General features: G+C 40.1%; 4 protein-coding genes across 7 annotated transcripts; 2 read left to right on the forward strand and 2 right to left on the reverse strand.

The window, feature by feature from the left end:
* Positions 1 to 238: 238 nt before the first annotated feature.
* Positions 239 to 4,627, forward strand: FAM237A (family with sequence similarity 237 member A). Its single transcript, XM_041737222.1, has 2 exons — positions 239 to 650; positions 4,488 to 4,627. The coding sequence occupies exons 1-2, from the start codon at positions 239 to 241 to the stop codon at positions 4,625 to 4,627; spliced, it is 552 nt and encodes a 183-aa protein (XP_041593156.1).
* Positions 4,628 to 7,590: 2,963 nt separating this feature from the next.
* Positions 7,591 to 58,230, reverse strand: DYTN (dystrotelin). Its single transcript, XM_041737485.1, has 12 exons — positions 58,212 to 58,230; positions 53,311 to 53,385; positions 50,071 to 50,272; positions 48,034 to 48,119; positions 47,426 to 47,526; positions 42,213 to 42,284; positions 41,800 to 41,963; positions 36,809 to 36,920; positions 35,022 to 35,170; positions 17,710 to 17,869; positions 14,932 to 15,436; positions 7,591 to 7,694 (listed from the first exon to the last, which is right to left on the reverse strand). Exons 1-12 carry the CDS (start codon positions 58,228 to 58,230, stop codon positions 7,591 to 7,593), a joined length of 1,749 nt encoding a protein of 582 aa, XP_041593419.1.
* Positions 58,231 to 69,270: 11,040 nt separating this feature from the next.
* Positions 69,271 to 93,873, reverse strand: MDH1B (malate dehydrogenase 1B). 4 transcript variants are annotated; one of them, XM_041737688.1, is made up of 12 exons: positions 93,646 to 93,870; positions 89,238 to 89,350; positions 85,663 to 85,797; positions 85,329 to 85,471; positions 82,840 to 83,336; positions 79,267 to 79,408; positions 77,871 to 78,034; positions 75,226 to 75,365; positions 74,868 to 74,919; positions 73,153 to 73,233; positions 70,522 to 70,590; positions 69,271 to 69,646 (listed from the first exon to the last, which is right to left on the reverse strand). In XM_041737688.1, exons 1-12 carry the CDS (start codon positions 93,665 to 93,667, stop codon positions 69,606 to 69,608), a joined length of 1,599 nt encoding a protein of 532 aa, XP_041593622.1. In that variant the 5' UTR covers positions 93,668 to 93,870; the 3' UTR covers positions 69,271 to 69,605. The 4 variants fall into 4 exon arrangements, with proteins under 4 accessions (XP_041593622.1, XP_041593624.1, XP_041593625.1 ...); XM_041737690.1 differs by lacking the exon at positions 85,663 to 85,797 and having other exon boundaries at positions 93,646 to 93,873; XM_041737691.1 differs by lacking the exon at positions 89,238 to 89,350 and having other exon boundaries at positions 93,646 to 93,869.
* A 49-nt stretch (positions 93,874 to 93,922) lies between these two features.
* FASTKD2 (FAST kinase domains 2) lies at positions 93,923 to 109,633 on the forward strand. Its single transcript, XM_041737687.1, has 13 exons — positions 93,923 to 94,038; positions 94,440 to 94,574; positions 94,888 to 95,691; positions 98,007 to 98,110; positions 98,797 to 98,905; positions 99,420 to 99,543; positions 99,802 to 99,941; positions 101,045 to 101,217; positions 105,146 to 105,309; positions 106,297 to 106,506; positions 106,920 to 106,998; positions 108,318 to 108,432; positions 109,437 to 109,633. Exons 3-13 carry the CDS (start codon positions 94,987 to 94,989, stop codon positions 109,554 to 109,556), a joined length of 2,043 nt encoding a protein of 680 aa, XP_041593621.1. The 5' UTR covers positions 93,923 to 94,038; positions 94,440 to 94,574; positions 94,888 to 94,986; the 3' UTR covers positions 109,557 to 109,633.
* Positions 109,634 to 144,179: the final 34,546 nt, after the last annotated feature.

Raw genomic sequence — 144,179 nt, forward strand, 5'->3', positions numbered from 1 at the left:
GTCTTAGAAATTAATACTTTCTAATCTAAATATCTTGGTTTCATAGTACCTGGTGTGGCAATGACCCATTTTAGGTAGAATGGGACTCATGGGAGATATGGTGTAAGAATTTTCCTAGGGACAATGGTGTATTTTGTTTGCTGGCACAAAGGTTTTTAAAGGCATGATTATTTTCATTATTGAGTGGAGCTCAAGTAAAGATTTGTAAGATATTTCCATTCCATTCAGTTTCAGCCCCATGGCCGATCCTGGGAACAGAAGAGGGATCTACCGCCCCTTGACCCTTACCTGCTCCCTGCTCATTGTGGGAATGTGCTGTGTCTCTCCTTTCTTCTGTCATAGCCAGACAGACCTGCTGGCTCTTAACCAAGCTGATCCTCAGTGCTGGGAATCTTCTTCAGTCCTCCTCCTGGAAATGCGAAAGCCTCGAATTTCTAACACTGTTTCAGGTTTCTGGGATTTTATGATCTACCTGAAGTCATCTGAGAACTTGAAGCATGGAGCACTGTTTTGGGATCTGGCCCAACTCTTCTGGGACATCTATGTGGACTGTGTCCTCTCCAGGAACCATGGCTTAGGAAGGAGGCAATTGGCTGGGAAGGAAGAAAAGATTTCAGCAGTGCATCCACAGCACACAGGGAGAAAACAAGGTGGTCAATTCTAGGTCCCATGTCTTTCAAAATGGTCAATCAAGTATGAATGTGCCCAATTGTGAGGAAGAGGGAAATGGTTTTAGGGGAATTCATTGCCACATATATTCCTCTCAGGGGTGCATTCAAGATCACAGAAGTCATAGGAAGATAGCACTTCCTTTTGTATTTCATGGTAGCTGTCTATATCATTATATTGTCTTCATTCTCATACTTCATGTAAATACCAGCAAGGAAGAGTAAAAAGACAAGTAAGGAAAAGCATGATTCCCAAAATACAACACAAAAGTATAAAGTGATTAGCCTGAATATTAGGGGTCATAACCTGTCTTTAACATGCTATGGACTTGGGAAGATTTGAATGTAAGTCTGGGGAATATTCACAACACACAAGCTTTTATCCCCTTTAAATAGAATAAAATATGGCTTCCATGTAAATGGAGGGGCTCCTTGCAATGTACCTAGCTGGTGAAATAAAAGGCAGAAAAATTGGCTGGCTTGCAGATTCACTCCTTGTTGCTTTTTGAACAAATGTCAAATATGTAATTAACTTTCAGCAAGCTGAGTGATTAATTTTTAGTAATTTGGAAATTCCGACAAATTTAGAGATTCTCAGTGGTGCGAATATTATATTCAAAATCAGTCTTCTTTGGGGGCACTAGAAGAAATATCCTTTATAGAATTAGAATTAGAGCAAATGAGCCCCTGTGAGTAAGCTGAGAAATAGATAACTTAGCTCTATTCATATTGTTTTTGTTCCTTTTTAAATGTTGTTTCAACCAATGAGCTTCCAATCCTTGCAACAAAGGCTGTTTGGGTGGTAGTAACTCTTGGAATTACTTATGCAACAGTGAAAAACTGAGGCATAACTAATTTTTGCATTTATATCCCTATAATTTCTCTACTGGAATAATACTTAACAGTAATAGTTCTAGATCAACCGTTTCCCAAGATATTGTAGAGCCTTTATATATCTACTTTGTTTTAACCTCAATAGCTAAAAATCCTCATGGTTTGCTGATCCATTAAACCAGATAATCCATTGCTGTTATTTATAGATAAATTTACTATTTTGGCAAGTGTTATTGTAACTTAAACCAATTTCCATTTTTAGAGGAAATATTCTTTTACCAGCTTAGCTACTAAAGAAATACAAAGTAAGTGTCTTTCAATGTTGGTTACCAATATTTAAAAAACTGTTTTAAACAGAGGCTGTTTAGACATCAGTATCAATAGAATTGGATATTTTCTTCACTTGTGGTATAGAACTCTTTCTTCCATTCTTATCAGATTTAGTTGTCATTCTCAAATCACTACCCATATTTACTGGGACTTTTTAAAGGTATTTTGCACTCATTTTAAATTACTAAAGTATCTATAGACTAAATGAAGATAATAATAATTGTGTTCAGGTGAATATGAAAACAATTATATACACACATAAGGTCTTTCTCTAAAACAGCTTTCAGTTTGCTTGCTTGCAATGTGGCTATCAGAATAGTCTGAAGCTACATGTAATTTTTTGAGCATATTTAAGCATAGAATTTCTTCTTCTTTTAAAAAAATAGTAGATTTATTTTCAGTTTTGGAAGGCACTTTCTTTTCTCTTGCTACAGAGTTGCTGTTGACTCAGCTGGTTTGCAAACTTTAGCCAGAGCAGCTATGTAGCAGGAGGGAATATTTTACTTTATTGAAGTTATTTTAATGTTTGACATAAACAGTTGTTTGCAGATCAGGAAACAAGACTTTCCATTTAGACTGTATAATCACAGTCAGAGAGGGTCTTGGGTCAAGGAGACACCATGTCTAAAAGTTAAATATTTGCTGGAACACTGAGTTTCATCTCAAGAGGCTTGATTAAATCTCTAGTGATTCAACTGGGCTCTGGATGTACCTGCACAGATTCTCCACTAATTTTTTCTATTGTTCATAGGGGATTAATCTACTACCAGGTTGGGATGGGGTGAGGGTGAAGAGATGTTTGTCTCTATAGTTCTTGGGGATATCGAATCACCAGAGCAGAAGGAAAGAACTAATGTGTCTACATAACTTGCAAAAAGATTTTTGTTATTTTTATGTCCTCAAATTTAAATAGTTTAAATGCACTTGAGAAGTGTTGCCAAAAATCATGCTTTGTTAAAAACATTAAACTCCTATATGTATGTTAATATATCATATTTGTCAATATTGGGCCAACAAATAATGAAAACAAGAGATATCAAATAGCTATGTAACTTAAGTCAACTTAATTAACTTATTTAGCTCTCAGTTTCTTCATCTGAAAAAGAGGGGTGAGGAAAGAATTAGATGGCCCACAAAGTCTCTTTACATTCTCCATTCTAGTGTTCTGTGATTCTATAAAAGGGGAATTTATGGAAGGCATGTATTTAACTATGGATAGAGTCTGGAAGAGCTTTACCTCAAGGACAGCTTGAACTGGGTGATGACTTGGATACTGTAGTTGTTTCTAACAATGCTCAGCAGGAACAGAAGGCATCCAGAAAAGAGAATTCCAAAAATTCTGAGGGCTAGAGATATCATCACTTGAGGAAAGACTCAAAAGTTCATTGTTATTTAGTCTAAAAAGATATGAGTCAATGACTGAATGCTGAAATATCCAGAAAGTGTGAAGATGGTGTAATCCAGCTTAACCAATGAATTACCATGGATCATGTCAAGGCAGAGAGAAATAGAGAGTTATTAATTGATTTAGGAAAAGAATAGGCTGATTAACTCTCAAATAGGAATAATAGAGTTAAGTTTAACTCATGGTTAGTAAGAACTTCAATGCAAATAAAGGGATTTTGACATCCTTGCTTGCATCCAAAAATAATGGCCTTTTTCTGCAACAAACCTTGCTCTGCCAATGAGAAAAACAGAAAAACCTGTCTGCCTGAGACTGGCAGTTTGTATGTTCTAGGAAGATTGTGAGTCTTTGCATTGCTCATGATGAGGAAATTAAAATTTAGATTTGTAATATGATGATATTTGCCGTTGGTGTCTAGCTGGCAAATGTTTGTGCTTATTTTTTAAACACTAAGCATTAGAGAAAACAATGCTTCAGGAATATATATAATTGGTTTTACAAATGCTTGATTTTTCACTTTACTGGTTCCAAGAAATTTCCTAGTAACATCTTCAGGAATTTCTCATCTAGAAATCTATCCTGAGGAAACATTCAGAGATGTGGCCAACAATGCAGTACAAGGATCTTCCCTGGAATACTGTTTATAACAACAGAAAACTTGGAAATGATTTAAATGTAATGGTTAATTAAATTATGGTCTGGAGTGTATATGCATAAAGCTTTTTTTCTTTTTTTTCCTAAAGCTTTAACATAAAAAATTGTATAATGACCAATTTTACTTTTTTAATCAGAAAAACATCTTAGTACATACACATTCATTAACAAGGAAATGCATTTATTACAATTTACTTAATTTATGTTATTTAACTAAACTTCAAAGGACACATAAGCACAGATTTGCATACACACTCCTGCAATAAATTTACAGAGACTTTTGATAGGGACAGAAACAACGAACTTTATTTTTTATTTTTAAAGATTTGAGAGAGACAGAGAGGGTGTGAGAGTCGAGGAAGGGGCAGGGGGAGAGAATCTTCAAGCAGATTCCCTGCAGAGTGCAGAGCCCAAGGCAGGGCCCCAGCCCAGGACCCATGAGATCATGACCTGAATGGAAACCAAAAGTCAGATGCTCAACTCATGAGCCACCCAGGCACCCCAACAAACTTTCTTTTAAAACCAATTTATTGACATTTAAGTGACCTGAGAATAATCTGGTGCTCTAACAATGAGTTACTTTTCTCTACTTTCAGGTGCATATTCTCAGCAACTAAGAACACCTTTCCTAAAGAAGAAAGAGTTGATTGAAGGTTTGATAAGCATGCGCTTGCACAAGAGTGGGTCTAAGTTCATTGGAAAAGTCACCAGTGGCCTGGAAATAAAGAGAAAATAAATCTAACCTCAGAGCTATCTCACATCTTGGAATTCAAAAAAAACCCCACGTTTTTCTTGACTATTGATCATTTGTTTACTTGAAATGATGGGAATGTTCAGAGATAAATCATCAGCCACATTCTAAGTACTTAAGGTTTCATTCTAACATGTTCCTTCAAATGGTGGCTTTAATGCCCGACCATCCCACTGTCAGAGAGAGTTAAAATAGCTTCCAAAGAGGACCAGGGGATTGGACAAATCAGATTGTTTGTATTCATTCTGATAAATTGTTCTGGGATGCTGGATATTGTTAATGAACAAAAGGGCCATACATTGAACTTGAATACACTGCATGACTTCCAAGCCATTAGACATTGCTTATGTACAGGCATAAAAGGAACTATACTTATTAATTATCACTTAATAACTGTCTCTAATACCTAAATCTTGTTTGAAAGGATATTTTTGAATACTATATAAAACAGAGAGCAAACAAAAAAATGCACAAAAATAGCAAGTAAAGCATTCTTCTAATGGAAACAAAATTAATAAAAGCTCTGGACCTCAAGTAACATTACTGGAGTCTCTTTATTTCAACCTTTGATGTTACCATCACTGATAATCTAAACTCTAATAAAATAGCAGTAAGTATAAGTATTTTCCAATTAGCATATTTTCTATTTTATTAAATATTAAAGTTCTGTAAGTGGTCAGTTACATTTTGCATTGCAAGGCAAACAAAAAGTCAAATGAACAGCTTTATAATGAAAGAATCCATTAAAAATTTTTCCCTGAAAAATGAACAGACCTGATGAGGTTCACAGCAGAGAAATCCATTGAGCAAACATATTTGAGATCCAGACACAATGCGACGTTTTTTTTTATCTCTAATTACTTCATCTTTCCAATTGTTCTATCACAACCAATACTTGACAACCAATTTGAATCTCAGATATGTTGGCAATTCACTTGCTTTTTCCAGACCTAAAGGAAGCGTCAGTAAATGTTTTTTCACTGGAGGTTGAGGGGTCTCCTTAAACTAAAAACCCCATCTAAAGGTTATCAGAAGACACAGCTGCATTTGAGAATTAACCAAGTCCTAAAAACAGGGGAAATGAATCTGGGGAAGGAACTTGGGAAGGGGAACCAGCCTCAGCTTGGGTAGGAGAAGGGCACATTAAAAGCTGCCACATTATATTTCTACATGGACTCATGGTTCTACTTTCATGCCACTTTCTCTAATACCTTTCATCACATTCTTAAAAAACCATCATGTAAACTTATTATTTCTTATAAATCATGGAAGAAATGCTACTATTGCCACTCTTGCTTATAGAAAAGCCTGCCCTTTGCTCCTCCCACACCTGGGTAGTATACAACAGGGCCTGCCAATTTTTTCTATAAAGGATCAGATAGCAAATATCATATGACTATAGGCCATCTGGTCTCTGTTGAAACTAATAATCAATTCTTCTTTTGTAGAATACAAGTCATCATAGACACTATGTGAATGAATGAGCATGGCTGTGTTCTAATAAAACTTTGTTTATGGACAATGAAATCTAAATCCATATCATTTTCAGGTGTCACAACATATTCTCCGTTTGACTCTGTTGATCATTTTTTTAAGATGTAATAACCACTCTTAGCTCATAGCTTGGATAAAACAGGCAGTAAGCAGGATTTGGCTTGTGGGGTGTAGCTTGCTGATCAGTGTTTTAGGGGATGCTTATTAAACTTATAAGGAACAAGCGGGATAAAGTGAGAAAGAGAATAAAATTTTAAAAAATTGTAATAGGCCAAAAAGCAAATATTAGCATGAGATTGAACATGGATAACCTAGTCCTAATCCTATTAAATTGGACATCATTTTCTTCTGGAACAGTACTATAAATTACAGATCATATTAAAAGAATTGGTAGCCTCTCTAAATGCAACATGGATTGCACATCAAGATAATATGCAAAACACTAGAATCAGAGCAATATTTATTGAGAGAAAGTATAGAGTATAGGCTCAGAACCCAGGTTCAAATCTCAACTTCATCAACTACTGGCCATGCAACTTTTGGCAAGTTACTGATGCTCTTTGTGTCATAGTTCCCTCATAAAATGAGGTCACTACTTGCTAGTTTTGTTGTGAGTATTAAATGAGTTAGTACTTATAAGATGCTTAGAAACTAAGTGCTCTGATAGTCAAAAAATATTAGCTATTACTTGGATGTTATTAAGTTAAGCATCTATACCCCAATCATACACGCAGAGAAAGGGGGCTGGCGGGTACTTTAGCCAAAGTCATTGGATATAGGATTTTAGCAAGAAATATTCATGTTTTCAAAATAAACTTATTTTGAGTTAATTATTGATTCATATATAGTTATAAGAAATAATACAGAGATATCCTGTATACCTTTCATCCAGTTTCCCTCAACGGTAGTAACATCTTGCATAATTATAGTACAATAATACAACCAGGAAATTGACATTAGTACAATCCACAGAGTTTATTCAGATTTCACTAGTTTTGCATACACTCATGTGTGTGTGTGTGTGTGTGTGTGTGTGTGTGTGTGTGTTTAGTGCTGTGTCAAGCTTGTTCTCCATCAGGAGCATCCAGATAGAAAAATTTGGTCATCGATTCAATAATTTAAATAATACTTGAAGAAAACAGTTGCATGAATTCATGTAAATCACACACTTGAATATTAATATTCAAATTAAGAATAGCCCTCTGTTGGAAACTCAGCATACACAGATTTAACTTGGCCTCTTCTTTCCATTTCCTTCTACCACCCCTTCCTCCCAAGGATTTACTCTGAACTGAAGAACTAAGACACATGAGTAGGGAGATTTAAAAATAAAACTTACTTTCTTCACGCTTCACACCAAATTACTGAGAGGTAAAAGGCTTAATTCTTTCAGTATAGATTTTGAAAACATGTTTCATTGTCATCCCAAGGAGCCTTTGAACCTGGACTCTTTATCACTTCAAGTTGGACACGGTGATCTGATCAACGAGAGCAGAGAAGGCCCTGCACACCCGCTCAGCTCCACAATACAGGTCCATGTCTACTGAAGATTGCAGGCCTGAAATCAACAAACAGAAGAGTCCTTCAGAGAAAGTGCCTGTAGGTTTTTAAGCTGATCAGGTTTTTAAGCTGATCTTCCTAAAACTCTAGCACAGAAACTCTCCCTCCCCAATTCCTGATGAGAATGTCCTTTTTCTACCAGCTGGCAAATAAGATGGCTATTATTTGTCATGATCAATTGCTAATGCCACTTGGTTGTGGGTTCTTAAAAGGCCTTCTTCCACGACTCAGAGCACAAATCTGAGTAGCCAGAAAGCCCACTCTAGAGCAGCGGTATTCAAATTCTGGTATATGTCAGAATCACCTGGAGAGCGTAAAAACAGATTGCTAGCTCCTACCCTAAGAGCTCTGATTCAGTATATATGATGGTTAATTTTATGCCTCAGCTTGACTGGCTACTATGCCCAGATGTTTGGTCAAACATTATTCTGGGTGTGCTGTGGGGGTGTCTCTGGATGAGATTGATATTTGAATCTACAGACCGACTACAGCGGATTGCCCTCCCTAATGTGGTCGGGCCTCATCCAATCAGCTGAAGACCTAAGTTAAGCAGAAAAGCTGAGTAAGAGAATTCCTCCTGCCTGACTGCCTTGCAGCTGCAACATCAGTTTTCCTCTGCCTTCAGATTTCAACCGAAATATCTTCCTAGGTCTCCAGCCTGCCAGCTTTTGCAATGGAACCACACCCATACGTTCTTCTAAGTTTCCAATTTATTGACAGTAGATCTGGGGAGTTGTCAGCCTCCATAATCACATAGCCAATTCCTGAAAATAATGTTTCTTTCCTATCTCTATATTTATATCCTATTGGTTTGGTTTCTTTGGAGATGCCTCATTGATATAGTGTATCAGGGAGGCAGTCCAAGAATTTGCATTTCTGATATGGTCCCAGGTGATTCTGATGCCATTGGTCTAGGGACCATGCTTTGAAAATCTGTGCTGTACAGCTACTGGTGAATGCTTTCAGTGGTTCCCTATGATCTATTATAAGAGAGATAGTGTTGTAGAAAGATCTACAGTGTGGCAGTTATCAACCAAAAGTTTGATATGCATAATTTTTAACCTAAGAATTATATTTCTAGGAAATGATGCTACAAATATATTCCTATATGAGTACAAAGATATAGATCATAAAGACACTTACCAAACCATTCTTATGGCAATAAAAAAATTGGAAGCAACTTAATTATAGATCAGTAAATAAATTATGGCAATTTATACTCTGTGATATTATGCAGCATTTAAAAAATGAAATTGCTCAATGTCTGAGCTATATTGGCAAGTGAAAAAAATCAAAAGTAAGAACAATCTAACTTATGTGGAGAAAGACATCAAAATATACAGAAAAAAGTTGGAAGGAAAATTCACTAAACTGTTAACAGTCATTATCTTTGAGAAAACTGGTGACAAGGAGTGAATGAATCCATTTTTAAAAAATCCTGTACACTTAGGCATAATACTATGATGAACATGCAGTATAGCATTATTTGTGTGATTAATAAAAAATAAAATTGCGTGAAATGAAAACTTGGAAAGACTTATTTTATTGGTTATATACTTTAGGTTCGTGATTTATATAATGGCTTCCTCTGGGCTATTTTCTGTTGAACATAAGAGGAGAGGATTCGTGGCATTTTAAATGTATCTATTCTCTAATATTGTTCCAGAACTACAAGAACCTTGAATAAATAATATTTTATTGCCTGAATAAAGAAAACCTTGTCCAGAGGCAAACTTATTTTAGGATATTCTGCTTCTCAGCACACAGTGATAAAAACTTAAAATACAGCAATAAAGAAATAGGAAAGCAATAATCCATTTCATTCATAGGAAGTTTTTCTTATTATTTGGCTGTTTTCCTTTTAGCTTCAGTCTCTTGAAATGTTAAAAAAGCCAAAGATATACATTCACCTATAGCTCCTAGCAGGATGCTTGGCATACACCTGAGATTCCATTTATATAGAGACTGAATTAAGGTAAAGCACAAGTGGTAGCCTCATGAGATGTTAGAAATACCTGTGCAATCGACAGCCCAAAGGAAATAAAAATGGGAAAATAATTCACTTCAATGTAATTAAAAATCTCTCCGAATGAATCTCTGAATGAATCAGGGATGTGAGAGGAGGCTACCAGAATGATGGATATAGAGATTAAAAAGTATTAGGTTATCTAGTCTACTCTGCTGGGAAATGGAAAGGCTGAGTCTGTGTCTTCCTTACAACAATAATTAATTAAGCAAAACCATATGTATTGGATATCTACTTTGTACTAAGATTTGTCCTGTGAGCTCCAGATTGTGTACATTGATGGGTGCTCTGATATACTGGATGTTTCTCAGGAAACTCACACTTAATGTGATCAAAACAGAACTCTTGATGTGTCACCCCCTATCTCAGGTCTCCCCATTACAATAAATATATCCCTGTTCCTCGGGGCCAAGCCACCACATCTTGCCTAGATTACAACAGGCTTTTACCTGGTCTCTTTGCTCACTTCCTTCTCCAAACCATTCTCCACGTGACACTAGAGTATCTTTTTTTTTTTTTTTTTTAACGTTAGCGTATCTTAGAAATGTAATGCGCCCCTTTCAAAATGAACACCCAGCATCCAGCACATAATAAGTGCTGGAGAAATATTTGTGGAATTAATAAATGAGTGAATAAACGATGAATCAATTAGAAATGGTTTTTCTACCTTCATGGAGCTTAGTTGCTGGTAGTCTGTATCTTCTTTCATTGAGAGCAATGGCTTCTACTTTTTCATACATACATATATTTGAGAGAGAAACAGAGACAGAGAAAGATTCAACAAGATTTCAGTACATACCCCCAGGATCCACAGGCAATATTTGAGAAGACTACTTTCTTAAATAAGTGAGCTAAAGAGACACTGTTGCACTTCTCTCTCCTGAGCTTCCACTGCTCTTTATTTTCTTAGAATTTGCTCAAGTTCAAGCTTCATTTTCTGATTATTTATACTAATAATTTTGATGATGGTTTCACGTGAAGAAGAAAGGAACAGGAATAACCCTCCCACATCTACTCTCTGGCCTTCCCTTCTCATCCTTAAAATTGGTAAACAGGTGACCAAGAGTGATGGGAGACAAGCTGGGAAAAGGATTTCAGAGATACACAGGAAATTTCACTTACAAATGGGCTGGAAATAATTTAATGAGAAAATAAAACTAGACAATTATGTCTTTTGTGTGTGTGTGTGTGTCACCACAGAAGAAAATAGTGTTAGACACTTTCAAGTTGACTTCTTTTCCTGCAAGGAAAGCAAATTGTTTGCTACTGATTTGCAACCCAACATTTGGAATTCAAAGAGGTTTGGGGAACCTCTCCTACATACTTTCTATTAAACTCTCATAGTCTCATGAAATCCTGTTTTCCTAGCCTGATACTGAATGACTCTGTTCAGTAAATGTCTACAATGGCCTACAAACTGACCATTAGGCTTGTTATTTTGGTCTAATTAAGCTTTTAATGTAAAGTTCATCTTAATGTCCAAAATGGATTGACTCTTAGCAAAACCCCCATTAGAAAGGATAGTCAGCTACAGTGAGACAGAGAAACCAATGAGACCCTGTGAAGGAAAATGCTTGGTTTTTTTTCCCCCTTTGATTCTTTTCCTGCTTCTCTTCTTGCTAGGATCTGAACCCCCACCCTATACATGCCTTATGATATGTCCTCCCTGTAAGGGACAAAGAGATAATGAAATCTTTAGGGTCTTCCAGCACAATCGATGGTATCTAAGGAATGACAGGGCAAAGCCATCATGTGCTTATTCCAGACCACTGATGCTAGATATCTTGATGCCAAGACCTCCTGGCTTCCGGGAATTAAGTGCCTTATAATGAACACCTAGACCCTATCCTTGTTCTGAACAGTTCCTGCATGCCTGAGAGGACATGTGCAACAGATCACAAATGCCAATAAAAAGCCCAGAACCCAAGCAAAGATAAGACTCCCTTTTTTCCTTTTTGAGTCCGCTGGATACTCTATCTATCTCTCTATATGTCTTCAATAAACTCTGCTTTTGCCTCCTGGTAGCTCGCATTTGATTTCCATCTTGGGTGAATCAAAGGACTCTCTTGGCTCGTCCTGTGGGACACCTTTGGGTCCTCAGACCCAGCCTGCCTAAATCACTAGGATGATCACAACACTGGCTGAATATGTTGACACTGTCTGAGTAAATCTTATCATGTTTATAATAGTGGAACTTTCTAGTTTTCCAAATGATTCTCAAATTAAAGAAAAAAAAACTGGAGCAGTAAAATGACCAAAAACTTCCAGCTTTTTTCTGAAGCATCCACAACAGAGAAATAAAACAAAGGTAACCAATACCCTAATTTAGTTTATTTGTCTTCCCACATCTTCATCAGTGTGGCTCTGATTAGGTTTGGTATAATTTTGGTAAGCATGCATAGATTATGCATAAATTATGGAGTATACTTTTATAATCAATATTGCCAATGGTTAAGTAGAATTTGCAAATAGAATCCTATTCAAAACTAGACTGAACAAAGATATACTTAGAAGTATTTGAATGAGGAGTGACAGTGCTTAAATGCAAATAGTCATGGAGATTAACATAGATCCTATGCTTAAAAGCATTGAGGAGGGGTGCCTGGGTGGCTCAGCCAGTTAAGCATCTGTCGTCAGCTCAAGTCATGATCCCAGGGTCCTGGGATTGAACCCTGAGCCAGGGTTCTGGAATAGAGCCCCAAGCCCCAAAACCCCACAGTGGGCTCCCTGCTAATCAGGAAGCCAGCTTCTCCCACTCCCTGCCCCTGCTCATGCTCTCTCTCTCATTCAGTCTCTCTCAAATCAGTAAATAAAATCTTTTTTTAAAAAGGCATTATAGAAACAAGGCTGATACAAGAGAAATAAGACTGGAAATTTAAATCTTATCAATTAGCATTTGCTGAGTCATCACAAAGTATAAACTACTATAATAACAAAAAGTGAAAGTATGAACCTTCTTGCTAACATCATAAGCACTTTTGTATGATAATGCATACTTCAGCAGAAACATTTCAACAGTTTTATTTAAATTTTAAGTGGAAGATTTAAAGTGGAAATTAAGTACTTTTGGGGGACTTATTTTTTGCATCTTCTACAAGATTGGACAATACTAATTGCATCTTTATGCATTATGGCATCATCTAAATGTAGAAATAAGCTTTACCCTTTCATGATTTTCCTTTTAATAATATATTCATGTGTGTATATATAGATATATATTTTTATATATAGATTTTAATAAGGTAATTTAAAATATGTATGAATATTTTAGTTTCAGCTGCATAAGTGTTAGAACAATGTCTTCCCAATGTATGTAGTAGACCTAGTTTATTAGCCATCCATAATGTGCAACATAGTCTACTAGATTTGTGAGTATGGCAAGGGATCAGCAGCTTTTATAAGCTCAGCTGGAGAGACAAATTGAAAAATAAAAATGAAGATGTTAAAGACTAAAAGACTTTTCCAGAATAAAAGTCAAATTTTTATGTGAAATTTTCCTAAGAACTTCAAGTAGATGTTGACTTTGCTTTGAGTACTCATCATGACCTCAAGGAAGTTAAGATAGAAACATGGTGGGTGGAATCTTGTGTCAGTCTCAGAATCAGGCACAAGGAGTTCCCATCCTGTCTTTGTCTCAGGCAGTTTGAGCATGCTTCTGGCATCTTTGTGATCTTGTCTTCTCTATTACAAGGATTGTAACTCCAACTCTTCACAGTAGAGATTTTTAGAATCACCAAATAAGTACGTCATTGACTCAGCTCTGCCAACTTTAATATATGACTGACGTTATGATGTCCTGATTTTACAGCTCCTCAACTGTTATGGGCTGCATTGTGTTTCCCTCCCTAAATTCACATGTGGAAGTCCTCTCCCCCATACCTCAGAATGTGAATATATTTGGAATAGATTCTTCTAAAAGTTAATTAAATTAAAATGAAGTGCTGTGGGTGGGTCCTAATCCAATGTGAATAGTGTCTATAAAATGAGCAAATTTAATCGCTTCTCAGCTTTTTGGCTAAGATCAAGTGTAAAAAGAGCAAATTTGGATAGGGGAAGCCACAGAGGGACATTTTGATCTCAGACTTCTAGCCTTCAGGAGAAAATTAATGAGAAAATGTGAGAAAGTTAATTTGTGATGTTTAAGCTACCCAATCTATAGTAGGTACTTTGTTACATCAGCTCTAGCAAACTCATCCGTCAATTCAGAAATATTTTGAGAAGGCTTCTAATTCAGAACTACATGAGAATGTTATTCTTTGTTTTATTGCAAATTTCTAGATGATCCCTTGAACATAAAAGATCTTAGGCTTCTAAAAGACATGGATATAGGCATATAGGTATATAAAGGTAACAAAACACTGTAAGACAATGTCAGTCCAAAACAGAAGAAATAACTATAGCTTAAAAATATTTTTAAAAAGAGCCTTCAGAATTTATCATTGAACTCTAACTTATGAAGAATATGGTGATGATAATGATGGTAGAAACTTACATTACATTATAGAAACTTAATCATTAAAAAAAGAAACTTAATCAATGATCCTCTAGGAAGAGCATCATTTATTATCCTCATTTTAAGTGGTAATATCAGGTTGCTCAGTTATATCTGTAGTAGTACTATTGATCATAACTGCAAGAACAAAATTATCTAATATTTGTTATTTATATTTATAATTTAAAATTTCATAATGTAAATGCTATATAATTTAGATTTCACATAAATACTTGTTTTTTTAAGTCTTTTAGCTTTGACATCTCATTTTTATTTTTTGTTTTTGTTTCTTCAGTTCAGCTTATAATAGCTGCTGATTTTTAAAATATTTGTAGTTACTTACTATTCTTGAATGCTTGGATTGTGCCAGGTGCTATAGTAAACTCTCTTATGGTCTATCACCTTTAATGCTCACAAAAATCCTGTGAATCGGGCATGGCTCTACATCTATTCAGAGATGGCTACTTATGTCCAAAAGGTTCACAACTCTGTTACTCACTAGATGAATTGTAGCTGTTGGGATAATGCTATAAAATCAAGTATTTAGGGGCACTTGGGGCTGAGCCCTGTGTAGGGCTCTGTGCTCACCAGGGAGTCAGCTTGAGGGTCCTCTCCTTCTCTCCCTCCTTCTGCCCCTTCCCCACCTAAAAAATCAAGGTTTAAATGGCAGCCTGAATCCCAGGCCATCACTCTCTCCATTGATTGGGAAAATCTTACCTGGTGACATTTCTAGAGTGAAGGCATCTGTAAGTTTTGACAAGAGTTCTTGCAGTTCCTCTCCCTCTAGCTCATCCTTTCCCTGCTGGATGTTAACCATGACTTTCATTTCTGTTGCCAGAGCAGGACCATTGATTTCAGCAGGAACAATTTGGGGGGTGTCTTGCAGCAGTCCTCCCTGGGAACCCGGAGGGGAGCTAAAGACTTCCTTTGAGGTCTTTTCTGCTTGGCTTTGTGCCCTGGTGCTTTGTGTTGACTTCAGCTGCAAAACCGTCTCCAGTGATTCTGAGTTTGGTAGATCATGCTCTGCATTTGGTAGACTTTGGTGACTTCTGTCATTCATGGTTGGGTAAGCAAGAGGTTCCCATTCTGAATGATTCTCAGTGGCATTCAAGACCTGTGAAGAATCTCCTTCCCTCTGAAACCTTTCACCCTTTCCATGGTCACCCTTGGAAATCATATTTTGACAGGAAGAAGATGAAGGATGGAGTGGCTGTAACACTGCCTGGATAAAGAAAACTTTATGAAGAAATCAACATTTATCTTAATTTTTTTCATAAATGCATTAAGTTTCCATCTTCTGGTAGGAAATTTTAATGCAAGATTTTTTCCTTCTCCTTTCTAAATCCATTATTATTGACTTTGTTTTATGCCGTGAATTCAATGTCCATATAAAACTATCCACAAAAGGTACAACAGCTCAGATTCTAAAATATCACAGGGAGTAATCATGAGGAATCTGGGGAAATTCTAGGTCCTAAAGGTTCAAGTTCTAAAAATATCACAAGGCATTTCTGAGAACATCAGCATATATTGAATTGGTAGCTAAATTGTATTACAATAAACATGTTCATAATGATCCACTTAGGTAGGTATGTTGGGGGGTGGCTTTTATAATAATTCATAGGTATAAAGTCTAGGGGGTATGCTCCCCACAAAGCACAATTCCTGAAGTGTGGTCCACAGACTCCTGGAAATCCCTGAGACCTTTTTAGAGGTCTGCAAGGTCACAATTATTTTCGCAATGATACTTAGATGTTATTCGTCTGCTCACTGTGTTGACATTTGTCTGGATTGGGACAAAGTCAAAAATAAGTAAGGCTAAAGCTATTGGCGCCTTAGTATAAATCAAGGCAGCACCAGACAGGGCTAGTAGCCATGGTATTCTCTACCATCATGCCCTTGCAGCTCAAAGCACCAACCAAGCAAATGATAACAAAAACAGTTCCACTTAAGAATATCCTTGATGGTGTAACAAAAACTCTTACTTTGCCTAATTATAACATATCTTTTCAATATTGTGTATGATGAAAGGGGAGGTGTGTAAAGTACTTCTAATGTCATTGAAACAGAAAAATTGCCTTTTGTGTGAAAGAACCACTTGCAGAATGTTATTCAGACGTGGTTGTTTGGCAAATATTTTCTCAATAATGAGTGAAGTGAGACTGTCACAGTGAGGAAACAATTAACAATATGTATTGCCAATTTTAACAGTTGAGCTTTTGACCAAACATCAGAATTTTTAAAAACTTGCATCCACTACCATGCGCATAGTCTTAAAGACTTACCCAATGAGGTTAATGGTGATAATGTGATTTTTTAATGAATGTGATTTTTGCGGGGGGGATGCATATTTTATAATGAGCTTTAGGAAGTCTGGCATAGCTCAGTGAACTTCCAAATTACCGGTGTATCATGTTGCAAAATCATGCAGGGATAGAAGATTCAAAGAGCACAACAGAACATTGTATTTTAATGAAACAGAGTGTGAGGTAGATACGATGTCAGATACAATGCTACCTTTTAAGGAACAAGCACCTATTATGTTTTGGTGTAGTACCAAAAAAAAAAAAAAAAAAAAAGATGCCACTCTTCTTTTTTTTAAAGAAATATATACTCACTGGGGCAGCCCGGGTGGCTCAGCGGTTTAGTGCTGCCTTCAGTCCAGGGACTGATCCTGGAGACCCAGGATCAAGTCCCACGTCAGGCTCCCTGCATGGAACCTGCTTCTCCCTCTGCCTGTGTCTCTACCTCTCTCTCTCTCTCTCTCTCCTTCTCTGTGTGTCTCTCATGAATAAATAAAATATTAAAAAAAAATATATATATATATAGTTACTGTTTAAAATTGTTTCATATGTAGTGGGTTGATTCCATTTTTAAATTAATAAACTTTTGAGCCTCTTCTCACTTTTAATTTTACCATGGTAAAGAGGAATAGATATCAACTTCAAAAGCTCCTTGGGATCCTCAAAATTTTTTAAGAATGTAAAAAAGGATGTAGAGACCAAGAGGCTAAGAATCAATGCTATAAAGGACTGCTTGGCTCTAGATCTATAGTTTCTATTTTTTTTTTTTTAAGATTTCTGTATTTATTCATGAGAAACACACACAGAGAGAGGCAGAGACATAGGCAGAGGGAGAAGCAGGCTCCTCAGGAGCCCGAAGTAGTACTCGATCCTGGATCCGGGGATCACGACCTGAGCCAAGGCAGCTGCCCAACCACTGAGCCACCCACCCAGTCATCCCACAGATCTATAGTTTCTAAATGGCACCGAATCTGTGCCATCAATTCTCCTAACAGCGCTGCCTTCAGGAAGGGGAAGGGTATAGTCTGCAGGATGAAAGGGAGACGTGAAGAGGGTAAGGAGAGAAGAGGGAAAGAGAAGAGGCTGATGTATGTGAGATGAGAAGCTTCAGGTTGAAGTTCTCTCACAGCCAGAGGATTTGCGGTCAGATTTCTGGATGGCCCAGGTGGCCAGGGTCCCCCACATTTCATACCTGGAGATCCTGCCCCATCTGCTGTAGCTGGGTCCACAGGCTCTCCTGGTTGGCTGTGAGTTTGTGAATCTTTGTTTCAAATCTGCAACTCTTTTCTTCCTGGGAGGCATATATGGCTCGCAACTTGTCTTTGTATCGGCTTAACTGTTTTTTAAGGAATCTGCAAAGAGGACAGGTTTGAATGCGTTGGAAGGACAAGACGCCAGCACACTAACTGGAGCCCTAGCGAGATGTGCTGTGAGTCCTTTTCTGTGGGACAAGATGCTGGAGAAGCCTGGGCCTCCGCTATTATTTAACATTGATCAACACTGCTTGGCCGTTCACTGGGCACTGCTGCCCTTCATGTCTCTTACATATATGATTCCACCAAGAACTTCATTGGCATTAGAGGTGTTCCAGAAAACTCATCATGCATGTTTTGGATTACCTTCACTAGCGACTTAAATTTGAATATTGACTTTATTTATTCCTTTATTCCTTTTGTCTGGAATCGCTCCATATAGGATGACGGGATACATGTCATGGCTAAACACCTAACACCTGACCAGGATAGGAAAGGAACAATGAGGTGGGCAGTACATGAATTGTGAGTCTGTTTCGGCTTCTCTTCCTAAGTCTAGTTGTTTATTGGTTTAAGAATGAACCAAGCAGTCAGAGCAATTCTTTTAAAACACAAATTTAAAAAAACTCGGGCAACCAACCAACTAAATAAAAATAAATAAAAAATAAAACATAAACCAAATATAAATAAATATAATAAAACATAAACCCGATCATGTCACTCCGCTGCTCAAAACTCTCCAACGGTCTCCCACCCTGTGTAGAATAAGCCAAAGTTCTTCAGAGGCAGACGTGACCCAAAGTTGGCCAAGACTCCCTTTCCTCTTTCACTTGCTCTCTACCTCCTCTTGCTCACTCATTGCCCTGCAGCCACACAGAGCTCTTGCCTACTCTGAACACACCAGGCCTGTCCTCCCCTGGGAGTCTGCTTTTTTGGCACCTCTGCCTGAAACGCTCCTTCCCCAGGTTGTTGCTTTCCTTACCTCTCACATCCTTCAAGTCGTCTCTCACCATCATATTTTTTTTGTTTATTTTTAAAAGGTTTTATTTATTTATCCATGAGAGACAGAGAGAGAGAGGCAGAGACATAGACAGAGGGAGACATAGACAGAGGGCTCCCTGCATGGAGCCCAATGTGGGTCTCGATCCCAGGACCCTGGGATCATCACTTTAGACCAAGGCAGACACTCAACCACTGAGCCACGGAGGCCCCCACACTATCTTATTTTCAATGAGGCCATCTCTGATTTCTCTACTTGAAACTGCAAACCAGGACCCCCAACCTCGCCTCCAGCACCTCCCTTCTCCTTCACTACTTTGTTTTAGTCTCCATGGCTTTTGCCATGTCTAATTGCTACAGAGTTTGATATGATCTGAGATTTTGGATTTGGTCTCCAGCCTTCAAACCTCTGGACAGTCACATTATATGACATATGACATATTTTACTAAGTATTTTACTTACATGTTACTTACTCTATCACTTAATAATGGCTTATTGCCTCTTTATTCTGGCAACTTTTTCCTTCTATTTTGCCTGTTGCCAAATGCCCTCAGGCCCAGGCCTAAAATAGTCCTTGTTATAGAGTATGCATACAATTAAAATTGGCTGAGTCAACTGTTACTTATTCTTTAGTCAGTGTGGTTAGCATATTTGTGGATTTGTGGAAATTAGGTCGTTGGTGGGAAATGCAGCAAGATTTATCAGTATTAGAACCTTTGAAATTCCTCCATTGAAAGTGACAGTTGCTTTAGGGACTATTGACATTTTAACAAGATGAAGGCTCCCACCCCATAAGCCCCGATGTCTTCCCAAAGTCTTGCAGTTTTCAGTGTACAAGCCTTTCTCCTCCTTGGTGCAGTCTCATTATTTTGTTCTTTTTGATGCTACTGAGAATGGAGTCATTTTCTTAATTTCCTTTCTGAGTGTTCATTGTTGGTACACAGAAAGGCTACCAATCTTTCTATGTTCATTTTGTGTCCCCAAGTGATGTCCCTCATTTGCTCTAACAGTTCTGGTGGAGCCTCTAGGGTTTCCTGTTTCCAGAACCGTGTCTTCTGCAAATAGGGACAGTTTGACTTTCCCCTTACATGTGTGGATGCCTTTTCTTTTCCTTGTCTGTTTCCTACCATAGGACTTCCAGGGCTAAGAGGGGACTTCCTTGTCTTGTTCCTGCTCTTAGGGGAGACGATTTCAGGTCTTCATCACAGAGTACCATGTCAGCTACAGGCCTTCCTACACGGACTTTATTCTGTTGATGGATATTTCCTCAAAACCCAGTATATTTTTTATGTTGTGTTTTTTCAAATGCTTTTTCTGCCACTATTGAGACGACCATAGAGTTTTTGTCCTTTCTCTGGTCAATGTGATGGATCATGCTGACTGATTGCCAGAGAGGAAGTGGGTGTGAGATGGGAAAAATAGATGAATATTAGGAGCTATAAGCATGTGGTTCTCAAATATATAAGCCACAGAAATTGAGAAAGTACAGCCTAGACAAAGGAGTCAGTACTACTGTAACTTTGTATGGGAACAGATGTGACTGCATTTCTCATGGGGAGAGCTGACTAATGTACAAAATGGAGTCACTAAGTTGTAGCCCTGTAACTAGTGTCACATTGTATGTTGACTATACTTCAATAAATATTAATAGAGTCTTCTGATAGAAAAAAAAAAGAACCTTTGAAATTCCTAAATCACTTTTGAAGAGGTCTTGGAATTTAGTTTGGGCTCCCACCCAAAGTGGGCATCTCTGAAGGAGAGCCCACAAACTTCCAGGCAGTCATACTCAGGTGAAATGAGAGTCTGACTCTAAAATCCTTGATCATAATTGCAGTTTCAAATATATCTTTATGATGGATTTTTCAGAAAGGAGTCAGCCCAGGGATTCGATAGCAGACTGCAAAGATATATTCTCAGATAGTTTTCTAGACAGTGCTGTGCTTATCATGACCACCAGTGATGTATCAGTTTCTCTTTTTCCCATGCTGTCCCCCAACCTTAATATAATTAGCCAGATGATTTATTTATGTCATGCTTAACTACTCAAATAGAGCCAAAGCCCCCTTTTACCACCCTATCAGGCTTACAATTTCTCTGTTTAAGGAATTTCTTCTTAAAAAAAAAAAAAAGGCATGGTGTTATCTTTGCAGAGATTGTTCCCATAAAAGCAAAGGGAAATGCTTTTGGTTTGTCTCTGCTGTCAGTGTTTGTGCAGTCACACGTGGGGCCCACCTTCTTTCCTTCTGGAGCGCATTAATGGACTCATGAGTTCTCCACGGGACATTCCTGATGCCAACCACAGTCTAAAGCAAGAAATACAGAAAATAAGGCTTTGGCTTTTGATGTGAATTTAAGCCACATTCCTAAAAATTCACCATAGGACCATGATAATTCCATATATAAATTACATATGTAATATATATTAGTTACATATATATTATTTATATAATACAATATTTCAAAAAGTGAGTAGTGTTTGGATTTAGGCTCAGATACAAGGATGCAGATGTTCACATGCTCACGATACAGTTTCATGATCTCATTTCTACATGACGCTCTTCTTTAAAAGGATTTCAACATAAACAAGATTTTTAGGTTTAAAAACTAAGTTACAATGTCCTTTGCCTGAGTTAGGTTGCTGCCCCGAAAACCTCCCTCCCCAAAGGCATCTATGAAAAGCAGCAGGATCACTTTCTTCTCCTTGGTTCAAGAAATCTTTCCCTTCAGGGTGCCTGGATGGCTCAGTCGGTTGAGCTTCTACCTTTGGCTCAGGTCTTGATCCCAGGGCCCTGGGTCTGAGCCCACTATCAAACCCCGTGTCAGGCTCCCTGATCAATGGGGAATCTGTTTCTCCCTCTCCCTCTGCTCCTCTCCCTGCTTGTGCACTCTTTCTCTCTCAAATAAATAAATAAATACAATCTTTTTTCCCCTTTTTTAAAAGAAATCTTTCCCTTCTGTCCACCACCTTCTACTTAAACTTTCTCAGCTTTCCATTGCTTTCCACGTGAATGTGTACTGAGAGTCATGGCTTCCCTTTGAATTCAGCAAGGCTATTTAAATCAATAGTGATCAGCTCAGCTCTCACTTAGGGTTTTCCCACTGAACCTTGCCTCTCCTCATATCACATTCTGCTCCCTACATGGCACCCTAGTGCAAGTCCTGACCTGACCCAGCCTGGCCCAGCTCCTGGGGCACTGCGTACTGGCCCTTGGCTCCCACATGTCTGAATAGGAGATTGGATCTCATTACTCTACATTTATAAGCAGCTGCGGCTACACTCTGTGGCCTTATCTCCTTCCTGCAAAAGATCTGAAGAGGGGCTGGCCACCTTGGAAACATTCGCCTGCAGGAACAGCCTGAAAAAGGAAGAGGGAAGGGCAGGAAGAAGATGGTGAACTACAAAGTCACACTCGGTGTGTGTGTGTGTGTGTGTGTGTGTGTGTGTGTGCTCTGTGGCCCTTTGGAATTACCTGGGCCTGCCTGCCTCTTCACTCAAATGCTCAAACAGCTTCCAATGCCTAGCATAGTCTTTGAATGAGTGAACTTTTTTTTTAAATTTATTTAAATTCAATTAATTGAGATGCCTGGGTGGCTCAGTGGTTGAGCATCTACCTTCAGTATGGGTGTGATCCCAGGGTCCTGGGATCGAGTCCCACATTGGGCTCCTGCGAGGAGCCTGCTTCTCCCTCTGTCTGTGTCTCTACCTCTCTCTCTGTGTCTCATGAATAAATAAATAAAATCTTTTAAAAAACCCCTCAATTAATTAATATATAATGTATTATTGGTTTCCAGGGTAGAGGTCAGTGGTTCATCAGGCTTATTTAACACTCAGTGCTCATTATATCATATGCCCTCCTTAATGTCCATCACCCAGTTATTCATAGGAAACAAACTGAGGATTGCTGGAAGGGATGGGGTAACTGGGTGATAAATATTATATTATTATGTGCCACCTATTGTTCTGCAGTTGAGAAGCATTTCAGGTTAGACGTATGGGCCTGCCTGGTGCATCCATATAATAGGTCCTATGGTTCATTTTGTCATTTTCAAATGAAGGATGTTAGGCTGTTTCCAGTTTTTCAAAAGTACAGGCAATGCTACAGCGGACAAAGCTGTACGTGCCTCCTTAAGCATGAATGTGTGTGCAAGGTTCTCAGGTGTCCAGTTTATTTTTTTTAAAGATTTTATTTATTTATTCATAAGAGACACACACACACACAGAGAGAGAGAGAGAGAGAGAGAGGTAGAGACACAGGCAGAGGGAGAAGAGAAGCAGGCTCCATGGAGGGAGCCCAACATGGGACTTGATCCGGGGACTCCAGGATCAGGCCCTGGACTGAAGGCAGACGCTAAACGCTGAGCCACCCGGGGATCCCCAGGTGTCAAGGTTAATAGATACTAGCCGTTTGCCCAGTTTGGGCATACACACACACACGTGCACGCACACATACACATATATGAAAATGCACAGATACATCTCAAACCAATGCGAAGATCTCCCCCAAACAGATTACCTCCGAGGAAGTAGGAACCCGACCTGGGTTGGGAATCACTGTTGAAAAGACTTTTTACCTTTACCTGCAACATTTTAACTTTTTAAAAGGCAAACAGATTCAGGTCTTATTTGCATAATTTAAAAAAAATTTTTTTAAATCAAAGGAAAAAATTCACTGCATGAATAAGATAGGTGTAGCAACTAACAAACACCAAAGAGATGAGATAGAATGAAAGGAGAGTGGGGTAAAGGAGAGAAACCCCAACAGCAGAACCTCTGTTAAACTTCCTCGTTGGAAAAGTAGAAACGTTAAGGTGGAAAAATGGGTGAATTGTGGAAAGGCTTTTCTTCCTCTTTTATTGGAAGCAGGAGCTTGAGAAACTAAGGTGGATTGGAGCCCGTGCAAGCGCCGCGTTCCTCCCGGCGCCCACCAGGGGGCGTGCGAGGTCCGCGCGCGGGCGCTGCGGGTTAGCCCGGGGTGCAGGGGTGCAGGGGTGCGCGGGGGTGCGCCGCGGTGGGGTGTTGGCAAGACCCAGTTCCTCTCACGCTTCTCCCCAGCACCGCTGCAGCATGAGATGTTTACTTTTTCTTGGGGGATTGAAAAGCATTACAGCTACTATTTGGAAGACCTTGCTTAGGATCAGAATGTACTGATTACCCCGACTGGGGGGAAGGCCTGCAAGTGCAGTTGCACCCCCTAGGGCAAATAAAGAACCGATGGAAAAGGTGATGAAGTATTTGCAGATCACACACACACACACACACACACACACACAAGATGGCATTTCTAATTCCTCTGATGGAAAAATTTCATTGAGATTTTTTGGTTACATTCCCCCCCCCCCCCCCCCCCATCTCTTCCCTTCCAAATTCCCTAACATTTTCCATACGTGTGTATGTGCTGGTTTTCCTTCTGTACCCCCCTAGTTTTGAATACCATCACGTTGTGTGATACTCAGTTGCCATTGTAAGGCCCCTATGGGCAGAAGGAATCTTTATCTGTAAGTTATATGGGCACATTTTGGGGCAGAGACTTCGTTTCTATGGACACTGGAGTCTTTAAAGACATCAAAGTCGAATGCAGCTCACCTTTAGGATGTAGACTTAGCAACAGTTCCCTCAAAACTGAACTTTTTACTAAGTGGACAATCCAGGTCAGTGGCTGCAAAGGGGTCTTATAGTGTTGGGGTGACAACTGCCCACTTTGGGAGCAATGGGTAAGAGAAAATTCATGTTGCTCAGGAATATGTAAATGAGGATAGGTTTTGTGTCTTCTTAAGGGTATTAATATTGAGGCTTCTAAAACATGCCACAGAGAACAATACAAATTACGTTACAATTATTTGTGTGTACCACTTGTACCCATTAATTCATAGGTCTTTTTTTTTTTAGCTGGAGAGAATATTTACAATGAACTTTATGCTTGCAAACATCAGATTAACCTTATACATGCTACTCTTTGGGAAAAACTACATATGCAATTAATTGTCCGTGTTAAATAGGCCAAAGACTGACCAGTAGTTATGTATTTTGAGAATGTAGGTTTTCTTAACAAATATTGATTTGATCCTTCAGATAGAAATGTGACTTTATTCTTTTGAGGTTAAAGTTGAGCATATTTGAGTTGAATTAGAGTAGAATGGGAAGATTTGAAAAAGAAATAAAATGACAAGTTTAAAATACCTTACTTAACCTGAAACTTTGAAATCTTGTTGAAGTAAATAATGTTCTCAAGAAACTAAATTATCAAAGTTACCTGAAGAAAACATTAATAGACTTAATTTTGAAGAAAGAAAAATTTGTCTAAATATTATAAAGGCTTCAGTGTACTAGGATTTTACTCTTACATTCCAGCAATTGTTAAGAAATAAATAGTTCTGGGGCTCCTGGGTGGCTCAGTCAGTTGAGCATCCCATTCTTGATTTCAGCTCAGGTCATGATCTCAGGGTCCTGGGATCCAACCTAGCATTGGACTCTGTGATCAGCGGGGAGTCTGGTTGTGGATTTTCTCTCTCTTCCTCTCCCTTTGTTCCTCCCCTTGCTTGTGCGGGCTCTCTCTCTCTTTCTATCTATCTAAAATAAGTAAATAAATCTGTTTAAAAAATAAAATAAATAATTCTTATCTTAGATAAATTGCTTCAAACATAAGATGAAAAATGACGAGCTTCTGAATTAACCACTAAAACTCAAATGCTCAGAACTGACAAAGACAGCATTGAGAAAGAGACAGAAAGAGACTATTTTGACTCATAAATGTTGCAATTCTAAATAAAAAATAAGTAAAACAAATTTAAGTTATATTGTCCACTGTGAACAAATACAGCTTTTAGTTTCAGCAATGACAGGAATGTTTACTCTCAGGGACTACTTATGCAATGCTTCCAATAAGAGAAAACATGGATCATTTCAAATGAGGCTAAAGAAGAGATTTAAAATAAATTCAAAATCACTTCTGATTGCCTATCTCCATAAAAAAACATAAATGGAATAGAAAATGACTTCCGTCACATTAAAAGGAATTTCAATCCAACAACTAACACCATCATATTTAATGGAGAAGCATGAGAGAAATGCCCTCATGAAATCTCCCTTTAAAGTAAAAGAAATTGTTCCATCATCTCTTGCATTATTTAGTATTGTTCTGGAAGATCTGGATTCTCTCAGGAATGAAGACATGCAGTAGACATGAGAGGTTTAAATACTGGAAAGAAAGAGACCAAAATGTCTCCCCTTCCCCGAGATTGTATGATTGTTTACTTAGAAGCGAGAAATTCAAACTAAACCCGTATTTGAAATTATCAAGAGAGTCCAGAAGGGTTTCTTTTTATAAGAAAATGATTCAAAAAATCCGTAACTTTCCAGTATACCATCATCAATAATTAAGAACAAGGTACAAAGGGAAAGGTGTTTATTCAAAATAAGAACAAGAGGCATGAAAGAGCCAAGTGTCCTCAGTGAGAAACCTAGAATGATAAGAAGTAAGCTACATAACAACCATTACTGACAGACATTTGCACCACAAAATACAGGTTTAATGCAACTCAAGCCAAAAGAATAAGATTAATTTGGCATTTTAGAAATGATTTTAAAGTGCTTCTAGAAGAACAATTGTTTAACAATAGCTAACACTTAAAAAATAAAAAATAACAATGATGCCAGCAAAGTATCAGAAGAAGAAGTCCTAGACCCTCCCATCCACTGCGCCTCCACCAGACACACCGATTAAACATCACTTCGGTTCTGCCTCTGTCTGGGGAAGTTAGGGAAAGAGTGGGCTACATGTCAAAGTTCTGATTTTACTGCGGGTTGCCTGAAGCTTTGGCTATTAAAGCAAAAAAGTAGGAGTAGGGGAATATCCTCACCTTTTAACATGCATCAAAATAAAAGCCAGGTAGATTTAAACCTTAAATTTCTGAAAAAAGTCAAGCCATGTTGTCTGAATGAGTGAATCAATCAATCAATCAGTCCATGTTACGACAATACAGCTGAAGGGTCATTTGATTTTTTAATGCAGAAAATTTTCCAAGCATAAGACAGAAAGGAAAAGATTAATAATGTTTTTGCAGGAATTAAAATGTCTATATAGTAAGTCACATTATACATAAGACTAAAAGCTATGAAGAAAGGTTTCCTACAGCTAAAGTTTTAAAAGTTCAAATACATTAATAAAACAAACTGATGCATCGGTAAAACTGGGCAAAGGACACCAGCAAAAGAGTAAATACAATTGCCTTCTAAATTAAGAAGAAAGGGACATTAAGGCAACTAAAATATATTTTGCTCATAAAAGTAACAAAATTTAAAATTTGGTGACAGTAACAAGTTATAAGTAACAGTAAGAAGCATCAAGAGAGAGAATTACTTGAATTCACTGGGAGTGCAGTTTTGTGTATCTTTTCTAAACAGTATTTTTGCAGTAAGTATGAAGAGTCTTAAAAATAATCCCACTTCTCATTCTCATGATCCCATTTTAAGAAATATACCCTACTGGGGCCGCTGGGTGGCTCAGGTCATGATCCCAGGGTCCTAGGATTGTGTCCCATGTCGGATCTGTGCTCGGCAGGGAGTCTGCTTCTCTCCCCCGCCGCCCCCCCCGCCCTGCCTCTCCCTTCCACTTATGCCCTCTTCTCACTCTCTCAAATAAATAAATAAAAATCTTAAAAAATATATATCCTATTGAAATATTTGGGGTGCCATGTACAAAGAATAATGTACAAGGATTTCAATAGTAAACTTTTAAATTCTAGCAAAAATTGAAAATAACTCAAATATCCAACAACAGAAGAGGTGTTAGGTAAATAATGTTACATCCATTTAAATAAAAACTGCAACAATGTTTTCTGAAGAATTGTAATGGCAATGGAAAATGCTCCCAATATAACTTATTACACTGATACAGAAGTATATAAATAATACATTCCACAGTATGATGTAAACTATTTTTAAAACAGGGGAAGGAGTACACCAAAATATTAATATATGAATATTAAAATATTAATATTAGTAAAGAGTGCATTTACCACGATGGCCACTGAGTAATGTATAAAATTGTTGAATCACCATATTGTATGCTATATTGCACACCCGAAACTAATATGACTCTATGTGTTAACTATACTGGAATTAAAAGAAAAAATTTAATTAAAAATACTAAAATAGTGGTTATATCACGGTTTGTAGTCATAATATTGTTTTTTGCTCTTTGCCGGCTTTTCCAAATTTTCTGTAATAAATATATAACACCTTATGATTGGAGATAAAAAGTTATTTTAAACAATATTTTCTTTGATCACATTAACATCTTGAAAATAGTCCCCACACCACACTGAATCTCACTGAATCCTTACAAACGGGTCCAGATTGACCGCACTGATTCCTTTCCCTCTTGGACTCACCTGGTGTTGTGGGTTGCTCTTATCAGTTTGCTGAGCCCGAGATATCATTGGAGATACTTTTTTGGAAGCCACTGTGGCTGCTGTTTCCACTGGTCTAGTTGGACTTCCATATACTGGTTCTTCGGAGCTACTATACTGAATGGAAATCCTGCTATAAAGCAGAGTTTTATAAGAAATTGTAATAATATTTAATTATCAGGCATGATATTGAGGAAAGTCTTTTTAGAAATTGTTAAATCAGATATTCAATTCGCTATTCAAATTAAAGTAGCATGACTTCCTCCCACCCCCGCCCGTGCTTTTTCCCATCCAACTACTTAGGTGATAGGGAGCAATCAGCCAATAATGGAAATGGGGATTTTATTTCCTGCCTGCCTTCTTGACAATCTAGATATGAGAATGCAAAGAAATTTAGGGATGACTGCATAATATCCCCCAGGTCATCCTGTTCAGGTCAGATACTAAGGGTTCTAAGTGCGAGTGTGTGTTTATTGTGTCATATTGGAAAGAACGTAGAATAGAGCAGATTAGCTTAAGGTCAGGCATATTCCATTTTATAGAGTTCCACTCAGTTTCATTCCTCTATTCAAAAACTATTTTATAGCATCGCACCATCTTGAGTTATGGCAGATAAAAGATGAAAAATAAAAGCAGAGAACTCCCTGCTCACAGAGACTTCACATTTCATGAACAGATGAATATACGATCATTATTGACATAATGCGATTATCTCTGCAGAATGTGATGAGAGCACAGGGAGAGAAGGGATTGTTCTGTGGTACACTTAATTACGTGTTTAAGCAGTGGGGCATGGGAATAATCCATAACTTCTTTGTCACACAACTGTGAGTGATGACATACTCTCTTCTTACTCCATGTGAGATCATTTTGATACTTTTGGGTTGTTCCATAGCACTTTCTGTATTTGATGTACAAACATCAAATATATATTGAGTTTGTTTTTGGAAGAAAAATGGCATCAGTTTATACACACTGTTCTGCCCCTTGCTCTTTTCACTGATGCATGATGATAAATGGCCTCCAGTATAATAGATAAGTGCTTAAATTTGTTCATTTAAGCGGATTTATGATGTTCTGTTGTATGTCTGGATCATGTGTGTTCCACCATTTTTTTCTGCAATTGGATCCTTACATTCTTTTTCGTTTATTGTCCGGCCCTCCAGGGCTATAACCTGTGTTCTTATTTACTATGTTGCTTTTATTCCCATAGGATCATTCCCTTCAGTATTCAAACATGCTGCTATTTTCCCCAAATATTTCCAAAAATAGCATGTTTGAGTACTGAAGGGAATGATCCTATGGGACTACAAGCAACACTACATAGTAAATGTAGTGTTTACTATGTAAACATGTAGTGGATCACACACATGATCCAGACACGTATCCATGTATGTTTATATGTAGTGGATCACACACATGATCCAGGCATACAACAGAACATAAGTCTGCTTAAATGAACAAATTTAAGCACCTACCTATTGTACTCGAGGACATTTATCATGGCGCATTAGTGAAAAGAGCAAGGGGCAGAACAGTGTGTATAAAATGATGCAATCTTTCTTCCAAAAACAAACTCAATATATATTTGATGTTTGTATATCAAATACAGAAAGTGGTATGGAACAACCCAAAAGTATCAAAATGATCTCACATGGGGTAAGAAGTAAATGTAGTGTGTATACATTACTCAGAGTTGAACACAATAACAAAACATTCTCTTCACTTGAGGTTTGCCTACCACCTACACCATCCCTTTGCTCCCTCTACTGTAACAAATCCTGGAAAGAATTTTATTCGGTATCTTTAATTCCTTAGCTCCCATTCTTTCCTAAACTGCCTCTAGTCTGATTTTTCCTACTACGGCTGTCCTACACTGCTCTTTCTGAGGACAGCAATGATTCCCTCATTGCAAAATCCAAAGGCCAATTCTTACTTGCCCTCGCCCCAGCATTTGACAGACTAGACCATGCCCTGCTCCTTAAAACACTGTATTTACCTACCTTCCACAATTCCTTATTTCCTTGGTTTTCCTCCCAGATCATTCATCTTTCTCAGTCTCCCCTGCCAGCTCTTCTTCTGCTCTCTAATTTTGCAAGTGGACTGTTGTAGGGCTCAATATGTTCTCCTTCCTTCCCTGTCTACACTCTCCTTAGTGATCTCATACAATCTCATGGCTTGAGAGCCATCCATACTCATGCCTGAATGAAGGTTATTTAACATATGTATTTTCTTATTAAGACACATCATAGCCTTCTTGTGCTTAGGAACGGCAGATAGCATTCAGCACAATGTTTGGGGGGGCAATTTGCAATATTGAAATCGCCATCAAAAAGCACAAAAAAGTGAAAAGAATATGTTTATGGTATAAGAGCTGAAACAAGAAGGCAGAGTGACTCTCAGTTCACTCAGCTGTGGGTGTCAGAAGTACTGTCACTTAGCCTTGTGCAAAACACTAGTCAGTCACGCTTCCGGAGGCAAGGAGTAGGGCATAGCATTTTTATAGGGATTGATAATCAAGCTGATAGCATAAGAAAAAATGAGTTCCATATGTAAGATGCTTATTGATCCAAGCAGTTGAAGCATCATGGATTGGAGTTTTCTGATTTCAGTGATCACTAGGTTTTGCCAATTAGATACATATACAGGATAAAAGAATAGGATGGTAATATATTTGTTTGAGATTAAACTGCTTTTTTTAATTAAAAAAACACTGCTTATATTCATTTGGTCTGATTTTGTAAGATGGTAACGGGTAAAATGGATTATTGTATTTTTCCCTGTAGGTCCTCAGGATGAAAGTCAGATGTTAAGTGCTAAATTTTCATTACCTATTCATCTTATTTTCAGTAGTCATGATATGTATGTTTTATCAATTACTCATTCATTTCTTTCTTCATAATGTGTGCCCTGAACAGTACCTCTTATCAATGCCTAAGTGTATAGACAAAGGTGCCTACATAGCTGGCTTTCAGGGACACAGAGACAGTATTACTACACAGATGCATTATGCATTTCTCTTTGAATAAATCTAGTATTTCACTTAAAAAAAAAAAAATTCAATTCAAATTTTTTGCCATTCTGTGCATGTCTGCAAATGACTTGAAAAACATTGCAAGTATTGATTTTAGAGCTATAAATAAATTTTCATGAATAAGTACATTCATAAATACAGAATCTATGAATAATGAGGGTCAACTATAGTAATTTTTGGAAAATGTACAATTCTTATACAAAGCCTTATCTTTGAGGAATTTGGTATATTTATCCTTTTGTTCAGGTCTTATTTTCTATACTCTTAAATATTATAATTTTTATGTGGCTTTTGTATCTTTTTTGCTAAGCTTTTTTTTTTTTACCCAAGTTTCTCTTTAAAATTATATTTACAGGTACTATAAAGGGGATCTTAATAAAATTTCTAGCTGGCTGTTGCTATCATAGTGAAGAGCTATTAATTTGTGCATATGTATTTTATTTCCCACCACTCAAAGCCTATTAATTCTAAAAGTTTTTGCTAGACTTACTAGAACTTTCTTGGGTATGTATAATGATGTTGACTGCAAATGAAAGTTATTTTGTTTGTTTCACCATTTTAATTTCCTTTTTATTATATTTGCAAGAATTTCCCAAAATATTTAATAACAATGGTGATATTTGGCACCTGACTTTCAGTTACGTTTTTCGTAAGTGAAACTGTTCTCAGTGTAAACCATTATATGTAAAGTGAGTAAATTCACATTATAGGGAGGAGGCTTATTTTCTGAGTTGATGAACGAATTCAGTGTCATCACTTGGCAAAATCATTAATCCCTTGGAAGATGGTTAATTCAAATGTGTCAACTTAATAGATATCAGCGATGTGTTTTTGCCTCTTACTACATTGTTAGACACTAATGTTCCACATTCATTTCTCCTAGATCAGCCACTAATCAGAATTTCTGAACTCATTAATATCTAGGTGAAACTGAAAATTATTACATAAGAATTTTACTTTAGGGAACACTCTGTTGTACTCAGGTGGACAGAGTAGAACACATTGACATTTAAAAAACCTTTAGCTTTGCATAGTGCTTGCAATTTCCCTTCCTCCTCTTATCTCCACTGATACTACTCTGGGAGTAGGAAGGACAGGTTATCTCTAGTATCAGGTGAAGAAACTGAGTCACAGAAATATGAAGTGACTTCCCCAAGGCTATACCGCTGACTGAGCACAAAGCCCAATCAAACTTCACTACCTTCTCCCAACACCGTGTCATCAATCACTCTTGTGACACTTTCTCATACTCCATTCTAAAAGAATTCATGACCTAACTTATTATCCCATCAATTCCTTCATCATGCATCCATCATCGTATTATTCAGTCCATCAGCCAATCATTCAACAAACATTTATTGAGTATTTATCAAATTCAGATGTTGTTATAGATTCTGGAAATACAGCTGGAAACAATAAAAGGTCCTCAACCCCCCGCCGCTGAGCTTACATTATAGAAAACAAACAAAAAGTAAAAGTAAAATATATAGGGTGTCAGGTGCTGATGACATGCTCTGAAGAAAAATAAAGCAAGGGAGGATGATTGGGAGTGCTAGTGTAGGGACAGGGCCTGAAATGTTAAGTGGTCAAGAATGGCCTTATGGATGAGATGGCATTTGAGCAAAGACCTCTGTGGGTCTTTATTATTATTATTATTAATTATTATTACTTTGAGAGGAGAGAGGGAATGTGTGTGTATGCTTGTGTGCAGGGAGGCAGTGATGGGTAAAAGAAGAAGAAGGAGAGAATCTTAAGCAGGCTCCACACCAAGCGTGGAGCCCAATGCAGGGCTCGATCCCATGACCTTAAGATCATAACCTAAGCTGAAACCAAGAGTCAGATGCTTAACCAACTGAGCCACCCAGGCACCCCTCTCTGTAGGTCTTTAGGAGTGAGCCTCAAGCCATGCAGTTGGGTGGGCTAGGGTAAAGTAAAGGTTTAATTCTTCAGTGGGGAAGGATCTGGCCTAGTCTTCTGGGGTGGGGGAGAGGAGTGAAGGCTGGATCACAGACAATGTGGGATTAGGGAGATGAAACCAGAGAGGTATGCAGGGGGGGCCAAAATATGCAGAACTTTTCTAAGTCATTACAACTCTTAGTTTTTAGCTTAAAAACAATGGGAATATAATGGGGGGATTTAAGGCATGGGAGTTTGGGGGAGGTGGGCACAAGAGGAATGCCATCATATTTGTGCTTTTAAAACATCAGCCTGGCTTCAGCAGCCAAAGAAATCAAATTAAGAGTAAGTATGGATCTTTGTGTTCTAACTATGAGAATGTAGGAATTTAAATAAGATTTCAAGTGTTCAATAAATCCAGATGACTAATTGACACATTGTATTGTTCCTTTGTTAGGGAAAGAACTGTCTTCTTGAAGAAGACAGATGAATTGGTACTTGATATCTTTGTTCTTATTTTTAAATTCTTTGTACTATATTAAAGATATGCATCAAGATGATACTCGAATTTTCTTACTTTAAAGATATATTGATAACAGCCTGCAAGGTAAATGTGACACAGGCAAGACATAAAAAACATCTAATTGCAATGTCAACGTATACTTTTTCTCTTAAAGAGCTATACAAACATATTTATATTGGAAAATGACAAAATGGCCATAGAAATAGGGTCTGGGACTGAGGTTGAAATAAGCTGGTGGGTATGTGAGGGAAGATCAGAAATTACAAAAGAAATTAGTAAATGGATACCATTCTGATTTAAATTTTTTATCTCTTCTACTCTCAGTAGATAAAATGGGAGTGAATTAATAATTCTGTTTTTCTTTCCTCCCCCATAGTTTGATGATCATAAGCCCATAGAAACAGTATCTTCTTTGTTTTAGTTTCTACAATTTTAAATTTTGAAGAAGTGATTACATCAGAATTAGCATCACAAAGACTTTTTAAGAAAAGATTTTATTTTTAAATAATCTCTACACCCAATGTGGCACTCGAACTCACAACCCCCGAGATCAAGAGTTGTATGCTCCACTGACCAAGCCAGCCAAATATCCCCATCACAAAGACTTTTTAAAGTTGTCTTCAGGCTGATGATCTTTAGGTAAGTGATGGGACCTCCTAAATCAGTGGTGCTTGGTGTGCTTTGGGATAACCCTCTGGAGCAGTTTGGTATTCTGAATTTTGAGAGTTAACAAAGTTCACAATTTTTGACCCAATGATTTTATTTTAGTAAATTTATCTTAGTAAAATATTAAAACTATAGGAAGATGCTTATGTAGGGATATTGACTAAAGAATTTCAGGGGACAATTTTTAAAAAATAACCAAAATCTTCAATGATATAAGGGATTGCTTCTATATTATGATGCTCTCTTATAAGGATGAGAGTGAGGCCATTAAAAAGCATATTTTGGAGACTAATGACATGGGAAATACTCTCCATTTAGAGAAAGAAAAGAAGAATGAAAAATTGGAATGCCGCATAGTTCCTATTTTGGTAATACTAAAATGTGACTAGCACACATCTGTGAGTGGTGGGAATCTGAGTGTTTTTCTTCTACTTTTTCAATAAGAATAAAATATTGATTCTGAATTAGGCTTTCAAAAGCAAACCACCAAAAACTATATATTAAAAAAACTAGGGATATAAAGCAAAGTTATTCAAATACTTTAATATTATAAGTCTTCTGGGTCTAATGCTTTAATTGGAATAATTCTAAATGATAGGATGGGCCATTTGGAAGTATTTTTGCCTCTTGTTCTATTTTAAAATTAAAGATCATTTTTAGAGGGGAAATGCATCTTAAGCCCTCTGCCACCTGTTCGGCAGAGCTGTCACTCACAGAAACTCACCTGGCCTGTGTGTGGTTAGCCAAGTCCTTTGGAGTCACCTGGTCCAGCAGCCACTGCCTTCTTGAAGTTTCTTTTTTCCTACCACGCCCTTGGAGCAGGTTGTTTCTGAGGGTCCTGACGAGGAATTTTGTATTCTCCTTTGCTGACGTCTGCTGGAAGGGCCAATATTAAAAAGGACTCTTATCAGTCTAAATGGGGTCCTTTTCCCCCACTTGGATGGACTGGCCACCATGAAAATTTTTGGAACTATTTCACTTCACTTATATGTCCTTAAAAAAATCATCTTCCTTCCTTACTACCTGAATTTCTTCACATCCTACTTGTCCACATAGTGTACGTTTCAAATTAAATACCCCCAGCTTACATAATAACCCCTCTTCCCGAGAGCAATCCAGTAACGTGGGTTTCTAAAGCTAGAAGGGCTGCGGAGCAGAGCTAGGTCCAGGGCTGCTAACATTGAGGGTGTGGGTGCTCTTCACAGTTGGCAGATCCCTTGTAGATTTAGCTCCAGAAAAAAATGCTCACGCATTTAATTCCATATGAAACCTCAGTGGATTCACAGGCCGCCTGAAGTTCATCCAGCAACCCCACATTAAGAACTTCTGCTAAAAGGAACAAAGGAACCAGATGCCTTATTAAAAGATTTGCAGCACTTGGAATCTAAGTGTAATAACAAAGGGACCACACGGTGTCAGTCTAACATCAACGAGCCCTCTTCCTCCCCAGGCTTTTAGAAATAGGGATGGGGTGGGCAACCTCTCCCTATTTATTTAGTAAATCAGTGCCCGCTGGAATTCTTTGGCAACACTAAGCACTTGACTTTTGTAGACCACTCATGTTAAAGAGAACCAGGGAACGCTGTCCTTGGGGAGGTGAGCCGATCAACATCCCTCACTACTGTGGTGTTTGGGGGGGGGATACCATCTATGGGGAAACTGATTCACAGGAACTCAGTGATGAGGAGTGTTCCTTCTGGGAAAATGAAAATGCTCTCTGCTTAAAATTGACCATCCTATTTCTCTTTTTTCTTCAAAAGCTCTGAATTCTCTTGCTGAGTATTTAGAACTTTCTTAAAAAATATTTGAAAGGCAGCTATGAAGTCTTAGTTTTATATTCTTTCAGTCAAAACTCAAAAGAGTGATCTTTCTCTTTCATTTTTCCTAAAGAAAAAATACTGGGAGTTTAGGGCTCAGGAAAAGACATGTTTAAAAGACAAAAGTGGGTAGCCCGGGTGGCTCAGCGGTTTAGCGCCACCTTCGGCCCAGGGTGTCATCCTGGAGACCCGGGATCGAGTCCCATGTCAGGCTCCCTGCATGGAGCCTATTTCTCCCTCTGCCTGTGTCTCTGCCTCTCTCGAATAAATAAAAAAAAATCTTAAAAAAAAAAAGACAAAAGTTTCTCCGACAGGTACTAGTAACTAGAAACCTGATTTCATCCTTTTTACCAAACCAAAACCTTTTCTTTGAATCTGTACCCATTTCCAGTGCTTCCCCTCTCTTATTCTTCAGATATTTTCTGCTATATCATGTGGGACCAGTGGCTTCAGATTGAACGCTGTTTGGCTTCTTCTTGTCCCAAAAGGTTTTATTGAAATCTATGATGTAGAGAAAGTATATTTATATTGAGAGATATTTATTTAAGGCTGAGTTTGCCACTTCCTTAGTCTTAAATATTATCTCGAGTGAAAGGAGGAGAATCTGTGGTTTTACTGGAGGGAGAGTTTTTAAGCTGCTGTAGCTGGTACTGATTGGATTCATGAATCATTGGTACGTGGGGTTAGATGTTACCTGGACGCAGTGCTCAATCACAGGATGGGCCTTCTGGTGAGACCTGCCGTGAAGCCCAGCGAAGAAGCACGCCTGGCAGATGTCAAAGTTGAGACACTTCAGACAACGGTATCTGCCAATTTCAATGGAAATGTGGCTAATGTCACAACTAGTACGTAAGCAAAGAACATAACATTCAGGTGGAGAATGAGCACCTCCAAACATACAAGAGACGTCTAAGTTATCAAGGAAGTGTAAAATTGCTCCCAAACTTTGTAGGGATATTAAATGACTCTGACATGTTTCTTTACTCAAAGAAATCTTTTGATAGTACTTTTTATAATATGGCATTATAGTAACATAGTTTTATCCAACAAACCATAGTACAGAAGTCTGATTCATGACCCTACAAATATACCAAGCATTTTATATAGGTAGGGTACAGTGCACAACCCTTTGGATAGACTCCTAAGTCTGTAGCCGCATTTTGTGTGGCAGCACAATGCACTCAAATCTTTTGAATTTAGTTGCCAACCTAAATAAAATAAACTGGGAGATTTTTCAGTAAATTCCAACTTTTGACTTCTCTTGGAAATTCTCAAGATATGATAATACCAGACCTGCATTCCCACATGGTATTGGGGAAAATAAAACCATAGATAAAGAATTTAAAATAAACTTTTGTGATTTTCTAGAAGTCCATCTATAGGAAAGAAATGCAGTAGAGGAGAGGTAGTTCCTCCAGCCAGGATGTGGGGGAGTGACCCCCACATCCGAGTTTCTTAATACATCCACATTGCAGTCCTTCTCATATGAACAGCTGCACCCTTAAATCTCCCTTGGTTACGGATGAGGAGTTTATCTGGAGACACCAGGGGAAGGAGGGGTGTCTCATACTACTCAGGGAAAATATGGTGATACCAGCGGAGGGCTGGGGAGACCTCATAGTTAAGATTTAATGACTTTTAATGATATTTAAGTGGAATCATACTGTTTGTCTGTTAAAGCTCAGGGATCTATACTTTTTTCCTGCTGTTTTTTTAAAAGATTTTATTCATTTATTCATGAGAGACACAGAGAGAGAGGCAGAGACACAGGTAGAGGGAGAAGCAGGCTCCATGCAGGGAGCCCGACCTGGGACTCAATCCCAGGACTCCAGGATCACGCCCGGGGCCAAAGGCAGGTGCCCAACTGCTGAGCCATCCAGGATCCCTTTTCCTGCTATTTTAATTCTCTTCTCCAACTGCAGTGTAGGCGGTATAAAATACTGCCTTCTTCATCAATGACAAGAATTGGTGATGGCAAAGTAGCAGCTACTCCTTCTAGACTGGAGATGACACTTCCACTCACCACTGTCCTTCCTGGGCCTACTTCCCACATACAGACCACGTGCCTAGCTCCTGTAAAGTTTTCAACCACTGCTTTGAAAGTTACAGAAAAAGAAATACAATAAGATGCCTATGCTCTTCAAATTTCATGTCTTGCTGTGGAAAGATGACAGGGAAGCTTGTGGTACTAACTAGCAAAGTTAAGCAATATGTGATTGTGTGCCAAGTCTGAGGCATGGAAGGCAAGTACTGTAGGAGGGAGAGAGGGGGGAGACCCCGGTGGGCTGCTGAAAAGTTTTCATGGGGGAAGTATGCCTTTGGGCTGGAGATCTATGAGGACGAAATGCCAGAGAGAAAGAAGAGTGAGGGAAGGAGATTGGAGCCAAGAAGGAGGGTTTGGAGCACATCAAATCTATCAGACCTGCTGATTATTCTAAAAAACAGAGGAATCAAAACTTGGAATGCTCCTGAGGCCAGATGGTAGAAGGTCTTCTGACCAAAGTTGTCTGAAGGCAGAGCAAGAGAATGCAAGTTCTTTGAGGTCAACCATCAGCTGCCCTTGTCCATTGCCATGCCTGGGCACCTCGTTCCAATGCAGGGTCTTAACAAATTGTGTCGAGTGGCTAGAATGGTAGCTAATGTTTTGGAACAGTCACTGAAGGGCAGGCAACATACATGGGTTGACACAATCCCCATGGAAGTTATTTAAGGTAAGGCATTCTTATCATTTTTTCAGATGAAGAAACTGAATCAATCAGAGTTCAAGTAACTTGTACAAAGTTACACAACTTCTTGGCCAATGGTAAAAGTTGACTTTGACGCCAGGGATACCACCTGAGTGGAGAATCAGCTATTTTAACCACTGGAATAGACCAACAGTGCAGGAGGCTTGAGTTTGAATGCACCGGTACTGGGGACCTTGAAGTGGAAACATAAGGTCAGATGTTTGGAGGATACTTAGTACCTTGCAGGTTTTCAATGACCTGAATGAGGTTAAATGAATGACTTAGGTTATTCACAAGGAAAACGGGACTGGTAAATCCTGCCTTCTTGGCTTTGCAAAGTTTTACAGTGATTTGAAAATTATTCAACATGCATAATTGGGAAGACAAATGCTCTTTGCATGAAATGCATAACAATATTTTATTTTTATTTTATTTAAAGATTTTATTTATTTATTTATAGAGATACAGAGAGAGAGAGAGAGGCAGAGACAGAGAAGCAGACTCCGTGCAGGGAGCCCGATGTGGGGCTTGATCCCGGTTCTCCAGGATCACACCCCAGGCTGCAGGCAGCGCCAAACTGCTGTGCCACCAGGGCTGCCCGCATAACAATATTTTAAATAAGGATTATTTATAAGTACTGGCTACATTATCCAGCATTACCATATGGTTGCAGTTGATTCATCTAGGACAATACACTGACCCCTAACCTTTCATTAATTCCTTTATGCTCAGATACTAGCTACAGGTAATATGAGGAAAGGTATACTGTGAATAATGAGATTGGTCTGTTGATGTCTTTACCAAGAAAGAATGAAGGTTTTTTTTTTTTTTTCCCAATCTCATCTCAACTTTCCATGGTTATTACAGAGCATAAATGTGACATGTCCTGCTAAAATATAACACCGGCTTAGGAACAATCTCTGGTCTTTGTACTTTCTCTTACTTTAGAAGGTTAAGCCTTTGCCTTATTCCTGTTACCTCTAGGTCTTCAAACACTTCTGCTCTAAAATGACTTTATTAATCTCACTAAAACTTAAAGCCTTGAGGCTATTGCTGGAGTTTATGAGAGCCAAAAACACAAGTTTAAGGTTAGGACTGTAATAAATTCTAACAATTTCTAATAGACTCAGAAGGTTACAGCTAAAAGAAGCCTAGCACTCCATGGGACCCAGCCTTCCTTATTTTACTTACAAAGAAACCGAGGTCCAGAGAGGTTAATGGCCTTGTGCAGGTCACCCAGCCATCTGCATATCTGAGAACCTACAATGCCTTGGAGGAAAGAGGGTTTGCTTGGAGGCATTGCTAAGAGGAAGGTGAATTTCATTCTCAGTAGAAAGGGATGTAATCTGAAACTTAAAGAAGGGCACTTCTTGCCCTTCCCTTGGTGTGACCGGAGTCATTCAAGCTCTTTGAAACCCCTTTATAAAATAGGAATAATAATATCTGTTTTATGTTATGCATGATCATTTTGAAAAAAACATTTCAACGTGAAAGTTGTGTTTTGTGTGATTGCAAAGTGAATTCTGTACCTGGTCCAGTGCATGACATGTAGTAACTACTTAATGAATTACTTGTTTACTGGGTAAATGATTATAATATGCATATAACATGATAAATCATATTCATGTTCCTCCACTGTCCAATATAAAAAGAGTTTATTATTCATCATAGTGTGGAGATTTCTTTGGTTCGGTCTGTTTGGTTTCCAATGGTCCTTCCCATTTATATGTTATATTGTTTAAAGTATAGTTATTTGCAAAGAGGCTTTCATGAGTGAAATTTCACCATGTCCTCAGAATTCTCTGCAAACCCAGTTCATTTTCTTGGCAAAATTAAAATAAGATTTTCAGCTTATTACTGGATCTAGCAGACATATTTTATATCCACAGGGAGCATGTTTACCATCTGGGCTAGTTAAGATCTGGAAGCATAGGATGTGAAGAGGAACAGAGTCCCTAAGTGTTCACTCTGGCCCCTTCTGGGCACCCCTTTCTTTGACTTGTTTGTAGCAGTTCGGTCTACCTTCAGCCCCTACCTGCATTCATTCACCTTGATAATGGCGTCCCTGTGCTTGGCTTAGACCTGCTGATTTCCTTCTTTCCTCCCTAAGTCTTTAATGACTGCAATTTCACTTCCTTATTGTTTTATTTATGAGAGACCAACAACACCTTTTCCTAAGATGAGGTTCTGACCATCATCCTCAAAGCTATGGAAACAGCTGAATCTCCCACCTCCAAACCCAGCTTCTGAATCTACCCTTTCCTCTGGGCAGAGTGAAGATCCAGTATGAGCTGCTCCCACAAAACCTGATTATTCGTTTGGATCCTGAGACCTTGTTCCAAGTTGTCTACACTGGGAGGCAGCATAACATCATGGTTGCAAAGCAGGGAGTCGTGATTCAGACTGCCCGCATCTACTTGCTATCCATGTGCAAGTTATTTCGCTTCTCTTAAGCAAGTTATTTAGCTTCTCTGCAAATAATACCACCTTTTATAGAGGTTATAACAAGTCCGTAAATGAAATTATCCATGTGAATCATTCAGCCTACCACTTAACGCTAAATAAACTATTATTATTACTGCCATTCCCTTATGAATGATTCTAAAATATCTAAAAGGTCTGTTTGCAAAAACAGCAAAAACATTTTCCATGAAAATGTTGCATGAAGCAAAAACATGTTCCTCCTAGAGGCATAAAAATGTCTATTGACATTCCACATGTCATTCCACATGTCATTGACATTCCACATGTCACCTGAAGAATTTAATATTCCATTAATTGTAGAAGATAAAATATAACGCATTGTCCACCAAGATCCCTCATGCAGAAAATTATTGACCCCAAAGTATCAACTGAATTCCAAGTGTGTGAGAAGGACTGAGAATCTGGAGAGATGCAGGTCCACCCCCAGACCCATTTGGAGAATGAATGTCCATGAAATATTGATGAGTGACTGTACCTCAGTCCTGTGATTGGAAAGTTCCTGCAGATTCTACACCGAACAGGGTGAGTGATCATTTCAGTGGCAGATAACCGGTAGCAGGTTGGGAGCCACAGGAGGATGGGAGGCTCAGATTGTAGCCAAGACAAGAATTTTTCTTCTTTGATTGTTGAGCTTAACACCTGAAAAACAATGGCTCACTCAGATGTGTTTTTTAGGCATGACTTTGGTCTCTAGTGTAGATGAAAATGTATTTTCATCTTCTTTTCTGGCTGTTTCTGCCAAAGAAGTTTATCACATGGAAAGTCAGAGGCAAGTCTGTATCTTAGATTAGGTTGTCTGGGATGCTGTGCAGAGTAACAGTTCCCTAATTTGAACTGATCAGCATGTGTGTCTGCCCCAACTCCTGGGGACATTCATGTGGCACTCACCCCTTGGAAACAGCTGCGGGTAGCACTTTCCACAGAGCACAGAGCACGACTTTCCCCCACGACAGTTGGGATCTACAAGAGGCAGGAAACCCCCTGTCAGTCGTGAGAAGCCGGAGAAATATGTGACCCCTGGAATCAGCACACCTGAGTAGTGGCACTTGCAGCCATGGAGTCACAAGTACTTGGTGTCTGAGACAGGGTGAACTGCCCCCATCCAAGCAGACAAGGAATATATGGGTTTAGTGCAATGCCTGAATGGGGACAGTCAATGAACAAGTGGAAAAGAAGTGGGGCTGTAAGGAAGGGGGTGGCTGAGAAGAGAGTCTAGCCATCATGGCAGCATGGGGACAGTTTCCATTGTTTCACTCCTTATGATCCCAGCAATATTATTTTCACCTTGCTTTGCCCTCACTTGTGAACTACATATAACAATAATATTATGCTTGTGTGAAGAGCACTTTTAAGAAAAACCTTTCTGAACACTTTCATATCATCTCATTTTAACAAACACCAATTTCTGAGCTGTCATCATTATCCCTGTTTAAAACAAGGGGTGCTTGAGATTTAACACTTTGCTCTGGGCAAAAATAAAAAGTAATTTAGCTGCAGAATTGGGATCTCACTTCCAGACTGCTTACTCTGTTGAGGGGGGCTCACAAAGCTTTGTCCTTTTGACGCATGTTGTAAGTATTGTGAAGGCTCACGCGATGGTTTCCACCTTTCAATCACTGTCAACAAAGGAGTTTCACTCAGGGACTAAGATCCCCTTGTGACTGCCAAGATGGCCAGGAACTTGGCTCTGACATTATCTAGATGCACAGATACGTGTACCTGTCACCTCCATTTATGCCCATGTGGTCACGAGTCCTAATTTCACGTCTGATGTCTTGTACAGCACAGGCTGTCAGGAGGCATTGCCTGCAAGCTCAAAAGTAATTTTGAAGACCCCCCTGCTGAGTCCATCAACTCGAATAAACATTCTTCTAATCAGGAAAGTGGCACTTAGAACCACTTTGCTGACAATTAGCCAGGCAGGAGTCAACAAACATTTGCGTAATAGTGACAAGACGGCTGTACTTTAAATTGATAATAACCTCGTCACCAGCTGAACATAAGTAACTACTCCCTACGTCATTTGTCCTTCGTCTGAAGAACTAATTCATTACCCATACTTTGGCCTGTGAGTGCTGATGGACTAACTGAATACTCTAACTAAGAGGGTGTTCTTGAGCCCTTGGAAAGGGGATTAACCTCATGTAAAATAAGGGAAGGGGATCAGGTGCGGTTGACTTGCTAACTCTGCAAGAGTTATTACTGGTAAGAAAACTCACTTCTGTAGTGGGCTTTAACCTCCATTTTGGCTTTTAGTATGTGCGCAAAGATTTTGTGGATTAATTGCCCATTTGACTAATTTCTTGCAGGTGTGCTCTGGAAGATTCCGTGTGGCTAGATGGCATGCCAGCACAGGCAAGAAAGCCACTTGAAGTGATAATTTGGATTCTTTGGGGAGTGGTTTGAATCACACAGTGGGGCCTGGAATTTTCTATGGGAATCCATCTCTGAGTTCTTAATGGAAGTCAATGGGATGATAATTTGCTATGCAAATTTCCACCATCCTAAGAATTTCCTCAGGAGTGTACTAATGCATGGGTGGGTGACAGAGCATTTCTAGAGCTGCCATTTCAGAAGCCCACTGACCTCAGTTGAGCCTGGAACAAGGGCAGATTTGTAGGGCTTGTTGGATGGGGTGATAGTCTGGGGCTACAGTAGTTAGTAAGCACAAGGAGAAGGAACATGCCCCCCAGACTACCCATTTTCATAATATTCACCTAAGCCCTCCAGTCTTATAAGTCTGACTGCATAAATGGGTGGACAAACTTTTCCACTCTCTCTGGTTCTCCACCAGTTTGAGTCTTAAGATGTGAGGAATAGTGGGGTAGTATCTCTGCTATGGCAGATATGCCTGAGAGTCAGCAGAAAGCTGGCAACGGGATTTATTTGCTGCCACCACCACCAGAACAGCTCTGAGGTAACTATACCTGGTGTTTAACTTTCCAAATTTTTAAAAAATCATCACTCCATTTAAAAAATATGAACATATTGAATGTTATTTGGGATTTCTAGAATAAATATTAATTATTATGATCAATAAGAACATAAAATATTAAGATCAAATCAAATCACAGGTAATTTTGAACAGGTTTTTCTTTTTCTCTCTCTCTTTTAAAGACGTATTTATTTATTTATTTTGGAGAGAGAGAGAAAGAGAGACCAAGTGCAGGGGAACGGGACAGAGGGAAAAGGAGAGAGTAAGAATCTCAAGCAGACTCTCTGCCGAGTGTGGAACCTGACTTGGGGTTCAATTTCATGACCCTGAGATCATGATCTGAGCTGAAATCAAGAGTCAGATGCTTAGACTGAGTTACCCAGGTGCCCCTGGATAGGTTTTTCTAAACTATACTCTGTGTCCTAGAGTTCTGATAATCTTCCTCTTTACCCACCCCTTCATGACTATCTTCAGCTCAGAATTCTTGGTCCTGAAGAGTACCAGAATATGGCACGCCCAAATGTGCCTCTTTGGCATATGGATTATTTTAAGCTAACAGCTAATGAAAACCAGCAGATGCGGGAAAATCTCAAAAAGTAGGATACAAGTTTTCCTTTTGTCAAGAAAATGTACACTTATGAGGGAAATTTACATTTTCCAAAGGTATCTCTCTCTCCCTACCAGGAAGAGGAGGACTCCTAACAACTCTTATTAATGGAGAAGGTACCAACTTAAATCCTCACAACAAACTTTACCAAACAACCCTTGTTCACCATAGTTTTCCTGGTCACCTTCTTCTCATCACTTTCCTTCCCCATCCAGAAGTCCAGAACCCTTTTCCCTTTCTTTAGTTTAGATTGTATTTAAGCCTGAGTTTTGGGATCCCTGGGTGGTGCAGAGCTTTGGCGCCTGCCTTTGGCCCAGGGCGCGATCCTGGAGACCCAGGATCGAATCCCACGTCGGGCTCCCGGTGCATGGAGCCTGCTTCTCCCTCTGCCTCTCTCTCTCTCTCTCTCTCTCTCTCTGTGTGTGTGACTATCATAAATAAATAAAAATTAAAAAAAAAAAAAAGCCTGAGTTTTAGTCAGCCCTTTGAGTTACTCAGCATTGGGTGCTCCGATGTGTATGTGCCATCTACATGTTAATTAATTTGTTTGTTCTCCTCTTGTTAATCTGTCTTTTGTCAGTCTAATTGACAGGGTCCCAGCCAGAGAACCTTACAATGAACAGAAGAAAAGATTATTCTTTTCCTCCTTATAGCCTAGACCCAGGAGAAAAATGACAGAAAGTTATAGCTTCACAGCACAGAAAATCTAGTGTGGGGATTTTACTCTGAAGAAGAGCAGAGGGCAGCCTGGGTGGCTCAGTGGTTTAACGCCGCCTTTGGCCCCAAGCGTGATCCTGGAGACCCAGGATCGAGTCCCACATTGGGCTCCCTGCATGGAGCCTGCTTCTCCCTCTGCCTGTGTCTCTGCCTCTCTCTCTCTCTCTCTCTGTGTCTCTCACGAATTAAAAAAAAAAATCTTAAAAAAAAAAGAAGAACAGCAGAGACATCTTTGAAGCAGGGGTAAAGGTATACTGGGACAGCAACGCCTTCTACATAAGACAAACTGGAGTGTGCTTCACCCATATGTAGTTCTTGCTCAGATACATTGTTTAATGTCATTGTAACATTTAAGTAATGTATTTACTTTAAGGAGGCTAAATTCAAGTATAAAAACAATATTAAATTTGTACATTCTTAAAGCATAGGAAATGATGGAAATCTTAACTATTTGAGTCTTCAGCACTGCACTTAATTTATTCGTTCATTAAGGTTTGGCCGAAGGTCTTACTACACACTTTTTAAGCCCTTGGAGACATAAACATGAGTACAATAGTCTTTCCCCTTGAGAAGTAGTCTAGTGTTGAAGGCATATATCTGATAATAATGGTAACAAAATTCAACAAGTGCTCTAACAAAGCTATGCATAGGGATTTAAAGAGCTCTTGGTGACAAGGTGACTAATAATCTGAATGACTTGAAAGATGGACAGTATTTGCCAGGTTATTGGCAGTGGTGCTGCTGATAGATGGAACTGTAGGTCAGCTGCGGAGAACTTGGCACATGTTGGTCAGAGTAAAGATTTTGATATATAGGAGTGAAATTGGCATAAAAAATGCAAGGAAAAATTAAACACTATGGAATAAGCAAAAGAAACCACTAGAGATCCTTTCAATGGTGATACCTGACCACATAGAGATATACATCATTGCCTTTGACTAAGCTATTTTACAATTCTGCAAGATAATTAAAATTAACTTGTAGAAAATGGATTGAAATGTAAATAATTCTCTTCTGTAGACATGCAAATAAATTTCAGCCTGTTTGAGGACCCACCACCAATTTTCCCCAAAAGTCAGTCTTTCATCCACCTTGCAAGTTCCTTTTAATATTCCTTATCTAACAGTTTGCTCATTCTTTGGTTCTTTCTTTTTTTTTGAGATTTTATTTATTTATTCATGAGAGACACACACAGAGAGAGAGAGAGAGAGAGAGAGAGAGAGAGAGGCAGAGACATAGGCAGAGAGAGAAGCAGGCTACACGCAGGGAGCCTGATGTGGGACTGGATCCCCGGGTCTCCAGGATCACTCCCTGAGCCAAAGGCATGCGCTCAATTGCTGAGCCACCCAGGCGTCCCTGGTTATTTCTTTCAACTAGTTGTAACACTTTACTGATACCCTCTTTCAATTAATAAATTAAATACACATTTGGACTCATGTTCATCTTATATTCCTGTAAAAATTATGATTTTACATCTTTTTGAAAAGATAAGGATTGGGTCATATCATGAAAGCTTTTCATATGTTGCTAAGGAATTTAGATTTTGTTCTATAGACATGCATGGCCAATGATGAATTTTGGGCATGAGGCTGACATTTACATTTTGGAAAAGTTACTGACTACAGCATGGGGGCAAAGTTGGAGGCAGGAGAAGCTTGATTTAGGAAGTGATTGTAAGAGCTCAGACCTATGCTCCGGTAACAGCAAGTGGCTAGAGAGGGGAGGAACGACATGGAGAACTGTATTAAGGGAGAACTGACACTCTAAAAATCAGATTCTTTAATAACAAAGGTGGCTAATATAATGGAACAAATTAAAAATTCTTGAGTATTAGAGATTTACCTGCTGTAGATCTGTTAGTAGGTTCCTCAAAGTGCTTCGAGTCATGCGTGCCCCAGAATCATAACCTCCCCTGTTATTTTCCGCATAGAGCTGAAAAAGAGCTAGACATACAAAGCGGAAAAGAAACCTTTAAACTGAATACGTGCAATATGTCTTGGAAGAATATGTGCCTTGAATTCTAAACAGTTTATTTGTAGGTATGAAGGGAAAAGGAAGAGAAAGTTACATTTCTTGCTAGTATGTAGGCTTCCCAAATGAGGTGATTTGATAACTAATGAAAACCAATTCACATTTCAACCTCTTGATAATTCAGCACATCAGTGAGGAAGACCACGAGGTTGGTAAATGGCATTGTGAGGAGAGTCCCAGTCTTTAAAGGAATAATAACTACTTGTGTGTCTGAATAATTCCCACACAAATAAAGAGCAAGGGTGACCAAGTTATGAATAATTCGAAAGCAGAGATCCACATTTTGAAAACTTCCGTCATGCTGAGTACATATCAAACAAGAGCCATGTGGCAGGGGAATAAGAATGAGTGAAGAAGATAGTGCATTGGAGATTTGGAGGTCACTGCACTTGATACACTCAAACTGCTCCGCGTGTTACCTCTGTATTTTGTAAGAGGGCTGTCCCCGGACAGAGCAATCAGGGCAGCAGCTGCAGGCGCAAGCTTGAGCAAACCCGTTCCTGTGCTACACGGCCACAAAACACAGAGACAAGAATGGGAAAGGCAGGGTGATTCTGGGTGAAGTGCTTTATAAAAACTATGCTAGTGAATACTTCTGACATCATTTTCCAAGGTCACACTTTTCTTTATTATTATTGTTTGTCAAGTTCACGTTTTTCCATGGCCTGCTTTCCTATAACTAGATTTAGACAGATGACAAGTTGAATTAAAATATTTCATCATTCATTCATTCATGTGCCCAACAAATATTTACTGGGGGCCTCCTCTGTGTTAAGCACTGCACTGGGCCCTAGGGAAAGAGAGATGCATCTTGCCTTCCTGGAGCAAGCAGTGTCACTTCCTGAGGATGCACACACCTGGAAACCAAAGAAAGATACAAGCACAAAAGGAAGGCAAAAAGAGCAAACATCTGTATAAAAGATCCACCAGGTCACAGGCCCTTACTTAGAGCCTAATCATCCTTTGCTCACTGGCTGGGTAGATCCAAACCCGCAAAACAATGTGTCAAAGGCAAGAGGATTGTTAGAGGCAGGCATTGATATTAGAAATGATAGTCAAAAGCTTAATATTACAGGGTTTTTTTTTTGCAAAAAAAAAATGTTTTCTGTGGGGGGGAGGTGCTGGGGGACAGGAAGAGAGAGAATCTTATTACAGGCTACACGCCCAGTGTGGAGCCTAACATGGGACTCAACCTCATGACCTTGAGATCCTGACCTGAGCTGAAATCAACCTTAACCGACTGAACCCCTCAGGTGCCCCTTCAAAAGTGTGATGCTTAAGGAGTCTGAAATAATGAAAAAAAAAACTTGAGAATATATTTACATATTATTTGTGCAATAAAAAAAATAATAAACTAGAAAAGGAAACACTGTAGAAATTTGCCAGATGGCTAAACTGTGCTTGCCTCTGAGAGTCAGGATTTGGGGTGACATTTCTTCTTCTTTACTCTTTCCTGCACTTTTCAAATGTCTTGTATTTACTACGGTTTTTAAAAAACTCCATTCTAAAAGATGAAGCCTACTGAGTCAAAGCCGCATTAGGTAAACAGAATGAAAAGGGTTAAAAGAATGGTAGACCCCAGAGCCAGGGAAACACGCAGACACACACACATCATTTACTCCAGGGCATGCATAACCAAACTTCTGACGTGGTCTAAATTGGCTTACGGGTGCAGTGGACCGAATGCTTGGATCCTCCTGAAACGACTATGTCGAAATTCTCACCAACAAGGTGATTAAATTTGGGGGATGATTAGGTCATGAGATGGCACCCTCGTGAACTGCATTAGTGCTCTTACAGGAGAGAACTCCGAGAACTCCCTCACCCCTTCCACCACATGAAGACACAACGAGGAGAAGATCGTCCTCTGCAAGTCAAGAAGCTGGTGCTCAGCAAACACCGAAATGGGAGGCCCCTTGACCTTGGACTTCCCAGTCACCAGAACTGTGAGAAATAAATGTTTGTTGTTTGAGCCACCCTCTCTACGGTATTTTTGTTGTAGCAGCCCAAACAGATTAAGACAATAGGTTAGCCACTCACACATAGGTTCATCAAAACTGAGGAACTTGCACTGAGGAACAAAACAAAAACTGATAATTGGTTACAAAGAAATGAGCAAAGAAATAAGCTAACTGAGGACACAAGAGAAAAGTGTAGTTTTTCTGTATGCACACCCTAGCAAGGGGTGTGTGTGTGTGTCCAGGGTGGAAATGAGTTTGCACGAGACAAAAGTAATGAGGATTTGTTTTTCCCTTTTTGCTATCCACTGGTCATTTATATTAGTGAAGCTGATAAACATGTACTTCTTCATCCTCATCCTGAATGAATAATACATTTGTGGAAAACAGAGAAGCCTTCTTATGTATCAAACCTCAAGTAGACCTTAGATGGTGGCCAATGACCAATGGTGACTAAGCACTGTCCTTGAGGTCACAGCATGACCTTCACACCCTCACCTGTCATACATCGTTGTGAGAAGGCTCAGAGTGAGTTCTGAAGCTCTGGGATGCACCTGTCCTGGTTTTTCCACCCCGACTCTCTGAAACAGCTCCTGAAGAGCCGGTAAGAGCTGCTGCACAGGGAGGGGCCTCTCTCTCACTTCCCAGAAGTTGTGACGTAGGAGGACGTGCTGAATCAGAGAGCTGTCCATCAAGTCCACTGTGGGAAGCAAACAAGAAATTGTCTAGTTTTCCAATGGGAGCAAAGGCTTCAAAGAAAGACTTCAAATAAAGCAAATGTCATCTAGTGTTTAATTGAGACTTTTTTTTAATGGCAGCTGTTTTCTTTAGAGGGAGTTGGATATGACCACTATTGGGATGTGTAGAATTCAGACCTTATCAATCTGATAGCAGATTTGATTTTGGAAAAGCACATCTGTTAGTAAAGCCTAGTTATAACATTATTCCCGGGGGAACCTCTAGGATGTTGCCTATTGAATGAAATTGAAAGGGGAAAAAAGTGAGAATATTGAAAAATAGCCTTCCAGGAAAGTTAAGGCACTGTGCTGAGAAGTGGTGAAAACATTTTTTTATATTCTTTATTAAGTCAATTGAGTAAATTTACCTTTCGTGCTCAAATATAGTTTTCCCTGTCCACAGCCTTGCTTCAGAAGGAGTATTGTGTTACGATGCAATTGCCTAAGTTAAAAAGCTCAGTGTTTTTTATATAAAGAGCAGTTGCTGAATTATCAGACTCTTCAGGTCCTGTCCTTGCCTCAACGATATTTCTTCTTGTTGATCTTGGTTCCATCGATATTATTATCTAGGGAAGGCACTTAATAAAGCCAAAGTTGCTTACAAAAAAATAATGGTTTATTTCTTGTTTGTTTGTTTTTACCACCTCCTAAAATTTTTACAGGGCAATGAATACAAGGAAGAATGAAATAGAGCTAACCCTATGGTTTCTTGCAGACAGAGGATAACAGACAAAATTAATAAACACCCACTTGTACCGTCTGAGAGATGAGGATGTCAGTGGCACCCACCGCTGCTGGCATTGAAAATGCTTCAGTCTGTGGAATGATAAAACCCTGCGCTTTCCTCTACTTCGTAAATCAGCCTCACAGATAAGAAATCTAGCAAGTATAATAAAATTTTTTATTTGTTCTCTGATCCTGCTTTCAAGGGGCGAGTCTACAGCCGTGAGGAGTAGGTTTTAGGATGTGACTTTAATAAAAACCTGGCTGCAGGTGGTGGGGCCTGCAAACTGTTTTATCGTTATTCAATCGCAGAACTCATCACGTTGGCCGGCGTGCTGTACACAGGGCGTTCTTGTCTTCTGCTGCGAGGGCTGTGTTACAGCACAACAGATAACGGTGGTGTGCGTGCATCTCAAGATTTATGTGGTGCTCGGAGACCCTGCTGTCTGGAGCTCACGCTGTGCTTTATCTAGGGTTTGGGGACTTTTTCGTTTTCAGATTATTGTTTGGATATCTTTTCTAGGTAGACCTTTGAACTACCGGGTTTGTGTATTGTTAATATTCCCCATGAGTATCAGTTTCTAATTCTAGGGGTAATATTCAAAAAGGTAGATCCTGAAAATTGACTGTTGGTCCACAGCCAGGCATTAAGGATGGAGGCATCCACCAACGTTTGCTGCTAACTTTCTTTAATGGGAGAAATTCCCCCCGGAAAATGGCATAGTTGAGGATAAATTCTTGGTGAGTATGTTTTGCCTTATGTTGATCCCTGGAATACTAAATAATAGCTAGAAGTGAGTTTGTCTGTCTTGCAAACTACAACCCCCCACCCTTTCTTTAAAGCTGAGGATCCCCTTCTTCATAGGACCCTTTTACAGACTGCAATAGGGAAAATAGAGAAAACGAGTCACATTGGTTGAAGAGATGGTCTTTTGGGTTTCCCTCACTTGCCTCTACTTCTTTTCCTGCCCTACTCCCCCTCCTAGGCACTTTGTGAAGCACAATTTGAAAACCACCGTCTATATAACCTATGAGGCAGAAGGCAAACTATGAACAAAATTCCAAACTTCAGGAGAAATGTCCTTGGAAAACACAACTTCTTTAAAGTTGGATCTGATAAATGTCATAAACCACTTCACGTGAAGTGCTTTTCTTAATGCAATACAGAACTTATTAGAAATCAATAACTTTAGATAGGTTGAAACCCTGTTGTTTTTGTTTTGTTTTGTTTTGTTTAGATTAAAGATTTTATTTATTCATGAGAGACACAGAGAAAAAGGCAGAGACACAGGCAGAGGGAGGAGAAGCAGGCTCCATGCAGGGAGCCCGATGTAGGACTCAATCCCGGGACTCTAGGAACCTGCCCTGAGCCAAAGGCAGAGGCTCAACCACTGAGCCACCCAGGTGCCCCCAGTTGTTTTTCATACATAGGACTCGTTTTATTTCATTTTGGAGAATTTTTTCACTAAATAAACACTTTTTACCAAATTTTATCTTCTTTTGCCCATCATACCAGTATAGGAAAAGAAAATCATAGCATTCAACCAGATATAAATTTAATGCAAAAAAAAAAAAAGCAGTTCTCAAAGAATTATTGAGATAGTTTTGAGATTTGTGGCCTAAGGACTATTCATCTGAACGTACTTTTGCATATTCAGAGAGAGGGGTTCAATTTCAAAATGCAAATCTTATGTAGTAGAAGGGATTTTAGACTTTCATGGTTAAGTCTACAAGTGTAGATTCTAAACTAACTTATTTTATAATTTTATTTTGCATCGATGTTGGTATACTGAAAAGGAAACAAACACACAAAAAAATATCCAGAAACCAAGTAGGAAAAGTTAAAAAAAAATGTAGGGGCAGTCTGGGTGGCTCAGGGGTTTAGCGCTGCCATCAGCCCAGGGTGTGATCCTGGAGACCCCAGATTGAGTCCCATGTCGGGCTCCCTGTGTGGAGCCTGCTTCTTCCTCTTCCTGTGTCTCTGCCTCTCTCTCTCTGTGTGTCTCTCATGAATAAATAAAAATCTTTTAAAAAAATTAAATGCTCATTCACAGATTATTTTCTCTCTCTGGGCAGCAAAGCTACAGGTGGATGGCACATACAGGATGTACCACCCCCCACCCCAACCCCATCTGCTCTGTTAATGAGGTAAACACTTAGATCCAACCTTCTGGATCCAGCAGTCACTTACATCGGGGAGTTTCTGTTTTCTCTGCGAATTTTACATCACACATCAAGATCAGATTACTTCAAGTTTTAAAAGAGATTCTGTACTTACGCTGGCACAGAGTTTGCACTGAACATAATTTGAAGGCTGTTCTGTAAATGGAATTCTCAATACTGTGAAGAGCATCTGTAAAGAAAACATGAAACATTATGGATAAAGGACCATCTCATTAGATAAATCCCATATCAGAGAAGGAAATCCTAGAGACCTACATGATCTAGCCCTGTGTCATTCTGTACGTGAGGAAATCAAAGTGTAGAGCTCTCTTTCCTACCTGGGAACCAAAAATAATGGATTACAGTGTCCTAAGCTGCAAATGACCCTACAGGACATCCTCTGAGTCTACTAAGCTTTTAAACAGTCTTGGGACACCTGGGTCACTCAGTCAGTTAAGTCTCTGCTTTCGGCTCAGGTCATGATCTCAGGGTACTGTGATCGGCCCTGTTCTGGGGCTCCCTCCCCAGTGAGGAGTTTGCTTCTCTCTTTCCCTCTGCCCTACACTACCAGCCCTCCGCCACCTCTGCAATGTGCATGCTCTTTCTCTCTCTCTCTCTCTCTCTCAAATAAATAAATAAAATAAAATATTTTTTAAAAAGGAAGTAGCCTTATGAAGTAAGTAGGATAAAAACCTCTGTGTAGAATATAAACTCAACTTTGTTAATATATTCTAGTCAGATGTACACACATGTATACATGAAAATGACGCAAAAGCTCTCCATCCATTCATTCCTTCAGCAAATATTTATTGAACTCTTACTAAATGGCCCCAGCATGATTCCAGGCCCTTGAAATATAGCAGTTAACAAAACAGATACACATTTCTGCCATGTGGAGCTTAATTTCTAGGGGCATTTGTCAGATTGTTAATAGAGGGTATCTCTGGTTGTTTGAATTCTTAGTATAGTTATTTTCATTTTACCTCTGTTGATATCACCTCAATTTGTTTATAATGAGCATATGTTATTTCTCTAATCAGAAAAGAATTATTTATATACCTTCTTTTGAGAGTTACCACCACCACCATCACTACAACAAGGTCTAACATTTCTGAGCCCTTACCAGGCACTCAGCCCATTTCACAGTGCGGTGGAGAAGAGAAAGCTCTGCAGCCATGATTAGTTCTTTTTTCTTTTGGGGGAAATTAGTTTCTTTTTTGATCTTCACTTTTTTCATCAGATAAATATGTACGTGTGCTGGAGACATGTTTGTGACTAGAAACACAGGGAGCCCTTTAGCTGCTGCCAAGTAGATAGACCACAAAGCAAAACAAAACAAGAGGCTGCTCAGTGGATTTCATCGATTCAAGTGTATGTGGCAGGATAATTTATGGTGACATTGATTTCTTTTTTATTTTTGCAGAAGTGGGAAAATTTGAAGGATGAAAAGGCAGTTTTTCCATGTCCATTCCTGTGTGTGTTCCAAGGTCTAAACTCTTTTTACTCCTTTGGAAGATTTAACAGCTTCTTTGTGTTTAAGGGGCCACCCTGATGTCAGCCCACCCAGGTGTTCATATGAAAGGCCCATCAGAGAACTAAAGCCACTCATGGAATTGGGAGAGTTTGAATCAATACTAATAAAATTTCAGAGATCCCTGGGTGGCGCAGCGGTTTGGCGCCTGCCTTTGGCCCAGGGCGCGATCCTGGAGACCCGGGATCGAATCCCACATCAGGCTCCCGGTGCATGGAGCCTGCTTCTCCCTCCGCCTGTGTCTCTGCCTCTCTCTCTCTCTCTGTGACTATCATAAATAAATAAATAATTAAAAAAAATAAAATAAAATTTCACAGACCAAGATCAAAGGTGAGTTGTTCTTCCAAAGCAGAACAGGTGTGCTGGTCCACCAGAAGAAAGCTGAAGGGGTGCTGGGTGGCCAGAGGAACAGGTTTCCGTGGAGAGGGATTTTGTTACGTCACATACCAGTGGGATCCCCCACTTTCTGAACTCTCAATCTCATCCTCTCTTCTAGCTCCAACTCCTTGATCCATCCTTGATCCATACACACATTCTGGACTCTCCCTTGCCTTAGAACCAATCTTGATTTCAGTGTTGCTCTAGCTATGGCTCCCTTTTACTTGAAGGGGGACAGAGGCTGATGACTGGACAGGAGGTTCTGAATACTTCAGGTCAGATGTTCAACATAAGAACTTTAAGGTTTTTTATCTGTCTTTAAGGGATGGCTCCTCCCCAAACTTAACTGAGTTTATATTTCATACCAAACTACAATGACTTGGTTTTGGCTTAGAAAATAATATTTCTTGCCCTGGAGTGTAGTGGGGGGAAAGTCCTAGCTGTTACACATATGGATATTGAGTGCCAGGCACTATGCTAAACTACTGAGGGGTATATGGTGCTAAACCAGCTCAGACCCACCTTTGGAAAGTTAGAGCACACCTAAAGCTTCTCCTGCAAGATACACTAATTCAGCGATGGATATATGACCATGAATGGAAGACACTTCAGGTGAATGTGCCTAAAATGTCATCAAACAAGTGCTTTTAAGAACCCTCCACGTCCTTCCCCCCCCCTTTTTTGAACAGGTGCAACCATATCAAAGAAGGTACATTTTGCCCTAAATCTTTTGTTATTTAACATTTCCCAATGTTTTGAAAATGCTTTTCAGTTTTTAGCTGAGTCCAGTGTTAAGAGTATGAAGAAGACAGAAACACCTCTGCCCTATATCAGGAAAACAAATTGAGAGTAGTCATTATGGTGTGGAAATAGTTTACAAAAATATAATGCCCAACATTTTCTTTCCTTCTGGAAACTGGCCAGTTTTTGTGCCCTGGTTCCTCTCAGATGCACCAAATGAATGCAGAGAATCAGCAAACTAGGAGCTCTGCAGGTTCCCAGATGCTGCCGTTGGTGGAAGAAAGATTCTGTAGCTGCTCCACCATCTGGCCCATTGCACTCCTGTCAAATTATGTTTTGCAGTGTCATCTGATGAAGTTATGCAGCATAACATGGCAAGCTGTGATAGAGTACAACGTGGAAAATGAATGAGTATCCCAGGTGATTCACTACCAGCTATGCTTCCTAAAGGCTTTTTTCTCCCCCTCTCCTGCTGGTGGGAGAAAACTCAAGAAAGGAAGAAACTGCGTGATGTATGAGGCCCAAAGCTATGAAGAAAATAGTTTTAGATACTTAAAGAAATAATAGTACAAGCTACATATGGTCTTGTTCATGGAGCCAATTTGACTGCAAAACATGTTTTGGTTTAAAGGATTCTTATTTTTGCTTAGCCAGATCAATATATGTCACTTTCTATAGATTCTAAGAATGTAATAAACTGTGTTTTGACTGTCTATCATCTCTAGTGGGATGATCCAGAAATAGATATTTTTGGTCAGTGGTCCTCAAAGTGTGGCTCCAGGTGAGTGGCATCAGTATCACCTGGTAACTTGTTAGAAATGCGTGTTCTCAGATATTATGCTTAGTGAAGTAAGTCAATCAGAGAAAGGCAATTATCATATGATTTCAACCATATGTGGAATATAAGAAACAGTGCAGAGGAGTATAGGGGAAGGGAGGGAAAGCTGAATGGGAAGTCGTCAGAGAGGGAGAAAACCCAGGAGACATTCTTAACTACAGGAAAAAACCGAGGGTTGCTAGAGGGGAGGTGGGTAGGGGGATGGGGTAATTCAGTGTTGGGCATTAAGGAGGGCATGTGATGTGATGAGTCCTGGGTATTATACACAACTGATGAATTATTGAACTCTACATTTCAAACTAATGATGTACTACTGTATGTTGGCTAGATGAATTAAAAAAAAAAAAAAAAGAAATGCATCTTCTCAGACGCCAGCCCAGGCCTACTGAGTCACAAACTCTGGAGGTGGAACTTGGCATTTTAACAAACTCTCCAGGTGACTCTGAGGCTCACAAAACTTGGGAAACGTTGTTTTAGGGAAAGTTGGGCTTTGAATGGATTATCTACTGCTTTGTATGACACTTAGTACAATAAGGGCTTAAATTTCGGAAACCCAAAGATGATCTGAATCATTTGTAATGCTGCTTTTAGATAAATAACTTGAGATAGTACATAATTTTATATAAAACAAGTGAAGTTAACAATCTAGATTTCAGGTAGCAGAATAAGGCTGAAACTAGATTCAGTAATAAAAATGTCAGAAGCCAGTGCGGTTCAGTCGGTTAAGAATCTGTCTTTGGCTCAGGTCGTGATCCAGGGTCCTGGGATCGAGGCTTGCATCGGGTTCTCTGATCAGCGGGGAGCCTGCTTCTCCCTCTTCCTCCCCATGCTCGTGTTTCTCTCTCAAACGAATAAATAAAATCTTAAAAAAAAAAAAAAGTCAAGCCAATCCTAGGCTTATCTCGGCATTCAGTGGTATTGGTAGAAAGGGGAATTAGTGTCTTCATACTCATTTATCAAATCACCCAACTTTGGCTTCACATAGCACTGTGAACTTGTCCCTGACATTAAAATATCTACAGTGATTTTTTAAAAGATTTTATTTATTTATTAGTGAGAGAGAGAGAGAGGCAGAGACCAGGCAGAGGGAGAAGCAGGCTCCATGCAGGGAGCCCGACATGGGACTCGATCCCGGGAATCCAGGATGACGCCCTGGGCCAAAGGCAGGCGCTAAACCGCTGAGCCACCCAGGGATCCCCTACAGTGATGTTTTAATAATAAAATATGAAAATACATAAAAATAGGATAAGCCATTTTTTGTATATTTGATTAGTAATTTAATTATACTGAGAACAAGTCTTTTGTTAAATTACTTTTGGTGCTTGGGGACAATAGACCAAATACTCTTCCATACACTATGAATTTTTGCTTAGAGAAAAAAGAAAATCTCTTTAATCACCCACTAGTTTCTTTTTCTGCCAGATACCAAATGTCTACTCTTTTGCAACTCAGAAGTCTGAAAATACAACATCTGTGCCTCATTTTTTTGTTTACAAACTGTGCTCACAAACTTCAAAATCATACTCACCTTGTTTATCTGGGTCCATTTCAGGAATTTCTTAGAATGGCAGATGGTAAAAGGGTCTCTGTAACTGGAAATAAATCAATATTTTAAGCAGAAGGTTTTTTCAGTAGAAGGGTAAGGGTGGAAGAACAAAAAGACAACTAGGCAAAGTCATTTCACCTGTGGAACAATGAATAAAAGGTGTTCACAGAATAATTTCTTGGGAAGATACAAATAAGGAATGTTAGGGTAGAGGCTTAATATACTGGCCACCGTAGTGGAGATTTGGAGCTATATCTCAACAATTGAGAACTGCTCCTGAAACTAATACAGTGAATACTTGGAACTGTTAGGCATTATAATTTTAATCTCACCTCAAGAAAATGTAAATTTACTTGAATTTTTAAGGACAAAATTTGAAGCTCTCAATGCTTAGATTTCTAATAGTACTATGCTAAATAATCTTCATATTAAATTTCTGACAGACACTATCCATTTGAACACCTTATCATACATATATGTGTGTGTGTGTGTGTGTGTGTGTGTGTGTGTGTGTGTGTATACACAGAATTCAATTAATGTTTTATTTTAAGAAGAATAGTCAAGGTCACCTGGGTGGCTCAGTCAGTAAGTGTCTGACTTCCACTCAGGTCATGATCCTAGGATCCTGGGATTGGATTGAGCCCTAAATTGGGCTCCCAGCTCAGTGGGATCCTGCTTCTCTCTCTCCCTCTGCCCGTCCCTCTGCTTGTGCTCTCTCTCTCTCTCAAATAAATAAATAAATAATCTCTCTCTCTTCTTTTAAAAAAATATTCAATTAGCCACCTGTTGTTTCATGTTGCAACTATTGTTAAACTACACACACACACACACACACATTTTTAACTGACCAAAAAGAATGGGTAAATGGGTTTCTTAGAACCTTATATGATTCTAAGAAAATTATTTTTTAAAATATAAGTGGTTGAGAGCTATTTTTAAAAGTTGCATGATAAGTAAATTTAGATAGTACTTTCCTCCTCTTCTAATGTATTAATTAATCAATGGCACAAAGAGTATTACAAACAAAAACTGACTGCACTAGTTACATAAAAATATGATGGCAGTAGTGATAATCCCAGACTTGCCCCAAACTAGGAAGGTTCCAAATATATTCAGGTAAGATTTATTTTGAAAAGTTATAGCAATCAGATCAGAACTCTTTTTGGTATAGAACTGCTCCCCCGAGCTCTTCCTAAAGCCCCTAGGTAGGTGCAGAAGGGTCTAGCCTCCCGTTCCATCAGCAATGCAGCTAGAGATGAAAGTGATCCGCTTCCTCTCCAGCTCCTTACCTTTCTTACTTTATTGGGAACCAGGTTAGCCAAACAGTCTGTATCGGTTACTCAGCAGTTTTGGAAGAGGGAAGAGCTCAGTAGTAACAGATTTCCAGATGTGGCATTTCCATGGAGAGTTGATGTCTTATTTTGACTGCCCAGCAATTTCATGCAAAGCAGTGACATTGAAGCTACAACCCTTTTTAAGGCCTTACAAAAGTGCATTCATTAGTAATAAAGATCTTGAATAATTTAAAGCTACTCCTACATCTCTGTTACAGCAGGCTATTTCTGTATTACTTTCATGTGTAGGAGAGGCAGGTAAAGCATCTTCTGGGTGGGTGGAGAACAGGGGTTGACATAGAGATTAGAATATGGTAAGAAGGGCTCCATATCCCAGGTAAGGCCACCTTACTAGCCAACCTAGATAAGAGTGACCCAGAAATGGGATCTAATTCATCTGATTAATTCTGTTATAAACACAGAGGTACCGCTACACATTTTTAAAAGGCACCAAATATAAGGCAAGTGTTCAAAATGGTCATAATTTGGGACAAGTGCACATTTCCTCCAGTGTTAAGTATCATCTGAAAATGTCTTTATTTTTTAAGAAATTCAATTAAAACCTGTTGGAATCCTAATAAGGTTTATAAATTAAGAAATGATGTTTTATGAACCAAACATATTAGAACTTTACCACTAATATTTTCAGACTGCTGGGGAAGTAAGGAGTAGATTTCAATGTCTTTCAAAAGGGTTAGAACCCAAGGCATGGGTATATGAGAATATTACTTCTCTGTGCCCTGGAGAGCCAGAATGTCTGGGAATCTATGGTCCAAATGAAAGCACTTAAAACAATTATGATAAATGGTCACTAATCCACTCTGGAATGTCTCATAATAAAAATCAGTTTTCAAAAGTATGATAAAGCCAATACTTTATGTAAAGCATTAGTATCACACTACTGGTTTCTTAAAAACAAACTTAGGACATTTTAAGGAATGAAAAATAGATTAGTAATGGGGTTAGAATGGAGCAAGAAGAGGGGAGAAAACAGTCCATCATTTGCCTTTTCCTATATAAATTATATTGATTTTCTGGGAACAGATGTGGAAAGAAAATAAGTTTATCTCACATGAAGTCTTTGTCTTTTGGGTGCTGGAGACTGAAAGTTGAAATCACATTTACAATTTGATGTTCCATTATACCTTGGCAATAGAAGGAGTTGGGATGTTTTATGAATGCTGCCTTGCGGAGACCTGAGCAACCCCCTGGTGTTGATTAATTATGTGCCTCAAGAATCTTAACATCAAAAAAAAAAAAAAAAAAAGAAAAGAAAGTCTGAAGTTCTAGTCAAAAGGACATAATTAGATAGACCGATATTTAAGTACATACAAATGAACTAGGGTTTGTTGGGAAGAAATTTAAGCAAATGGGCGATTGATAGTCTGAGCTCTCAGTCTGGCTGTTTAGACAGGCTGGGATAAAAGCTCCCAGGACGATTTTGGTTTCACTCACTTCTGTTAATGGAAAGTCTTTAGTTACTTTTGTACCTCCTGGTTCAAGCTCAAGTAGACTTAGCCACATTAAGACTTTTCTTTTCCATAGAATATTTTGGGTTGTAAATCAAAACCAGCTACTGCAACTTTACCACATTACAGGTAACCAACTGGCGGGCATTTTTTTACTGATATGGCAGTAAGTTTCATAAATCATCATTTGTAATTGACACTCTTTACCTTCTGAAACAGAGCAGCCCTGCCCTGAGGAAGCAGGTAGGAAGAGGGTTCAAACTTTCTACACAGCGTGCCCTGACTTGGACATAACAGGCTCCACACCAACCAGAAACTGGGTGACCATTGCTTATTGTGTACAAGTGCTATTTTTTAAGGCAGCCAGTGTTCTGTTCACCCTCTATCTGATAGCTCTTTACATATACTTTTGAAGACTCCAACTCCCAAGAGAGAAAGAAGAGTCTTGATACATTGCACTCTAAAATGTGTAGGTAGCCCCTTATATAATTTACAGAATAATTTTATATACATATTTATATATGTATGAACATTCTCAAGGAAAAATTAAGTTACTAAAATTGACTCAAGATAAAATAGAAAATAGGGAACATTTGTGCACTATTGGCAGGAATGTAAATTGGTACAGCCATTATGGAAAACAATGTGGAGTGCAGCCCAGGTGGCCCAGTGGTTGAGGGCCTGCCTTCGGCCCAGGGTGTGATCCTGGAGTCCCGAAATCGAGTCCCACACTGGGCTCCCTGCATGGAGTCCGCTTTTCCCTCTGCCGGTGTCTGCCTCTCTGTGTGTGTGTGTGTCTCTCACGAATAAATAAATAAAATCTTTAAAAAAAAAAAAGGAAAACAATGTAGAGATCCCTCAAAAAAGTTAAAAATAGATCTACCACATGATCCAGCAATGGTACTTCTGGGTATATAGCTGAAGAAAACAAAATCAGTATCTCAAAGAGATCTCTGTATTCATATGTTCATTGTAGCATTATTCACAGTAGCCAAGATATGGAAATAACTTAAGTATTCATCGATGAATAAGTGGGTAAAGAATATGTGGTATGTATATACAATGAGGTATTATCCAACGTTAAAAAAGAAGGAAATCCTGCCATTTGCAATGATATGGATGAATCTGGAGGACATTTTGCTAAGTGAAATAAGCCAGACCCAGAGACAAATATCACATAATCTCTCTTATAGGTGGATTTTTTTTAAAAAGAAGAAAAAAAGTTGACCTCATAGTAACAAAGAGTAGAATAGTGTTTACCAGAGATGGAGGTGGAAGGTAGGATGGGAGACACTGATCAAAGGTACAAAGTCATCCTTTAGGCTTCATTGAGGTCTTCCATGACCATCCTATCTGAAGTAGTTTCTATACATCACTCTACTTTATCCACAGCTATAAGCACAAACTGTGGTCATCTTGGTTTTTTATATTATTTTTCTTCTCTACTAGAAAGCAAGCTCCTCAAAGGCAAGAATAAGACCTCTTTTCTCTTGTCTTTCTGTAACATTGTGATTTATAATGAGTAATAGATGTTTGGTTTTTGTCTTTCTGGCACAGCTCTTAAAACCTTTGGAAGTTTCTGGGACACCTGGGTGGCTCAGTTGGTTAAATGATTCTTGATTTTGGCTCAGGTCATGATCTCAGGGTCATGAGATTGAGGCCCTCACTGGGCTCTGTACTCAGTGTGGAGCCTGCTTGAGATTTTTTTCTCTCCTTCTACCTCGACTCCTCCCCCTGCTTGCACTCTCTCTCTCTCTCTTTTTTTTTATAATAAATTTATTTTTTTATTGGTGTTCAATTTGCCAACATACAGAATAACACCCAGTGCTCATCCCGTCAAGTGCCCCCCTTAGTGCCCGTCACCCATTCACCCCCCCCCCCCCCCGCCACTCCCCTTCCACCACCCCTAGTTCGCTTCCCAGAGTTAGGAGTCTTTATGTTCTGTCTCCCTTTCTGATATTTCCCACAAAGAGTTAAAAATAGACCTGCCCTACGACCCAGCAATTGCACTGTTGGGGATTTACCCCAAAGATACAGATGCAATGAAACACTGGGACACCTGTACCCCGATGTTTCTTGCACTCTCTCTCAAATAAATAAACAGATAACCCTTGGAATTACCTAAGGGTTGGGAGAGCTAACATCTTTTGTTATGCAAATGAGGCAACTTTTGGCCCCATCTAAGGAAGGGAGCTAGTTACCTGGTTAACCAACCCCATGATTAGAAGATTGGAACTTTTAAAGTCTGTTCCTGACTTCCAGGGAGGGGAGAGGAGTTACAGGTCAAATCAATCACCAATGGCCAGTGATTTAATCATTCATTTCAATGCGATGACACTTCTGTAAAAACCCAAAATGGTGGGGTTCAGAGAGCTTCTGGGTTGGCGAACATGTGCACATTTGGGGTGAGTGGTACACCGTAGAGGGTGTGGAAGCTTTGTGCCCTTTCCCCACACCCTGCCTTATGCACCTCTTCCACCTAATAGATAAAATGTTTCTCTGAATACTGTGAGCCCCTTTAGCAAATTAATTAAAACCAAGGAGAGCACTGTTGTGACCTTTCTGTAAACTGGTGGGTCAAAGATCAATCTGGGCTTTTGATTGATATTGGTGGTGGTGGGGAGAGCAGTCTTGTAGGACCCAGCTCCTAACCTATAAAATCTGATCTTATATCTGGTAGATAGTGTCAGAATTGAGTTGAATTGGAGGACACCCAGATGGTGTTGGAGCCTTGCTTGGTGGTGAGGAAACCCCTACATCTCAGGATTAGGGAGTAGAATTATGCTTTGTATTCTCAGTGCTTGCTTCCCACACAGCATGACCTGTCATAAGCACTCAAAAATGTGTTGAAAAAACGAATCAGGGAGACTGATCGGCATTAAGCAGGAAGAGAATGCCCTGCCCATCTCAACCAGTCTATATTGTATATGACTTTATTACAGAGATGAAAATTAGAGTCTGAGGCCATCAGATTTCCAAATCATCTAAATACTTTTCCTCGTTCTGACTCTAAGCCTTCTCATGATAATTTTGTCTTTATCTAGCTTGCACAGGAAGTGAATTCACTGTTAGGGCTGTGGACATCTGGTATCCTCAGAAGTGCTATTTTAAATCTAAGATTTATAAATTGTCATTGTTGTTCCATCATTAGTCTTGTTGTCTTGGTTGTGTGAAGATCACTAATGGTGCCTGCAAACTATATTCCTAATCCTGTAAAGATGGATAGGCTCTGGTGGTGGATCCCACCAAGGAAGTGTCACCCCAGCAGTAACCTTCCCACTTTCTTGGAGACTCACTGGTTTTCCTTTTCTTTTATGCTTCAAAAACTAATAATAAATATTATCAGAATTTAGAAGAGAGGGATCAAAAACATTGATCAGAGATGTGTGTCAGGCATTGTTGTAAGTGCTTAGGAAACATCGGAAGGGATCAAGATCCCTTCATTTTAGTTTGGGAGATGGACAGTATAGCATGTGAATGAACAATATAATTTTAGACTCTATAAGTGCTATGGAATAAACAAAATATAGGCTTGAGACTGCTAAGAAGGGCTGATTGCAGTGTTAAATAGCATGGTGCATGCAGTCTTCATTAAGAAAGAGTAATTTGAGCAAAGGCTTGAAAGAAGTGAAGGTGTTGGTTAAATACTACATAGGGAAAGAATGTTCCAAGTAGAGGATCCCAGGTGGAAGGGGGCCTGGCAGATGTAAGATACAGGCAAGAGGTCAGGGTGGCCAGAGCAGAATGGGATGAGAATGGGGGAGAGCTGTAGAAGAGAGACACAAAGGTAGGGGTAGCAACAGATTACATAGGGTCTTTTGAGCCACTATAAGGACTTTGGCTTTTACTCTGAAGTAAATGGACAGCCTCGATGGGCTTTTAACACAGAGGAGGTACAATATGATTCATATTTTAAAAGAAAGCATCATTTTGGCTACCATCCTGAGAATAGTTTGTAGGAGGTCAAAGATAGAAAGGGGGCCAATCAGGACACTCTACATTAATCCAGAAGACAGATAGTAGTGGCTTAGACCAGGGTGGAAATGGTGGAGAATGGCTTCTGGCAAATTTAGAAGAATATTTTGAAGATAGAGCCAACAGAATTTTCTAAGAGACTGAGTGTAGAATGTGAGAGAAAGTCAAGGATTACTCCAGGGGATTTGGTTTGAGCAAGTGGAAGGATAAAGCTTCCTTTTAATGAGATTCTGTGGGAAGAGTATGTTTGGGGTGGGAGACGTTGGAGTTAAAAGACAGGTTTGGAAGTTGTTAATTTCTTTGCCTGTTAGCCAGTTGACTGGAAATATATTGACCCAGCATAGATCAGTCTGAGGTTTGGAATAGATGACTGCCTGGTGATACAAGTTTGGGAGTTACTTATGTATTGATGACATATAAAGTCATGGGACAGGTTGGGATCATGAACAGATGAGTGTAAATCAAGCAGATAGCCAAGGACAGATCCTTGGGGTCTCTCTAACATTATGACTGGATAAAAAGAACCAGCAAAGGATACTGAGAAAAAAATGGCGGGGGGGTGGGTGGTGGAATTTATGGACATTAAATAAGAAGAAAACCATGAGAGTGTCATGCCCTGGAAGGCAAGTGAAGTGTATCAGAGAGAAGTAAATAATCAACCATGTCCAGCACTGATGATAGGTCAAGTCAGCATGGAGACTGAGAGCTCATAAGGGTATTTTTCAAACATTGAGTTAGTTCTTGGGAAATAAGGATGAAAACTTGCTTGGTGGCATTACTTGAGTGTGACCACTGCATGTTGTTCTTGAGCAAGACAAACTCCAGTTTATGGCCACTGTCTCAGAGACAAGCAGCATACTTACGAGAAAGGAAGACACTGTGTGTATTCTGTAAAACCCATGCTTATATGCCCTTTGTGTTAAAATCATACTTCTTTGTATCAATAGTGAGAAAGTGGTGATTAGATGTCTCTATGGGCTCATAATTTCTACCCAGGAGAAATTAATGTGAAGGACAGAGCAGCTGCTCACTCTTAGGAGGGTTACTAGTTTTGCTTCCAGCAGCTCAGCTATAAGCTTAGGTAACCTTTCTGTGTCCTCTGCAGAATGATTGAGCATTAAGCTCTGGGCCAAGGAAATTTTAAAGATATTTATGCTAAGGCCAGCAAAGGAGCAAACAACAGTTATATAGGACATTATCCCCCACTTGTACTTGGTAGGGAGTAGAAGGAAGAAAAAAGCTCTTGAACCAAGTAGGTTATATGTTGGAGTTCCATGATTTTCATCTCTCTGAGATAGAAAGAAATAGTGACTTGGTCAAGAGAGGGAAGTCCACCCACTGTGTCAGACCTAAGGAGGCTTCAGTGAGATAAAGTTTGGGAACACTCTAGACAGGGCAAATGGTGTGTGTAAAAGCAAGGCAGGTTGCAAACCTAAGGCTCATAGGATTGTGATGGACCAGTTTGGATGGCATTGAGGTGGCATAAAACAATTTACTGGTAAGTATGGAGAGAAATCCTGTGGTCAGGAAGTGAAATTCAGACTGAACTATCTGGAGCGTAGGTGTGAGTAGAGGGCACTGGGCATATGGCTGATTTAGGGCATGACTGCTGATAGACTAGGCAGTGCTTGTCAAAGTTTGGTCCCCAGATCAGAAGCATCAGCATAACCTGAGAACTTGCTAAAAATTCAAATTCCCAGGCTCTACCTAAAACCTACTCAATCAGAAACTCTGGAGGTGGGGCCCAGTGATCTGTATCAACAGATGATTCTGATTCATGCTAATGTTGAAACACACTGGTCTAGGACTGAACTAGGCATGTACAAACTGGAATTGGGGAGAATATTACAGAAATAGGAGTCCATAAAGGTTTTGAGCCTGGCTGAAGAGTCAATTGTTTTAAATATCTAAATATATTTCCTATTTATTCCTCTGAAACTATTGATAGTTCCTATTTATTCCTCTGAAACAAATTGATAGTTCTCTATCAAGTTATATACCTGTTGACTGTAAGTGTATATAGTCATACACACACACACAGAGAGAGAGAGAGAGAGAGAGACAGACAGACAGACAGACAGACAGAAATTCTGAAGTTGGTCCAGAGTTGGTTCAGAGGCTCTTTTAATTCATCAAGGTCTCAGTTCCCAGGTGCCAGGCTTTTCTTCTTTCCACATTGCCACCCTCCTGGTGGCACTGTACTGGTGATATGTCTCCTCATGGCCACAGAATAGCTGCCTAAGCTGCAAACATCATATCCTGGTAGAAGAGCATTTTCCACAGGAAGGAAGTAGGTAGAAGCCAGAGTGCTTTCTTTTCCTATGCTATTCATTCATCTTCAAGCCTGTCTGCCCCCTACACACCTCAAGAAGCCTTCTTATGTGTTATTGTACAAAACCAGATCACATGCCTACCCCCAGACCAGTCATTGGCACATGGAACTAGACTAGATCTAGCAAGATCCATGCCCTAGTTTTGGGCCTATTGTACATCCTAATAAAATCAGAGTTCTGTTAGTCAGGGTAATGGGGATAGGGCTGTAGGGAGAGCAAGTAACAGTGCTTTCTATAGTTGTAAGGATATATATACTTAACCTATATTTCTGTGACCAGTTATTGCTTTATTCACCCATTGCTTCTGAGTAATATTGTAAATTTTCTCCTGAATATTTCTCCTTCATGCCTTCGTCATGACAGTTTTAATAACAAAGAGAAATTATTTTTAATAATCTCATATTAAAGTTACTTCTGATGGGAAGACCAGATTTGAGGTTTCCCAAGTTGATCTATGATACACATGAGGGTACCATGATAGCTAGTGCATTAGCTGAAACAAAACTCTCTGAGAGATGTTTTTGAAATGGTACCAGCATTATTTTAAACAAAGAGCAAACACTAATACTCTCCTTCTGGTGTAATTCCGTATCTTATATTAATTTGGGTCAAATGTGTGATATAATGTGTGACAATATCAATTTGATGTGTGCTCCTGTAGGAGTCTATCCTAGAGTATCCTGGTCATCCTATAACATACAACAGCTCATATTCATGCTGGAAAGAATAGCCTGCTGGGGATGGGGCTGAGTGTTTCCTATAGTGTCTTTAAAAAGGAGAAACTCTGCTTCTGTCTCTCTCTAGGTCCCTCTAGATGTCCACTTGGAGAAGCAGCTGATTATCTGAATGGTCAGGGCTTCATTCACTGGAAAGTATATCACTGCCTTGAAAGGTGATAGATGTTCATAGTTATATTCTCTATTCCAGCTTTTCCATCTGGTTCCTGCTGATAAGTGACCGGTATACCCGATTCAAGGGGAATGGAACAGGAAGCTTTGCTTGGGGTTCTTGGTCTGAGTTATATTTTCCAATCTAGCTCAGTTTTGCCATGAAGAAGCCGGGTGTGTTGGGGAATGACCACCACATGCGCATCTCTGTGTAGAGCATCATGTGACTTCCCATCCAGCTATTGTTCTTTGTGGTCACACTCCTTTGTGAGAATATCACAAGGAGAGGCAGGGGAAATGGTGGGATTAGGGCACAAAACCTCACCCAAATTCCTTAACACTGACAGACATTAAGTTTTCTTTACAATAACATCAAATGAGACGCTGACTTTGGAAACAAGCAAAAGTTAGTCACCGTTTTGAATCATAATGGTGCAGAAGCAAGGAAGGAGCATCTGAAATTTTCCTGAATTTTCAGAAAGTAATTTGTACTGTAAAAGCTATTTAAACTACAGAGAAAGCACAGATATCAGCAGTTTTTAAAGTGACTCCTGGGCTCTCAAAAGTTCCTAATTGGCTTTTGTAAAGGGTTCTGTTAGCTTGAAAATATATGAGCATGTTGGTTTGACTATTACTGCTTTAATAAAGACTGTAATTTTTACTTAAACCATGTAATTATATGGTAAAAATATTATGCTTTCCTTTCAAAATTCATTTATTCAGGCCACATCTGGTGTCAAGAAACAGAAACCTATTCCATCTGAGCTAAAGCAAAAGTGTGATTTATTGTAAAGATAATTATCCCAAGCAAATCCAAGGAGAAAAAATGCACAGCCAGACCTTATGAAGGTGCTGAACCTGACTAGTTCTGAAGACCTGACAGCAGAATTGTGTGGCCTTTTCTAGGTTACTACCTTTGCCCTCATCCAGACACCAACTTACTTGTCCATTTTTCTCAGTAAAAATGTTTTGATGGAGTGAGAGATAATCTAATTGATTCTAATCCAATCAGTTGAAGCCAAGGAGCTGAGCAAACATGGCCACTTGTGTCTGTGACTTAGGTATGGCATGTGGGGGAAGCAGGCTCTCCTAGAAGCATGCTTAGTCAAGGATGCCATGACTGACAACTATCTTTTAATGTAGCTTAAAAAACAGCAATTGACACTAAACTGTATGAGACAATGGGACAATAAGTAAACCTATGAGTCGATCACAACGTGATCAAATTCACTTTTTTTGGTGTGTGTGCTGCAATTGTTATTATCTAGCATAACATTATCTAAGATGGAAGTTAACCTTTCAAACTATTCTCCCCTAAATACAGACATTCATGGGTCTCTCCATATTTATTACACTACCAAATAACTTTATAGTTGGTCTAATTTATCTGTCGTTCTTCCACAGTTTTGTCTCCAGAATCTGTAAAAGGAGAATGAAAGGTATATTAAAAATTCATTAGTAACCTATGTTTTTATTAGCTTTTCATTTGTGCACTTTCTTCTGTTTCTTGGATGCCTGTATTCAATCTGATTCAATTGAGGGAGTGTGTGTGTGAGAGGGGTTCTATCTACAAGGGACATCAAACCACAAGACCATTGTTAGATCTTTGTATACAGCAAAATTAAATTCTGGCCTCCCTCTTGACCTTAATCTATTTCTATGTGCAGTGTTGCTTGGTTCCTTTGTTTCCCATTCTGAATTTTGTCTGTAGCTACATTGTCAGTTCCATTTCTACTCATGGCCCTGCTTCTCATCTATGTATCAATTCTAATTCCCTGTGGCTACCCTACTCCAAAGCCCATCATCTTATACATTTTCAGAATGGAAGGTACCACGCATTTGTTCATTTTACTGGACATCCAAATAAAAATGTGGAGCTGTGGGTGGATATCCTGACTGGTCAACCCCAAAGAAGTCTAGCATAACATTATCTAAGATAGAAGTTAACCTTTCAAACTATTCTTCCATAAATACAGACATTCATGGGTCTTGTTTTCTTAAAATATGACAACTAAGTTATAGACCTTGAAAAATCTGGATGTGCAGAACTATCTGTGTCCATTTCCTTACTTATTCATTCTCAGGGAAGGATTAAGTTGCCATTGACATAGCCCTGGTCATAAATGTAGGAAGGGAGGCTCCAGAAGCATCAGCAAGCAAAGCTGGGGATGTGAGATGGGGGGGAGGGTTTGCAAAGAACTATATCTGGGGGACACTTGATCTCTTCTACCCAGCTACCCAGTTTTATTTATAGAATAAGAACAGACTAGTTAATATTTTGTTTCCCCGCTTACCATTTATGAGTTCTTGACTATGTGGCTTTTCAGAGATGGTTTGTGGAATCAGATCTAAAAAGTCCACTGCTGTAAACAGAGAATGGATAGAATAGAGATTTTAGAATCTAAAGAACATTGATTTTTGGAGTTAGTCTCATTTTCTCCTATCCTGTTCTTTCCACTCTAAGTTTCTCTGAGTGCTTGCTCTTGGGGAGCTGCAAGGTGCCTGATCAACTTTTATATGGAGTCTTGAGAAGCGGACTGTGTTCTTCTGACCAAAACATCATTCTCCAGACAATGTGAGTTATGACTATTAGTGCTACAGAGATTGTTTGTGACTTGTTTGGCTTAGCATTTGACATAGCTAGGTCTTTTTCCTCATCTTGGAGTAGATCAGAATACATTTTATCTTTATATTCTGAAACAAAAATTAAACACATTGGATTTAGAATATAACTAACAACCTACGAAATGTTCTACATCGGTGTTTTTCAAACTTTGTTGACCACGACTCACAGTAGAAAATGCATTTTATATTATAGTGTACTACATGCACTTGTGTGCTTACAATGAAACAAAAAAGTTACATGAAACAGGACTTATATTTTTCTTCTCTCTTCTATTCATCTTTGTTTTTCTATTCTATTCTAGTGCATTGGGAAAAATTCTGGTCTTCTCACTCACCCTTTTCTTATTACTTTTATTCCAGTTCAAGGGGGGAAAAAAGGCAGTTCTTAAATTGATTTCATCACCCATGATTTTTTTTTTTTTTAGTAGGTTCCAGATCCAGCATAGAGCCCAGTGTGGGGCTCGAACTCACGACCCAGAGATCAAGAGCTGAGCTGAGATCAAGAGTTAGACACTTAACCAACTGAGCCACCCGCTGCCTCACTCACAAAATTCTTTTACCACCCACCAAACCCACACTGTGGAAAGCACTATCAAGTGATATTTGATTCTAATGTTCATTCAACAAATAGCCCCCCAAACACCTGAAATCAGCCCTATTTTCTCTACTTTCTCTACTTTATCACCACTAACATTCTTCAGTCTATGTAAGATTATAACTTATTAGAGGATCTAAGAATCTAACATTTTAATTTACAATTTGGATCATTCTGATGCCTAAACTCTGGAATACATATTCTACAACTTGCCTTTTCTCTAATCATTCTGGAAAGTCACCTTGGTCGTGACAGATCCGACAGTTTTTTTTTTTTTTTTCATTTCTCTCACAAAGGCCTTGGAGCCCTCAGTTCTTGCCTTGAGTATTGCTCAATTCCCGCTGGGCCAACTGGAACAATAGTGCTGCCTCCCAGATACCAGAGTCTCTTAAAATATCTATTCTATCTCGGACTGAGCTCACCATGGTCCTCTGGACAGTGATTTGGGTGGCTCCATCATCCTCTAGGGGGCCAATGAGAAAGCCAGATTAATTCTCTAAGCCTGACCCCATCCATTTCATGCTTGTCTTGCCACCCATCAGACATTTTGCTGAGCTCTCAACTAATCATTCCACCAAACTAGAGATGACCTCCACCTGCCTCTTCCAGTTCAACCCATCCTTTCGGAATCCTCTGCTGTAGCTCAGTTACTCTGTATATTGTCTTCTGAATACAACTTTAGACTGCCTTGAGTTCACAACTCTGGTCACACCTTGGGCACCTGAAATGCCTCCTTTGGCCATGTGTCTCCTTCTGGTGAGGCACCTTCCACAGCTTTTCTGACTCCTCCACTTGCAGGCTTCTTTTTCACTACATGACAGTAGTAATTCTATTCATCCTTCCAGACTCAGCTCCCATGTCATTTCTACTTGAAAGCCTTTCCTAACACTCCTGTCCCTGTCAGGACACCCCCAGTGTAGTTCTATTATACCTGGGCCGCTCTCTACATACCACTTCCTTCTCAACAGGTAGTTTTTGATTGGCTTTGCTATGTCCCATACTAGATGGGAGAGCAAGAACAACATTTGATTCATGTTCATGTCCCTAGAACCTAGTGTGGTTTCTTTCTCTCTTCCTTTTTTTGATTGTGCTAAAAACATATAACGTGAAATCTACCTTTTTAAGTTGTTTTTCAGTGTACAGTACTAACTATGTATGCATTGTTGTATAATAGATCTCTAGAATATTTTCACCTTGTGTGACAGAAGCAGCAGTTTCTGAATAAATGACCATTTGACTATCTTTAGCCATCTTAAGTCCCAACTGGATTTGAAGTTATGAGTGTCTTCTACTTCATATATTACAAGGAACTCTCTTTCACTTTTGAGTTTCTAGATTATTTATTATATACTCTCTTTCCTTTTGGCTTATCTTGTTTTATTGAGCTTTTTAATTCACTGTGCATCTTGGCATTTACTTCTTCATATTCTCATGGCTCCTTTCCCCACACATGTCTGTGTGGCTATAACTCTGTCATTGTGTCCCCAGTGTCCCTCACAGTGACCAGTATAGAGAAGGTGCTCAATGAACATTTGGTAATTTCCTTTAAAATTTTAAATATGATCTGATTTTTGAATATAGGATGAGGGTGATAAAAGACATAATTCCTACTTTGTGGCTAATAGATAATCAAATTCCTTTCTTTGAAATTTAGTGTTAAGCCTTGGATAAAAAGAACATTTTTTTTTTCAATTGATATACCTACCATCTGAGACTCTTTGGTTTTCCTGGTTGTTGTATGTGGTAGGTAAGGTGGTCTTTTCATATCCTTTGGCTAAGTCAGTCTCTAAAATTCAAGAAATTAAGTATTAAATTAATCAAAAGATTAAACAAACCTCATGCATGAATCATCTCATTGATATGCTGATAAGCAGAGATCTCCAAAGTGTGCAAAATTCTTATTATTTTCAATACTCTGATCTTGGAATCTCTGGAATAGTTTTTTGGGCAAGGTCTGAAGTTGACAGAGTCAAGATATATATCTCTATCTCTATCTATCTATCTATCTATCTATCTATCTATCTATCTATCTATCATCTATCTATCTATCTATCATCTATCTCTTGGTCTTGTTAATGAAAATAGCATAAAATCAGGTTATTCCTTTTCATAAAATCTTCTATAATGCAAGTATTATGGAAAATTTAGGACTAACAACCAGTCAAAGCAGTGAAATTTAGAATGACTGCTTTATAGCCTATTCTCAGAAAAGGAATTTGCAGCTTTATTCTGCAAAAGCAGGGAATAAAAGGGTTTCAGGGAAAACCAACTGCTCTTTGGACTTCTATGTCTGTGTCCTTGGATTCTGTGCTGTCTTTGGGCTTTATTTGCTTTTGCCCATACCTGGTGACTTGATCTCTAGGCAGAACCAGGTCTGAATTCCAAAGCCCATCCTCTGCCCAGAATGTCTCTCTCTCTCTCTCTCTCTCTTTTTTTGGGGGGGAGGGTGTCTGTCTCTCTCTGCCCACACTGCCATACTTTGACCTCACTAAACCCTCTTGTCTGGACCAAGGACAGCCTTCTGTACCCTGTCAGGTTCTTTTCACCAGTTAATTCATTCTGAGAGGCAGCAACTATTTTGATTGGGTGCAATCTATACCATATTGGTTATTAAATATTTTCAATATTTAGAAGATTAAAGAAAAGATAATAGCACTTCCTTGTAAGTTTAGGATAAGAGAAACTGGCAGTGAGAAAAATAGCTTACTACAATTTATTGTGTGTGTGTGTGTGTGTTTAAGTGATCTAAAAGTAAAAGGAACGTTGTGAGTTGGGTTGTGTTTCCAAAAAGATGTGTTGAAGTGCCAATCTCTACTACCTGTGAATGTGGCCTTATTTGGAAATAGGCCACATTTAGTCAAGTTAAGATAGGGTCTTACTGGATTGCCATGACTGGTGTCCATTTAAGGAGAAGAAACCAGACACAGAGAGAGAGAAGACCAGCATGTGAAGACAGAGGAAGAGATTGGAGTGATGCAGCCATAGCCCAGAATGCCAAACACTGCCAGTAGGAGAGGCAGGAAAGGGTACTTCCTTAGAGCCATCAGAGGGTCCATGGCCCTGCCAACACTTTGATTTAGGTCGGCTAGTTTCATTTATTTACTAGAGAGTAAGTTTCTGTTGTTGAAGCCACCCAGTTTATGATCATTTGTTACAGCAGGTTTGGGACATGAATACATATATTATACACAACGTTTATAAGGTCTTCATGTTTTTAAGATGTGATTTCTTTAGCATTCTCTTGAAATGTTCTATTTTGAAGGACATACTGAACTTGGCATTTTATTTTGTCAACAATTTCATTTAAAAGTGATAAAATGTGCATTATAGTTATCAATATTCAATAGTGATTCAGTTTTAACAAATATTTCAATAGTCTTTTAATAGCAGCTCAATCAAACATCACATTGAAAATATTACCTGATTGATAGGGCTGAAAACTGACCAAATCTCCAAGTGCAATAAGTTTCTCCTGTAGAAAAATTTTATAATTAGAGAAGTAGATGACCGCGATTGCTAACTTAATCAATCTTCAATAGAAGAATACTTTGGGTCTTGATTTTAAAGTAACCAACAAATATTTTTAACATGCGAGAAATTATGTAATCTAATGAATAGTGTTCTTCTATTGATTTCTTCAAACTCTTATTGACTCCTGATTATTTTTAGGAAGAGGATGCAAATTGAACCCACAGAAAATAAGTGTATGCCTTGTCCTAGAGGAATCAATTTATGGTCATTAGCAGACTCAGCATTTTTGTATCTATTCAGACATTACCTGAATTAGGTCACTTGTCATTCTGGTCATTATTTGTTCACTGATTTCAATATCTGTGAGATCTGTAAGAACTACCCAAGTTCCATTCTCAAATTTTACAGGCATAGAAAAGACGATCCCTTCAGGAATACCAAACTGGCCTGTAGTGAGCAAGCACAAAGCAAAGCAAAACAAAAGTGCTCAGAACAATAAACTCTTCATGTTAAGCATTGTAGAAAAGGACAGAGAGAGTACATGATTTTTTTTTAAGATTTTATTTATTCATGAGAGACAGAGAGAGAGAGGCAGAGACATAGAAAAGGGAGATGGAGGCTCCCTCCGGGGAGCCTGAGGCAGAACTCCATCCCAGGGCCCCAGGATCACAACATGAGCCAAAGGCAGATACTCAACCACTGAGCCACGCAGGTGCCCCACACATAATTTTTAATAGTAATGGTGAACCAAATTTCTGGGAATTCCTCTCCCAGGAGGATTGAAACACTTACTCTAGAAGTATTGACTGAGCATCTCTCCAAGTTCTGGCAACTCTCTCTTCCGTGTTTCTCTCCCAAAGAAAAGCTATTGTTCCCTCTTGTTACCCCTTCAGTCTCCTCTGGCTTGGTTCAGAATCCCTGCCTCTGCCTCAGGGGCTCACGCAGTCTTTCTCTTCTATTTTGTCTGGACTCCTTTTGTCTGCTCCCTGTGGCCTTTCCTTGCCCCTTTGGTAGCCCAAGGCATTTGTCCAACTGACCTTGTGCTCTTCTAATCTCCTGTGGTGGTCCCATAGCCACAGTGGGAGGACTAGTGTGAAAGAGACAGGGGGTGGGGAAGTTGGTGATTTCCTGGCAGCTCCCAGGGCCTAGTTTGGATGTGTGCCAAATAAAAAGATTGGCAATACTTACTATTATCTACGAAACACTCAAATAAAACTCCCCCGCCCCTTGTGCCTCAATCAAATGAGAAAATGATCCTTGCCATTCTAGTCATCAAAAATGGTCTCAGTAGAATAAAAATGTGAGGATAGTCAAGAAACCAGGACCTCCTTAAAGGGCATGGAAGGTTCTCTGTTTAGTCTTTTTTAGCTGTCTGGGTGGCTCAGTCAGTTAAGCTTTTGCCTCTGCCTCAGGTCATGATTCAAGGGTCCTGGATTCAACCCTGCATTACATCTGGCTCCTTGTTCAGCAGGGGGTCTGCTTCTTTCTCTCCCTCTGCTCCTCCTCCCTGCTTGTGTTCTATCTCAAATTAATCAATCAATTAATCTTTAAAAAAAAAAAAAAAGCCAGCCTTTGGGTAGACAACATATGGTTTCAGGGACATAGTGATTACATGCTCTTCACTTCCAATATTGCACTGTTCATTGGTGAACTCCTACAGAGATTAATTAAGCTGTTTACAAATAAAGATAAGGTTTAAATGCCTATTACACTAAAAGGTAACATACTGACTTGAATTCACCTTATTCATTAAAAGAGCACTCATGCACCTTACTGCAATTGAAAGAAGATTCACTGAGTATCTAACCCTAAAGTAGCAACAGGAAGACCCAGCAAAGCCCTGCCCTCGGTGTACAAACTCCAATGGAGGGGACTTATGCAATTAACTGCACCACCAACGAGGGCAGGCTGTGATATGCTCTCTGACGGAGGAACAGATGCTTTCTGTGTACAGAGGAGAGACAGATGAATCTGGACTTGGGGGATTTGGGGAGATTTCCTGGAAGAACAGGGAGGATGGTGGTTCCACTAACAATAACATAAGAAATATAAGAGGTAGCTCAAATTGGAGAGGAAGACAGTAAGTTCAGTTTGGTGTAGGTTGGTTTCAGGTGACAGCATGATGTTCAGGGGACAGTGTTTCCTAGGCTGCAGCTCAGCAGAGAGGCCGAGGTGGGAAGTTTCAGCAGTGAATGAGTTTGCCCAAGGAGAGAGTAAAACACAAAGGGAAGAGATGCGTTAGATAGAACCCATAGGACACAGAACATCACCTGCTTGCTCTTTCCTATTTTCAAAAATGATAGAATTTTTCTGAAATAATTTTTAGTAGATTAAAGCAGTAAGGTCGTAAAAATGCATATACAGTATTTGTGGCTGGGGAGCAAGCTTCCCCGTTCCCACTGGTGTGGTGCTCTATGATCTGCGTCTTGATGTGCCCTTTGTATCCTGACCCTGCGCCTTTGCCCCTCTGCCTCCTGCGGGATGTTCTTCCCACACTAGTCTGCCAGGTGAACACTACTCCACCTTGAAGGCTTCCTGGAGGGTCACCTCCTCAATGAAGTCCGATCCGATTCTTCCTGCCATCTGCCCAAAATCAACCTATTTCCCTTCCTCAGCTTGGATACAGTGAGAACAACTCAACAGAACTATGCAGTGTTTGTAGCTGGCGCTTCTTCACTTGGCTCTTCTTCAGGTCTCCTGAAGGCAGCGGCCTGGTCTAATCCCTGTGTGGAACCCCCTGTGCATTCACATAAAACACAGCAGCATTTCTGATGGTTAACTGAGTGAGTGCATGAACAAATAAGTGAGTATGGAACTGTGGAGGTCTAGAAGGCTTATAGACCATGTAGGCAGAAGGCAGGGACACAGAAACAGAAGCACGAAGCATACATGGAGTTTTTAAAATAATACAAGATAAACAAACAAACAAACAAACAAACAAACCAGGTTTACCTTCACTTAATACTCCTAAAGACACGATCTCCCCTGGCGGTGAGCCGTGGTACCAGTATTTCAATGTAGTAGCTATACTGTGTGCAGCTAAGATGGGTCTGAATTGTTTTCCTGTGGCGGTCAGCTTTCTAAGAGTTGCCACATATTGTCTGTTTACCCACTCACTATAAGCAGAAAAAGAAAATTTTATTTTACAAAGGAGGGAGGAATGGGAATGAAGAAGAAAGTTCCTTGGGTCAATGGATCCAAGTGTAAGAAATCATCTCCAAAAAAGAGAAATATGACTTCCCGTGCACCTTCCTTCTTCAAGCTTCTTCAGTCCTGTAAAAAGTCAATCAAAGAGTAATGAAATATTTCAGAAAGGAATCCCAAAGTATCAAATGAAAAACATGATAATATAAATATGGAACACAGCAAAGTGGTCAGACTGCAAGAAGAGTTATTCCCTTTATGAAGAATTTATACTATGTAGATATTACCCTGGAACCAGTGGTATCCTTCATTCTAAAGAAAATGACATCAAAAGACATTGAATTATTCACATTGAGAACTGAGGAAATAACTAAGTTGTTATCATCTAAAGTTTAAATTCAGGGAATAGTCCAGCAGGACTAGAACAGGCGTTAGAGGGCTGACTCTGCTAAGTCAGTGTGTACAGTTCCAGGAGACACTGTCCCTACCCAGAGGTAGCACACTCCAGGAGGGTGGGCTCAAGAGTGCATCATTTTTGGGCACGGATGAAGTGCTCCTGGCCTGAGGAAGGGATGAGGGAAAGGAAATGCTACAGCTGGAACGCCTCCGGGGCCAGCAAAGCTTAGGAAGAATGCTTCAGAGTGGCTCCTCCTTCTCTCCCCTCCCTGGCCCTGTCATAAGGCAGTGCTGACTGCAGTGATGGGGTTCTTGGGGCTTTGCCTGTACTAAGCCATTTCATCTTCCCAATAACCCTGTAGGGCCCATGCTGTGGGACCATTTCCACTTTGCAGGTGAAAAACTAAGGCACTGAGTGGTTAAGGAACGTTTCCACCCATTTCAATTTGGATACCTCTCTCTTTCTCTCTCTCTCTCTCTCTCTCTCTCTCTGTGTGTGTTAAATAAGACTCACTTTACATATGCTTGCTTTAGAGATAGATTTAAAGGAATATGTTAGGTACTTTAAGGATAGTCTGAAATATAAAAATTTGTAATTGCAAAATCAAATAAACTGGGCATGGGGATTGACAAGTTGCTATTCTGTATTTCTGTATCTTCAATAGAGCGCATAAACAAAGATGAGTGTGAACAATGCCAATGACAAGTTATTTTTGTATAAGGATTTCTAAGATGATTAGAGGATTATAACTACTATTATACATTTATCCAACATTGTTAGTATACCTCACTTAAAAATATACCGTACCTATCAAAAATCAAGCTCAAAACAGAACGTGAATAGTTAGGAGGTCCCCAAATAGCACTCTCATATCTGTAAACCTTGGCTTTTCTCAGATCAATGTAGTTATTTCCACTAATATTACCCCAGATGATCACATTTTTGATGCCTGTGAAGAAAAAGAAATTTAAAGTTAACATAATAATAAGCATTAATATAAAAAATTGTCTGCAGTCGGTTTTTTGTCTGAGTGTTTTAGGACTTATCTTTTTGCTATAAAATGATCTAAGTTTATGTTCCCCCCAAATGTATAAATGACGTGGATGATTTTCTGAATCATCAGGATCTGGCAATTCCTAATCACGCTCATATGTAGGGCATATGAGTGAATTCAAGAAATACTTAAGTTGCTACTGAAAATCATACCACTGGTGTGGTCCTGACTTAACCACTCTTCTTGCCATTAGGAGAACTTTTGTCCGCTTTGGTGCTGACGAAAAGTTCTTAATTCTGGACTGGAATAGAAATTTGGACAAATCATTTAACTCCTAGATGGGTTTCGTTTCCTATAGAAGGAGGGTGTTATAATAAGAGGACCCCCAGGAACATCTAATCAACAAATAATTAGCTTCTATGTGTGAGGCACTTTTCGGTAGAAGGACGTGTTTAGAAGGAAACACATCAGCCCAAATCCTTGCACCATTCTGGGGGGTTGAGGGGAGCGAGTAAGAAAGCAACTACTATACAAAATAATACATACTGTGAAGGAAAATAAGAGGACAGGAGTTAGAGAGAAATAGAGATTAAAATTTAATATAGTTCTAAAACCATGGATCTTCTAGGAATGTTGTACTTGAAGTGAAAATAAGCAATTTTATTAATTTATTTTTTACCTTATTTATTTGCTTAAAGACTTAATTCTCTTATAAGGTCATATCACTTCCTACGGTGGAGATTAAATTCTCTACTGTTGTGCATGAGGTTAAGATAGCTGTTTGGTTTCAAGTAACGGAATACCCTTCTGAATTGGCTTAACTAGGAGGAGTTCACTTTTCTCAGACAATAACAAGTTGAGGTAGGCAGTGACACTGGTGCTTGCTCAGCAGCTCAAAGATGCCATTCTCTTGGCTGCCCCTCATGGTCCTAAAACAGCTGCAGCAGCTCCAAGTATCACACTCTCACATGGTTGTGTCCAAAGGCAGGCAGTAGGGGAAATAATTTTTCTTATCAGACTTAAGGCTCTATATAGCTCTGCTAGAGAATTTTATAGTGGACATCTGCTGTTTTTCCTCCTAACACTTCTAACTACTGTTTTTCTATAACAGCATGCTGGTTTTCCTTTAAATAACTACCCTTTCTCAATTTCAGTCCATATGGTTTGGGTGGGGCTTTCCTCACCCCTTGGGTCTATCAATAGGCATGAGTCCCAGATTCCAGACTTCTGGCCATGATGATTGATTTGGAGATGGGCAAATGGCCCAAGCCTGGCCAATGAGATATTATCCTGCTACTTTTGTACATTTGAGAGAGCAAGCCCTCTTTCTACGGGAGTAAGCTAAGCTATGAATGCATGAGTCTGGAGACACCAGTGGCCACTTTGCCATTTTGTACAGAGAGCCTGCCTGAGAATCTAGCCAATGCTGAGGAGAGCAGGACCAAGCCATAGGTCAAGAGAGAGCACAAGCCAGTCCTGACATCGTTGTCTGAGCCCCAGCATCCATCTATGCCTGGAAAAAAGCTCTCTTTGATTTCAGTCGCTTTGAGTGGACTTTCTGTCATTTGCAACAGAAAGAGTTCCAACCAAGCCAATACGCGTGGTCTGAGAAGCAGGGCTCTGCATGAACTGAACTCAAGGGATATCCTGAAAAGGTCCTCTACCCTCTTGGCATCTGGACTGTTCCCTGAACGATTCTCCTTGATGGTTTCAGGTGCCTTTGCTTAGCTGTCTTTGTTGGTGTGAAGTTTCTCGTTGCTACTCTGTTGACAGTTCCAGTTGACTGCTGTCCCTCTAATGTCTCTCTCTCTCCTTTACCCAACGTTTCTCCATTTCTCTTTCTTCTGCTTCTCATATGCTTATTGGCTTTGGGTACAGGAGAGCTTACAATTTGTGGCACCAGCAGACCCACATGAGGGCAGCTTTCTGGTTGAAAGCCCTCACCTTGTTTTGTTTTGGTTTTTTAAAGATTTTATTTATTTATTCATGAGAGACACAGAGAGAGATGCAGAGGGAGAAGCAGGCTCCCCTCAGGGAGCCCGATATGGGACTCGATCCCAGGACCCCGGGATCACGATCTGAGCCAAAGGCAGACGCTCAACCACGGAGCCACCCAGGTGACCACCTCTGTCTTGTTTTAAACTTCATAACACTGCCTCTTCTTGGCACTTTGCTCAGTTTATTGGAAATCTTTTGTATGAAGCAGTGTCTACATATCTGTATCCAAGGTTGGCACACAGATAAAAGGATCAGAAAATGTTTTCCTTTCCTACTGAATAATTTTATAGCAATTCAGCTAAGGTAATTACTGAACTTGGGGTGAGGCACTGAAGATTTGTATGCAGGAGTACCAGACATGATGCTTCCAGGGCTTCACTGTAAAGAAATGGGTGATACGGCTCTTGCTCTAATGTGTTAGGGGCTCACCGAAGCCCTTTATAGCTCCACTTTACAGCATGCTAGGTTCACATTTCATTGTCTCCCCATTGTCTTGAGGGAACGCCATGAACCAACCTGTGTTCTCAACGGGCTTTGTTGTGCCTCCTCCATCTAAAGGTACCGACAGCTAAAACGTGTCAAAGATGATAAATAGTTTTAAATACAGCACTCCCCTTTTAAATACAACAATCCATTTTCTGATCCTCATGTGACTCAGATGTCTACTCGTTCAAAGACTAATTTCGGGGCAGAAGCCAATCAGATATCACAATCCCATGGACAAGTTTAATACCCTTGCAAATGTTTACTGGGCACCGGGCACTTTTCTAAGCACTTTCAAAATAGTATTTCTTTGAATCTTCATGCCAGGGCTAGGAGGTAAGTGCTATTAACATCCTCATTTTACAGGAGGAAACGGAGGCACAGCAAGGTTAGGTGATTGCCCCAGGTCACATGGGTGGGGAAGTGGGGTGGAGCCGCTTAAACACACCCCTGAAGACTTTTTTTTAATAAAAGAAGTGATTACCTTAGTTGATTATCATTATGGAAAATTGAAATATTAGGTTTCAAATTATAACTTGAAATACAGAAATCTTATTAAACATTTGTTTATTCATTTTTAAAGTGATGGACAAAGTTAATTAGCGCCACCTTCAGCCCAGGGTCTGATCCTGGGTCCCACATGGGGCTCGCTACAGGGAGCCTGCTTTTCCCTCTGCCTGTGTGTCTCTCTCTCTCTCTCTCTGTCATGAATAAATAAAATAAAATCTTAAAAAAAAAAAAAGATGTTCGCATGGTAGTCAAATCACACAATAAGAAGTTCTTTATATCTGCTTCATACTTTCTATTCCAGGCATCTGGAATAATCCTAAAGGTCGTGGTGTTTTTCCTAGTTGCTTTGAAATCATGTTGTTTAAAAACAGAAACAGAAACAGAAGCTCACTCACACGAGGGGGTTGTTCTCAGTTTTCTGGCCAGCACAGCTTTGGCTTGGCCTTCCACGCCCAGTGCCACAGCGACGATGTTGTGTGCCACGTTTGGGGCGTATCTCATAAGCAAAACCGTTTTCAGATTCACAAACGTTTTTCCTCCCACAATAACTCTAACAGAATCGTGAGCATTTTTCTGGATCAGGTATCCATAGAGTCTACACAGAGGCAGCCTGCTTCGGATGCAGCCTTCTAGAGTGTACACCTCCTGGTCGGTGCTGTCATCCAGAATGATGACCACGTGGGCCTGGCGGAAGGCGTCCTCCACTCGGGTGCAGATGGAGATGCTCTGGAGCAAGGGTGCCACCAGGTCCTGAGTCTCTGCCACAACACTGCGGAGATTTTCTTCTGCCTCCTTATTGTCAAATAGATTTAGGCTGATTTCTGTGTGCATCCCAAACACTTCGCCACTTGTCAAGATGGGAATTAGGTTGTAGCAGGCAGGAACAGAGGCACTAGTAAAAATGCAAAGCCAGATTATGAATGGTTAAATCTTTTGTTCCTGGCAAGGCTTTATTCTTAATAGATATTTCTGTGTGTGCCTTAATAGGGTGATCTAATATCTCAAATAGGCATAACAGCTGCATAGATTTTTTAAGGTGAGAGAGCAAAAATTGAGAGAAAAAATTCTTACTACTCATCCCTTGCTCTGGCCATCTGAAAACAATCCCAAAATAAGACCTGCTTAAATGACTTTTTCCAATAAAATAGAATATGCAGAAAGCAAAATTCAAAAGAATGGTGTCATATTACTCTAATTACCTGTTTACACTTTCTTTTAAAAGGGTAAAGAAGTAACAAGTTTTCTTTAACCATAGCTCTTTTCTACTTTATACCCTCACCTACAAAGTAATGACATTTTTTGGGAAAGGATTATCTTCTCTAAATCCTTGCAAAGAATCCTGAGGGCAGCTTGGGCTAGGTATTATGTACCTATACCCACAATTCAGCAAGTACCTGGGTACTTTATAGCTTGGCTACCAATCAAGAGAGGTAAGACCCTGATGGGAGCTTGGAAATGCGTCTGGGCAGTTTTGATTTTCACAGTGCGTTTGGGGAGGGGTTCAAAGAGGGTTTTGACAGTATCTGTACCATTTTAATCCTTTAAAAAAATCTAAGGAAGAGATCATATTTATTAAATCTGGGTGTGAGGTTCATATTTATCCTTATTATGTCATTCTTAATTCTTTTTTGTATTGAAATATTTCATAACAAATAATCTTCCAAAGGAGCATGTATATTAGGACATGTGCATGTGTAGTAAGAAAGAAGGGCAGTGTGAGAGACACAGTGAGGGCTGGGGAGGGAGAGATAGAGCAAGAAGAATAGGAAGAGACACACAGAGAGAGATGAGATGGAATGCAGAGACAGACAAAGGGTGTGAACAAAGACATGTACAGATAAATGTGCCCAACACTGAACTCAGTGAGGAGCGAGAGAGGAAGAAAAGTAAAGAGTAAAACTGGGGTATCGTATAAACTGGGTCTTTTTTCTTCTTTTTATAAGTTTTCATTGCCAAGGAGGTATCCACTTCAAAGATGGCTATCTGGAATAAACACACTGCCAACCACACTGCTAAAGAGCCAGGAGCCTTCCCCACACTGAGGCTTGGGTGTTTTAGAGATCTCTGAGGTCAATAACTGGTCGTCTGGGCCACTTCTTTTTTTCTCTTTCCAAGCTTTACATTTCCACTCTTAGGTTTTAAATTCAGCAGTAGAGGGTGAGCCCACAAAACTCAAGACCCCCACTCTCAACCCCAATAAAAGCAGAGCCCTAGGCCCATGTGTGCTCACATGTTCTCTCTCTCTTCCCACCGGTGACTTCATTGTGTGGCTTCAGGGGTGCTGTGTAATTTCCAGGATGTGTAAGTAACAGACCCGCTTTCCCCAAGTTTCCTGATGGTTATTGCTGAGGGTGTCTTGTAATTGTAATAAGAACCACAGGCTGGTCCAGCCACAACATTGGTCATTGAGGCGGGCACACAACATGAGGTTACAGAGGAAGAGCTAAGGTCAGCTGTAGCAGGTGGGAGAGAGCAGGAGGGCAGCAGTGAGACTGGAGTGGGAAGAGGAGAAAAAAAGGGAGAGAATGGGAAGGAAGGGTGGCAAGGCAAAGAGTAAGAAGGCCAGCAGCAGACAACATGAGACACAGAATGAAGGGACAAGAGATGCAGACAGGGTTATCAAAGTAATGATCTTTGCGATACAGTTGCTCTTAGATTTCACACGTGTGTGTGCATACATACACCCATAATCTAAAACTTAAACATGAAGCTACATTGGGGGATATATATGTACAGATACATGTATCCACACATGTACATATATATGCATGTGAATCTCAAACTTGACATTCAGCTGTTCTTCCATCATGGACTTAACCCCACATTGTTATCCTTTCCAAATGGAACACCCAATCTCATGAATCCTGGAGTTCAGCTGTCCTACCTGGTGATCCAGACCTGCAAAGGGTTGATGAGGTCTTTCCTGGCTTCTTCCTCCAGTTCTTTTTCTATATGTGTCTCCAGGTTTTCTTGAGCAATTATCTTCATCAGCTCAGTAGTCATGCTAGAGGTGACACCATGGTAAAGCTAAATATTAGGAAAGAAAAAGTCAACACTGAGAATAATCAGCTGACAAGGATTATAATGGGAAGTTCTTGTTGAAAGCCAGAATAGAATAAAAAGAAAGCTAGGAGAATACTTTGGAAAGCAAGACAGCTGAAGAACAACGTAAGAGAATGGTAATGTTTTGAGCAGAAAAACCAACTTAATCCATATACCTGGGCGTATTCCAGGAACTCGTTATATCCTCCCAAAAGCAACCCCTCTCCTCCACGGTCCAACAGCTCTCTCCAGATGATGGGGGAGTTTTTGTGACTCCACTTATTCTTTTCACACAGATCTTTTAACCACTCCTATTGAATGATATTCCAAGATAAGTCATCCATTGAATCTCTCTCAGAATTCAGTTCGATACTTCAGAATTCAGACATGATGAACTAGCTTGTTTTTTTTTTACTACCACTGAGTATACATAATAAAATTTAGATATCTTTACACTGTAAAATGTAAGTAGAGAAAATAGTGGTGAGCTAAGTAACAAATTAATCAAATACGAAAGACTAGTCTTCAAATTTGCTGACCAAATAAAGGTACTGAAAGTTGCTCTCTTTGCCAAGGAGACCGGGAATCCAAGTGGTCAACTTAAAAGAGAAGCCGAATCTTCCAACTCATCTGATTTCAAAAAATTCAACTGGTTCTTCCCTTGCTCTTATATATTTCCAGTCTTAGGGCCACATAAATTTGATACTGCTTTCCAAAGATGTGGGTATAGTTTGTCATTCAGACTGAATTAATGAGCTAAAAGTTATCTGTGGGTTTCTAATAATACTCATCAGAGAAAGTTTAAATCATCATTATCTGGTTTGTGTGGCCCAGGCCTTCCAATGAAAAGAGCTGAATAGAGACAAAAGCAACATTCTTGTGAATTAAGTACAGGCCAGAATTCTTATCATTGGAGGCATGTGAAATGAAGTTTCCTTACACATAAAATCTTAGAAACCAATTTCTCTTCATGATGTTGAAGATCTCTCTGCCTTTATCTTTCCTTGAAGTAAATGCTATTGTAAGGATTCCAGCATGGTCCCCCTGGTCATTACATAGCCTGACCAGTGAAGTGCCAGGCCGCTGGAGAAAGGGACTCTACCCCAAAGGACCTTCAGCACCAAGTGGGGCATGTTGATGTCTTGGTAGGAGCTGGGGGCATATGTATGGGGCTGGAACGTGAGGGTGCAGAATCAAGAGTGGACCATCAAGTTGGATAAGGGAAAATTTATCAATATAAATCACTCTCCTGCAACTCAAGGGTACATATCCTGGCAAGAACCTCAGAAGACAGAGGTAACATGTTGCTAGGATGGCTCTTCAAAGCTTGGAGAAGGTGATGGTTCATGTGAAATGAAACAAATGCCAGAATGTCCACGGAAAATGATGGAAGAAGGAATCAAAACGCTTAGAACATAAGCGTTCTAACGCTTAGAACTGGGCGCTTGTGGAGAACATAAGTGCCAAGAGGACACTCCATTCATCAAAATGGTAAGGACTGTACTGGTGATAGGTTCTCAGCATCCTGAGAAGCCTGGTGTGGCCGCCCATGCTAGGCCACGGCTATTAAAGAACATTCTGTTATAGAGCTAAACTCCCTGATGGAATCAGTGTTGACAGAATCCTGAAATAAGAGAGGCGGGGGATGGGGGTAGTGCCCACTAGAGAACATCTATTTTGATAAGAGCACAAAACAACCCAGCAGATAAGGTAACTTAGCTGAAGGCACAATGGGCTTACAAAAGAGACAGAGGTGATTCTACGGCCCTAAAGAACAAGCCACTACTCACCAAAGCTGATTGAGCCATTGTTGCTGCTGCATGTCCAATGTGCTGGCACCAAAGACCAACACTCACCCCTTGATAATGGCACTATCCCTCAAAGATGTTAACCAGCCTCTCAGTGGCAAGTTGATAACACTGCACCCCCTCCATCCTAGAAAGGGCAGTGATTCATCTTGGCTAGAATCAACATATACTCTGGGTAAAGAAATGCCTTTTCTGCTTGTAGGGCTTTGGCCAGTACCCTGCCCAAGAGCTTAAAAAATGTTCAACCCAGCAATATGGGATTCTGCACAACATCACTTTGAACCACTTTGGAGTAAAGCATGTGTGGAATTGGGCACGTCACCATGGGATGCACTGGCCCTATCATATATCATGTCACCTAGCAGCCTGATAGATAAGACAGTCCACTGAAGGTGCTTGGGGTGCTATATTGTAAGGATAAAGCACTGTCTTTCAGGATGCAAAATATACTATGAACCAATAGAGTGCTTTTCCCCACTAGGTGCAATACATGAATCCAGGAACCAACAGATGGAGTTAAGAGTGATCTCATTTACCATCTCTCCCAGTGACCCACTTGGAGAATTTGTGCTTCCCCAAGTCCATTTAACTCTGGATTCTATGTGTCTGGAGGTTCTAAATTCCAGAAGTGCAAGAGTGTTTCTATCAGGAAGAGTTCCGTTAAACTTTAAGCTATGGCTACTGCTTGGTCACTTTTAGCCCCCGTGCTAAGAGTCAAGGAAAGGAGTTACCATCCTGGAAGGAGTAACTGCCCTGTTGATCAGGGGTATGTGGGCAGGAAAGAATATTTGGTACCTGGGTGATCCACTGGGGCATTGTTGGTACTGCCATGCTCAATTTTGACAGCAACTGTACATGTGCTGCAGTCACATCCTGACAAGGGAGTGGAGACAAGGACTCAGACCCCTAAGGATACAGGTCTAGGTCATCATGCCTCATAAATCACCTAGACCAGCAGAGGGTGAGGAGGATGGACATCAGATCATAGCCAAGAAAGGTGATGTGTGTCAGTTACAGCCCTAAAATGATATGCATTAGAAACTATGGTCCTTTTGACTGGCCATACTCTTGTAAAGTTTCCTCAGGGAAAGATGCCAACCAGAGCCCCATAATTGGGGCTCCTGGATGGTATGAACTTATATGGAGCATACAGATTCATATAATCTGGTGAATTGTAGCAGATCCTGTTATATGTCGTTCAGATTCCCCCTTCATGACCAAGACACTCATTCCCTGGGCCACCAGGTGTACTGGCTGCTGATAGCTCAGTGCTGAGTCTCTCTCTCTCCAGGAACCGACCTCATAGAAGTTCTCTTGCCCAGAGTTAAGTCCCCTGTCCAAGGTAGCCTGCAGCCAAGGACTATTAGTTGTACAAGTACAAGAGCCCAGTCCCTTTGCCTGTATTTGGGGTATCTCTCCAGGGCCACCACAGCTTCAGAGGTCAGGGCTGGCTGAGCAGCATGGTGGTTCATCTTCGCCCGTTGCACAACACTGCTGTCCTCATTCTTTCCCAGAGCATTGTTCTCAAGAGCACCCCCAGTAAAGGAAACTCCTTCCCCCAAATCTCTGTCTGTGTGTGGGGAAACACAGTTCCAAAGAAGGGTATTTCAAATAAGAAAGTGCCTTGTGTCGTTAGAAATCAAATGAAGGAGAATGAAAAGTTAAGAAGGATAACATAGATAACCTGGATTCTTGGGAGAAAAAACAGCTAAATTTATTCTACTGATTGGTTAGGACCTCATTTGTTTTATTAGGTACAAGGAAGAGAAAACATATAATGTTCTGAGACTGCTAAGTAAGAATTAATTTTATTAGTGTTAAAATATCAGTAGTACATGAACATTCATTATTAGAAGCCCATCTGATACTTTGGTTAATATTTCATTAAATTAGACCACAGTTTTGTGAGTGTGTGAGTTTAACAAACAATAAAAGTTTCTTACCTCCCAAACATGAGGATGTTGTGTAATTTTATGTATGTGAAAATCAGGAAGATTCTTTTGTAAGTAGTCTGCTAGAAGTTCTGCTTTGGCATAATATGGGCAATCTGCTCTACCTAAAAGAGTTCAAATTTGCAATATTTTTTGATATCATACAGAAATTATGTAGTTACAAGTATTTGTCATATAATAATAGAAACTTACAGTTATATTTTATAATATAGAATTATCGTATACACTGCCACCATATAAACTTCTGATTTTTATAACAGTAGCAAAAATAAAATTATTTCATAGGAGGTGAGAATCTTAATAAAATGTGGAAAGAAGCAAAGTCTATAGGATATTTACTCTCCTCCAGTATTATGCTAGACCTCACTTTCTCTAAGGGGCTGTCACGCTACTAACTGAGCATGAACTACTAGGAATGAACTGACTACTCATTAGTAGCCACTAAAAGGCAAAATGTGAAGGGAGGAGGGGTGGTAAAATCACATGTAGATTTGATATGTGCTGCTTGGAATGATACTAGTGAAGCTGAGGGAGAGAGAAGAATCTGGGATAACTTCTATTTTCTGGCTTGGGTAAATGATCCTGCACTTACTAAAAAGAAACCACACATAAGACATTTAATTACAGACAAGTGCGGTTGGAAGTACGTGCAGTGTATCTAAGTGGATATGACCCGCAGGTGGCTGTTCCTGTAGGTCTGAAGTGCAGGCCCTGTGTAAGGGCTTAAGATACAGACTTTGTAGCCTCAACACCCAGGAAGTTAAAACCACCAGAGTAGATGGATTGGGTGTCTGATGGAGTAGGAGGGCCAGGGGCCAAGGGCAGAACATCTTCTGCAACAATCTTCCCCAGTTACTCCCAACCAAGAGATCTTAACTCATGGCAACTTCTAAGACATCAACCATCTCAACCACTCCCCGTTAGCCTCTCTGTTTAGTTCAAATCCATGGTTCATTATTCAAACCACACTCTGTGGCTCATGTTTTAAATTGTCTTGCCCCACTATGGTTCTGTCAAATTGGCCTGGTAAAAAGCCTCTCACCCTGGATGAACTGTTACCTGCCTTTTTTGTTTCTGGGTTCCATCTACTAGGCCCCCCTGAAGAAACATGGTAGAAGCAAGCAGAGGGGCACCATTATAAATTCATGGTCTCTAGCCTCAACTGGACTTCAGCTCTGCCTGGAGATCCTTCCATTTTCCTTATCAGCATTCTCTTCTGTTCTCCACAATTACTGTTCCAAATATGACCATTTCCTGCAAACCTTTTCCTTCTCTTCGTTTTCCCACACTGCCAGAAGAGATAACCTTGCTTTTTTACTTTACAAAAACGAAAACAGGGGCACCTGGGTGGCTCAGTAGTTGAGCATCTCCCTTTGGCTCAGTTCGTGTTCCTGGGGTCCTGGGATTGAGTCCCGCATCTGGCTCCCTGCAAGGCGCCAGCGTCACCCTCTGCCTATGTCTCTGGCTCCCTCTCTGTGTCTCTCATGAATAAATAAATAAAATCTTAAAAAAAAAACAAAACCCCAAATCCTACAAAATGGCATCATCTGGGAAATCCTCTAATCCCTACCATCATACTTACAGGCTGTCTGCATCGGGATTCATCCTTTCCTTTTTTTTCTCCTATTCATGGAAGACAGCTCCTACCTCCTGTCCAGCTCTAACCTCACCACTTATGCTCTGAACACCACCCTCTTCCTCCTTCAGAACTGCCACCAACTCTGCTTCATTGGTTAACCTCTCTTTCAGCATCTTATCTCTGTTCTTAATGGTCCTTTTCCATCCTATTTAAATATAGCCAAGTTATATTTGTTTCTCCTGTCTTGAGAAACAAAAACCTATGTCCCTCTCTAGCTGTTGCATTCTACTTGTATTTTTCTATTATATCTTCTTGAAAGAGTTCTCTACACTTGCCATCCCCAGTTCTTCACTTCCATTTATTTCCCATCCCACTGCAACCTGGCTTTAACCACAATTCCCTATCAAGGACCTCCATGTCTTTACACTCAGTGTATACATTTTGATCCTTTTCTTGTAGATATTTTCTTGTTGGCACTTGCCCTCTTCTGTCCTTCTGAAACACTGACTATGGTGGGGTCATTTTTCAGGTTTTTGTCCTACTTCTCTGGCCATTCCCACTTTACTTCATAGGTTCTTATTCCTTTATCAATCCACTAAATGTTAGTATTCTTCAAGGCATCTTCATACTCTATGCATTCTTCCTGGATAATCTCCTCCACTCCCTTGGTTTCAAGTAGCAATCTGCACATCCGGTTCAGAACTATGGTCTTATCTAGATGTTTATGCCTTCCTGCATTTTCCCATTTCCCTCTGAATGTCTCATAGACACTCAGCGTGTCTAAGACAATTTTGCCACAACTCCCCCACTGAATCTGCTCCTTCTCTTTTGTTCTTTATGTTCATCTATGCAGTTGTTTAAGAGAATTGAGAGTATCCACAGTATTAAGCCTACTTTTCCACTTTTTTTTTTTTTTCAGTGACTCCTCATCTACCCATTTTTCCAAACCACTGTTTGGAAATAACTTTAATTTTTTCTTCTCCTTTGCCTTCCTCCACCCAATTAGACATCTAGCTCTATGAATTATGTCCCCCTAATATCTCTCCCGCCCACTCACTTCCTTCCATTTCCATTGCCTGCCATCCTAGGCTAAGCCACCGCCACCTCCTTCTTGGACTATTGCACCTAACTGGGGTCTTCGGATCTACTCTTTCTCTTCCCATAGAGAATATCATTAGAATAAAATGCAAATTTGATTATGTCTCTCCTTCCAAAAGCCTTCCATGTATTTTGGATAAAATTTTAAATACTGACCATGGCTCATAAGAATATATATCTAATTCGGCTCAGTGTATGATACTCTCTTTCTTGTACCCTTTGCTACAATCCTCCTAAATCTATTTCCATTTTCTGTTTATTGTGCATTCTCAATCTTTACCAAGCTAGCTTTCCTCATTCCAACCCCAGTCCTATCACCTCTGCATTAATTACTCTTTTCTTCCCTACTTTCTTTCTGCTTGGTAACTCTCTATTTAAAGATCTCTGCTTTGGGATCCCTGGGTGGCTCAGCGGTTTAGCGCCTGCCTTTGGCCCAGGGCGCGATCCTAGAGACCGGGGATTGAATCCCACGTCCGGCTCCCGGTGCGTGGAGCCTGCTTCTCCCTCTGCCTGTGTCTCTGCCAGTCTCTCTCTGTGTGGCTATCATAAATAAATAAAAATTAAAAAAAAATTTTTTTAAAAAGATCTCTGCTTTAAAAAATACCACTCCCGGGGATCCCTGGGTGGCGCAGAGGTTTGGCGCCTGCCTTTGGCTCAGGGCGCGATCCTGGAGACCCGGGATCGAATCCCACGTCGGGCTCCCGGTGCATGGAGCCTGCTTCTCCCTCTGCCTGTGTCTCTGCCTCTCTCTCTGTCTGTCTCTATGTCTCTCATGAAATCTTTAAAAAAGGAGAAGAAGAAGAAGCAGCAGCAACAGAAATAGACTTCCAAGCAAATGGGAAATGTCAATTGTGTTAATACATCGGAAAGTTCAAATAAGGACTGGACAGCTTCTGTAAAAGTCTTTGGTGACTTTGGTGAAGGCCATTTCTGAAAGGAGGCCGAAGTAGAAGGCAGACGGAGTCCAAGAAGGGCCTGAGGATACAAAAGCTGTCTACTCTTTCAGGAAACTTGCTGAGAAGCGTTGGGGGCAAGTACAATAATAGCCTGTTGCTTTTACTGAGACCCTTTAGTGACATTCTGGATGTCAGGGACCATTTTCAATCCTTCTCCTCCGTTGTTGACAAAGGTGGGCTTCCTAAATGGAAACCCGTTAAGGATGCTCTCCTGCTAAAAAATTCTTAAGACGCCTCACTGCTCCCAGTTCAAACTTTGTCAGGTGCACTTCAGGTGCAAGGGTCTGGTTGCTGCTCCCATTGTAGCCCCAGGTCCAGTCACTTCCTCCATATCTAGTTCCTCCATTAGGCCACGAGACTTCCAGCTTCTGTGCCTTAATCTGGAATGGCCTCCCTATCCCAAACCCTCACAAATCAGCTCCTGCAACACCTCCCAGAGCCCTGCGCACATCTCCCTCATTCCATTAATTAGGGAGGATCAAGATTACTTGTTTACGTGCTTCTGTACTCCGTGACACTGAAAGGTCTCGAAGGCCCGGGTGTATCCTTTCCCCCACTATCTCCCCAGCGTCGGGGGGTGCTTTGCACAGGACCCTGCTCAATAAAGATCTTTGAATGGATGCATAAGAAGCCTGGGGTGGTCCATATAAGGGGCTGGAATTGCTAGAACAAAAGGCAGTTACGAAGATCACCGCCCAGCGTCCACAGGGGGCGAGTAGTCGTCGGTGTTTCGAGCGATCTGCGGGAGGACGTGGGGCTCACTCACCCGCAAGCACGAACTTGGCCATGTTAAAGCCTCCACTCGGGCAGAAAGCGCGGCGGGGCGGTTTCCTGGCAACCACCGCGTGGCGCAGGCGCACTGTGAACTGAGCGCGGAGTCGGGAGTCCCGGACGGAGAGCTTAGGTCTTGGGGACACGATCACACATTACCTTGAAAAGCTTTATGCGCTCCCCTGTCCCCCCCACCCCCCATCCCTGAACCCAAGGAAACCAGTCGTTCTCTTCGGTAGGCTTTCCTTTTGCCGAGCAAGCCTCTCCTACCGCCGGGAACGTACGCTTTTTGACCTCGGAAGGATCCGTAAAATCTCGCGATACGCGCGGCTCGCGGGGGGAGCTGTCATGGCTGCGCCCGTATAGAACCACGGGGTTCTGACCTCAGGTGAGTGGGCTTCGAGCCCAGGCGGAGCAGTTGGTGGTGCTACGCGCTGTAGACTTCTTGACTTCTGGAGGAGGGTCGAACGAGTTGCTTGGGGCTTGACTTTAGCGGGTGGGTTAATGGTAGGTGGCCCAGCTGCGAAGACTGGCTCCTAACCCTTGAGGAGCTCAGGTGATACTGCCTGATTGTGTCCCCCTCCCCAGCGCAGGCCGCATGCGACTGTCCCTTTGGTGTGTCGCTTCCTCTCCTCAGCGTTCTACTTGTCTCAGTCCCTGTTCTTTACAGTCCGGGGTCGGCCGTTGCTAAGTCTTCGTGTTAAAAAAGCATCCGTCAGCCGTTCGAACTTTTTCATGGACGACATCACCAAAGCGGTGGTAACATAAAATCCCTCCCATTCTTCATAGGAAACCGTGTGGGAACATTTTTCATGAGAAATTTCACTTACTTATTTTTTAAACTCTCGACGGTCGACCGCAAACTTACCTGGCTTCTCAAAGACAGTTTACACATTGTGGGAGAAGTGGAGGAGGCCCGCATTGGTAAAGTAGTTTTACCGTTTTCATCTTTATTATTTTAAATATTTTGTTCATTTATTCCTGAGAGAGGGGGGGGGGGCGGGGAGAGGGGCAGGCTCCACTCAGGGATCCCGACGTGGAACTCGATCTCCGGTCTCCAGGATCACGCCTGGGCCAAAGGCAGGCGTTAAACCACTGAGCCACCAGGGCTGCCCCCGTTTTAATCTTTAATGTCGCCATAGGTTCCCACTTTTGTGTGCGTTAAATTGATTTCGTTTCTTAAAAATTAAAATCTTGCTTTGATTTTTTATGTCTTTTATAACTCTTTCCCCTACAGGAAAACAGCGGGCATGCCTTCTCTTTCACTCCTACAAGTGGCATTTGTGTTGGGTAGACTACTTTAAAGGGGTTTGAAAGTACTGGAGTGGATAGCACAATGACTAACAGAGCGGGTTCCTTTTTATGGAACCTCAGACCATTCAGTACGTTAGTTCCAACAAGCAGAACTAGGAGGCTGGGATTTTCCGGATCAAAAATTGTCCATTCAAACTGGAACCCAAGAAACCTTCTCTTCCGTGACTTCGACAATAGAGTGCAGTCATCTGTTAGATACCTCTTTCAGGACGCTTTGATTTTTAAGTCAGGAGATAATTTTCAGGGCATAGGCCCTGAAATAGTCCATACAGTCAACAGACTGCTTTGTCCCAGAAGACTGTCCTTTGATTCAAAACATTCTGTCTCTGATAACGGATTGAAGAAGATAAACTTTCATCATGAGGCCTCCAATGAAGATGTGCTCACCAAGGAAACAAAACCATCCCCTGTCAGCCTTAGAAAACTGTCTCAGGAGTGTAGTTCTCTGAGTGATGTGCTAGACATATTTTCAGAAAGACCTACTTTCCCCAGTAGTAACTATTTTTCAGCAATGTGGACAGTCGCCAAAAGGATGTCTGAGGACCAGAGGCGCGTTGAAAAACAGCTGATGTTTAACCACCCTGCGTTTCATCAGCTGTGTGAACATACGTTAAGGGAAGCCAAGATCATGCACTATGATCACGTACTGTTCAGTCTTCATGCCATAGTGAAGCTTGGAATTCCTCAGAATACTCTGCTGGTACAGACTTTGCTGAGGGTGGCCCAGGTAAAATCAGAAGGAGACTTAAAATGTTGTTTTACTCAGTTTGGCACGCCTTGAACGAGTGAGGGGAAATACAGATATATCTCCTCTGTGGAAGAGATGATCAGTGGAGTGGGTAGTTTATATTTATCTCTGCATATAGATGATTTAAGGACCTTAAGTTAACCAGGTCTTTCCTTTCCTTTGCTATGGAAATTGATGAAAGCTTACACCATTTTTCTTTGCCAGAGTTGACTAATAATAATATACTAACATGAGGAGAGATACAATATATGCGAGGAAAGGTTGGTTAGTCGAAGGTAGGAGGGGAGGGTAGTGGAGAGAACTAATATTTATTAAGTACCTGCACTTACTTACTTAGTCCTCTCCATAGCCCTGCAAGGTCGAAGTTTTTATTTATTTATTTATTTATGATAGTCATACAGAGAGAGAGAGATATGCAGAGACACAGGCAGAGGGAGAAGCAGGCTCCATACACCGAGAGCCTGACGTGGGATTCGATCCCGGGTCTCCAGGATCGCGCCCTGGGCCAAAGGCAGGCGCCAAACCGCTGCGCCACCCAGGGATCCCTGCAAGGTCGAAGTTTACCTCAGTTTGGCAGATGAAGAAACAGACTTAGTGATGTTAAACAACTTGGCTAAGGTCAAACAGTTAGTGGATTCATTTATTCATACAGTAAGTGTGTATTTGGGGTCAGTTATGTATCAGTTACAATATTTGTCACTAGAGACATATAGGAGACATGATTCTTATAATGTAGTGGGAAGGACAGGTATTTTGTAGGCATTTACAAAAATAACCAACATTCACTTAATAAGTCATACATTTACCCAGGCACTGCAGAGCCCAAGGGAATATAATTATGAACAAAATAATGGCCACCGAGTGCTTTCGGTGCATGAAAGAGAAATAGAGTCTTGTAAGAGTGTATTAACAGACTTCCAACTTAGGAGAAGGCCTTCATGATGAGAAGAGACGGGAGCAGGATGCAGGATTAGTGTTTGAGGCAGAGATATATGTATATAGTTTGAAAACAGAATTGGTCATATAATCCTCAGTGTAGCCTTTAAAACAGATACTGCTTTCATCTTACTAATTAGGAAATTGAGGCTTAAATAACCTGCCCAAGGTTACCTTTCTGTTAACGTCACTATTTGTAGTGATGTCAATGGGCTGGTGAATTAACAAATGCCCAGTTTATGGAAGAACAAGAATTTAAGCTCAGCAGGAGATAATATCTAAATTGAATCCAGGCAGTGAGTAGCAGTTTGTGAGTTGCAAGATCGATAGTGAAGGGAATAATATCTGAGGCAGAGGATTTGCCTGTTTATCCAGAAGAAAAGTTTGGCAAGTTTAGGGAGAGGAAAGTAGTTGAGTGGTGCTGAAGTATATAGACTGTTGCGGGTTGTGTTTGAGGGAGTAGGGAGGAAATTGTGTAATTATGGTTGGGGAGCAGGGGTTATGGGTGTAGTGTGGCAAGACATGAGGCTGGAAATGGGGGGGATTAAATCATAAAGAACCTTTTATACCTGCATAAGGAGTTTGGAATTTCCTATTGGCAATGGGGATCTATTGAGGTATTTTAAGCAAAGGATTGACATGTTCAAATTTATATTTTAGATCACTGTATGAGTGGAAAATGGAATGGAAGAAAGATGAAATTGGGTAGAGGAGCCACTTTTGGTTTCAAACAAGGGAGTCAGGGTCCTGTTTGATCTCACTAAAGTACCAGATATGAATAAGAAATGATAGCTCATTGAAGTAATTATTTACTTTTTAAGTGTGGACATCTCAGACTTCCAAACTCAGTGATCAGAATTAAATAATTTTTAGATTTCTTGAGAGTGATCTCACATATAGTTCTATCCTATTATAGAATTCAAGAATTACATTTAATAACAATAGCATATGAGATTTTTAAACTTTTTATGTTATTGTGATCTCTAAATGTCACAATTCATTAAGAATGAATTTTTATTTGTATGTGTGTTTAAACCACATAATATATCCATGTTTATTTGGTAGATTTTGTTCCCTATGTAGTTAAAAGTGATAGTAATGGGGAAAAAAAGGGATGGTAATGGTAAATTGTAAAAAAAAAAAAAGTGTTGATAACGTAAAAGTATATATTGGTTATTTGGAAAATTCACTACATATGACATTTTATTTCTCAAATATGTTGTTTATTGTGGGCTGACTGAATTACTGGTTTGATATTTAGTCATTTAATTGAGAGCTTCAGTTCAGTGTTTTGCTTAGGTGAGGTAGTCTACCACGGGCTTGTCATCTGCAGTGTTTTTGTAATTATATTTCAATAGGAACGTATCAATGAATGTGATGAGAAATGTCTTTCAGTTTTGTCAGCCGTTTTAGAGGCAATGAAGCCATGTAAGAATGTGGACGTTCTTCGAGCAGGCTTGCGGTGAGTACTGTCTCTGCTTTCTTCATGTGGTATTCTCTATTCCTTTTATATCTCAAATCAAAAACCAATATGAAAGCCGGCCTGCCTTAATTGGATGGGGAGAGACTGTTGGTTGTTATAGTCTTTGATGCCTTATTAAACTTAAAACCTTGCTTCTAGATCAAGTAAAGTTAGAAATAATGCTTCTTTTATACTCTACCATAAAAAAAAAAGTGTGGGTAACATTGAATTCAAAATTGATCTTATAACATAGAACCGATGGGGGCTGGGAGAGAATTGGCATGTATTCAGCTCGTAGTAGTTATTTGGGCATCTGAGGAGGTTACATGCTGCTGACCGGGCCCAAAAAGGAGCTTGAATTTTGTAATTTATAAAATTGATGCAACCGATCTAATGTCATAAGTCACTGAGAGTAATATTTAATTTCCTTGTTCATTGACTGTACATTGGGATATTTTATTATAATGTCTTGATGTGTTTTGTTTATTCATGATGGCAAAATAATGTGAGAGGAAATAGTGCTAGACTGGTCCTAGATCTTTAACTACTTATGCTCCCTTGGGCAGGTAGGTTATTTCTGTCGGCTTCATCTGCCTTGCCTCGAAGTAGGAGCTGGACCAAATAACTTCTAAGATAATTTTTCTGGTTTTTGGATCCTGGGATTGTGGTATTGTATCTAATTACAGATTACTTGTTGATCAGCAAGTCTGGAAAATAGAACGTGTCTTTACATTACAAGCTGTGATAAAATGTGTTGGAAAAGATGCACCAATTGGTCTTAAAAGGAAACTGGAGGTAAACAGATTTTGAATTTTCTCTAGTGGGTAAGATTTGAAAAAAAAAATTCTTATGACCTGCTATCAGTTCCTAAAGTCAGGTTTTAGAAAGATGTTGTGTTTTGGGGTTCAGTTTTGCTAAAGAGAAGTAAGAGAAGTAGACTTATATCTATTTGTATATATAAACATATATATATATATATATAAGCATATATATATGTTTTTTTTTTAAGATTGGTTTATTTGTTTGAGAGAGCTCATGCATGTGCAAGTGAGAGGAGGGGCAGAGGGAGAGGATCTTGAAGCAGACTCCCCACTGGGCATGGAGCCCCACATGGGGCTTGGGATCATGACGTGATCCCACACCAAGAGCTGGACACTTAACCCACTGAGACACTCAGGCGCTCCTATTTATATTAATGTGTATATTCAACTTGTGTATCTATTTGAGTCATTTTGCTCAAACTTTATCCCTTTTACTTAAAAGTAAAAGTTTAATTTACTTTTATAAATTAAACTTTGTTTTTCTTTAGATGAAAGCCTTGAGAGAATTAGACAGATTTTCCGATTTGAATAGCCAGAACATGTTTGAGGCATTAGCTGCCATGAATCACCGCTCTGTTATACTTCTAAATGAATGCAGTAAGACGGTCATAGGTAAGGGGAATTTTAAGCATCCCACCTACTGTTCTGGACTATATTTGTTTTGTTTGTTAAAAGCTTTGCTGTTATACAAACAAAAACTAATGATATGATTAGATCTAAATGTTATTTTTGCCTGTATTTTTTGTTTTTGTCTTTTACAAAATATAGTGCAATATTTCTCTCAAGAAACAAATATATTGAGTGTAGATACCTTGGATTTTACATTCAAAGCCATCTGGTAATTTTTGTTTATTTAATTCATTCTTAAAGGTAATATCCACGGATGTCCTGTTAAAGTATTGATCACCATATTGCAGTCTTGCAGAGACCTCCAGTACCGTAATTTAAATCTTTTTAAGGCAATAGCAGATTATGTGGCTACAACTATTGATATCTGGAAGTTAAAACAAGTAAGTTTGTTAACAGGTTAGAATAAGCCCCAGAAGCTTTCAAGAAGCATATCAATTCATTTAACATTCTGGGTATTTCTCTATCAGCTTTAGAGCAGTTAAAGAGACCAAAATATTCCAATGTTGAATTGACTTTTGAAAAATTAGCTTCTTATCACATCATTCTGAAGGAAAAATAAAGTTGTCTAAAGTTTGTACTGTTTTGCGAAATATTTTTTGGTACTTTGGATAGTTAAGATTATTTCTGTCTTTCTACTTTTTCTTTTTTAGACTTAGAATAATAAAAATGCATGATGACAGGCTTATGCTTTTTGAAGAATAATATGTCATTGCTTAATGATCATGTCTATCTTCTATTTGTGGAAGGTTGTCTTGTTTCTTCCGGAGTAAGAATCTTTAAGTTTGGGGGCTGTAATCATAATGAATCATAATCATCTAGTGAAGCCTGTGGTTAAAAACTACTTTTTGTAATGAGGCAGTAGTAATTGTGTTCGATCACTAGGTTCCCTTTACTTTGGAGGGTAAGGGGCTTATTGAGTTTGTTGTGGAAATCGGCTTTGGAAAGAGAAATACTAACAGTGAGAAGTTCCAAGAAGGAAATGAGAAGTGAACTGGAAATTTTAATTTAATCGTAGTATATTTCACCTCTGTTCTCATTTGTACAACTACATATTGAATAGAGAAAATTTTGAGTTCCCTCTTAACATGTTGCAAATGTAGGAAGTGTCTAGGTTTGGAAGAGGGAATAGTTCAAAACTGAGTTGGTCATTTTGAAAAACCTCAGAAAGGGTATATTTAAAGTAATTTTCAGATCTGTTGTATGAAAAGCATTATAGGAAAGAATTTATTTTTTAAATGAAATGGAAATATGGAAACCATTGTATGCTCTGTTTCTCAGTTCATAAAAAGAGATTGCTTATTAACTTAATGACTGATTCAAGATTTACTGGAACAGATTTTGTGAGGAAAAGAGAATGATTTCTTTTTAGGGAATATTCATCTGGACAATTCTACTGTTGTTTCAATTTTTTGAGATCTAAGAAAATTACTGGTAGCATTCCATAATTTAAAAAAGTTTTCCATCACCTCATTCTTTTTTAAAGGTTCTCTTTCTCCTCATTTTATTTGAAAACCTTGGTTATCGACATACTGATTTGATGGACTTGTTCATGAAGAAAGTGATAGATGATCCTGGCTCTCTAAACATGAAGAGCATTCTTACTATTCTTCATGTGTATTCTTCTCTCAATCACTTCTACAAAAGCCAGACCCCAAAGTATGTACCTCCTCTTTTTTAATTTTTTTAATTGCCATATAACATACTTCAAAAAAAGGTTACATACCATCATAAGCTTAGTGCATTATTACAAGTGAACGCACCCATGGCCATCATCAATATCGAGAAATAAGATGTAATATTCTTAATTTGTGAAGTTATTATTGGTGATTTTTTTTTGTCTTGCTTGTTTCTTTGCTCTATATGATGTATTTGTTAATTCAGCATAGGAATCTTCATCTCAAACTCTCCTAGCTTATTCCTTCAGCTCCTGAGTTCATAGTTCAGTTTTGACCATGACAATTCATTTGGTCCCAAGCTACTGCTTTCTATCATTTTCATTTTTAACCACACCTATGCATTTCTGCTATTAAATACAACAGTTCCTCAGACATACTAAGCTCTTCATACCTCTGCTTCCCACGCAGAACATCATTTCTCCCTCTGTAAATCAGTTTGGGTTCACTAAAAAACAAAATGTATATAATATGTCATTTTTTTTTAGAGGAGTGATTAAAAGCACAGACTTTGGAGACACATTGCTTGGGTTTGAATCCCAGCTCTGCCATTCATTGGCTACTTAACTTTTGGCAAGTTACTAATTTGGGCTTCAGTTTCTTCATCTGTTAAATTGGGATAAGAAATAAGAGTTATTTCAAAAAAAAAAAAAGAAAGAGTTGTTTCTAATCACAGTGAGTTGTTATGAGGAGTAAATGGGTTGATATGTGTAAAAGAATTCCAAAAAAAAAAAGAATTCCAGTGTAGGCCACAGGGTGCCAGGCACAACGTAGGCCAGTTCCAAGGGTCTAGGTGGCAAGAGTCGCAGGCCATCCATTTGCCATTAGGTAAGTGACTTGACCCAGCAGCTTTCTGTCCATGTCGTTTTCTGTCAAGATTCAGATTTCCAAAAGAAGAAATCCAAATGGCTGAGTTTGGGTCACCTGCCCATCCCTCTGGAACACATAACCCCAGAAATGGTGCTGGGCCAACTGGAAGGCAGCTGCCCACTGGACCCTCTGTTGTACTGAAAAACTCAGTTCGTGCTACATTTCCTGTGCCTTCCCTGCTTATCGCCGTCAGAGCTTCTGTGCTTGTCACATCTTATATGAAGCTCTAGTGGGGCCCTGACACAGAGCTGTGATTATTCGTCAGGAAGCCTGGCTCTGCTTCTCAGTTGGAAAGCTCTCTAGAGTCAGACCTAGGTTCTTGTGATTCTGAACTTAGCCTAAGACCTGGCATAGAATAAAGAGTGAAAAGTATTCCCCAAAGTCTGTCTTCCTCTACTCCCTTGGATTGGTTTTCTTAAGAGGCTGCCTCCTATGTATCTCCGGCACCTCGTGGACACTGTCAAGCTGAGTGGTAACTAAAACTCCAGAAACAGCTGCACAGGTTCCATGGTATTAGGAGATCAAACGCTGGGTGGTTAGGGAGTTCTCCAGCTCACTGTGGGCATCCCAAGAGACTACCTGTTCCACCTTGTTACACCATGTTCCCTGTTTGTCTAGTCTCCTTAAGGAGGTACATCTTGGACTTCCAGAGGAAGGCAATCAATGGAGGTACCAAATGAATGCTCTAGGGAAGAGAAAGGATGATGGTGTCTTTGGCTGCAGTGGCAGAGATTTGAGAAGTGGGCTAACTCAGAGCATTTGGGAAGTTGACTAGAAGAGAGTGGTAGAAAATTTGGCTTAGCACATTGTATATCCACATGTGGTACATTCATCATTTTATTAATGTGATGGCCTCTGGAAGAGAGAGTGTGTTAAATCCAGAGTGCATTCTGGGTTTGAAACCCAAGAAAGAAAACATTTAACATTTAAGCTGTCATTTTAGGCCTTTGGTTTCTTCTTGATCTGTACTTATCACCATATAGATAATTGTAGATTTGCATTTCTGGTCCTCAGTGTGCTCCTCAACTCCTGAATTTCTGTGGCTTGCGTGGAGTCACCATACGTCTTCCTTTTCCTCTCTTATTGCTGCTTCTCCTCCCTCCCCTCCTCCATCAGTTATTTACCATTTACTGAAAACTATGTGAAATGAGTTTTTAAACCACCTTATTAAGTTATGATAAACATGTAAAAAGCTGTATATGTTTAATGTACTCAACTTGGTGTGCATCATTATTCTTGATTAATCCTTTTCTACTAACATTCTCCTCTTTGAGTCTTCCTTATGTAAGTTTGTTTATTTAGTCAGAAAACCTATGTGCCAAGCACTTGAGTACTTAGGACAAAGACAAATAAGATCTAATCTTTTTATTTTTTTAAAGATTTTATTTTTAAATAATCTCTACACCCAACATAGGACTTGAACTCAGAACCCCGAGATCAAGTCACACACCCCACCAGCTGAGCCAGCCAGGCACCCCACCACACTATCCTTTTTACCAGGATTCTTTGTAATGGATAAGGTAGACATGAATTTTGGCAAAGACTGCATGAAAATTGGAGTGATAGATTTTATACAGCATGTATGGCAATAGAGGATGTGCCAGGATGTGCAAGCCTGGTGATGAGGAGTTTCAGGATGAACACCAAGCAGTGCTGCCTGGAGGAGGTGGTACCTAAGCAGATCTTAAAAGGTGGAGAAATAGGAGGTAATCTTAGGAAGCTAAGCAGGAAAGAAGATTGTGAGCAGAAGGGACACTATATTTAAGTCAGGGAGGAAAGAAACAGCAGAACATGTGCAGGTAAGGACACACAATTCGGTGTGCTAAAGCATGACATTCAGGAGTGGGATGAGATCGGAGAGGTGATTACCACCCACTCAGGTTCCAGATGTGGTCATCTGCAGCCCATCCTTTCTTGCCTCACTGCTGTCCCTTGGACCTGTTCCCTTCTCCCCACCCCATATTAACCCCTGCAGTCCTGCTTAGCCTGCCACAGCCTCCCACTCCCTCCCTCCCCCATCTGCTGCTGCCCCTGGGACCTCCCAGCTGATCCAAGGCCCTTTTCTGTACAGCCGCATTGTGCATAAGGGCTTGCTCCAGGGCATACTTGCCTTCACTGTAAGAATCACTGCTTTGTGCCTTAGCCTCGCCAGCTGCTGACAACAGCACAGATAGTGTCCGTTTGCAAGCCTCCCATTTCTTTGCTCAGTTTCAAATAATCTTCCCTTTTCCCATCTTTTCCACTCAGTGAAATTCTCCTTGTCCCCAAAGCTGCTCTATCTACCTCCTTTCCTGTGTGCTTTCACAGTACTTTGTGTATCATCATTTTTTTTCTTACATAATGATCAATAGCTTATGTCCTAAGACTGACTGACCTGGGTTCAGAACCTGTCTGTGCCATTTATTACCAGTGTCACCCTGGTAAAATGACCCCGCCTAATTTGATCTTTCGTCTCTTCATGCTTAACTGCTTTGCCATAATGTATAACATTAGTTCTTGGTGGTAGGATTAAGTTTGTGGTTCTTTTAACTCAGTGTTGATAGCTAGATAATTTTTATTGGTTATAAAACTGTGGTAGTGTTCCAGACCTTATAGACATACTCATGGTAAAAATCAAGAGAATGGTTAAAAGGCTCTAGAGCCTGACAGCTTGGATTCCAGCACTGTCTCTGTTATTTCATGGTAGTTTGTTCTTGGAGAAGTTCCTCAACTTCTCTGAACCTGTTTATTCATCTTTATTATGAGATTAATAATAACTACCCCATCAAGTTTTAGTAGTAACTAAATGAGTTAAAGCCTATGAAATATTTACTCTGTGCGAGACATGTAGTGGTAGCTAAGTAACATTTATTGAGCATATATATTTATTCTGAGGTAGCCACCTGACCTGACAGACATGCGAGTACTCACTGCCAGCCTGATTTTCTTACTTCCTTTCTTTGGGCTCCTTAAAGCCATTGGTTCTCTGGCACTTTATCTCCCTACCATGGCCTTGTCTTCTGTTTATATTTGAAAGCTGACTTTTCTTTGTTTCCCTGAAGGTTCCAAGAAGTTATGACTAGCTCTCTGACTGGTTATCTTCACCACATCTCTTCTGAAAATCTACTGAACGCTGTGTGTTCGTTTTGCTTGATGAACCATTTTCCCATGGCCCTTATTAACCCACTTCTCCAAAAGGACGTCATCAATGAGCTGCTGGTATCAGGTACAGTGTCAGTGTACAGTGGTGCCCAAAATAAGGCAGTCCTGCTAGTTAGCTACCTTGTGATTCGGAATGGGGTCATAGTTGAAGTAGAGTTAGTTAAAATGTGCAGAGCAGATGCTACTCAGGAAAGCATGCAAAATGGTGAAGTCAGAGGTCAGTGCCTCAAACAGGAAACCTACACAGCCTCCTTTAATGACAGACCTTAGGTGTAGAAGGCAAGGATCAGAAACACATCTCCATTGTTCCTTTTATTTACACTGTCTGCACCTGTGCAAAGGCTACATGTTCACAATGTTCTGTATGCCTTGATCAGAGGTGTTTGTACTTCCTAATCCTTATATGTCACGTTTGGAGCCCAGTTCAATCAGCTTTTGCAGCCCTAATCACTTTGTGACTCTTGGCCTATGGGGAGGACACAAGCTCTTAGATCAAGCAGTCAAATAGTTCCCAAAGTAGTGAACTTATTTACTCCTGGGATGAAGTTAATTGTTGATTTTTGGTCTTTAGTATTGAAGAAAAGCAATATTCAGCTAAATATACAAAATTCAGTAATGTGTCTGAGAATAGAGAAGTTTAAATTCCTTTAAAAACAATGTTAGGAAATTCCAAAATAAATTGTGAAGAAGAAACAGTAGCACGTCCTGATTTTTTAAGCAGTCACAGTGGGGGAATCAGTCTTAATCCCAGAAAACATGGATTCGAGTCCCAACTTTGTCTTTGTTTAATCATGAGGCATTTGAACTTTCCTGGGCATTGCTCATCATTCAGTGAAGAGTTTAGACTATAAATCTCCTCAAAAGATCTTTTAAACTGTAAAACATTTTCAAATACCGGGCACCAATTTAGATACTGTGGGAACTAGGGGGACACGGAGAGATTTCTCCTGATAAACAGATCATCAGGAATTTAGGTGCATTAATACAGTGTTTTAAGTGTGGCATTAATGTTTCTTCTTAACTCTGTGTATTTTCTTTCTCCTTTTTTTAGATGACACTGAGAGGAATGCTCACAAGCTTCGTATTTTGGATGCTTGCCTAAAACTTGATATTTCTTGTCACATGGACGTAGACTTAGAACTGTTACCGCCACCGTCCACACCATTATATCCACATGAGAAGGTGACAGATGCGCTAAGAAGCCTTCTGGGAGAAGGATACTTTTCAAAAAATACACAGTTGCCACATAATTATTGTATCGGTATGGGACTTTATGTGACTTTCCTCTATGGTATTTTATTTATTTTCATTTATTTCAGACAAATATGAGTCCGTGGTAGGTTAGTGGAGCGTTGGCTCTGAAGCTGGACTGCCAGGTTTGGATTCTTGCTCTGTACGTACTAGTGCTGTGTTTGCAAGGCTCTTGCCTCCATCCCCTTGACCCTAAAATAGCAGTAAACATAGTGTCCACCTCCTAGGGTTTCTGTGATGAATAAGTGAGATGATGCATATAAATGATATAAATGATGCATATAAAATCCAGATTGGAGTCTGGCACATGGTAAGCTCATCATATGTTTTGTCTGATGCCATTATCATTATTGGTAGTGATAGTTACATTTTGAAACAAAATCACTTTGAGGAATGTTTGAAAAATTAATTTTTTTCTTTCAGATTTTGAAGTCAGAATGGATATTAACAGAAGTCAAGTGCTTCCATTTTCCAGCGTGGTAACTTCTGCAGATATTCGAAGGTTACTGACATATATTCATTTGCTGAGTTTCTGAATTTAATTCTCATAGACTTCGTGTTAGATAGCACTAACAGTACTAAGACCTTCTATTTGTGTAGAGCTTGTGATGTACCTACCAAGGGACTTTGCAACCATTAATCTACTGCTTAGGTGTAAACACAAGCATTCATTAGACAGTGGACTGGAGTTGAGCCATGTAATGAAATAGGCAATTTTTACAAATTAGGTTTTAAAGCCGAGTAGTACAATAAAGCAACGTTAACATAATTGAAACTCTCAGTGCAGATGCTTCGGGTCACGTTGCACATACCCTGTGTTTAGTCAGTCTTTGTGGAAAGGCCCTGCTAGGCCCTTCAGGGCACACAAAGATGAGGAAGACATGGATCGTGACCCCAAGGAACTTCTATCCCCATTGCTTCCTAGGACATGCACATTAATACAGTAGTGTGAGGTAGAGAAAGGAAATCTGTAGGGATTCACACTTTATCTGCTCATCATTGTCCATTCTCTTCCAACTCTGTACCCTTTACCCCTTTCTGAGTCCATCCAGCTTGTTCCTTGACTATCTTCTTCACTGTGATTTCCCTATACACGTTAGCCATCTTCCCTGAGAGAAAGGCTTTTTCTCTGACCTCTGTGAAAGAGAATCTTTCTTTTTTGGGTACCCTACTGTTTGAGCCTAATAATACAGTAGCTCTCAGCCTAAAGTACTGAGAAGAAGTAAGGAATAGGAGCATTCCTTTAAAAAATAAAATTTCTTTTATGTTATCTCAGATAACAGCCAAAGTATATGGGAAGACAGGAAGGATACAAATGCCTTTTTTTTTTCTCCAACCGGCTTAATCTTTCCAAAAGGTCAAGAACAATGAAAAAAACGAATTACACCTTCCAAGTTGTGGTACACATACAGATGTTATCTTTTTAACAGTCCGGCCTTTCTCTTAGTGGTTTTTTTTTTTTTTTTCTTTGTATTTGTTCTCTTTATTCTGGTTGTTAAATGCTTCTCTCTCCAGGAGACAATATGTACAAGGAGAGCATTTGCCATTTGGTTTATCTACATCAGTACTTCTAGTAGCATAAATAATTATATTTATATCAGAGACTAACACTGCATAGAAAGCCTTGAAATGCTTACAGTGCTGTACTGGAGTATTTGCAGAGGTAAGTAATGAGGTAGAAGATGGTGACAACTGTGGTCAGCAGAGAACTTGAATTTGAAATCTCCAAAGAACAGGAAATGCAGCATGAGTGTAGATGTAATCTCACTCCTTTTGTGCACTTTCGGTAATGGGTCTCCTTTTGTGCACTTTCATTTTCAGGGTAGCTATACTGTGTGTTCCTAGATCTGCTTACTGTTTGGATTTAGGCCACCCCAAAGGATTCCTTGCCATGAAAATGCGACATTTGAAAATAATGGGTTTTCATGTAATCTTGGTAAGAAAAAAATGCAAACAAAATACTTTTCAGTTACTGATGTCCATTCTGCTGGGGATATTGTGGTTGAGCTTGGTCACTAGGACCCTAGAGGAATTGTCAGCAGTACTGGAATAAGTACTTTAGTTATTTCTTATTTAGAAAAGAACGTTTCTGTGCATGATGTGGTTTCTACTCAACTGGTAACTATTCACTAGGAGTTTTATAAACACTATGTTTGATCAACTTTATTCTTTTTTTGTTAAGAGGAAAAATATAAAAAATACATTTTCTTATTTAAGACCTATGACCTCATATTCAATTTCCAGAGTTTCTTGAACAAAGGAAGAAAAGATGTGAATTTAAGCGTTGTTTTCATGGACTGATGTGAGGCTCGTAGGATGTTTGTCTCCAGGAAAAGCTGGATGGGCGTGAGAGGAGACAGCTTCCTCTTCCCTCCCACAGCTCATTTTGATTCTGAGCTCCACAGTTTTGCTTGGCCAGCCTCTTCACATGTCTCCGTATGGAGCAAGAACCTTATGAATGAACTTATATATATTAATGTTGGAAACTATCTAAATGCCACTCAGTTGGTCCTGCACATAATGTGAAGCATAAACATTCTTATCTTCATTTGGTGCTTTTGTATCCAAGCATGGATTATGTACAAATTACTGAGGTTAAGATGGCATGTTTTTCTTAACGGCTACTACTTAAGACTTTTTTTCCCATAATGGGTATCATATAAATTCTCAGGAAGATTATCCCAAGAAATGAGTTTTTGTGCCCTTTAGAAAACCTTTAAAGTTTTTAGAATTTTCACTGGTAGAGCTTTCTTCAACCCTAGCATATAGTCTTCCTAAGCCTTTAAAATATGAGTAATTACAAGATAACACTTGCTTGTGTAAAAAAAAAAAAAAAACATTTGCCTCGATGTTACTTTGATATGTGTGGATCTCAAAACTAGTTTTTATTTTACATGTCGTCTTCTTGCAAACTGATAATTTTCCCCTTTCTTTGGCAAGGTCCCTAATTGGGAGGTGGAAAGGCTGGAGATGAAGGATGTAGTCACATTTTTGAAGACCAAACTCTACTCAACCGAAGCCTTTATTACTGCTGGTGTAAATCTACAAAGCACGTGTTAAAGTCAAAGCAGCCTTTTCGTATTAGCAGACATAAGTTTGTAAAATAAGTTTAATAAAGACTACAATTCAGTTGTCAATGAACTTTACCTGACTGCTCACCATGGCGGAAAGTGTCACTTTAGTTCACTGTTAAAATAAATTTTAAGAGTGGAAGAAATATTGTTATTGGCATTTTAGAAAGTGACTCCAAAAGGGTCACTTTTCCAACCATACCTGTTCCCTCTAGGGCCCAGATACTTGACAGATTCATGGGCTGTATGTTTTACTTTTGCTTGTTAGCCTTGATCCATTGAACACTGGCTTCTTAGTTGTGTGGGCTGCAGCTAAGTTGGCTTGGGTGGTCCTTGTCTTCAGAACCTGCACATCTGCTCTCTTGCTTTAAGCCGTTCTAGGACTCAAGCATTGGCCACATGGCACTTGGACTGGGTGCTCAAATGGCAGAATGTGTAAGAAATAATGAGGTAGCATGTGCAAAGTGGCTGTGGGTCAGATGCCTGCATTTGTAACAGGCATTCTAGGTAGAAGTGGTTTGTGGGCCACACTGAGAGATACATGGAGGAGACCGTGCAGAGAAGGCAAGGAGTCCAAATTTACTAAACCTGATAGGCTGTGGGCTGCTTACACATGACTTTTGCCATTGCTAAGTTCATTCCTTTCCCATTCTTCCCCTCTCCCCCTACCACCATTTCTTGAAGTTTTTTAGATTAAATATATAGCTGAACTATGTTGTGAGCCAGACCTGAGGAATATTTTTCAATTACATTTGCTCATTCTTTTGTTGAAATATTTGTTCAAACTTGTGGTATACCTATCCACCTAGTTTGACTCACTGTGGATACTATGAGTTTCACCTGTGAACCCTGAGTGCCCTGGAAATTGGTATGATTTTACCTCCATGCAAGGGACTGCATGTTTTTGTCTCCTCTGAATTCATTTGTTGAAACCTATCCCGCACTGTGATGATATTTGAGGTAGAGCATAGGGAGGTGATTGGTCCATGAAGGTGGAGCCCTTGTGAACTGTATTAGTACTCTTTTATAAAAGACTCCAGAGAGCCCCTTGCTGCTTCTGCCATGTAAGGACACAATGAGAAGACCACCTATGAGCCAGGAAGAGGCCCCCACCAGACACTGACAGAGCCTTGAATTTGGACTTCCCAGCCTCTAGAACTGAGAAATAAATTGTTACTTTTTGGGCACTCCAGGAGAATATATACATATTTATTCAATTGACTCAACAAAAAACAAACCGGAAAAACCACCCCAAACCACACAACCCAGTGTGATTTCATGGACCCATTTCTCATGCAGTCATGAGTATGAATAAATGGGAATTTATAAATCCAAATTCTAACTACTCTTGAGCAAGTCACAGAATATTTTATATCAGTACCACTATTTCCAATGTATAAAGGATGCAACTAACCTATTTTACATATCAACCAACCATAAGAATGAATGTGAAAAGTTGAAGTTGATGTGTTTATATACATGGCTTGCTTCTGATGTAATCTGTGGTTGTAAGTCAGCCACGTTGTGAAAGAAATTAGGTGGTTGGAAAAGACTTCAGTTTTACTTCTAATTCTGTATTTTGGATTTGAGTTTTGTGTGTGTTTGGAGCAGCGTTAAGAGTATTTTTTTTATTCCTGAACTTCTTTAAAATGTCTTCTTACAATTACGTCAAGTATACACACAGGTAAACATCAAGCTGAGGGAAAAAATTGGTGATATATTTTTGATAAATATCTAAAGAGCTCCTTTAAGTTGAAAGAAACACTAACATAACAAAAGAGCTGGTCAACACAAAAAAAATTTCAGTCTACTACTAATCAAAGACATGTTTATTGGAACAAATGGGAAATGTTTGTCTTTTAAATTAGCAGGGTTTTTCTCTCTCTATTCTTTTAAGAATTACAGTATTGCCAAAGGTGTGATGAAGCAGGCACTTGCCCATGCTGCTGGTGGAAAGTAAACGCCTTTCTGGAATACATTTTGTGGCTTCCCCTTCCCCATATTTAAAAAAATTGCTTTATTGTGTAATTGGCAATGGACTGCACTATTTAAAGTGTACAATTTAATACATTGCAACAGATTTTACATATTAAATATCCATGAAAATTTCACCGTAATCAAGATATGAACATACCACCACCCATAAAAGTTTTCTCCATCTTCTGCCTTTCTCCCTTGTTTGCTGGAAACCACTGATCTGTTTTTTGTCACTATGAAATGTCCTTTGGCTGTTTGCATTCAGAGTGTTGGAAATATTGATACCTATTGACATGGACCAGTAATTAGATTTTTAATGATCTTTGTGCCTATACGCATAGGTAGTACACACTTGATAAATATTTGTATTACTCCTGCATTGTGTGTAAGGATTCTCATCACTCCATTGATGTGGTATTTCACTGCTTATGAGCCGGGCATTGAAAATGATGTGTGTTCATCATTACTGGAATATTTTCTTTTCTAAGCTGTTGCTACTCAGAGTAGACCAGTAGTGTTGCCATCATCTGGGAGGTTGTTAAAAATGCAGAATCTTGGGACCCATCTCAAGGCCTATTCTGGTTCAGATTCTGAACCAGAATCTGTATTGTAACAATCCCAGATGATTAGTATGCTCATTAAAGTTTGAGAAGCACTGTTCTAAGACATCATTTTAATATTTGTAAAATATCTGCATGTGCCATAATTTATTTGGCATGGGGAAAATCTTACAATTATGTTAAATGGAAAACAACTCCATACAGTAGGATTCAAGTTTTATTTTTTAAAAATGCATAGAAGTGCACAAAAGGAAGGAAAGGAATAAAGATGGAGAGAGTGATATTTCTGAATAGAATTGTGATTTTTATTTTATTTTTCGTATTTTCAAGAATGAATATATATTAACACTTAAGACCAGAAAAAAAACTCATTAGTTGATGTCAATCCATTCCTAATGTTTGATACTCCAAAAGCATTTTAGTAATTAGTGGTAACCATTAAGAGCTTACTTAGTGTGTACCCCGAGTGATGAGGGGTATAAAGAAGTTAAGACAGGGATCCTCTCAATTTGCTTGTGAGATAAGATGCTATTAGTATTTGTCAAAAGATAACCTGATGTTTGAAAAGGCCCAAAGCAGAAGGGAAGAGCTGGTCAGAGGGGAAAGAGTCTCTGGGTTGGGTTTTCAGAGCTAGCTGTAGAGAATGAGCAAGATTTGGTAACATACAAAAGGAGGACATATATAATCTGAACATTTCTTGCAGGTTTTTTATGAGATGGAGCAATAGTGGTGGTGATGGTGCATGTGATAAATTCTGATAACTAAATTTTAAAAGGAAAAGGAGCCAAGAGCATTATCCTCTGCGTAGAATGTTAATGTAGCAAGTAAATAATCTTAAATTTACTGTGAAATCTTGTTCTTTATGTGAGAACATGGCTCACTCTACTCCATTCCAAGCCCTACCTTTTTTTTTACATCATAGTGCACATAGAAAATGAAGTGTTTTTATAGCACTAAGCTAGAGAGTTTGAGTGTTTATTTGGCACTTAGTAGGACAAAGTATTATATTTTCTTCATACGCTTTAATAAGAACGGAAATCAGTAAAACCCAAAGTATTAGGGAAGATTTTAAATACTGATTTTGTGCAAAATCCCCAAATACATTTTTTAAACACCTTAATGAGAAACTTGATCTTGCTGTCTAGACACAACTTAAATATCAAACGTTCTGCTTGAAACGACTATATCTAATTCTCGATTATTTTTTTAATGAGGTCTTCAGATTCTTGGTGGTCATCATGGACAAGAAACTATGTTTACCTGAGTAGCTGATGAAACAATTTCAAGCCACTTTTAAAACCACTCAAAAGTTAAAAATTCTAACAACTCTTCTTGTTCTGTCATTGACAAATGCAATGTTGATTTTTTGTGTGTGTGATAATGCAAATGAATTTGAAATGAATTTTTTCATATTGAGTATTTCCAAATAATAATGAAGTTCTTACTCTGTGTGTGTTAGAGCAGTCACCCTGCAACTAGTTTGAACATCTCTAAGCAAATACATGTAAGTAAACAGAAGAGATTTGGGGCATCTACCTGGAGCTGTACTTGTGAGGAGCTGGCCTTCCCCAAGCCCAGTTGTCCACACTTCACCACTGAAACTATCAGCAGCCAGAGTGTCCCTCGTTGGTGATGCTTAGCAGCTCAGCCAGCAGCGGGCTTCTTAAGTAGCTGTCTGGCTACCTGGACACACTCTTGGCTTCACATGACACATCACAGCACAGCAGGGAGAGCCAATGTTCCTCATAGTCTTTATCCATAGAAATCGAGGCATGAGCCATCAGGCTCTGCTCAATCCACGCTACCCCTTTGAAGAAGCGCTAGGTGAGGAGGTCACTGGCCAAAAGTTGCTTTGGCTGCCCGGCCCTTTGTGGCTACCCAAAAGGCTTAGGAGATAGAGATCTCCTGATACACTTTTAACCCATTTGTGGCACATGGGTGTGCTGTGGCTCACTGATGAGCCCAGGGACCTGAAGTCTGTACCTTTCCCAATCTTCCTTACAGCTTGAATTCCACCTGTGACCTGCTTTCCTCCTGCTTGAGATTAAGAAGACACGATAAGGTGGAAAATTTCTGCCAACGATTGCGGAGCATTTGATTTTTCTGGAATAGCAGTAGCAGAAGTCCTCGGGAGTGTGGGGCAGCCGGTTTGCTGGTGGGCCTTGTGGCGAAGATGCTATGTCTCCGGAACTAACATCCAGGCAGGTGTCTGCGTGATTTCCCAGCTTCCATGCTGTCCACAGAGGTAGGGGCTCTTCTGGACGGCCAGTTTTGTGCTGGTGGTCTCAGTGTCACACCTGGATGTCAGACTACAGGCTGCACTTTTAGTCCTTCCGATCGCCCAGGAAGAGGAAGCAGGCTTCTGCGAATGGCCAGAAGTTGACCTCCAAGCCCACGGCGTTTAAGCGAGATCGAGTGGTTTCTGTTACCAGCAACCAAGTGCTGATTGATGCACCATATCTATTTATCTATCATCTTAGAGCCAAATATGGGGTACCTTTTTTAAAAACTCTAAATTTTGCCCTAAAGAATTTCACTCAAGGTTAGTAACCTACATCATGTTACCAAGACCCACTAGGACCATCCGCGTTCGCTGCCAGATGGTTTTACATGTACCTCACCCTCCGGAGTTTCTTTGAGGCAGCAGTAAATGTTCCCTGGCACATGAAAGGTGAGCCCAGCCCTCCTCTCTTTATTTTCGACTTGTACACCCAATTGTCCCCACACTTCTCTGGTTTTCAACTCTGGAGCCCTGCCCGCTCCATCTCAGGCAATCTCTGACGCGGGGACCCACATCACCCCGAAGAGGGAAAGAACCGCATCTACCTTGTGCCAATTGTTTCAGGAGGTCCATTCCTATTTTTGCACACACATGAAAAAATGCAACGAATGGGGAAAGATACAGAATTTGTTAAATATATAAAGACTTTCATCTTGTCATAACTTTTAAGTTAAATTAGACAAAAAGCCAATGCTATCGTATTTCGGAAACTTCGAAGTGCTTTGAGGTCACTTACACCACTCATCAGAAAATCTCCCATCTACCTTATTAAACGCTAGTCTCTAAGAAAATCAGAGATAACAAACCGGCCACTGCCCTCGTCCCGGGCCTGTGCCGGATGCAACTTGATGTGACACGCAAGCTGGGGAGGCGGCCCACACCGCGGCCACTGCCACGGCCACTGCCACTGCCACGGGGCCCACTCCCTTCCCTCTGCCCCAGGGCAGGACTGGCCCGGCGACCGGCCACCGCGTCCTGCTGGCTCCCTCCCTCCGTGTCCTCCGCAGCCTCAAAGCCCCGCCTAAGGCCAGGCCAGGGAACCCAGAGCAGGTTTTCCAGGCTCGGCCCCTACTCACCCAGCAACATGTCCTGGGTGATCGTAGCCTCGAAGGAAAACAGGCGAGCGAGCCACTGCTGGTCACAGCTTTGAGAACGTGGATGGAAAAGTACTTGCCAATTGACTTGCTCATTTTTTTAAAGATTTTTATTTATTTAAGAAAGACCCAGAGAGAGAGAGAGAGAGACAGAGACAGAGACAGACACAGAGAGAGAAAGGGGGGGGGCAGGGACACAGGCAGAGGGAGAAGCAGGCTCCTTGTGATGTGGGACTCGATCCTGGACCCCAGGATCACGCCCTGGGCCAAGGGCAGCTGCCCATCCGCTGAGCCACCCTGGCACCCTGACCTGCTCACTTTTTTTTTTTTTTTTTTTTTTTTTTATTTATGATAGTCACAGAGAGAGAGAGAGAGAGAGAGAGAGAGGCAGAGACACAGGCAGAGGGAGAAGCAGGCTCCATGCACCGGGAGCCCGACGTGGGATTCGATCCCGGGTCTCCAGGATCGCGCCCTGGGCCAAAGACAGGCGCCAAACCGCTGCGCCACCCAGGGATCCCCCTGCTCACTTTTTTAAAAGAATGTGCTCTATGCATTTCTAAGCCCGAGAGGAGCACTCCTCAAGAAACACAAACCCACCAAGACGTTTGTAATGCGAATTTAACTTTGATTTTGAGAGCCATGTGGGTTTTTTTTTTAATTTAAAAATGCTCTTAATTGTGATAGAATACACATCTTTTGGAACCATGTTTTTAAAAAATATTTATCCATGGGAGACACAGAGAGAGAGGCAGAGACACAGGCAGAGGGAGAAGCAGGCTCCCTGCAGGGAGCCCGATGTGGGACTCGAGCCAGGCACCCCGGGATGACACCCTGAGCCATAGGCAGACGTTCAACCGCTGAGCCCCCAGACCTTCCTTTTAGAACTGTTCTTAAGTGTACAGTTCAGTGGATGCACGACTGTCACCACCCTCCATCTACTGGATTCAGTTCATCTTGTAGATGGGGACTGTACCCACTGAAGAGAAACTCCCCATTGCCCTTCCTGCCAGCTCCTGGCAACCACTATTTTTTCTTTGTCCATTTGAATTTGATTACTCGAGGAACCACATATGAGTATTTGTCCTTTTGCGTGATGGCTTATTTTGCTCAGCGTAGCGTCCTCCAGGTCCATCCATGTAGTAAATATCAGAATTTCCTTCCTTTTTAAGGCTGATTAATATCCTGTTGTGTGTATATGCCACATTTTATTTATTCGTCCATCTATCCATGGACACTTGGGTTGCTTTTATCTCTTATATCAGTGTGTTGTGGGTTCCAACCCCCCCACCCCCCGCCCCAGGAACGTGTTATTCTCTTGAGTATCAAACTTTTTAAAATGTTGGTTTCTCATTTCTAGGGCATCGTCTAACCCTACAGATGATATATTTCTTTCTCTATTTATTTATTATCTATCAACTCCTGAGAGTCTTTAGAGATTTTTAAATTAAGCACATGTTACCGTACGTATGTTTTATGTGTCCTGATATCCTTTCACTGTGGATTTAATATTTGGAGACAGCAAAAAGTCACATAGGGCAAATTGGATGATCTGAGTGGCTAATTATGCTACAATAGGTGCCTCCTAAAAGCCAGGTACTCACTGTATGAGCATTTCATACCGGTAATCTCATTCAGTGCATACCAAAGGCTGTCTGGTGGCTATTAACAAAATGAATATCATTTTATAGAATAGAAACTTGATACCCAAGGACTTTAAATGACTTTCCTAGCGGTATACTATTAGAAGACAGAGCTAGATCCATAACCCAACAACTTCAGACTCCAAAGAGCTCTCGGGTATCATTGTGCTAGTATTTCTAAAACTCCCCAGAGGGTTACATTTGCTTGCATTCTTGATGAAAATACAAATTCCTGGGCCCTTTCACAGATACACTGAATCAAAATCTACAGAGGATGAGCCTGGAAAAGTTACACTGCTTGACATCATGGTATCTCCACCATATTTTCGTTAAACATGTACCATCATGTAACAGGAGATTGTGTTGTGCAGCTCACAGCTCTGCAGGAAGTTCTCACAACAGACATGCAGAGATGTTAGGAGCATTAGTCATTGGAATGACAGTATAGGCTTCAAAGTGACGTCTTTGAGAGACAATACTTATTTGAACATTCTGCTTTATAGTCATTAAAATAAGCAGCCTCACTGCCATGTAGGCACAACTCACTGTTAGGATAAATGGTCAGCATTTTATCATGGAAAGAGAAAGCCCTGGTCTGGGATCCTGGGGAAGTCTCTTAACTTCTCCAAGTCTTGATTTCTTCATATGTAAAATGCAGATGTTAATGCCCAATTTGAAGGACTATTGTATACATTAGGAATAAATATATAGACCTTGTCATGTGACAGGTGCTTAATAATTGGTAGTTCTTATAATAATAAAGCAAATTTTCCATGGCGATTGTAAGTGTGAACCACAACCCTTGGCAGTGATCACTGTATAATAAATTAGTCCGCCAGGGTTTCCAGCTGACGTAAGTCTGGAGCCGAATCTAGAAGAATGTGTGCAGAGAAGCTTCTGTGGCTTTCTCATGTAGATAAGGAGGGGGGGGGTGCGATACTTTAAATGGCAGTTTATAGCGCGAGTAGCAAGAAATGAATGACACTGTCCCCTAGGTGGTGCTGCATCATCGTGAAAAGGCCAGTGGGAAACTTGGTATTTTTAGAGGTGACTTCCTTGTGGTTTGAATTTCAAATAAGAACAGGACAGCTCCCTGGGATGTCTGGGAAAAAATGACCGGGAAGAAAGAGTCTTTTTAGTAGGATTGAGTGTACAATACTCTTGCCCGTGAGGCCCCATCAGGTCTTGGGTTTGCTGTAGTTGGAAACAGGAAGAGCGGTCAGGCCAACTTTTATTCATTCCCTGTTGGAGCCGTGACTGATTTTGACAGATCGAAAACCATTTATAACACTGCTGTGGGGGATAGTTTAGCCTGGGATGTTAGTGCTGGCCCCTGCAGGGACTGAGTCTGGGATCTGAGGGATGTGCAGATCCCTGGAATATTCAAATGTATATGCTAATGAATTTTCACAAGAATAGCCCTTTATTGTTCTGTGCGTATCACTGTGCATTTCTCAGCTACACTTGTCCTTTCCAACCTCAATTTCTGGGCAACCTATTTTTTATTCGGCATCAGAAGCGATAGCATCTGGGAAGTGAATCTGATGAATACTGTCTGGCAACCAACACCCTTCAGACTGCCAGCTCCTGGGGGAGAAAACCGAGATGCTCAGGAGTTGGTTCAGGGCCAGGTATACCTGTCCTTGAGGTCCCAGTGGTGGGGGGAGGAGGCTGGCCAAATGCGGAACTTCTGAAACTCCACTTCCTGACTTCATTTCCATTTTGGCAAAATGTGACTTCGGTTTCCAAGAGAAAGAGTTCACATGTATTAAAATGTCTCAGTTGCTGAAGTTGCTTTGTGTCCTCCACTAAAGCCTTCTGCCATCAATCCCTATCTCCCAACACATTTTCAAATGTGGTGTCTTTGGAAGGTAACCATAGCAACAGAGCTTATTCAGAAATGACTGAATCTAGGCAATAAAGGGAGAGGCAACCCCATGGCATTTTTCACTGGAAATTCACAGGACACTGTGGATTCTAATAGTTGCATAGGCTGAGTCGTGTTATCTATGTTCTGGGCACTGGGCTACTTTAAGACATTTGATTCTTATGACCACTCTCTGGGGTAGTCATCATTATCCTTTTAAACAGTTGAGAGAACTGTAGCACAGAGATTTTCATGGCTGGCCTGTGGTTGTACAGCTGGTCAGATCTAGAAGGGCCTCCGGTATGCCCTGCATGCACTACCTTATATGCAGGGAAAGCTGGAGGAGAAGTCATTCAATGTCTATTTTTCAGGTAGTAAAAGTGAGTCACAGAAACATGGAAGTCATTTGCGGCAACAGCTGCAGAACCTCTACCCCCATCTCACCAACACCTTTCTGTTAAATGTAGCTCTAGAGCTCCCCGGGTTATCTTATCTGATGCTCAGAGCAAGTCTTTTGATGACCGTATTTGTATCTATTTACAGACAAGGACATTGAGACATGAAGACGTTAAATGACATTTCCCAAGGTCACAGCTATTAGATTGAAGAATAAGAAACCAAACCCATCTCTCATTTCATGTTGACATCCTGGATTTGGCACTTTAAAAATATTTTATCTGTCCATCCATCCACCTATTCATCATTTTCATAGGAATTTATGAGAGCATTAAGTACTTTATAAAGTATATTCGACAAGGTTTTCAGGATTAACTTTAATTAATCAGAGATGAATTTTACTATAAATATGAAACCATCCTTGACCTGAGTATTGTGGAAATACTGTTTATGAGTACAAACTTTTATATGTCAGAATTATATATCCTAATTAACCTAAAAATCCATACTTCGTGTGTTATAGAAAAGAAATCGTATTTATCTCTATAAATTGCTTAAAGCGATAACAGAGAAGGATATTATGCTTAAAATTTTTGGTTAAGTCAAAAAGCTGATATATTCTTGAGAGAGATATGATCTGTAATCCTAGCTAGAACTACCTGCCATACAGGGAGCCGGGTGTAGGGGTGAAGAAGCAGGGTGAGGGGATGGCTCTCATCCTGGAGGGCATGTCTGGTGGCTTGGACTTATTGTTCAGTCAGTGAGGTATAGCCGTGACTCATGAAGTGACACTCCAGAGACCTTGACTCAGAATTCTTTTGAGGTCTTGATGTGAGTCCTTTGAACACTGGGAGGTCTGGAAATAGGATCCTGACTCCAGCCTGCAAGAGCCCAAAGGCAGGAGACTGATTGGAGATGCTTCTGCTGGCAGGGCCAATGCAGAGGGCAGCGTGACAGGGCTTTAGGCTTCCAGGTTTTGCTGGGGACGGAAAGGGCATGGATGTGTAATATCTGCTTGAGTCATCCTGAAAGGCATCGCCCTAGAGGACTTCCTGCCAGGGTGCAGCAAACTCAACAGAGAGGCCATGGAGTGTTTTTACAGTCAGCCTGAGAGAGCATTGTGGGGGTCAGGGCAGGGATACTGTGGTGTCAGAGGGCGGCAGCCAGTGGAAAGGGGGATAGAGCCCCCCAGGACTCCCTCATGTGAGCAGTGGCCCGCATCTGTGCAGCCGACACACAAAAGGCATCTTCACCGAATACAAGGTCAGCAGTTAATAGATCCTCCCTTTATCCCTTGTCTCTCGTCTCCATCCTGACCCTGCGGGAGCCAGAGGCAGCACAGGGAGTGGGGCAGGGGGCTGGCACAAAGAACAGGATGGACAAACAACAGCAGCCAAGACTCACTCATTACTGAGCTGGGAAGAGGAACTTTAAGTGGGCGAGAGATTCGAATGTTTTGAGAATAGGTCAGTATATGAACCTTTAATACCTGAACATGAAGTTATTCTAGTACCCGAGGGTGGCCCACAATGTGTCAGTGAATGAGCTGTCCTTGCTAGGCGAGGAGGCCACAAGGGTGGCCAAGGGAGGCAAGAAAATGCACCGCCTGGCCTGGTCTGGCCACACGCTAGGCTGGCTTCACCTTGGAAGAGACTTTCAGGTGCATGATAGGTTCTTAAGGGAAATGCTGGATTTCCTTTCCTTGCTTCTTCACCCCCGCAGCTAAGGGCGCTCTAGAATCCATATCCTATGGGTTTTTTTCATTTAATTTCTGCCTGAAGAAGAATCTCCTGCCTTCTTCTGCTTGGTTTCACATTTTCACGGGAGGATTATTACCGGAGAGAAAGGATACTTCCATCAGTTGCAGGCCAGAGCTGCAAACTCCCTCCCAGGAACTTTGTAGGGCCTCCAGGACGAGGCTGGGATCTGAAGGGAGTAAACATCACAATTAGAAAAAATTATCCCTTGGAATGAAACATCGTCTGATATTGCTCATAATAGCACAGAACGATACGTGGTGTGGAGCCCGAACACGAGGTGTTCATCTGCAATTATTTATGCTCACCAGGGACAGGATTTTTTTTCTGTGTTTATTGTTTTATTCATGATTACCCTGCAGTGTAATGATAGGGTTATCATGATAACAACATGAAGAATGAACATGTTTGAGGTGCCATTTGCAAGCAAGATGCTAACCCTAGAATCCCTGAAAGTTTCAGAGGCGGGAGTTGATTTGTAATTGTGTGTGCGTGCGTGCATCTGTCTTAGTGGAGAGGAGAGGGGATAAATTTCCTCAGAATAAGGGTCAGTGGGAGCAGCCCGGGTGTCCTTTTATGTCTTCTGCAAGCTGCCTTGCATTCAGGGTCAGGAGTGGCCCTCACAGTCTTTCTCCTTCCCTCTATCCCTCACAAAGAATGAGAATTAACCATTCCTGGAGCTATAATGATCTTTCCTGCTTGTGAAAATCCACATGTAATTGTTTCTGAGAGGCAGTATTTCTATTTCAAAAGTTCCAGAATGTTCTAGCTTCCCAAGGGCCAACCTTGAGTCCTCAACACCCCTTTCCCACCTTCTCAACTCCAGGGCAGGGGTTGGATCCATGGCTTGTGACTTTCCCGAGGCTCCTGGGCCTGGTCCAGCAAATAGAAAATGTAACTCCTCCACCTGAGGAAGTAAACTCTTGGAGTATCCTCATGGCACATCTTCATCTTTTGTATTTAGCTGTGGTTTTTCACAAATGGTTAAAACTCCCTCACAGCTACATTGGTGAATGAAGTTGATAAAACTGAGTAAAACTCTTCTTGGCTAAAATGTAGGCTTAAAGGGATAATTTTCTCCTTAGATGTAAAAGCTAGCTCTGGCAGCAGTTCCAAAGGAAAAATGTACCAAATATTTTGAACAATGACAGCCTCATGGGAATGAATATATGGTGAGTTCCCAGGGAAACTATTTTAAGCTCAAACCCACATATATAATATATAAAACACAATACTAGCCACTGTCTTTTAAGCATTTTTCTCAAAGGTTAATTAAATAAAACAATCCAACTTCGATGTATATGTTATTATGCCCATTTTGCGGATGAAAAAAAAAAACCCAGACTTAGACTCACGAGCCATGTATCTTCGTGCAGGTTATTTCATGTTTCAGATTTGATCCAAGAGCCCTATATCTCATATTCCGTAACTTTATACCAATCAAACAGAAGGCAAGTTGTTTTCAAACAAATCTCATCAATTTTCTCTCATTTTTAATACTACGATATGAATGTGCCAGCACATTACAAATAAGTAATTTTTTTCTCATTTTTGAATTTCATCGTGGATAAGACTCTCCTTCCCTTTTCTTTTTCTTTCTTCTTCTTTTCCTTTGCTTCCTCCCCTCCTCCTCCTTCCCTTCTTCCTCCCCTTCCTCCTCCTCCTCCTCCTTCTTCTTCTCCTTCTTCTGTATGTTGAACTGTAGAAGGCAATGGAATGAGAAGAAAAGCCACTGGACTCAGAATCAAGAGACCCAAATTCCAGCCTCTACCTCTGTCATTCTCCTGTCATTTAACCTTTTGGGGTCTTGGTTTCCTCTCCTATATAACAAAGAGTTCATATAGACCTCCTCTGAGAACTGAAGCTCTCCATTCTTTACAAATGATTGGCGTAAGCCTAGATTCCCAATTCCAACTTTTGGCCAAAGGTCCTCCGCATTGCCCCCAACCACGATTTAATCTCCCAGATGAGCAGACTGTCCTCCAGAACGAAGACTACACAGTGCTGTGTAAATCAAATTCAACATTCAATTGCACTGCAAATAAAAAGTTTTACACAGTTAAAATGTTGGCGTGTGGGATTTAATGAGCTCCAGATGCCTGACCTCTGGAAAGAAATGATTTTGGGAACTGTAGCTGTGGAAGAGTCGAAGGGCATGAGCATCTGGTGTGAGTTACTTGGAGTGAAGGGAATCAACCGCATTTTTGCATTATTGCCAAGCTGGGGAAGGCAGAGATACCGTGGAATCTGTGTGCTCACCTTCTGAGATAATGCTGACACTCTTCCAATCTTTTTCTCACTCTTCAGGAAGTTGTGGAGTCAGGTGGACCCTGACCTTCCTTCCCGCAGTTTTCCCCGGGCTATTCATGCCCTTGAGGCCATTGGGTTTTAGGTCTGCTCTGGGGAAAGCAGGCTCTCTTGTTGCACATGGCAGTGACTTGGACCACTTGTACTGGTTTTGGTTGACTCTGCTACTCCTAGAGGGTCCTGCCTAAAACTCGGACCTGACGGTGTCATTCCCCTTCCTTATTTAAAGATTTCTGGACTCCCCATTGCTTCTGCACATGCTGCACACTGAAGAGTTAGATCTGTACCTGCTCTCTGAGATTCCCCAGTCACTATTCCCCACCCTTGGCATCCTGTGCTCTAGCCACCGGAGTCTTCAACATTTTAATCTCACCTTCCTAAGCATTTCCACGTGCCTTCTACTCTGCAGAATCCCTGCCACCAATTCTCCACTTGGAACACTCCTAAATCCATGCAACTCAAACACAGCTTCCTTGGATGTCTCTCCTCACTTGTTCCTGCCCCATTCGTGGTAGTCTTTGCCATTTCTGTGTCCTGATGGCCCTTTGATGCGGTTAGGGTTAGAAAAAGAGATCGTATAATCTCCCCTCAATTAATCAGAGAGCTCTTCATGGGTGCAGATGCCTTTGATTCTTTAATTTTCTGGAATAGAGTGGAATTGGCTTTCAGCAAATGTTTGTAAAGTGAACAAATGAAGGAATGAACAGAACGACCTCGGAAACCAGTCTTGGTCTTTTAAAGCTTCTCCACCATATTTCTCTGATTGTCTTGAGCACAATAATTCATGTCTAACAAGGGGTCTGTCATAGTTATGTCCTTTTAGAAGGCTACTGTTCAAGGATAGGAAAACAACCAGCATTCCTCTGGCCTCGAGAACTTGCTACAAAGAAGCGCAGAGAGGAACAAACTAGTAGACTCACTTGGCTTCACAAAATGCTATTGCTCCTCAGGCTCGATGAGCACATGGACGTACGCTTGTCTTCGAGATGTGCTTTGAATGCAGTCATTCTCTGTGCGTCGGCTTGCAAACAAATAGGTCTCACAACTTGGACACTGATCAGAGGCAAAAAAAAAATGTAGGTCTTCCTTTATAAAATAGGATTTTATTCTGATCTTTTTGTTTTTACCTTTATTTCAATTTATTTTTTAAACTCTGAAACACCCAAGACATGAATCAGCATTTACCTCTTTAATATCAGATTCTGAAAATAAAGAATATTCATATTTTGGAGATTCTTAGTACTGGTTACCTGAAACAAAAATTGAGAAGAATCTAGAGTAATATTTTAATAGGACGTGGTAGGTTTCAAATACATGATCTCATGTGATCCTTACACGACAGTCTTGTGAAATGGATAGGGCAGAAATTAAAATCCTTGTTTTAGAGGTGAGGAAGCTGAAGCTCGTAGAGCATAAGTGACTTATCCAAAGCGACAACAGCCATGAAATGATGGTGCTAACCCCAAAGCCAATTACAATTACGTGGGTTGCCCCCCACCCACCCACCCAGCTTCTCATTACAGGTATTTGTAAGTGAGAAAGCACTCACATTGTCACACAAGATTTTGGGCTATCTTTCCAAGTCTCCAACCTCCCAATACAAACAATCCATACCGAGAAACGTGCTACTGGAATGTCTCTGGGTCATTTTCATGGTCTAATGAGAACATGGGAAAAGATGGCATTGAGAAAGGACAACAGTGAACGTTGACTATTCACTTGATTAAAGAATTGATGCAGAAAGTGACTGAAGTTACTTGGAGGGAAAAGCAGATTGTGGGATTGTTCATTTTTATTTTGTTTTGTTTTGTTTCTTTAAACTGGGACTATCCCTTTCTCCATTTTCAGGGAGATATAGACAGTGATAAAGAATATAGTGATTCCTTTTATTTGACTAACTGGATCCTCTTCAGAGAAGGTGAGGGTAGTAAATGTGTTAAGAACTCAGTTAAAAACAATGGACAATTTAATATTCAGCAAATTGGGTGTTCCCTGTTTAGCTTTCTCTTGTTAGAATAATGGAATTTGAGCATTTAGAACATAGCTTGTTTTGAAATGATGCATGAGTTCCCAAAAACCTTGTTTAACATATTGCTGGAATAATGCATATGAGATGGTTAAAAATGGAAGTAGGAAAAAAATCCCCAACACCCTTAGAGGAATTTGCAATTCATAAAGTTACTGACAATTTTGCATTATAGTTGCCATGGTAACCATGCTAGGCTTCTGCTCAAATGTTTCTCAGAAGGGGAAGGAATAGTATATAATAAGCTCTTCAAGTGTAATTTTTTTTATTGTAGTTGAATTAGTGTGTAATTCTTATGTGAGTATTTTAGTAATCCATGAACACGCACTCTAGTTACGGTTCTGATTTCTTATCTCCGTATGCTTAAGCGATGTATGAAAAGTTGCTGGCTACTAGCAATGCTTGGTAATTAATTATAAAAATAATAACAAAAAGCACTACTCACAGTAATTAATTATAAAAGTGAAAAGCATTTCAAACTTGACTGTAGTAAATTTCCTAGACCAAAGCATTGGCTTGCTTATTGATTCAAAAGTGCTTTCAGCCAAGCATTCAGGCCACATTCATAAGTCACCCCTTGCCCCTTCTATCCTTTTTTTCAGAAGAATCCTATATAGTGAATAAATGAAGACCAATTAGACCAAAATAATACTTTCATTTGGCCATTTGGATAGGGAGCTATTTTTAAATGGTAATTGACTGTGTGTGTGTGTGTGTGTGTGTATGTGTGTGTGTGTGTGCATGTGCATGCTTTGTTCAGCTTCTGTAGAGCCAGTCTAACAGCTGGGGTAGAGCAGTGCATATCTGGACATGGAGCTAAGGTCGTTTCGGGTTTGATTCTGTAGGGGTTAGTCTTGAATAGAAAAGAGATTTGGGCTTTGGAGTCAAGCAGACCTGGACTGCATTCCAGCTCTGCATTTTACTGGCTGAGACCTCAGGCAAGTCACTTAATATCTGGAGCCTCAGTTTCTTCATTGATGTGAATGGGACGATCATCTGTTTATTGCAGTGTTTGTAAGAATATGAGATAATTAGACATGAAATACTTGGCCTAAAGTTTGGCACAGTGTATTAGTTGCCTATGGTTGCTGTAACTCCTTTGTGCAAATTTAGTGTCTTAAAACATTTAGTATCTTATGGTGTTGGAGCTCCAAAGTCCAAAATGAGTGTTAGTAGGATAAACTCAAGGTGTTGGCAGCCCTTTCTTCTCTCCCTAGAAGCGAATCTGGTTTTTCCTCCTATTGTTGCCCCTTCGAGCGTTAGGGGCTGCCTGCATTCTTGGGTTCATGGCCCCTTCACCTGTCTTCAAATCCTACAATGAGCGGTCGAGTCTTTCTTACATCTCTTCACACTGACACTGACTGTCTGCCCCCTCTTCTGCTTTTCAGGATCTTTGTGGTGACATTGTGCTCACCCAGGCAATCCAGGATGATCTCCCTATTTTTTTTTAAATGATCTCCCTATTTTAAGGTCAGTAGATTAACGACCTCAATTCTCTCTTGCCATTAACATAAATATTCATGGTTTCTGAGATGAGGACATCTTTGGGAGTCAAGGTGGGGGTCATTATTCTGCTTACCATACACAGCAAGCACAAATAAATAAATGCCAATTATATAATTTTGTGTTTTTATTATATGTAGTAGTAATAGTAGAATGTTTACCACCTAAGAGAGGGCCCAAATAGGAGTTGGTACAACAAAGAGAGCTGTCAAAATCCAGAACTGCTTGGATTAAATCTTGGCCTGCATGTAGTTCTTTGTGGCCTGTGTTCTCACAATCACACTTTAATGGATTTGAGTGGGTCCTGGCAGTTGGAAGCCATATCTGCAGAGCCACTAGAGTCTCGTTTCCCAAGTGTCTTGCCTTCATGTGTTTCTAATTATGAGAAGCTTAATTTCATTAACATTGATTTTTTTTTTTTTTAAATTGCCTTCTCAAACTGCACCAATTCTTAAAACCTAGAAATTGCCTCTCAGGAGGAATGGCTTCCAGGGTCTGGATGAATGTGCCTGGAGGTGACAATGAGAGTTCTTGGTAATATGCTTCTAGGAGATGATATTGCCACACTAGGAAAAAAAAGTAATGCCCATGCCTGTCGGCCCTACGAGAAAACAAGGTGGGACAGGCTTGCCTGCTCTCTCTGCACAGTGAACAGAATGAAAGAGTGTTGATATTAGAACAAAGGAAATTATTCTGACCAATGTCCACCCCAGAACACTGTGACCAAGGGGGATCATGGAGCTACATGTCTGGAGGCCTCATCTCTTGGAATGGTTCAGGTGGGCCTCTAGGTAATGTCAGGCAGGGGGCGAGGGGCCACCCAGCTCCTTTCCTCTCTTATGAGTCACTGAATTTTTTCTCTCTCACTTTTTCTTTCTCTATGTCTCCGTGGTGGGGTTTGCTCACACAGTTCTCTCCGGAGCAATCAAGCAGCTGAGACATCTGTTCTCACTGTCTGCAATGGACATATCCCCTTGAGTTGAGGTGCTCTGGCTTCACTATGTAGACTGTAGTTTGGGGGAGAAATTTCCGAGCTACCACTACTCTAATTCTGTAAGAAGCCCTTATTTCTATTTTGCCTTTCCTCTTGCATCTCTGTTTATTCTAATTGCTTTTTTAATTCCCTGACTCTTATTTGGCCTCTGTTCTTATAATTTGGGCTGACTATTGTCATTTTTCTGGACTAGCTATTTCCTTCTCCTTTGATTTAGTCTATATATTTTCTCAAGAGAATTTAATGGGGATTCTTTTATAAGCAAACAACCACTCCTCCAAGTTAATTTTTTTCCAATTTGATTTGCATAAGGAACACGTGCATGAATTCCTACTCTTATGCATTAGCAAAGAATAGTCAATATGATCTAAGGAACCTGGCTGATTGTCTCTTTTTGTAAGAAATCTACTCATGAATAAATAGAAGAAATATACTTATTTGCATTTCCCCTACAATTTTCTTCCTTAGTTCTTTTACATTTCTTTGCCACTAATGTACGTAATCCTTACTACTGGGGGAAGGGGCGGGACTTTGAAAGAATGCATTTTGATTTTGTTGATTTACATTTTACCCAAATTGACCCCTCTTTGAAAATACAAACTATCCTTCTTATTGCAAAAAAAAAAAAAAAGGAGATAAATGTTGCTATTTACTGGTAGCAAGATAAATGAGAAAGAGGAAGGATATTCCAACTGTAAGCTTGTCTTCCCTTTTACTTGAAAGCTAAAACAGAATCTTGATTTCTTCAGTGTGCATATTCAATAAATGCAATAGCAATTCAATAGATTAGTTGATATTTTAGTATATAAAAGAATGTTTTAATTTCTATCCAAAGGATTAATTTTAGGGACTTTGCTTTGGAAAGCATCTATTCCCTACTTGTTTTCCAGCTCTTGGGGCTATTCAGTTTTTCCCAGTCTTTTGGAAATATAACTAGAATTTACACAAATTCCACTTTCTAGTCTTACTACACTTGAGGATCTCTACATTCTTGGTTTCTGGACTTAAAGTTGACAGATACCAGAGGAACGGACTGTGTCAGTCATCATTATGGTTGAACTTATAAGACAGTGAGGTGAAATTGATGTTTCTGATATAAGATTAACCCACCTGGTAGTCCCAGGTCAGCCATTTACTAGCTGTGTGGGCAAGTTTCTTTACTGAGGTGATCATAACAATCATCCAAACTAGGGCACTTTTAAGAGTGAAAGTGTTATCAATAATTGTGCCAGGACAACAAGTGCAAATCAGGCCAAACCAGGATGCACAGTCACCCTACTGTTAGAAGTATTAGCTCTTTCCTCTATAATATGTGTAGGAAAATGTAAACATTTGAAAAATACCCATATTATGGGATGTTGTATGGAGTAAATGAGATGATGAATTAAGAGTGCTTAGCTCAGAGACTGGCATATACAACAGGGTCAATAAAAGTTATTGAACTAACTATATGTACCCAATTTTTCACGTTCCTCAGGGCAGTCTGTAACATTGAATGTTATCAACAATTAATATTTATTGCTTGCTTATTATACAGACTCACCGAAAGATCTTGAGTTTATTTCTTGAAACAAGTGTGGTATTTTTCTGTTTCCTAGAAATATGATGTAGAAGTCTCACCATCCTAACTCCCTGACTTGGTGAATTAATTTTCTATTAAATCCATTTCACTAGAATGCTGTATACTCTTTTGGGTTTAGATAAAGGAGGAAACTATAGCAGCTCTCAGTTTGGGTTGAAAATTTTACAGTGCAATCTAATAACCAGTGGAGAATTTCTTCGTCTACTAAGGGTTCCTGAGTACAGATCTACTTCAAAACTGGATTTTTGCATGGCTTTGTCAGAGATTAGCTGTGGTTCAGGAGGCTTTTGGTGTTGCTGTTCTTGCAATACAAAAGCTTATAATCATGACCAAAAATACTTTACTTTTTTCCCCAAAGATATTTTTTGTTGCTTTAATTTTGTGTGGTAAGGAAGCAAGAATTAGAGATATTAAGAATGTCTTTAATGCAATTGTGATAAAAATTCTGTTTAATTGCACAGGAAAATTTGTGATAACTAAAAAAGGGTAGATACCTTGAAAAGTATTTCATGTTCATTAGGGAAGGAAAATGAAGAATGCATTCCCAGAGCTGCTTGATGGACCCAGTAAGTGTGCTTATTTCTATTTTTGTAAGATATTCTAGTGGATCTTGTGAAAATCTCAGGACAAATATTTTCTTACTGGCATAATCTAGTCAATAGTTGAATTATTGATGACTGGTCTCTGTTGAGCCCCATAAACTATTTTCATTAAATCATCCCTTCATCTATCCATCCATTGATGTGCACATCTCTTCAACAAATATTTATCAAGCCTACTATTACGTGCTAGGGGCAAAAGATTTAAGCAAGCAATATTCAGTCTTTATTCTGTAGTAGATTTGCAAAATTGGCTTTATTTCTCCACCCTTTCCTGTTGGCTACACAACTTTACAATGGTCCTCTATTTTGATTCCAGTCTCAGACACAAAACTTGCATTGGTCAATGAGTTGCTGGCAAGCGTGGCACAGACAGAGACTTGAAAGCACTTGTGCCATCAGGCTTATTCTCATTCTTATCTTCTTCCTCACCATAAGAACATCTCTGTGCGAGCCTGTTGGATGATTAGAGATACTTGGAACAGAGACGAGTTAGCCTAATCATTCCAGCCAAGAATATTCTATCTCAGCTGCAAGCCAGCTGACCCCCCGTACATCAATATAGCTCCCTGTACTTGTGAAATTGTTTAACTGAGACCAGACGAACCACCCAGCCAAGCCCAGCCAAGATCTGCGGAGCTGCCTAATCAAATATCCCAGAGGCTTGAGAAAGAATTGCTTATTGTCGTGCGGGCATTGAAGTATTGTGGTTGCTTAGTAGTTGGCACTCCTGAGAATAGTTAACGACACAGCTTAAAGACTCTTGTCCTTTTATCTTTTCTCCTTGACAACCACATTTCCATTTTTTCTAAGACATGTTGCATATTTGCCCACTGAATGCTCTTACACATTCTACGATAATTTCTCTGGAAGAACAAAATAGCTGTTTGGAGGTATTTACTTCTGTGGGTATATGCTTCAGAAAGATTTGGATTGAAACTGCAAAAATTCTGTAAGTGTCTGTGAAATGGCGGAGATTCATTCACTTATCTCCCATTTATTGGATGCTTGGGTGCTGGCTCTGTATCAGACACAGTGCTGGGCATTGGGGAATGAGAAGGAGCAAATGTAAATAAGCATATTTGTGCAGACTTTGCATTCTGCTAGAGGACACTCTAAACAAGTAAATAGTCAACAAGTACTAATATAGAGGGATGAGCACAGTTTTGTTTATTTTTAAATCTAGGGAGACATACCTGTAAATGGAAACACTTAAAGAAATACTTACCCTAGTAAGCCAGGTTTCTGGTTACAGAATGAGTAATTCACAGGGATGAAAGGAACAGCACAGGGCATATAGTCAATGGTATTATAGTAGCGTTATGTGGTGACAGATGGTAGCTGAATTTGGTGAGCATAGCATCATGTATAGAGGTGTTGAATCACTATGTTCTAAACCTGAAATTAAGGTAACATTGGTGTCAACTATACTTAGATTAAAAAAATAAAATTAAAATATTCCTAAAAATGTTAAATATGATATTATTCACTCATTTATTCAATAAGTATGTGTTGAACACCTGGTATAGAAAAAAGAGCAAACCAGCTGCTTTGAGGCTATAAAAAGCAAGTCCTTAAAGGTTTTATAATCTAGAATGGGATGCCAGCATAAATAATTAACATAAAACAGAAGGAATTAAGTGCTAACATGGAGGTTCAAAGTATACTTTAAGTGGAGAGCAAAGAACGATTAATTCTCATTGGGAAAATCAGAGAATGCCTTAAGAGTGCCAGGGAATTTAAGCTGGACCTTGAAAATCCCTGATTTATAGCTTCTCAATAAAAATAGTTCTACAAAATAAAGGATATCGGGGTGTGGCAGAGGGCTTTGATCACTGGCTGTAGGATCTGAGAAAGTGAAATCTGAGGAATGCTGCAGAAGAAGAGAACCTAGGAAAACTGAAGGCCGGGGATCTGGGTTCTCTCCTTTGTAGTACAACTTACTGGTTGTGTGATTCTCACCACATCAGTTTGCCAGTTAAGTTTTCTCATCTCAAAAATGAGGGGATTCTGAGAGATCTAAACATACTCTTCTAGCTTTAAGACCCTGAGTAATCTAATTAAATCACTCATCATATGCTTAAACACAATAAAGTGTCCAACATTTTCCATTAGGGATAAACCAGCATGGGCTCAGTTATTGGGTGTCATGTTTAAACTCATACAATGTGAATATTTCATACATTTCAGTTATTCATTTGTGAATACACTTCAATCTTAATGTAGCAAACTCAACACGATGGAAATTCTATTTTGAGGAGTGTCGGAATCATTAGTCCAAGTGAAGTGGAGGAGACTTGTGGAGAAGCTGAATTACAGAGTAGAGCATCAGACAGCCCTGGGTTCAAGTATGTGTGCTGTCATCAGCAATGTGATTTTTGCATAAGTCACTAAACTACTCTATGCCTCAGTGTTCTCATCTACAAGTGGGAATACCCATCCTGCTTCATAAAGTGAGGAGCACAGAAGGTAGTATGTTCACTGTTACTCATAAATAATTCATTGTGGATAATATAGGAGTGAATAAGTGAGATCTGTGTATGAGGGTATCCCTCCTTATATACAAGAGATGTGTTCCTGAAAAATTATATGTGATTTGAATTTTTAAAACTTCTTTCATATTTGAAGTGCACTGATTTAAAGGTTCCTGCTATGACTTCTCTTTCCAAACAATTTGTTGTTTCCTATGTGAAATTTGAATTTATAAAGCAGAGAAATTATTTTCTTAAAGAGTGGATTACACAACTACCCTCAGTATGGGGTAAACTGCTAGTTGTCTACTCAGTATTCACCTTGCCCTTCTTTGTAAACAAGATATTATTTGAGGCACCAGTGTGATTAACTGAAAGACTTCATTTCACAGCACATCTTGCATACAAGGGCAGCCAATGTGATATAAGCTGAAGGCAAATAGAAGAGTTCTCCTTTACCTATAAGGAAGAGTCCCTTAACTTTGACCCTTTTCTTGTTTGGAATGAAGGTTAGATGTCTAGAGACCCAGAGACATTTTGTGGCTTTGAGACTGGAAATCATACACTAAAGCTGGTGGAGCTGCTAGACGAGGAACTGCAGTTCCTGATGACTTTGTGGTGTGGCAAATCAGCCCTGGACTGTCCATCTTTGTGCTTTCTTTTCAATGAGAGGGCAATAACCTGTTCTGTTGAAGCTTCTGTTATTTTTGTTCTTGGATATGAGCAGTTGATTGCAGTTCCTAACTGATGCACCTTTTGGTGACATCGTCAAGGTCAGTGAACTGGGGGGCGTGCATGTCAGAACCAAAAATTAGAGTAATAATCACACCTGAACACACACACATCCCGTCCCCTCCCCAAGCTAATCATATGTACAAGATCCTACAAGAGTAACCAGTTAATGTTGACAATATTGGTGTTTGTAAGGTTTATCAAACACTCACTTAGATGCTGAGGAAGCATATAGGAAGGGTATGTTGTCTAGTCTTGAAGGACCAGGGAAGTCTTCATTGGGAAGATGATGTGTATGTTGGAGACTAAAGGAAGGCAGTAGTTAGCTACTAAGATCAAGGTGAAAGGAAGTAGACAGGACAGTGGGAAAGGCATTTTCGGCAAAAGGGACAATGTTTGTGTTTGCAAAGACACAGAGGTAGACGTGAACTGTGTCTACTTGAGGGAACCACAAGTAATTAGTCCATAAATGGGACATAGTGTGAGAGGAAAGGGATAGGGAGGTAGCAAATAAGGCAGGAAACTAGGCAGGGGAACAGATCAAACAGACATTTAAAACCACAGTTAGGCAGTTTGCTCTCTTCTAAAAAGGATGGACTTCTGCTTTTGACAGACCATTGTGATGGCATGGAGGAGGAAGGATGGGTCAGACAGGAGTTGGTTGGGTCAGTGAATCAGGTATGAAATGACAGGACCACACTAAGGGCGTGGCATCAGAAACACAAAGAGTTGGAAGATTCAGGAGATAATATGGGATGGACCCAGTAGGACTTGATGAATGAGTGGCTTAGTGCCAAAGAAGGGGCCCGGATTCCTGGCTTGGGATCTACATTTGTGCAGATTTGAAACTCTCATGGATGTCATATTTGTTGCCTCATGTAAGAATCCTAAATGTTGGCTTCCTATTTAAAAATGAGTTTGGTCACAATTGGCTTAGTGAAAATTAAATTTTATTGATAAGAAGGGTAAGCCATCTGGCTGTTCTCTGACTGGTTGATATCTATTTCCCTGGGTATAATAAAGATGTAACCTCTGCCACAGGAAGCTATTACCTGATATTATTTATTTCCTGATAAAAAGGAGCAAATCATGCCTGGACATCTGTGGAAAATGAGTTTCTAATAAAGCTAAGGTAGTTAATGTCTAAATGGGAGTTTCTCCTGCGATGATAAATGTCTACTCTGTTGAAATAGTTTCCATAAAACTCAGTAGGTAAGAGGGTAAAGATATTGTGTAATTGTCAATGAGGCAATAAAGGGATGTTTGTTTATTGGGTTTATAATCAACAACGAACTCTAACTCTTATGAAAAATGAAAATGTTTTGGTGTACCAGTTTAGCAATAGAAGCTCCTGTTTCAGAAAAAAAATTATGTTTTAATACGTATTTAGTGTACCATTCAGTGAATAATAGAAAAAAATATGGAGGGTGCCACTGGGAAAAAATAGCAAAGTGTGACCATGTGTGGGAGTACAGGGCTAATTGCTCTTAGAACAAAAAAAGCATATTGCTGACCATTCAGCGTGCACAAAGAGCTGCTTTCTCTAATTGTTCTGTGTAATTTTTGCTTATAGAGTCCTTCGCTGCTAGACTGCTGTCTATATTAGTGAACTGCGGGAGTGTGGCCGTAGGAGGTAAAGTACACCTTTACCTTGACTACCTGGTTGTTTTTCTCCCTTAAAACCCTTTGATGAAAATAATGAACTGCTTCTTTGGCATTGAATGTCACAGAAACTCATAAGACCAGCATGCTAAAAATGAATATGTCACACTCAATTGCCGTCCTAGTCTCAGGTGCTTTCTCTAGATTTGGGTTGGGTATTGGTGATCCTCTAAAGGTCTTAGTGATTACTGAGCTCCAGTGGGATATGTGGTTATCTTCAACTGACTATGAGGAGGCACCGACACGGAGGGGTTCCTTCTCTTGGAGAAAGTTATCTAGAACCCATCTGTATCAGTCAGGGTCAGACTAAGCTACTGTAACAAAGAGATCCAAACATACTTTGGCTCAAATACACTAGAAGTTTACTTCTTTTTTTGCATAACAGGCCGGAGGTAAGAATGACAAGTGTGGAAGAGGTGGATGGTCCTGCTCCACCAACAATGTAGGGTCTCAGGTTTGCTGAGACTTGTTGCTTTGCCTTCCCTTTGACTGTTGTCCACAGTGGCATGGTTAAAGCCATGCTGTAAGCATCACATCCTCTTTCTAGCTCAAGAGAAGAGGGAAAGGGGGACTTGAAGGGAACTAGCTCCCATTTAAAAGACATAACAGAGAAGTTGCTTATCCTATTGGCCCAAATATCATCACGTGACCACACCTACCTTCAAGGAAATCTGGAAAATATAGTTTCTAGTTGAGTGGCCAAGTACCCAGGAAAAATTCAGAGTTTTCTATTACTAAAAGGAAAATGGGGAAAATACTGATATTGGGAGGCATATGGTAATCTCTGCCACACAGTCCTTTTGATCTTCTTTAGTGACTGCTGTCTTTCTCTGGGATGAGTTTCATTTTATGAGGTGTTTGGGGAGCAGTCCTCGTATCTTACTGATGATGCCCAGATGGTGACTGTTCATTGCGGAGAGAGAAGCCATTGGAAACTACATATTTCAAGTGTCATGTTTAAACTGATACAATTTGAATATTTCATACATTTCAGTTATTCATACATGAATACACTTCAATCTTAATGTAGCAAACTCAATATGGTGGTAATTACATTGTCTATCATATTTACCTTCCTCCCTCAAATAATATCCAAGGGAAGCCTAAAATATATGTTGAGAATGTTCCTGTATTGTTCCACCACCTTGTCCCTGGAACATGGCAATTAAGATGATGACACTTGAAATTGTACAGGGTGCTTTGTTTACTTAACACTTAAAATATATTAAGAGTACATTTGTGTTTCAAAATGAAAGTTTTGTTTCTATGGAGTCAAATACACCTCAGAGGATTTGGGTTTTTGTTTTCTTCTGTGATAGTAAAATGACATTTTTTCCTGTAATGTTTCCATGATGTTCCTTAATGGGCTGGGACTGATGAATGGAGAAGGCCTAGTTTTTGGAAGTTTAGGAGACATCAAGATTTTCTGAGAGCCCAAAAGAACCATTTGGGGTCATTCATGACTCTTTTCACACTTTTACTACAGCACTAACAATATTACCCATTCATAGTATAGTTACTTATCTTTCTCTCCAATAGACTCTGAATTCCGTGAGAAAAGAACTTTCCCTTCTTTGTGTCTCCTGGGCCCAGTGCATGCTTGGCACAAAGTTGGGGCTATTTGAAATGTTGAATGAATGGATGAGGGAGAGGCAAGTGGGGTAACAGGATTTGGAAAACCTTTCAGCTTATCAGGTTAAAAGGAGGAAAAGATGGGCATGGATACAAGAAATCCAGGGAGCTCCTATCTGATAGCTCTATTTTCTTTTGAGGTATGAGGAGCAATCCTTAGTTACTAGTAAGTGAGGTCACGGACATCAAGGATTTTGAGAAAACTTTGAAACGGTTACTTGGAAAACATGAGAGAAGCTGATGGAGAAATATCTGGCAGCATTTAAGATTTCTTTCACTTCTGGTCCCATGTTGCTTTTTAAAAAATATTTTGTTTATTTATTCATGAGAGACACACAGAGAGAGGCAGAGACACAGGAAGAGGGAGAGGCAGGCTCTCCTCAAGGAGCCCGATGTGGGACTTGATCCTGGACCCTGGGATCACACCCTGAGCCAAAGGCAGACGCTCAACCGCTAAGCCACCCAGGTGCCCCACTGGTCCCATGTTCTATTTGTTACCCTCTTCCCCCCTATTGTCTCCTCATCACTGATTAAAGATGCTCACGTTCTTGAACCTTAAACACACAAAACCCTCCCACAACCCCAAATCTTTCTCCAACCATTGCCTTCTTCAAGGACAAATTCCTAAGAAGAGTTTTGACCCCACTTCTCTACTTTTCCTCCTCTCTTTCCCTTTTCCCTTCAGACTCCTCTATTTTCTTCATTGGAATCATGTCCTAGTGATGTCCTTGCTGCCAAATGCAATGCCAACTTGAAGTCCTTATCTCACTTCACTTCAGAGCAGCTTTTGACTGAAATATTTCCTTTCCTTGGCTTTTAAAATATCCGTGTCACCTATTTCTCTACCTGTTCCTTTCCAATGTTCTTTGCAGGCTCCTCTTCTTCTGGCCATCCTTAAGAATTGGTGTTCCTCGGGGCCCCAGGGTGGCTCAGTGGTTGCACATCTGCCTTTGGCTCAGGGTGTGATCCCCAGGGTCCTGGGATCAGGTCCCACATCGGGCTTCCTGCATGGAGCCTGCTTCTCCCTCTGCCTGTCTCTGCCTCTCTCTGTGTGTCTCTCATGAAATAAAATCTTAAAAAAAAAGAAAAAAGAATTAGTGTTCCTCTCCTCAGGGCTTTGTCTTGGGCTTTCTATCCTCATGCTACATTATCTTGCTTTACAATCTCAGTTGCTTCTACTTCTTATGCTGATGACTGCTAACCCACATCTTCAGCTCACATACTTCCCCTTGCCTCCAGACCTATATATCCAGGTGCTTCCTGGGCCTCTACCTTAGCATGTCCTATAGAAGCCTAAACTCATTGTGTCCACAATTCCATTCATCACCATTCTTACGACACCTTCTCAAAAGGTGTCACCCATGTTCCCTAGGCTAGTCAAAGGCATCTTTCCTTATTTGGCAGACAAGTCAGAAATCAGACATCATCCCTACCTGGTGGTCTCCATCACCATTATTTTACCTCTTAAAAGTCTCTCACAAAATACTGCCACACATTACTGCTCCCCTAGGCTAGCCACCTATTTCCAGCCCATTGCCCCTTCAAGGCCAACCTCCATATTGCAATCAGTGTCCTTTCTGAATGCAAATTTTATTATTTTCTCCCTTGCTTAAGTTTTAAAGATATACCCTTTCCCTTCTCCATGAAGTTTGTATTTTTACCGGGCTTATGCTCCTTCATGATTTGACCCCTCCTACTTCATCTTGAACCATCCCCCCTCTGACTCTCTAGACCACATGCAGACTGGCTTCTTTTTAGTTTCTTTACCATACCATGTTTTCTCTCATTTCAATGTGATACTTTTTCTGTCTGGAACTCTCTTTAATCACTCTCTCCTTCTTTGCCTGGATAACATTCATTCATTCATTCATTCACCTAACATATATTTTGTTAATGTATTACAGTATTAGTGACACTCTGTAGTAGGCATTAAGGATAAGGCTAGTGAGTAAGATAGAGAAGTCCCTGTTCACTAACATTAGGACTGGTGCTGTTCTTTCCGCGCCCACCCACCCCCCCCGATTTTATTTATTTATTTGACAGAGAGAGCGAGAGAGGGAGAGAGGGAGCACAAGCAGGGGGGGCAAAAGAAGGAGTGGAAGAAGCAGAACAGGGAGCTTGATTCAGGACTGGCCCCCAGGACCCTGATATCATGATCTGAGCTGAAGGCAGATGCTTACCCGATGGAGCCACCCAGGCACCCACGAATGCTGCTGTTCTAATCAAGTTTTTGTGTCTTCTGTCATGACAGACATCCAACTAAAGCTCATTCATGGATTCTTCAGGGAGGCCTAAGGGAAACTTTTCACTGCATCCTTCCTTAGGAAAGGATACTGAGTGGCTCACAAATCAAAAGAAAAGCTAAATGATGAGGCTTCAGAGGAACAATATCCAAGAAAACTCTAGGATCTCGGGATCAGGAGCCCTTGGATTGGCTCCTTATGTACAAAGATGGGGTCTTTGGGCTTACATTCCCTGAGGGCGCTTCTTCAGCCTCTAGAGGTGTGGGAAACCTGAAGCATGTTTCTCAAACTGAAGCTCTAGGCTAAGTCAGCAGACCCTTTTCACGGGAAGGCTGGGCTTGTGTTTCAGTCTCTTGTCTGCGCAGTGTCCTGGGGTGGTCCTTGCTAAGCACTGTCTTTCCGACTGTTACATTCCTATGAAGCTCAGGAATGCAGGCAACTTGGCCACCAGGGCCAGGCCATCAAGGGGCGACCCACGTGTGGATTACACATGCCCACAGACTTTAGCTGGGCAGCTAGAGAGTGTAGGGGGTAGGGCCTGGTCTCTGGCTTCAGAAAGGCAGCAGGAAGGTGTATGGACAGCAGAGCCTGCAGGCTTCGGGAATACAATGGGAAGGTGCCTCGTCCTTGCCTGTGTGCCTGCTTTAAGCCGGAGTGGGAGAGCCCTGCAACTGCTTGCCCTTGCAGCCCATCCTGGGGCCGGGCAGCACTGCAACCACCCATGCTCTCTGGCTTCAGCAAAGCAGTGGGATAGTGCTGCTGTTGGTCTTACAAGAGAACAGGAGGGTGCCACCTCTGAAGGTGCCTAATTTGTACTAGCAGGGTAGGTAGAGGGTGCAAGAAAATAGGATCTGCCTCTGTTGCCTCCATCTCTAGGGAGAGTTGCAACTGTCTCCCACTGCTCCAGCAGGTATTTTTAGATTAGTAAGTAATCTCCTTTATAGGAGATTACTAGGTGGGTTTTAAATGCTTGGCTTTTGCTGGGTCTTGGAGGGAGTGAGACTGCACACGAGCTCCTTAAAGGGGGACTCTCCATCTCCTAGGAGTCCCTTGATTTTCTGAGCCGGATGTTATAGGGGCTCATCTCTCTGTGCAGATCCCAGGTAGTAAGGTGCCTGGCGTGGGGCACCAACCCCTTACTCCTCCAAGAGAAGCCCTGGCTTGGTGAGACCCGTCTCTATTGTGTGTCCCGACATGTGGAATGGAGTTTTGGGCAAGACCATGTGTCTGCCTCTTCTACCCATCCTGATGTGGTATTTTTGTCTTTTGTTGTGGAAAAGCAGTTCATCCAGTTTTCAGATCTTTTTCAGAGGAAAATGATCTGTATGTAACTATAGAGCTTGTGTGTCTGTGGGAGGAGGTGAGTTCAGGGTCGAGGAGGTGAGTTCAGGGTCTCCCTACACTGCCGTCTTGCAGAAGCCCATGGAGAAACACCTGATCTGGTTAGTACTCTTTTATAGGCCAATAGAGTATTAGGGCTACAGAGATGCTAGGCAATCCTATATTACCAACCCTTTATTTTCAAGATGAGGAAGCTAAGGCTTAGAAGTGGTCATCCTGTCCAAAAGGATATGTTGATAATGTTTTAGCAACTCTACTAGGCTGAGCAATTGAACAAGTTATATGTCACTAGTTGTATATCATAAATATAAATCCATAAATATTAGAGATCGAGAGGAATAAGAATCTGAGAGTGAGGTAGGGAAGGTGTTGTATGAATAAAGTTTTGACACCAGTTTTGCCTCCTTCATCGTTTTTCATTAGACGCCATGAATAATATTATGAAATGTCATGCCAAAACAATAAAATGCCATACAAATGTGAGGCTGCATTTCTTCCTTCAAATAAGCCAGTTAAATATTGGCTAATTTTCTCCAAAAGTCATTTGTGCTTAAGGGAGGACCTTATTCTATTAAGCCTTAAAATCCTTCTGGTTTCAGATTTCTTAGCTCTTGTAAGCATTAATAGAGTTCAGGAGTAGACTAGGGTCACACTCACATAAAGTCAAGCACCTTTGTGGGCTGAAAAGCCCTGAGGTTCACCTCATACTTTGGTATGACAAAGGGACCTGTATTGCTTCTCCTTATAAAACAGAAGTTTCTAAAGGACCATAGGGCACGTGAGGGTGGGAAGACAGGCTGGAGAATAAGCTTAGTTCAGGGGTAAGCTCTGAAATGTAGTAGGGCCACAGTAAATCCTCTAGGAGGCACAAGAATATTAGGCAACCCCAGTCAAACACTGATAGAACACACCATTAAATGAATAGAAGTGAGTAACATACTCTTGAAATGAAGACAAATGCATTTTAGCTTGATTTTATTTTCTCATTTTTCCTTAGGGGGCCAAGTTGCCTAGGAGTCCCACAAGTGGAATTGCTATTAATCATGATCATTTACCTTCCAGAGAGGAAAAAATAAAGTTCAATGTGTGCAAGCTGTATTTCTAAAACTCTGATGCATTTGGAGACTGTAGCTTTATTCTTCCAAGGAATTACCAATTACAGAAGGACAGAAAAAAAGCTTATAATCAGGGACGTAATGTCAGACTTTTTGGCACTTTCATTTAGGACATTTATCCAACCTGAAAAAAAAAAAAAAACATTATTAGGTTTCCATTCCAGATTTGTTCCAGAGAAAGCTTTTCACTTCCCCTCCCATGACTCAGAATCTTAATATAAAACACACAGGGGCTACTGGATAGAAAAAGAACAGGATCAAAAGGGAATTTAAGGATCTACAATCTTAATAAATATCACTCTGTGGACAAGGTAAGAATGATTACTAAGGATATCCTCAGGCCTGCCCTCCACGCCTTCTCTACCTAACTACCTGCCTTGCATACAAATATTGTGAGTACTCGAGGTCTGAAGACCAGTGCCTACTGGGGATCTGGTCATGCCCGAGGAACAACACTGAAGCCAGAACCTTCAGTCAGAGCCCAGACTGACCATGGCCAAATTCATCCTCCCATTCCTTCTCGTCCTTTCCATAGATAGATATAGATATAGATATAGATATAGATATAGATAGATATAGATATAGATATACAGCATATTTAACTGCCCAATGTTTAGAAAATGCCCAGTGGTAAATTCTCTTTCTAAAATAATGATCTAGGGTGCCTGATGGCTCAGTTGGTCAAGTGTCTGCCTTTGGCTCAGGTCATGGTTCCAGGGTCCTGAGATTTAGCCCACATTGGGCTCCCTGCTTCCCCCTCTCTTGCTCCCCCAGCTTGTGCTCTCTCTGCCAAATAAGTAAATAAATAAATAAATAAATAAATAAATAAAATCTTTAAAATAAAATAATGGTCTGATAAAAGCAGCTTGTGATAATCTATATTCTGAATAATTCAGGTTTTGTACATCTATGGCCACCTCTATTTCTAAGCACTAATGAAATCCTCTTTCTCCTTCTTCATTTAATTGATTCTTCACTTGTTCCTCACAATAACAAAAAAGATGGGTTTGAGGTTGCCTGCAATGTTATGTGGAATATAAATATAATAACAAAGAGATGAAGAAATTGGGGTGAAAGGAAAATTGGATGACGAAAATGAGAGACAGCCAGGGATGAGGTTAACACTTGGAAATACAAGTGATAAAGTTCTCTTGAAAGCCAGAGGTTGGCTGCAAACTTTGTTCTGAGCTCCTTGAGTAACAGGGGAAATGGGGAAATGGGATGAGTTGAAATAGTGTCTAATAGTCAAAAACATACGGTCACTCCTGAGAACTTTATACATCAGCTCTCCACATTTTATTTAGTAGCAACAAACTTTTTTAAAAGAATATTTTATTTATTTATTTATTTCAGAGAGAGAGAGAGAGATAGTGAGAGAGAATGAGTAGGGAGCCCAATGTGGGGCTCAATCCCAGGACCCTGGGATCACACCCTGAGTTGAGGATAGATGCTTAACTGACTGAGCCACCCAGGTGCCCCAGTAGTACAAAACTTTTGACCATTTTTGCCTCTCCATTCTGTAATAAACTGGAACAGGAAGATGGAGCAAGAAGTGTATACATCTTAGGCTGATCTGAGTTTGAGTTCCTGATGTAGCAGCCCTTCCTAAATTAACTTGCACACCAGAATCATGCAGAGAACTTTAAAAAATACACATTCCTGGGACCCACCCACGAGGATTGTAGTTCTGTAGGTATGGGATGGAATATATATATATTGGATGGAATTGGATGGAATATATATTTTTTTTTCTCCAGATATTTCTGCTCTAGCAAGTCTAACGATATATATTTAGAAATTTCCACTTTGTCCTTGATGCTCATCACAATAATTGCACCCACTTTGCTTCAGATGACTAAATGCCACTCCCTCCCTCCTAGCAGGGAGCCTAATTCTGTAACATCTCCCACTGGCAGGTGTGGTCTACCAATGTTGGCCACCACTGAGCTTCCCTGCAACGCTTCTGTCCCTTGCAGTAGTGTATTCTTCGCTGTTTTGTTCAGTAGTATGCTTTCTGGGTCTTCTTGTAGATCAGAATCACCTGGTAGGTTTTCCAACTTTTACTGGTATACCCATTACTGCCTACTTTCTTGATGCTTTTGAGCCTTCCTTCAACCACATGGCATGGAAAGATCCCAGCCAACCACATGGTTTTTCTCTGAAGCTGGGGTGACTCTGTATTGTCATCCCAAACTGGGGCAAAGGGCTTGGCCTTACATCTCTGACCAGTCACCAAATTTGGGCTGCTCTCAGGAAGGCGATGTGAGTTTAGCTCAGGCAGTTCTCTTTAACAAAGAACAATCTCAGCTGCAGGAATCAATCATGAGCTGTCAGCCACCAACATTCCCGGCAGCTGGGGACATGAGTGCCTTAGTTCTGAGAGGGCAATGGCCTAGCACAGGGTCCATTAGAGAAAGGAAAGCAATTAAAGTTTTGAATTGTAACTCCCTTACATAAAATATGTAAAGTCTGATTTGTTTGCTGCTATATAGACAAATATAATATCACAGAATCATCTGAGACCGAGACTTAGGACACTAATATAAATTTGGAGAGATGAAGGGGAAATCATTGGATGGTAATCCAGAGATATAAATCCAGACATTCCTCCTGTTGGTGGTCACCTCTTTAAAAATATTCTCTCCTCTCAGTCTAAGAGAGTCTGAAGTTATTAATTACAATTTCCCCAGGTCTCTATCCTGGAAGCACTATAGCCTATATTCCTAGAAAATAACAAGAATCAAAAATGTGCTATGTGTCCTCCTGGTAGGTGGATTGCAAGGCTATTTCCAGGCTTGATCAATTGTAAATTCTTCCACTGATTTATGAGAGC

This window comes from Vulpes lagopus, chromosome 22 (assembly GCF_018345385.1).
Source record: "Vulpes lagopus strain Blue_001 chromosome 22, ASM1834538v1, whole genome shotgun sequence".
NCBI lineage: Eukaryota > Metazoa > Chordata > Mammalia > Carnivora > Canidae > Vulpes > Vulpes lagopus.

Excerpts from the sequence above, each read along its gene's own strand:
- FAM237A (XM_041737222.1), top strand. The coding sequence starts at position 239 with ATGGCCGATCCTGGGAACAGAAGAGGGATCTACCGCCCCTTGACCCTT. Across the intron at positions 651-4,487 it reads GCACACAGGGAGAAAACAAG|GTGCATATTCTCAGCAACTA; the intron begins GTGGTCAATTCT and ends CTCTACTTTCAG.
- DYTN (XM_041737485.1), bottom strand. Across the intron at positions 48,120-50,070 it reads CTCACAACGATGTATGACAG|CACAGGAACGGGTTTGCTCA; the intron begins GTGAGGGTGTGA and ends GTGGCCGTGTAG. Across the intron at positions 7,695-14,931 it reads CACTCTAGAAATGTCACCAG|GCCTGCAATCTTCAGTAGAC; the intron begins GTAAGATTTTCC and ends TGTTGATTTCAG.
- MDH1B (XM_041737688.1), bottom strand. The coding sequence starts at position 93,667 with ATGGCCAAGTTCGTGCTTGCGG. Across the intron at positions 78,035-79,266 it reads TTGAGCTTGATTTTTGATAG|TGAGTGGGTAAACAGACAAT; the intron begins GTACGGTATATT and ends TTCTGCTTATAG. Across the intron at positions 74,920-75,225 it reads TGACAAGTGACCTAATTCAG|GAGAAACTTATTGCACTTGG; the intron begins GTAATGTCTGAA and ends ATTTTTCTACAG.
- FASTKD2 (XM_041737687.1), top strand. The coding sequence starts at position 94,987 with ATGACTAACAGAGCGGGTTCCTTTTTATGGAACCTCAGACCATTCAGT. Across the intron at positions 98,906-99,419 it reads GTCTTAAAAGGAAACTGGAG|ATGAAAGCCTTGAGAGAATT; the intron begins GTAAACAGATTT and ends GTTTTTCTTTAG. Across the intron at positions 105,310-106,296 it reads CAATGAGCTGCTGGTATCAG|ATGACACTGAGAGGAATGCT; the intron begins GTACAGTGTCAG and ends TCCTTTTTTTAG.